The following is a 144,179-nucleotide window of genomic DNA, read 5'->3' as shown; positions in this document are numbered from 1 at the left end:
ATCAGTCCCTGTGTGTGCGTTAATACTACGATGGCGTTCCCAAAACAAAGTCTGATCAACTTGGTCTTTGTATGGGAATGTGTGGGTGAATTTAATCCTCATCATTCTGTGCCTATTGAAGTTAACAGAAATGGGATCCTGTTAGCTTCAGAATCAAGGAGTAGTATAGTCTAATGGAGAGGACAGTGGACTGGTAGTGATGAGATCTGCACTTCAATCGCAGCTGTCACTGGCCTTGGGCACGTCATTCTAGGGATTATTTGCAGAAATTCTATGGCCTGTATTAGACAGGAGGTCAGACGAGATGATCACAATGGTCCCTTCTGGCCTTGGAATCTATGAACCTCCCTGTGAAGTCTCCCTACACTTTGTCGGTCCTGTTTTGAAACATGCTGTGTTCTTCCTGCCTACCCCTTTCTTTCTTGCCTACTTAGCGTGTAAGCTCTTTGGGGCTAGGACTGTCTCTTAATACACGTACATACAGTGCCTAGTACAATGGTTCTGATCTCAGTGGGGATTTCTAGGTGCTTCCATAATATAAATAATAGCCACAAGTCTTGAAAAACAAATTTAGCTGTTGACTGATGAGGATAAAGGAACGCGAGTTGGAGGCATGTGACAGGTGCACCTACCCTGACCTGGCCCCACAAAGGTTAACCGTGCGTCATAGGCTGAGAAAACCATGCACCTTCACCTCTGCTGGGCAATACTCAGCCTGGAGGCAAGATATAAAAGAAGCAATCCAGCTCAGTCTGGGCAGGCTGCTGAAGCAGGAGGATGCAGACTGCAGGCTCTCTCCAGGTTGCTGCTACAGGCCCTGACTACAGAGCCATGGCACACAGAGCTCCAGATGGCCTGCAGGCTGCCTGACGAGCTCAGAGAAGAAACCATGCCGACAGGAGCTAGGCTACTTGAGGATCCCAGGGGAACCGTGGAGCATCACTGAGGGAGAAAGGGTAGGAAGTAGCCCAGGGGACTCAGACTTTTATCCAGTGAGTGAACCAGGGAACCAGTCAGCGTGTTTTGGGAGGATCCTCACTGACTCGGTGGTAGACACCCTTACCACTGCCAGAGTGCTGGGATGGGACTCAGAGGAGCAGGGAGGGCCCGAGTCCCCCTGCCCTGGGTACCACATACCCCTGAGTGGCACCCCACTTCCCCAATGGGCCCATAGGCCACACAATCCTACAGAGGGGTGCAACTTTTTTGACTCTGGCCATTAGGCCATACTACCACATTTTATAGTAAGGGTCATCAGCATAGGTCCTAACCGGCTGTGGTAAAGCCTCTTCCCTTTCTTTTCACCACACGTGACCCGACACTCCATGCTGGGATGTACTTACCTCATGACAGGGCAATATGAGAAATGACCAGAAAATACAATAGGGCAGATCCTCAACTTGTGTCAATTGTCATATTTGTATTGAAGTCAATGGAATTCTGTCAATTTACATCACCTGAGAACTTGGCCTGGTTACTGCTAGAAAACTCAACTTCCGTTTTAATTTTAAGTTGACTACGGAATCTGAGTTTATTCAGCATTTCATACCGAAAGTGATCATACAGAAGATTTTCAGTTAGTTTAGCTATCTTGATGGATTTCTTTCTTATAATCTCGTAGTCCTGAGTCTTTGGAAGTCCATATATTGGATCCATTTAACCAAATACTATGTTGTTCCCCAGCAAGCTTCTGAACCTGATCCTGATCTCACTTATGCCAGCATAAATGTGTGGCAACTTCACTAAAATCAAATGATGTCCACTAGTGTAAGCCTAGATCAGAATCAGGCCCTTTGTTTCCTTAGTTTGAATTCCGAGATCTTCATTTTCAAATCCATTTTGACGACAACTAAAAAGTCAGGGTACATTAATTACTGCCGGCTATGAAATCTTTTAAACCTTTTATAGGTAGCATGTAGCACATAGAGGTAGTGCTGTTATTTTCTCCACAATGACTCCTTTAGACCTCATTTACTCAATGTTCTCCTAGACTATGTACTGTATATTACATTTTCCTGCAGAGCATTGAGTTTTGTTAATGTAGTTGGATTTTTTAAAATAAACAGTGTTTGCCAATCATATTACTATGAGACTAAATTATAGATTTTTTTAAAGCCTGGACATTCTATTATGTATGATTTTCATAGATGCCAAGTGCCCAATTCTCTCACAATATGACCTTTATCCAGCACAGGATTTATGCGCGTGGGGTATTTTGCTGGTCTGAAACCTTGGCTATTAGACAGTGTAAGTCACTAGCATACAGGGAAATGTATACTATATAGCACCAGGTTGAGTCAATAGAAGACAGACATCTATGGAGACTGAAATATGAAAGTAAGTTGATGAAACTGAAATAACAGTCTTACTCTTTATCTAATTAACCTATAGAAAACCAGAGGGTAATGGGCTCCTGGAGTCTGGTTGTAATGGAGGTATCAAGCAGGCAGCCATATAGTCTCAAAGCAGATGAAACAGTAATGGAAAATTGCCTCAAGCATACCACTACTTATGCTCCCCAATGATCACATTTTAGAAATTGGAGCATTTGCTAAAACCACTGGCCTATAAATCAGCGCCTTCAACATCTAGCTTTTTATATTTGCAGTGTGACCAACTCATTATGCCCCATTGAAAGGGTAACTATGACAGGATAATGGATTCATTTGGCAGTGGCTATACACAGCTACAATGCTAATTCACTTGTATTTTTTTATATAGTTTCTACTTTGCTAGGAGACAGACATTAACAAATTACAGCACTGTCTTCACCTTCCAAGGGTGTGAAGTCCATTCTATACCAGGATTTGTATGAACAAAATGCAGAGAAATTGGCTGGCAAACAAACTGTCATTGCTTGCAAAGATAATACACAAAAATGTGACTCTCTTTATGTATGTTTTTATACTTTGCTTAGAGATAAACCCAAACCAAACCTCTGGATCAGAATAATCCAGAATGTATGTACAATTTCAATCTGGATCCAAATCCAGATTGGATCTTTGCAGCTGACCTATATACATAGACTTGGAAGGATTAGATTTTATCAATAAGCGTCAGCAAACATCAACTGCACCGTACCCACACAAACTGATGAAAAAACATATCCATTGATAATAACAGAAATTTGCAAATAGGCAAAGTAAGGAAAATATTGCTTAATAACTTATTACAGTTTGATTTAAGGCTATTTACTTTCTATTTTTTGACATAGGATGTTGACAATTTGTGTTTTAAGGGTTATAAAAATTTAACTTTTTGAATCACAGTATCTACTGTCATTAAATAACCACTGTCTGATCCCTCCATGATTTCCTACAACTGTGAATATTTAAATTGATAAAAATAAAAAAATACTTAAAACCCATAATTTCATGCAACTGTGAAAATTTAAACCAATCAAGAGCTAAAAAAAATGCTTAAAATAAACATTGATATTATCCATTGAGATAATAAAAAATGAATTCTGCAAAGCCTACATTTACAGTGCCTAGGAGATACAGACTCTCCTAGATTCATTAGAAACTGCAGATTGAGATTCTGCTGGTCTCATCACTCTGAGTCAAAGTGTACCTCTGAACCAAACATGCACACATTTGCTACTGATGTCAGTTTCTCTTTGGAGGGGTGAGTGAATTTCCTCTCTGACTGCACTGGAATTAGCAAACAGATGCTCCAGATTTATTTTTCCTAATGAGATCCTTATAACAGTATGAAATACAGCATCAACAAAATGTACAAATTCTACATGGGACATCTGTTGCCACCGAACCAGCATTATCAGGGAGTCTATTGTTTCAAGTGTTGCAACTCCTGAGCATTCAGTTGAAGGAAATAAAGAAAAAAAACCCCACCCTTTTTTAATATACTTAAATCTGTTGATTAAATCAGTGATTCAGGAAATCTTGTTCTACCTTCTGTTTGCTCTGAAGTGAAGGAGAGACAGTGGTTATAAGCAGACGTTCATCAGTTAAACAGATGCTCCTTGCATATAGGCATATTTTTGTTTAATGATAACCGCAGCATTGCAATTAGGCTCATCTCATCTGCTGTTAACTAAAAGTATAAACATGGGATTCATTTACTTCTTTTGTTGTAAAAATTAAAGATACTCGTATAATTAAAAAAGCCCACACAAAATTGGGCTAGTAATGATATTTTACTTATGCTAATCTGAGCAGAACTGCACTAGCAATAATGTTCTAATTGCCTAAATAACAGTATCTCCTAGTTGTCAAAATTATTTGCATTAACGGGTGCTGGAGACAATGCAATAAAGCTTCCATTCTAGCACATTGTGTACCCAGTTGTGATTAATGGTTTGATTAAACCTTGTATGTCTTCCTGTAATACGATTAAGAATAGGTTATTAGATAAAAGTCCAGAACAAAGACAAATGCACCTTTTTAGTGAAGCTCCAAGTCTCTATATGAATATTTGCTTAAAAGTAGGAAGCAGAAAAACTCCCTGGGTTAGATGCTCAGCTGCTGTAAATCAGCCTAGCTCTCTATATAGGCTAATTTACACTCTGGCCCTCATTTTTCATACTTTAACATTTGTGCCTTAGTTCTCTCCTCTCTCTCGGTATAAATAAGGAGGAATTCCATGCACATCAGGGAGTGGCACTCAGTGGTGGATATGCGAGGAGAATCAAGCTCTGTGTAAGCTCAAAAGCATGTCTCTTTCACTAACAGATGTTTGCCCAATAAAATGTATTACCTTACCCACTTTGTCTCTCCAGTATCCTGGGACCAGCAGGGCTACAACAACACTGAAATTTACAGTTGTGTCAAACTATGAATTCTTCTGAACATAGAATGTATCTTGCCTCACTGATAAAACCAGAATTCTACTACCTGCCCTTTAACTAAGTGGTGCCATTGTCACATTAAGTCACTGGCATGAGCCAATTATAAAATGACAAAGCAGTTGGTTGCATGGTACGAACAGTGATTTGGGAATATTTTGGTAAATGAATGTGGTAGGCTCACGCTGTGGTTGTTCAAGGGGGTTGTATTATTCTTTGAAGGCGATGAAGCCAGAATATTTTTAAGCCTTGTCTACACTAGGCATTTTGACCTCCGTGTTGGTGAATCCTTCTGGAAAGCAGGTTTATTTGATACGGTGGTAAAAACATTCCCAGACCCGGACGGTTGTCTGCACTAGGGCTACTACCAGTGCTAACAGTGGTTCAGCTGGTAGTAACAACGGGACTTTTAAAAAATTCCCTCATTAAAACCAGGCTAAAGAATCCTCACATCTTTGGCGCCTTCATTTACCCTTGCATCCATCAACTGCAACATCTTGTTGGGTCCAACTTGGTAGTGCATGCTATAGGCCATAGCCTGCGGAGGGGTCTTTTGCCTTGGAGGGTCCTACATGGCTGGGGTTTTAAAGGGTAAGGACTGGGACCTCGAAGTGCATCTTGGAATAATGCTGTGGAAGCCAATGGAGGGCACGGTGCACTGGTGCAAAGTGCTTTTGTCGGTCCTTCTTCCTCAAAATGTAGGCTGCTGACAGCTGAACTAGTCGTAGTTTCTCTGCTGCTGGCCCAGTCATCCCTAGGCTACAGTGTACTGCAGAAGCCTAACCTGGAGCGGCCACACGTGTAGGTCACTGGGGCCAAATTCTCATCGGACAGGAATGGGTGCAGCCTTTTGCTTGTGTGACATGGAAGAAAGCATGTCCCTCCCCTGGGGCGTCCCAGGAGCAAGTGCCGAGTTCCATAGGATCCCAGAATAAACCATTGTCTAAACTACTCAAGAGGGGATGATCTTGCTAGAGGTTGAGCTCAGTGTCACAACCAGCTTCAAGTGTTTCTCTCTCCCTACCAGCATTACCTTTGTCTTCCAAGGGCTCATCCTGAGCTGGGAGCAGTGATATTGACTTTTGCTGGGAGCAATTTAGCAAGGTGAAAGACTTGTATTAGATATTACTGGAGACCATTAGACACAGACAGGCGTATCCTAGAAGCATGCTGTGCATGACTGTACTGGACAGGAGATGTATTACTTTTGCCACATACTTTTTATTAAAGCAGTGATTAGTTTTGTGACAAACCTGTTGTAATGCTGGGCCAGGGAAGCTTGAACAATCAGCAGGCTGGGTGACCTTCAAGCAACCATTAAGCACATAAAAAAGGGTATTGCAATGGTAAACAGGGCCCTTCCTTGCAGATAGTTATCAAAGCCATGTAGGTCTTGAATCATTAACTTGTTTGCTTGTATTGTTAGAGAATGGAAGAGTAAGTGCTAAATGTGGCTATGTTTACCTGTGTTAGGTGAGAAAAGTTAAACATGAAGCAGTTATGTCAACCGAACCAAAGTCAGGCTAAGAGAAGCTGCTGGGAAAGTCTCTGAAAGTAGAATGAAGGGATATTTGTTTAAGTTACAGGGAGTGAGAAAAAAGGGGAGGCTTGCATTCCTGCATTTTTTTAACAGATGTTCTGGCTGGGAACAGTCCTTGAGATACAGAGGTGCTGTTTTCCACTCCCTGTTCTTGTGTTATGTCTGTTTTTAACTCCTCGTCTCCTGGTTGACACCCATATCGATAAAACAGTTAGTGAAGCATTGCTATTTGCTAAAAGTTACCTACAATAGGGGGTAGAAGTGCATGCATAATAGAGTAAGAGGATTTTAACTAATATAGGGGAGGGCTGGGGTGGGCTGCTTTATGAATAAAGCTGTGACGCGACGGAACTGTCTATAAAAACCTATGAGTTTTACTTAGAGGCTGCTGGTTCTCTTTGGAGACGGGCTGCTCTCTATTGTTGTGTGCACTCTTCAATAAAGAGCTTTGTGTTCGGACCTTGCTGGTGTTGCCTGTCTCTCTCCGGTTAGACAACGAACCGTGCCGTCTGGGGTTCGAGTCCTCGACACCTGCATCCTATTCGAAATCTAACTATGTGATCTAATTAGCTTGTAGATTTAATAATTTTATTAAGATGATGTTAAAATAAAAAGAAAACGGTATAGAGTTTAAGCATAGAAGTTTCTGGTTATCAGGGAATAAGGTATAGATTATCAAGGGGTGTGAAGTTCGGTTTACGATCAGGTGGCGTAAGGAATACATAATCTGCAATATCCCCGATTGGGGGTAAAAGGTTAACGGTCAAAGTACAGACATTGAGACATGGGGGTATGTTGTTCATATAATGGCTATGTTCAGATGTGGAGTATAATGAGTGGATACGATGATGAGGATGGATTTACCCTCATTTGGTGAGATGTAATGTTCAGTGAGTTTATGGTTCTAGTTCATATGGTCCAATGGGAAAAGTCTCTCGGTTCCTTTCCCATAGTTGATGCACGATGTTGTTCCGGCTCACACCTCCTGGTACTGTCAGTGACCGGTGATGTGTTCGATGTAGATGTCCCTGGACCATCGGATGGTGTCTGAGACCATGAGGCGCCGCACGAGCCTTGCATAGCGTCGACCGATCCCTCAGGTCCGCAGCACATGCTCGTTGCAGGGGTCCCAAGAGCCCAGGGCTATCAAAGCCATGTTATGTAGTCTAGAATCATTAACCTGTTTGCTTGTATTGTTAGAGAATGGAAGAGTGAGTGCTAAATGTGTCTATGTTTATCTGCATCCTATTAGAAATCTAACTATGTGATCTAATTAGCTTGTAGATGCTAAATCCTGCTCCTGTCTTATAATGTTTCGTTATTGTATTCTATTGACTGGGAGATCAAAAGGAGATATTGGCATTTAGATGGGGCTTGTCTCCTCCAAACTTGTAATTCCACATAGAAAACCACCGGAGAATTGTCTTTATAGTTTGATTGGCTATTTCTATAGGTATTGTCTGAGAAAGGACCCATTGAGAAGAGATCACAAACTGTGGGCTCACTTTCATCATAGCCTGGTGGTGGAGTTACTTGTCAGAGCCCAGCCTGCTTCAACTATAAAGTGATCCTTTTCATCTCAGGTCTGCTTAAATTTTAACTGGGAAGGTCTAAGTCAAGAAAACAACAAAGAGTCCGGTGGCACCTTAAAGACTAACAGATTTATTTGAGCATAAGCTTTCGTGGGTAAAAACCCCACTTCTTCAGATGCATGGAGTGAAAATTACAGATGCAGACATAATATACTGACACATGAAGAGAAGGGAGTTACCTCACAAATGGAGAACCAGTGCTGACAGGGCCAATTCCATCAGGGTGGATGTAGTCCACTCCTAGCAATAGATGAGGAGGTGTCAATTCCAGGAGAGGCAAAGCTGCTTCTGTAATGAGCCAGCCGCTCCCAGTCCCTATTCAAGCCCAAATTAATGGGCTTCTCAAATTCAAAAAAAAAAAAAAAAAAAAAAAGCCAGGGGTTCTCAAACGGGGGGTCAGGACCCCCCAGGGGGTCACGAGGTTATTACATGGAGGGGTCGCGAGCTGTCAGTCTCCATCCCAAACCCCACTTTGCCTCCAAAATTTATAAAGGTGTTAAATATATTTAAAAGTGTTTTTCATTTATGGGGGGGGGTTGCACTCAGAGGCTTCTTATGTGAAAGGGTTCAGAGTAACAGCCGTGTTAGTCTGTATTCGCAAAAAGAAAAGGAGTACTTGTGGCACCTTAGAGACTAACCAATTTATTTGAGCATAAGCTTTCGTGAGCTACAGCTCACTTCATCGGATGCATCCGATGAAGTGAGCTGTAGCTCACGAAAGCTTATGCTCAAATAAATTGGTTAGTCTCTAAGCTGCCACAAGTACTCCTTTTCTTTATGTGAAAGGGGTCACCAGTACAAAAGTTTGAGAACTAGTGGTCTAAGGCATAGGACTCAGGTCTCCAGGTTTATCCTGGAATTCTCATGGAAGATCTTGCACAGACTCTACACCTGGATGGCCAATTGGACATTAACCTTTTACATTGATTCCAGAAAGATTTTTACAAATTACCAGCCTAATCATCGCTGCTATGAAACTGACCTAAGGACTTTACCCATATTTGTACATAAATTAATCTTTTAACCTTGTGCAACTCTTTTCTTTCTCTTTCCATTTATTATTAAACCTCTAGTTTTTAGTTACCAAAAGGTTGGTATCTGTATGATTGCTGGGTAAACTCTGATACACATATTGACCTGGGGATAAATGTCCAGTCCTTTGGGATTGGTGAACCTCACATATGGTGAATCAGGTTTTCAGTAACCACTCACTATAATAGACGTGGCTGTCTAGATGGAAATCAAGGGCTGGAATGCTTAAAAGGGGCCGTGTTTGGCTTCTTGGTAACCTGTGTAGTATTACAGAAGCGGTTTTGTTACAGGCTTGGTGAATCTAATTACAGAATTAACCACCAGTTTTGGGGACTGGCTGCCCTATTCCATGCAGTCTGCCCTGAGCGTAGCATTCTCAGTGTGGCCCATCCAGGCACTCATGGTCACACCTGTATTCTTGTTTTTCCATTCCCTTTTCAGGAAGATACTTTAAAAAATGAGCCAGAGAAGGGCTATGAGAAGGGTATAAATGCAGCTGATCTAAACATTGCAAAAAGAGTCAGGAAACTATTTATTCCCCCAATATTCCGCATTGCTCAACTGACCAGGCTCATGAGGGTTGCTTGCCTTCCAGAGGCAAAATAAGAGAGCTCAATAGACCATTGCTCTGGTACGACTAATCCTATGTTCCTAAAAGACCACCAACTCCGTTCAGTTTACATGCTTCGCTGTTGCAGTCTACCACAGGCTCTCTACCTCTGGTGGGGTGCTGGTGCTAAGAGAAGATGGATAGTCTTGTGCTTATGGCCCTAGCCTGGGCCTTGGGAAATCTAGGACCAATCCCTGCCTCTGCCATAGACATCCTGGGTGACCTTGGGAAATCACCTAGGCTTTGATTCAGTAAAGCAATGAAGTCCATCCCTGTGCAATAAAGCACACCCTTAATTTTATGCACATGCTTAAGTTCCATTAAAGTCAATGAGATTTAAACACATGCTAAACTTGAAGCACGTGCTTAAGGGCTTTGGTGATGGCATGCTGAATCAGTGCCTAATCTCCCTGTGCCTCAGTTCCACATCTATACAGCAGTGATAATAATACTTTCTTTCCTCCCACCCTTTGTCTGTCTACTGTAAGCTCTGGGACTCTCCCTAACTATGTGCATGTACAGTGCCTAGCACAATGGGGGTCTCACACCTAATTGGCGCCTATAGGTCCAATTGAGATACAAATAACAAATACCTAATATTAACAGGGACGCATTGGTCCTAAAAGGCAGTGTTGGAGCGTGCATTTTGCCCCACGCAGCTGGTATGTTGCTTAACAGTAAAAGTATTAAACAGTAAATTGGAGTGTCCAGGCTGGGCTTTCCCCGCCCTGTTATTGTTGTGCAAGAACTCTTGTTAATATAGTTCAGTTGTTAGTTCAAACCTTTCAGATCCATAATGCTAATAAGAACAATATGCTCAATGTCTTTAATGATGGTTTTCATATTGTTACAGTAGAGTACACAACACTAATTGTATCCTGTATAGTAGCAAGCTAAGAAAGCAGACACTTTGTGTTGCTTTGTGAGAACTAGACATTGGAACAATCATTTGAAAGTCAATGTCTGAGAACCTTAAACACTGCATGCAATGGATGCAGAGGAGTGGGGAATGTTTCAGTACTTTTATTGAGTTAAATTACCCAACTGTTTTGTTTGTGAGTTTTCAAATGTACTAATTTAAAAACACTCTTAGCACACGTACAACATATTCAAACTGCATTCATTAAATAACAAGCATTCAAACTGAGTCAATGCCAATAGGAAGCTCAGGGACAAAAATCTTAGGAATACAGGAATTGTCATAGGGGCTCAGTCATAATTTCCAGTATCCTGTCTCTGCCCATGGCCAGGACCAGAGGCATCCAAGGAAGGAGGAGGGTAAAATAGAGATGCTATTTCAGTATACCACTATCACTCACTACTTTACACACAGGTAAGAAAGAACAGGGCCCCTCCCCTACTTTTCCCCTGTGCAATTAGTCACTATAAGTTATCGCATAGTGGGCACAGGCCTTACCCTTTCCCTTCATGCATTATAAAACACAGCCAACACAAGAAGAACTCAAAGAATAAAGGAAGTAGCAGAAATAGGAAGACAACTTTTGCTCTTTGAAAATCACTAAAAAGAAAACCAAGAATGACTGAAGACCATGGCACCATGGTTGAGAGTTTTCCATTTTATATGTGCAAGAAGACAGGGAAAAATTAAATCACGTCCACTTTTAGGAGACCTAGGAGAATATTCCTTGTTATTAGACTGATCTGCAAATCACAGGTTAAAGGTCCATCCACTTCTTCATGATGAAAAGACACCTTTGAGCAGCTCAGGATCCTAAGGGACCATCTCCTTCCCAGTCACTTTTCACCTTAGTCTTTGCCAGCTTTTGCCCTATTGACCCAAGGAGGTTTTTTAAAAATGTTTTCAAAAGTTCTGGAGCATTGACTCTCCAGTTAAATGTTTGGGTTTCCTTCTGTAAAGACTAACTAATGCATAAATACTTTGAAAAGTTAGGAAAACAAAATAAACCAATAACTTTTCTACAAACCTAGTCCATTTGCTGGGATGACCAAATAACTAGAGATGGGCTTGAAGTGCAAAGTTTGTGTCACGATTCAGAGTCAAACTTCCTCAAGTTTCAGGAGCATCTAGAACTATTCAGGGTTCTGGTTTTGTCCCATCACCATTACTTAACAAAGCAAAACATGGACTAATAAAGTGATAGCCAACTCTTTTGTGCAACTGTTCCAGCTCACTAAAGTAATACAACTGTAAGAGCCAGTTCATACTACAGTTCATGCTGCAGTTCATTCATTCATGTGCACGTTTAGTCACAATACAGTTTATTCTGCATCACTTTCCATTCTCAGCTTTGCACGAGGATAGCATTTGGAAGCTGAAATATGCATGGCAGCAGGACTAGCTGAAAAGGGAGCATGTAGTGAAAGTACTTTGGGGTCTCATTGTTAAGGTGAAGACATGGGGTTAAGTTTTCAAAAGTGACTCAGGATTTTAGGTGCCTTGCTTTTTAGATGCTCATTTTGGGACATACTAAGAGGCCTGATTTTCAGAGGGCAGATGACCATTACTTTGTGAAGATCAGGATCCTTTAAGGTGTCTCTGTCTGGGCATCCAAAAATGGAAACATCCAAAATCAAAAATCACTTTTGAAAGTTTAAAGTTTATATAGCTCTTAACAAAAGCTAGAAGTACCAGTTCCAATTGGGAACCACTAGACTAGATGATCTACTTCCAGCCCTGATAATTCTCTGATTCTATCATCCCTCTTATAAATTCAGATAATCCATCTACTGTTTTCTGTAAGCAGCTTTGTAATGAAACAAGTAAAAACGGAATAAATATTTCACATTTGAAGATTATCTGCTGTAATGTATAGCTTGATAGTACTGATATCTTATAAATACTCCTGAGCGGAGAGAACAAAGGGCTGATTAAATGTGTATGCCACATTCAGAATCCTTGTATAATTTACAATCAGCTGTATTAGTACTAATGTGATCTAAATGCTGACCTGACAGAAGTATCAATGTTATGCACCCTGTTTTCCATGCTATACTATCAAAGTAATAAACGGTTTCTCATTTGCAATATCAGATGTGAGTCACTAATCTAGAAAATTAGATTTCTGAAAGAACAGATTACATTTCCCCAATACCCAAAATCTAAGAGAATCACTCAGTTCCTTTTAACACACTTTCTCCGAGTAAGGGTAATGCAGGAGGAATCATTAGGATACAAAAAAACCCTGTTATTCATTCATTTATGCAAATAGGGTGCATAGGCTTAATTAAAACAGAACTAGAGAGAGTTGGGGGAAGCCCACACTTATTGCTCTTCTTATTAATTATTTATTATCGTAATTAAATATTTATTCTTCATTGTCATTTTAAAAACACTGTGTCTTGCAAAAGTTTAATTAAAGTTACAGTGGAATCAGATTATGGTGAGTGCATACATAGAAAAATTCCATTTATCAAACTCAAGTCCAAATGGTTTGAATTAGGGCTGTCAAGCAATTAAAAAAATTAATTGTGATTAATCGCTGTTAAACAATAATAGAATACTAATTATATAAATATTTTTGGATGTTTTCCACATTTTCAAGTATATTGATTTCAATTACAACACAGAATACAAAGTGTACAGTGCTCACTTTATAGTTATTTATTATAAATATTTGCACTGTAAAAATAAAAGAAATAGTATTTTTCAATTTACCTAATACAAGTACTGTAGTGCAATCTCTTTATCATGAAAGTTGAACTTACAAATGTAGAATTATGTACATAAAATAACTGCATTCAAAAATAAAACAATATAAAATTTTAGAGCCTACAAGTCCACTCAGTCCTACCTTTTGTTCAGGCAATTGTGCAGACAAACAAGTTTGTTTACATTTGCAGGAGATAATGCTGCCTGCTTCTTGTTTACAATGTCACCTGAAAGTGAGAACAGGCGTTCTCATGGCACTATTGTAGCCGGGGTTGCAAGATATTTACATGTCAGATGTGCTAAAGATTCATGTGTCCCTTCATGGTTCAACCACCATTCCAGAAGACATGTGTCCATGCTGACGACGGGTTCTGCTCACTAATGATCCAAAGCAGTGCGACTGAAACATGTTCATTTTCATCATCTGAGTCAGGTGTCACCAGCAGAAAGTTGATTTTCTTTTTTGGTGGTTCGGGTCCTGTAGTTTCTGCATTGGAGTGTTGCTCTTTTAAGACTTCTGAAAGCATGCTCCACATCCCATCCCAATCAAATTTTGGAAGGCAATTCAGATTCTTAAATCTTGAGTCAACTGCTGTAGCTATCTTTAGAAATCTCGCATTGGTACCTTCTTTGCATTTTGTCAAATGTGCAGTGAAAGTGTTCTTAAAACGACATGCTGGGTCATCATCCGAGACGGCTATCACATGAAATATATAGCAGAATGCGGGTAAAACACAGAGCAGGAGACATACAATTCTCCCCCAAGGAGTTCAGTCACAAATTTGATTGACGCATTATTTTTTAATGAGCATCACCAGCATGGAAGCATGTCCTCTGGAATGGTGACCAAAGCATGAAGGGGCATATAAATGTTTAGCATATCTGGCACGTAAATCATCACAACAACCACTACTGCCAAGCCTGGCCTCAGTTGGCTAAGGCATAGTGACTGAATTACCCTCTCAACCATACAGCTGGTCTCACTGGGACCGGCTGGAAGCACAGGAGCAGTGCAGTGTAGGGAAGTTCATATTGTTGTCAATCGTTCCCTTTGGTGTATCTGATCTGTCGCTAAACAGATGACTCCTGAGTCTTCTGTCTATTGCTTTACACAAGCAGGAAACACACTTAAAAAGTTAAAATTAATAAAGAGACCTAACCCTTCAGATATGGGTGCATACATGGCTCTTGTTAATTTCACTGGAGCGATAGGTAGAGCTAAGGGCAGTATTTAGCCACATGACATGTTGAAGTCTTTTTAAAGTGTAGCTTCATTTGGGATTGGCCCAGTAAAGAAGGAAAGCAGTCCATTGTCTTTCACAGGTTTGCCCAGTGAAGAGGACGTGCTCATGCTGATGATGGCAGTTTAGATGATGTTTCCAGATTAGCATTCAGCACAAAACAACCTGGAACTCTTCTTCAAGAGCTGCTCTTTGGCTAGTCAATACTTAACAACGAGTGTTATCAATACCAAATCCTTCTAGTGGCTCTCTGGCAGCCTAGCCTGATGTGATTCAGATTCATTAAGCTAAAAGCAAAAATATTTATTCAGGCCTTACACCGAAAAAGCTCCCATTGAAGAGTTCAGAAAGTGACCCATTTATCCATAACAAGGCTGGGTTGCAGGGGAAAGAATCTAAAAGCCATCTGCTCCTGAGGAGCTACCCTCCGGCCTGTGTGTGGTGGAACATTTGACTATCTTTGTAAAAGGTAAAAGAAGGCAGAGAAGAGGGGTTAGAATAGGACATCATTTTGATTGCAATGTTTACCAAAAAAAAGACCCCCAAATGAATGTAATTTCACTGCAGTTAACAGTAACTAGTGTAGCTCAACTGCCATAATTCCAGTCTGGCCCTGGAGATTAGAATCAGCATTTAAACTATTCCTTTCCCTTTGATTCAAAGAACAATCAGCCCATTGCATTTTTCATTTTTATGCCTGCTGTACCATGTCTCCCTAAAACTTTTCTAATTCAATATTAGAGAAATTAAATATGCTTGCAATTACAGTCCATTACTCATGCAAACCATTCACACCTGACTTAATGGTATTTCATTTGCCAAGTTCGTATTAATACATTAGCTTTGTTTTTCTGTTACTTAACTGCACAATTAGGTCAATCTGATGAATTTATCTGCAGATAGTGAGTGAAATTAACTTTTACATTTTCCTTATTATATAAATCCATAGCTTTCGACTCTTCTGTATTTTTAGAACACAATGTGTTACGCACATTGTATCTAGCTCTTTTTGTTTAAACTCTACAGTTTATTCTTTTGGCTCTTAGAAGCAAAATGTCCTGCTGCAGTTACAGACCTTCAAGAATGACTGGGATGGGTGTTATCTTTGGTGTGTAATTTGTTAATCACCGAGAACGTGCACTACATTGTACAATGCACCAAAGTAAAGACAGTCCCTACCATAAAGATCTAAAAGCTAGTCACATAGAAAATGAGATGTGCTAGGAAATCTAGAGTTGGGGAGAAATTACTGGGGAGTTTTTTTAATTATAAACTCACTATTGTCTTGCATAAGCTGTGAGTTTTTAAGGGTGACCTGAATGATGACACAGGGGTGGCTAAGTGCACTAGTACAGATGTAGCAGTGGGACTCAGATACCACGGTCTGAATATTTGATCATCTAGTCTGAGCTCCTGTACAGTGCAGGCCATAGAACTTCCCCAAAATAATTCCCAGAGTAGATCTTTTAGAAAACTATTCAATCTTGCTTTAAAAATGGTCAGTAATGGAGAATCCATCACAGCTCTTGGTAAATTGTTTCAGGGGTCAGGTACTCTCACTGTTAAGAATTTATGCCTCATTTCCAGTCTGAATTTGTCTAGCTGCAACTTCCAGCCTTTGGATGATGATATACATTTCTCTGCTAGCTTGAAAAGCTGATTATTAAATGTTTGTTCCCCATGTTGATACTTATAGACTATAATCAAATCACCCATTAACTGAAGCACCTAACTCAGCCTTGTGGAACACAGGCTGTTTCGGTGATTTTTTAGGCACTTTTTGCCGTGAAGCTCCAAGGTGAGCAAATCCACCAACAAGCATGCAACAATTAGCATATCATCATGAGAATGGGTTAAGTTTGTACCAGGCTTTAGTCTGGTTTCCAAAATTGATTCAGGCTCTGCCATTTTCTCTTCTTGTTATAATCTTTGTCACACAAGAATGAGCTGTGGAGACAGTTAATGCCTCCCCTTTAATCGCAAACTATATTACACTGACCTTTTCAGTGTTCTCTAATTGGATTCGCTGGAGATTCCCGTTCTTTTCTATTTGCTTATGAGGAAGAGGTGGAATGGACAGCCAATAAAATTAAAGAATGTGGGAAAAGGGCAGCACGGCTACTGTTATCAGACTACAGTGGGACCTAACAGGCATGTGCAGCACCTTTGTGATACAGATCGCATTGAGGCCAGGGGCATAAAGCTGTATGCATCAATGTTCAGGTTAATGACTGCTGAAAGAGGCTGCCATTTACCTCTTCTAGTGATTTTAGCTAAAATCTCTGCTTAGCGTTCTGTGCTTTAATCTTGCAACTTCTACTAAACTAATCACTAAACACGATGTTTATTGAGAATATGGGATAGTAATAATATACCAGAAGTTAAAGAATAGGTTACAACCCTGTTCCTCAATCATTTTCCCCATAAATTGTGTGTTTTCAAAGCAAGCCGGCCTATTTTTATCTTCAGTGATTTTTTTTTATCTTCAATGACAGCACAAAACCCTGATGCTTCATGCAGACTGATCATTTCAAGAGTAACTTGTTTTCTCTGTCACAATTATAATGTCTTAGAGTTAGTTATAGGTTGATATGCTGTCACTCTAGCAGCATATAATTTGATCTGATCATTTTGTTATTGGAAAATAATGATTGTCAAAGCCAAAGCATAAAAGGGTTGGTTTTGACAAATCTTCTGATTCGATTTTTTTTTTAAAAAAAAAACAACTTTGGAAATTGTCTTAAGTTCCATTTTGACATTACTGAAGCGAAACTTTTGGGGATTTTTATTCCAAATGTTTTTTTTTTATTTTGAAGTTTTCATTATTTTTTTCTTTAAAAGAAGACCAACATCAAAATGAAATGTTATAAAATTACCCATGATTACCAAGAGATGCACTGTCTGCCCATGAGCTGCAGGAGGCGCTGTGACTCAGACAGACGCCATCCCTGCCAAAGTTCTAAGATAAGAATGAGAAGTGCAGCACCTGCTAGGCCCTTTGGCGAAGGTGTTGTGTTGACTGTGCTCTGTAGCCTGCCATCTCTGCTGGACAATGTGAAGGAGGGGAGAAGACCAGACTGCTTGTCCTATATTGTGTTGCAGTTGGATGCGCACAAGGAGTGCCATTGCACCTACGGCCCTGCTTGGATGCACCAGTGAAAGAAAAGCACTTTGTATCCACTTCTGACACAGCTACACATGACCAGGCATAAACTTGCCTGTAGAATATTATTTAAGCTGAATCTCTCTGAGGAACAGAAGGGATTTCAATGGAAGTTCAAGCCAAATTATAATTATGGTTTGTAGGTTCTTGAATGGTGTAATTGCTCCAAGATTTATTAATAGGGTTGTCAACCCTCCAGGATTGTCCTGGAGTCTCCCAGAATTGAAGATCACTCTTTAATTAAAGATTATGTCATGTAATGAAACCTCCAGGAATACATCCAACCAAAACTGGCAACCCTATTTATTAATCACTTTGGAGCAATGCTGCCCATTACCTAGAATACCTTCATTTTGTGAGGGAGTGACTCTTCACTAAAGTTGGAGACATAAACTCAATCAGTGAATACAAACATTAACAAAATATACTGGACAAGTTGACATTCCTGAAAGTCAGGTTGGCTTTAATGAGGCCTTTGTCCTCTCAGAACTAACACTCACCTATTTCCCTAACCTCTGATTTGTTTTAAAGAGAGAAATTGCCTTGCTTTACAGTACTGACAACGTGAACTGACTGGGGTGAAGACCTGGATGAAGAAAGCTGCCAAACCCATCTGCTGTATAGTTCTATGTTGAAATTAAAAGACCCTCCCCCTCCCTGCAGGGCAGAAGCTCCTAGTCCCACCATCCCGCTGCCAGGTAGAAGCCCTGAGCTCCCCCCGACCCTCACCCAGTCTGGTAGATGGAGAATGGGGGAGCATGGGGGGCTCTGCAAACCTCATTTTAACCGTAAAAGAGCCGCATGCAGCTCACGAGCCACGGTTTGGCCATGCCTGGCCTAGACCAATGCCAGCATTGAAACTAACCTGTGTCACACACATCATGCATAGTCTTCCAAGAGTCATTACACCATGACACGCTTTGTTCAAATCTAATTCATAATAAAAGTTTTCACTTTAACATTCTTTTCTGCATAGCACAAGCAATACATTCATTCAGAGGTGTAGGATTCATACAAGGTTTATGCGGTTGGCAACATTCAGGGCACACCCAGCGTGTTGTGCTGGACTTGTGCACACACAGTTCCTTTCAAGGGCATCAACCTTGGAATCTCGCCAAGATGACATGAACCGTGGGAAGCCTCTCAGGACTGGGCTCAAGGCCCGAGAGCAAGGAATGCGGTAGATAGAAATTGGTAAATAAGAATGTTAAACAAAGCCATTGTATTCCTTTTATCTGTTGGAGAATGTAATGCGCGGGGGGAGAGAGAGAATAAAGGGGAAGGTGAAAAGTTGACAGGCAGAAGCCCGTTAGCAGAGACCAACCTGCTTGCTTGCTAAAAGCTGTGTTCTGTCTTGTCATTGAACCGCCACACAGAGGAATGCTCCCAAGACCTTAGTCACTGTGCAATCCGTATAGTTGCAGGTCTATTTTCATAATTATGACAAAGTGGGAATATTCTTAATGTTTTCTCTGCATACTGTGTGGGGGCCTCAGTTTCCCCTATGCATTTCTTAAGTATCTAGGTGGTGGGATAAGGGTGTGTGATAGTTGCAGAGCCCTAGAGGGCAGGGGTGATGCTGTCCGCACAGAGAATGGCTGACACCCTGTCTCCTGGCAACTGATGGCCTGGGCCCTTCCCCTGCAAGTTGCCAACTGAAGGTGTTGGAGAACAAAGAGATCAGGTGGCCTCCTTTCCCGGGAAAGAGACAAAGGTCAGAGGAGGGGCTGAAGGGAGTCTCAGTTTGGAGCTGACTGGGGAAATGGAGGGAGGCCCAGAACCAGGGTCTGGACGCCCTATCCCCCAAGATGGACCAGACTGAGGGATCCTGTTTTCTGTACCTACAAGCTCAGTTCTGGACTGTGTTCCTGTTGTCAGATAAACCTTCTGTTTTACTGGCTGGCTGAGAGTCACGGTGAATCACAGGAAGTGAGGGGTGCAGGGCCCTGACTCCCCCACACTCCGTGACAATAACACAAGCTAAAATTCAATACATACGCTCTTTCTCAGAGCTTTGGAAACTCTCATCATGCCATCGCTGACCCTAGGATAAACTCTTGCAGTGAAATCACTGCACATGATGTTGACTTTCAGAAGCTTAATGTGTAACAGCTGGCTCCCATAAGAAATGGCATGGGGCTTGATAAATGTTTGTGAAGTACCTGGAGTTCCTTAGAGAAAAGGTACATTGGCATAAAAAGGATTTATCATATAGTAAGCAGCATTGCAAACTCCTGTGATTTTGTCATGAGCCTTGCAGCGTCTGTTATTTCCCTTAAAGTCCCCATACCTGCAGTTCAATAAATACAAGTGAATCTCTGCTTTTTTTTAAACATAAGAGTCGGTTTCTAGCCCTTGAAATGGTGGAGAACAGCTTGAAAAGGTAACCTGGGGCACCTTACAGCCTCTAAAGCCAGTGGGCAAATAAAATTTGCCCCAAATTTACATGTAAAAAAAACCCCTTAGGATTTTAAATAAAATATAATGATTTCTGAGGCAGGGTTCATGCTTTTTAAATGCCTGGGATTAGCAATATAGATACCATACTCAGAAGCATAAAAACAAGGGAGGATGTTTGTGGTGGAAGCTGGATTCAGGGACTTACGAGTTCTGAGTTCAATGTCTATTTCTGCCACATGTTCCCTGTGTGGCCTGGGGCCAAGCATTTAATCTCTCTGTGCCTCAGTTTCCCAGCTGTAAAATGGGGATAATAATACATCCTTTCCCTATCTTTTGTCTGTTTGACTGTATGGTCTTTCAGAGCAGGGCCCATCTCTCTCTATGTTTATGGAGAGCATCACAGAGACACTTAAAGTAGCTGAGATAGTACGCAGCTACTGTGTGTTTAATGATGAGAAAATGGTTTCTTATGCCCATCCTCCCTTCTTATACCTATGCACATTCTGACCTTTCATGGGTGAGAGAGGGAGCTGAATTCAATGGAAGTAGGATTTGGGCCAATATAGGTGAAAGTCCAGGAGTCCCTTATCTGACTTCAGATAATGTTTCTTTTCTGCATCACTGACTGCACTGACTTATATTGAAACCACTCCCGCTAACATCAGAATTTATAATATCTCTCCTAAATTTGGGGCCCTGATCACTCTGACGATGTGCCTTTAAACACCCACCAGACCGTGCTGGTATGGAAAGAGAATAAACAAATGAAGACATTCCAGAGGGAGTGGGTGCGTGACTTTAGGCTCCACTTCCTGGATTAAAGAGGCAGTGGCATAACTACAACATTGTAAACAGTTGTACCAGGGCCCACAAGGTAATGGGTGCCCTACTAGGGTATGATTTTGATTTAGAACCCGGGAGCCTAGAGAGATGGGGGAGAATCAGTACAGCAGCCTGTATACCCACTGCATAGAGCTGTAACCAGATAGTATATATGGATTACCCCCAGTAGCTGGAACCCAGGCATTTGGCAACCAGGGTGCGGGGACTGTCTGTGCTGGTGCTGCTAGCCAGGAAAGCTGCTCTGTTCTAAACACACACCTGTATCTCATTCCTGCCACCACCAGCCCGGCAGAAGTTAAGCCATGCCAATCACCTAGAATACCCTCATTTTATGAAGGGCTGTAGGGGGGAGAGCAGGGATGGGGAAAGGGGGTTGGAGCAGAGCTTGGCGGGGTCGGAATCAGAGCTGGGCTGTGGCTTTGCTCAGAATTTCTGCAGTGCTGAGTATTGCAGCGGGGCTTGCAAGTGGCTCCTCGGAGGACAGCCTTACAGCCGTCTATTACAGTGTCTGCATGCACCAGGGGAACCTTCCCCAGGCCAGGTATGGGGCTTGTAGGGTGGGTAAAAAGAGTTGGAGCAGAAGCAAGGATCTCACTGTATACACTTTACATCCTTGTGGTGTCCGTTTGCTCCGTTTGTCTAAGTAACTTCAGGAAACTCCTGATACTCCTCATACAGGTTTTTTTAAAAGGGCAATACTTATTGTGGTATCACTGGTTAGATCCGGTCCCTATGACCCATGAGATATAATAAAACAGATGGAAATTAATTAAGAATAAACAATAACAGAGTTCAGGGTCATATTATGTTTTTGGAGCAATTGTGTATGGTTCTGTTAACTTTGTGCTTTTTTGTTTTGTTTATGCCTTTGTTTTTGAAACACTTTTTCATGGATGGGTAGAAGTGGCACCCAATGCAGTCAGTGAGGTGGGAAACAGACAATTCTTTCAAGTCAGATTAAGCGCTGAAGCTGTATATAAACCACCTGAAACCAGGAACTACCAGCAAGAAAAATTGCAAAGCCAGGCATAGGTTAGAGCTAAATCTCTGCAAGAAATCAAAACAAATGGTAATCTGCTCCCCCTCCCTAAAGGAGAACTGACCAAAAAGGCCATTACAAATCCGGGTATGTTTGTTAAGGGGAAATAAATCCATAATTACTAGGAGGAGCCAGGATACAGCAATTCTAAAGCCTGAGACCCTGTATTATTTTTTAACTTACAAAAGTCTGTGTGTTGGTTAAAAAAAAAACCCCAAAAAACAAAACAAAGCAAAACAAAAATAACGTCTGTGCGGCGAGAACAGTGATTCCTCTGTGAAAATCAGTTTGAAACATGCTTTGAGATGAAAGGTGCTGAGTGTAAGTCAGTTGCTCTCATTCTCCAAAGAGGGATCCACATTTTGCAAACTAAGGTCTGAGCTTGTTGACTGGAGAAGGCAGGTAAATCTCTGTATTCTAAAACTGTTGAATGAAGCTGGTTGGGAATTTTCTGACAAAACACTGTTGGAGAATGGCAGTTCGTTGAAAGGGAAACTGTGTGGGAGTCTGTTTCATCAAATCTCCCACTTTGAAAAAATGTTGGTGAAAACCAGAAAAGTTCTGATGCTACCGCAATGTCCCAGTTTGACATTTTCAAAATGAAATATTCAGGGTGAAATGATTTTTCATTTTGAACTGAATTTATACCAATAAAAAGGTTAAATTAAAAATAAGTCATAATTGAAACAAAACATTTTGATTGACCAGATCGATTTTTTCCCCAATTATCAGTTAGCAAAAATGTTTGCAATTTTGCCTTTTTTTTCCCAATTTAGGGAAAAAAATTGAAATCTCAAAAACTCACTGGATGGGAAAACTGTTTCCTGCCTGTGTTGTGTGTTTTGCACGATGGCCACAATTTTCATCTTTTACATCCAAGTTAGATACCTGTATCCATATTTAGGCACCTATGTATTTGTCTTGATGCTTTATCCAGCATGTTGGGGGTATGGAGGGTGCCAGTTAATCAAAAATTCTGGTTAACTAAGAGTTATATTTACCAATGGAATACCAATTTTCAAAGAATTAGAATACAATTAAATGAATAAAGTATAAAATAATATACAGGTATTCACCAACCCAGTAGTAGTAGTGGACTGCAGAGTGGTTGGTTTCTTGAAGCACTTGGGTGTATACAGGTAAAGTTTTCTAATCAGAAGGTTATCTTATGACACTACATATCACTATGGGCAGTGCATGGCGCACACCCAGATCACTAAAATACACTTAACACTAAAACTATACTGAACATAATTTCATCTTTGATGATTCAGATGGCACTTCAGGATCTTGCAGTGCCTCAGGATTATCATTATCTACATCAATTTTCACTGTAGATGTAGAAGGTGCAGGAGATTGGGCTGAATCTGTAATGACCCTATGACACCCTGGAAGCTGCTTTTTTGAATAAATCCCTGATATCAGCTTGCTGCCTTGTCTTCGGCCTCTTTTGCATAAAAGTAGAGTGCAGAATGTGCAATTGCATAACCTCCTGGGCCGTATACTAGTCCCGGTTACTAGACTGAAGATTTGTATTGGGAAATATCAGAAATGCTGGTTAATAGAGCTTTCTGGTTGACAAAGTGCCAGATAACACAGCTTTTACTGTACTTACATATAGTCCTTGTCACCATAGTATCTGCATGTCAAAAGGAGGACTGAGTGTTCACCATCTCTGAAAATCAGGTCACAGGTTAGGAAGTTATTGGTATTGCCATTCTGAGACTTTTGATGAAACGGAGAGTTATTTGTCTTTTTTCTTAAAGCCTCATATCCAGGAGCCAAGTGACTGAGAAAATCTCAGTTTTTATTTTAAAAAATAAGTTTCTAGTCTAGCTGATGGGGGGCGGGGGGCTTGAAAACATGAAGTGAGTGCACCCTAAAGTCTCAAAAGACAAAGAAAATGCAAAATGTATTATTTTTAAAGCCAATCTCATGATTTTTCAGTACTTGACTCAATTTTTGAAAACTCATGTTTGGCAGTACTGTTACTTATTTTTTCATATTTTTTCTCCAGTAATCATTGGGATGATTAAAACAGCACAGAGTTCCGATCCTGGAGTCATTCAGGAAACCAGCCCACCACCTTCATTTAGGGTTGCCAACTTTCTACTCGCACAAAACCAAACATCCTTGCCCCACCCCCTGCCCTGCCCTCCTCTGAGGCCCCGCCCCCACTCACTCCATCCCCCCTCCCTCTGTCGTTCATGCTCCCCACCCTCACTTACTTGCTCATTTTCACTGGGCTGGCCATTCTTGTGTGTATCCGACATGAAAGGCAGTATGCTGCTAATAATTAAACTCTCCAGTGGATAGCAGGTCCAGATATCTGAAGTTACATTTTACACTCCAGCAAGTATGTCTTTTCATGCATATTTTTACTCTGGTCTGGAAGTCAAGGCCTCATAGCTCTCAGGGCTATTACAAACTTGCAAAGTGCTTTCTGCATTGTGCTGCTAGCAAAGAGGTAAGTGGCTTAACAGCTGTCTGAAACCCATCCGGTGTTCTTTACTATATAGGGCCCAGGTCCAATGCAATCATGTCTAAAGTAAATTTTGTCACGGCAACAACTTCAGAATCATTGTCTGGTAATTTCAGCTTTCTGGCACACGTCTCTTCAAGTAACGAGTTGCCATCTGGTAGCTGTTGGAATCCAAAGGTTGAGGAGAGAAATAGTGAAGCAGAACTTTTAGACTATAGATTAAGAAGAGTCATGGTATTATCAGGTTCTGGCACATAGTGCATGTGCATGTTAAAAAACAAACAACAAATCATAGAATCAAAGAATATCAGGGTTGGAAGGGACCTCAGGAGGTCATCTAGTCCAACCCCCTGCTCAAAGCAGGACCAATCCCCAACTAAATCATCCCAGACAGGGCTTTGTCAAGTCTGACCTTAAAAACCTCTAAGGAAGGAGATTCCACCACCTCCCTAGGTAACCCATTCCAGTGCTTCACCACCCTCCTAATTTTTTAAAAAGTTTTAAAAACTTTTTAAAAAGTTTTCCCTAATATCCAAACTAAACCTCCCCCCCCCTGTAACTTGAGATCATTACTCCTTGTTCTGTCATCTGCTACCACTGAGAACAGTCTAGATCCATCCTCTTTGGAACCCCCTTTCAGGTAGTTGAAAGCAGCTATCAAATCCCCCTTCATTCTTCTCTTCCGCAGACTAAACAATCCCAGTTCCCTCAGCCTCTCCTTATAAGTCATGTGCTCCAGCTCCATAATCATTTTTGTTGCCCTCCACTGGACTCTTTCCAATTTTTCCACATCCTTTTTGTAGTGTGGGGCCCAAAACTGGACACAGTACTCCAGATGAGGCCTCACCAATGCCAAATAGAGGGGAATGATCACGTCCCTTGATCTGCTGGCAATGCTCCTACTTATACAGGCCAAAATGCTGTTAGCCTTCTTGGCAACAAGGGCACACTGTTGACTCATATCCAGCTTCTCATCCACTATAACCTCTAGGTTCTCTTCTGCAAAACTGCTGCATAGCCACTCGGTCCCTAGTCTGTAGCAGTGCATGGGATTCTTCCATCCTAAATGCAGGATTCTGCAATTGTCCTTGTTGAATCTCATCAGATTTCTTTTGGCCCAATCCTCTAATTTGTCTAGGTCCCTCTGAATCCTATCCCTATCCTCCAGCATATCTACCACTCCTCCCAGTTTAGTGTCATCTGCAAACTTACTGAGTGTGCAAATCATGCCATCCTCCAGATCATTAATGAAGTTATTGAACAAAACTGGCCCCAGAACTGACCCTTGGGGCACTCCGCTTTATACCGGCTCCCAACTAGACATGGGCCCATTGATCGCTACCCGTGGAGCCTGATGATCTAGCCAGCTTTCTAGCCACAATGCCTACAACCTGCTCAGAACCCAGCTGTATTATCCTATTATCCTTTTGTATTTGTTTTACTTGTAGAAAAGTAAAGAAATAGATGGAGCGGAAAGCATGGCACATTGATGGGATACTTCCAGGCACTTCAAGTTTAGTAGTTTCATTCTCAGTGGTAATTACTTTTATAGCTGCTGTGTATTTTCAAACTATTATATTTTCTGCCAAATGTTTGCAGGTTAGATACTTTGATAAGAACCACATAATAATGATACAAGTAAAAGCAGCTGAGCCTACAGATGGCAAGAGTAGACTGCATTATGAATTCAATTCAATGCATGTTTTAATGTAGGATTTGGTGCCTAGATTGGATAGTAAGTGGCTCATTATAAACACCATTGAAAAATTGGATGTTCACACTCCATGTGGTTTATATTTGCATATAAAGTTAAAACCAAGAATATTTTAAGTCTCATATTCCACATAAGGCAACCAATTCTACCCCATTCAACCTCAGTGAATCCACATTGAAGTAAATGGTGTTGTATGGGGAGGTGTTCATCAGAGTAACTCAGGGCTGAATTTAAGCCAGTATCTCAATCCCATGGCAAGACCTGCTTTCTTCTACCACTGAGTGTTTCAGCTGGATGTTAGAGATGCTCATCCTACACCAAGCCACAGACCTCCTTACAGTGTTTGCAAAGAAGGTTCCCTAAACTATCAAGCAAAATCATATTTAAGTCCATTCCACTTACCTTCTGTAGGTAAGTCAGAATAAGGCTTGCTTTGAATCCAAAGTTATTTTGAAACAGACTGAGATCAGAATTATTTTATTACATGATCAAAAAGAAAGAGACGGGATTTTGAAGATGAATAATCTTATTCAGATATACATTTTCCAGAACAGTAGGAGGTACACCAAAGAAAGCCTCAGAAAGTGAATAACTTTTGATAAAAAGAAATGGGGTTTTGTAATTAGAAAATTCCTCTTCCGAGGAGACTTAAAGAATGGTCCATTTGCTTCAAAACTATTTTTTTTAACTTCTTTGCTGAGGGTATGTTCTAGTTTGATGGTTCATAATATGAGCTAATATTCATGATTAGTTATTGTACTCTTGAGAACAAAATAATACCATTAAATTCCCTTCCCACAGATTTCTTTCTGACAGGGATGAACAGAGAACAAAAAGGAACCACTTGCTACAGAAATAGTAAATGATGACAACAGAGTTACAATACAGGCAATAATGGCACTGTGTGATGCACAGAATTATGCTGTGTGTCTCAGAACAATAGGTGCACTGAGGAAATATACCCTAATCACATGTAAATGTACGGTAGATTAGAGGGTCAGTCAAACCAACCTAGAACATTCTCAGTATTTGGAGTGCCAGGCAGACTAGGAGATGGACTGCATGGGCCAAGATCACCAAAAATGGTTGGCTAACCTTAACCTTCTAAGTCCATGTTTGGTCACTGATTTTCAAATGCGATGAGCACCCAACAACTCCCACCATCAACCTCACTAACTTTAGGCAGCACTTTGTGAACATCTAGGTCTCCCTTTAGAGTTCAGACAAGGTTATTGCAGAGATGTAGCAGTTGCCATCAATAATGCAAGCATTGTGAAAAATGTCAGTAAGTGTATCTGGTTAATGTTGACTTTCTAATGGCAGCCACTGTCCAGTGATAAACACTGCTATGCTATTTTGCAGTCACTAACAAAAGAACTCTAAAGAAGGGTAATTGTGGTGTTCCTGCATCTCATGGTCCAGGGTGCCCCTTTTGGCGCCCGCAGCTGGTTAGTCTCTCGGGCATCCTGGCTTGTGGCTGCGCAACTGAGCAAGCTGTAGCTTGGGTCTGAACAGGTAGAGAGTCAGTGACTCCGGCCTCCTGGCCTAATAGTTAGTGCTCATCAAGTCCTGAGTGCAGGACTGCGGTACAGGGACCCAAGCCCAACCTGCTTCACTGGTTCCCAGCTCAGGGCCCTAGAAATGATGGGTGATTCAGTCACAGGGTTGATGGGAGAACATGGGGTCACTGTCTTGCCTCCCAGCAATACAACAGGACCAATGTCCCTATCCTCAGGGCTACTTCCTACTGGCATCTGGTGGGGCTGATCTGTGGCTGCTGGGGCTTGGTTCCCGGTCTCTTTGTTGGGTGGCCCAATCTCCACTCCCTCGTTGGGTGTCTCAGTCTGTCGGGACAGTGGTTTGCCTTCTCTCCAAGCAGCTATGGAAGGTTGTCGCCTGCCACAGCCAGTCATAGGCTCCACTGGCAGTTTGGCTCCCTGGAAAGAACATCTGGCTCCTTCCCTTGTCTGGTTCCAACTGAACTTCTGGGCCCTGCTCTTATATTTTGCCCCGCCCCTGCACCTCCTGCAAGGGAGAAGGGGTAGAGCTAGCTGAGCCCAATAGGATGAGTTAACCCACTCCGCACCAGAATGGGGTCACTCTGCCTCACTACAGTATTACTCTGCTCAACTTTGCATTGCCATCAAAATAATGAATTACATTACTCCTGGAAGGATATTCCTAGGAATAACAGCAGGAACAATTTCACAGTGCCCTACTAACAGTCATTTAATCATGTAAAACTGATATGTAAAACTGCATGACACTGTACACGGCAGGAAATGGGCCTGGGAACCTGAATCAAATTATTAACACCCCATCCACAAGACAACTATCAGGCACTGAACTCTCTGGCCATATCCCATTTATTACTTAGGTTTTCCAAAGAAACTTGGTTTAGTTGTTTAAGCAGGGTACTGGGAATCAATTAAATTCCCAGCTCATCCACAGAATTGTTGTATAATTTTAGGAAAGTTGTTGATGGTTACTATTAATATAGTGCTTTGAGATGCTCAAATAGAAGATATTATTCTATATGTTTGTTAATTTTTTTGCTTCAGAAAGAGATACCAGCCCCTGGATGCAAAAGTAATTTTCTCTTGCTGCTAGTGCCCTGTCTGAAAAGCATGCAGAATATCTGAAAAATAAGGGTAGTATTACCATTATCTATATTACAGTAGCAGCAAAAAGACCTAATTGTGACTGAGGTCCCAAATGCACTGGACATGTGCATAGCAAAGACTCACTGCATCGCAGAAAACTTACAAGACAAAGGATGGAAGAAAGGAAGTATTATACCCATTGTACAGATGGGAAACTGACTGAGTGACTTACCCACTAAGAATTGAACATAGATCTCCTGAGTCCCAGTCCAATGACTTAGTTACAAGACCATGCTTTATTTTTCATAGTGCAGAGATGATTGAGATAAAACAAGAACACCAGAGTAGAAATGGTAGGAAATTTTTTAACTAGATTGGTTTTCAATCAGAAAATACACTGAAAAATACACTGAAATTGAATCTTTGTGAATTTCTGTCAGTTTCACCAAAATTTTGTTTAGGTGAAAAAAAGGGAAAACTTCTGACAGTGTGAAAACATCTCATTTTGATATTTTGGGAATTAAATATTTCAATTTTTTATTCTGTAATGACTGTTTAGAATAGAAAAGGAGTACTTGTGGCACCTTAGAGACTAACCAATTTATTTGAGCATAAGCTTTCGTGAGCTACAGCTCACTTCATCGGATGCATACTGTGGAAAGTACAGAAGACGTACTTCGAATAGAATATAACATTTTAAAGAGTCAAAATAAAAAGGAAACGCTTTGTTCAATCAAAAAAAAAATTCCCCCAGAATTTTCTTTTATGGAGGATTTCAAATTTTGGAGCTTTTTGTTCCAAATCAGAATGAAAACATATTTCAAAAGCTCAAAAGCCATCATGAAATGGAATTTTGATCCTCCACAGACCTCTATATCAGTGTCCTTTACCCAAAATTGGTACCAACACTTTTTTGTTGTTGTTCTAAATTGGTTAGCTTTTTGGGGGAATTGTCTAATTACTGAAAAATAAAGCAACTATACCGAAAATAGTAGTTCTGACTTGGTTAGAATCAAGGAAAAAAAAAGTGACACAGGAAAGAGCATCATGAGTTGTTTAGCTAGATTTTGAAGATTCCAAAAGTTCAGTTACTTGGCTAAGGCTCGGATGCACATTCCGATTTTTAGGTGCTTCTCCAAACGAAATCTTTTTGAAGATTACTCAACAGAAATGCAAATCTGAGTCCCAATCTGAGTCCCACTAGGATGTGGAGCGAAGCTTCCACAGACTTTTCCGGGATCTTGATCTGTCTGCTAGTTTGAAAGTGTCATGTGATATTACGGTTGCCTGTGGTCTTACCTACTCTTTGTGCTTTCCAACAGATGGAATGCCAAATGCACCACAAAAGTCTGCAAACAAAGTCTCTACATCACTCAGAAGAAAAAACATACGTAACTAAATCCCATACAAACCAAAGACAGATTTGATTTTTTTAGAACAAAGGACTAATATTGTTAACATTTGTTAGATGTGTTTGGAAGCTTTTTCATACCCCATGTGATGTAGGAAAGCCCAAAGGCAATTTCTGTTGCAGAATCTTGCTTTGAACCCAAACTCTGTCACGTACGGTAGGTCTTTGGCATCAATTTATTGTGTAAGAATTAATAGCTTTGCCAAGATTGCCTCGGGCGATAGGCTCCTATTACTGATGTGACTAAATTGAAGATAGGGAAAAATGTCATTAAAACTGTAGGCTTATTTGATTATAAACAAGGTAAAAACTAACTTTCTTATGACATTCAGTGGGTCTGAGACCATACTAGGGAATTCATATTAAATTGATGATAATGACTCAGGGGCTGGAAAGATTGAGTTATGAGGAAATATTAGAAGAATCAAAAATGTAGGGCCAAATATCTTCACTGAAGCCAATGGAGTTACTTCGGCGATGAATTTTGTTGATGAGTCACTATTGATTTTGAGATGTCTTACTGCTTCTTTACAAGAGGCAGTTCACCTTTTAAACAACAGTGAAAGGCTAGGATAATAATGGAGGATGGCCATATTTTATTAATTGTATTACTGTAATAAATTCCCCAGCTGAGATGGGGATACTGTGTTTCTACAGGCGTACTTGTGGCGTAAGTACTCCTGTTCTTTTTGAGGATACAGACTAACATGGCTGCTACTCTGAAACCTGTCGTCATGTTTCTACAGTGGCTAGTACAAAGGTAAGAGAGAATCCCTTCTCTTAAAATCTAAATAGACAAGACAAAGGATGGGGAAAAGGAAGCAGGTGTGGAACAGAGGCACAGAGGGATTGTGGGGCAGATCCTCATCTGATGTAAAATTGTCAGAGGCCCAGAGGCCTTTACTGTACTTTGTACTACCTTAGGGAATTACCCCAAGTCACACAGGATCTGTAGCAAAACCAGATACTGAACCTAAATTTCCTGAATCCCAGCTCAGGGTTTTACTCATGAGAAAACCTGTGCTCTAAAATTCACTAAAAGTTGAAGAGGGACTTTGAACTGAATGTTATTTGGGGTAACATGGAACTGTTTCTAACAGGAACATACTGTAGCTGGTGAAAGTATAAACCAATAGTTATCAGAAAGAGCTTCAGCAATAATGCACAATAATCCCTACTTGGTTTAAAAGAAAGACAAGCAAAGGGAGAAAAATCAGATTAGACATGAGAAACAAATTATCCTATCTGAACGATGACGGACATAACCATTCTGGTGATAAATATAATCAGACGGAATCTCATTTGGAACGGTAGCATAAACCCGCACTGTGAATTTCACAAGATAATTCTACTGATGAATAGATTCAGATATGCAGAAATCTATAGCAATTCTAGTTAATGATTGTACTGTACTTGATCTAGAAATTCAGACTAGAAGTTATAATTAGATGGCTTACATTCATTTTTTGTCTAACAGTAATGGTGGAATCAGCAGTTACCAGCTAACTATTGTCAAACGCTTGTTAATAAGTTTTAAGTTGGTTTTATCAGGATTCAGTGAGATTTATTATTTTCTTTTGCAAGCAAAATTGAAAAAAGTACTAAACTGATTTCAAGAAAAGACATGGCAATATATTATATAATGTGACAAATTCTTAGCTAAGGGCTAACTAAATCACTAGACTTTTTTAAAATAAATATATTTTATAATGATAGAGTAATGTTTAAAGAACAGTCCCGAACGTTGTGCCCCTAATCAATCCTAGGGAGAAAAGTGCAGCCATTATTAATTAGTTGTGACTGTAAATAATAGCATCATAACATTAGATTGCTAGTCATCTAACTACATGTAGAGCCCTGCAAATCTGTGGACAGCCGGGAACCATTTTTGCGGCTCATGGATCAAATGTGGATACAAATTTTGTATCCATGGAGGGCTATAGCTACATGTCTAAATGCTCCCATTTGTGTCTGAAGTTCTACTCACAATTGATTATGGGTGCAATATTAGAGGTCAAGCTGAAGCCCCTTTAACAATTTGTCCCCAAGCATATACATTTTAACATACAGATGTTTCATATAATTTTATTAATCAGTCTTGATATTGATAAAGGTTTAAGATACTATTTGTTATACACAGACAATGAGTGTATTATACACAGACAATTGGGGACAACACCCATACCTCAAGTTTCTTGGAACTCTTAACTCATCATACCCCAGGCTATTCCCCATCTTGCTGTTCATATCCTCTGAGGCCATTCGCCTTGCATCAATTACCTGACTGTGCTTCCTGGAAATGGGTATATCTTGGCTAACAGTCAACTTCATGGCATCTGAAGTGTCATTCTTTACTACTAAAAGGGTTTGCTCTCTCTGGGGAAGAAAAGATCATCATGACTTTTGTTCTCTCTTAGTGAGAAGCTGTTAATGTTTCCTTTCTTGTCAAAATTTTGCGTAGCTTTTAGTAAAGCTTCTTTTTAAGACAAAGCATATTTTATGTGTTGATCTGTTTTTCTCCAAGTCACAATGTGCAACACAAAAGTATCTGTCTGCCAAGTGCCACCCCAGATTTTCAATTCAGGAAATGCTACAGTACATATAAGTCTCCATCTTTCAGTCTTATTGGCGTTACAGTAGGTCGAAGGCCCCACTCTGCTAAGTTCTAAGTACCGCAAAGAAAAAAAGAATTCCTACCCTAAAAGCTTACAATGTAAGTAACTCTACTCTGCCCTCACTCCAGTTCTTTCAGGACTGTTTTGATTTCAACATGGGGCACTTCCAAAGCTTGTAGGATGACCGGCGTGTTTTGAAAATTATGTTTGGTGGACTCAACAATTTCACATTGCAACATGATGGTGTGTCCATGATTTCATCAAACTGTGTTACATGATGACATGATAGAGTAGTGATGTGATGAATACCTGTCACTACATGACAATGCAATAGGTTTGTCCTGCTCCAACAGCTGGAATGGCAATCCTAACTCCATTTCCCAATACAGAAAGTCTCTTGCTAAAGACAACAGCCTGTTACTTCTCCCAGTATCAATTAGTGATCTCTCTGCCAGGTCCTTTTCAAGACATCTGAGATATGAAAGCCACCAAACCAGCCATTATCATGGATTTTAAGCCTAGAAGGGATCACTATGATTATCTAGTTTGAGCTCCTGAATAAAACAAGGCCATAACTTCTAGCTGAGCTACAGCATTTATTATTATTATGTAGATACTATTATTAAGCTACTAAGTCTTGATTTAAAGACTTCAAGTGAGAAAAAAAATCCACTATATCCTTAGGTGAATTGTTCCAATGGCTACTTGCCCTAACTATTAAAATTGCACCTTATTGATACTCTGAGTTAGTTATCTGCAGATTCCAGTTATTGGACTTTGTTACACCTTTGCCTGCTATGTTAAAAGTCTTCTAGTATCAGAAGTCTTCTCCCAGTGCAGCTACTTAAAAACAGGGGTCAAGCCAAGCGTAGCCTTTTCTTGGATAAACTAAAAAGTTAGACTTTCTTGAGTCTCATTGTAAAGCATGTGGTTTGAGCGCTGGCCTGCTAAACCCAGGGTTGTAAGTTCAATCCTTGAGGGGGCCATTTGGGATCTGGGGCAAAAATTGGGGACTGGTCCTGCTTTGAGCAGGGGGTTGGACTAGATGACCTCCTGAGGTCCCTTCCAACCCTGGTATTCTATGATTCTATGATTTATGTTTTCCTGGCCTAGAATCATTGTAGGAGCCTTTTCCAACTTGTCAACATCCTTTTTAAAGCATGGGCACCAGAACAGGACACAGTATTCCAGTCATAGCCTCACTAACGTCATGTGCAGTTGAATAGAACCTCTTGACTTCAACTCGCTATCCCCCCTGCTTATACACTTCAGTAGTCTGCTCAGCTTCAGCGGACTGTTAAAACGATTCAAAAAAGGGGACTAGGAGTATGGATTAGAGATTACAGAACCTTAAGGAGAAACCATTCTGTGGAAGAGAGAAAACCTCTGCAAGTAAGGAGCAGCATAAGAGTAGTCAAATATGCAGTGGGGACCCAGTGCCCCCTGGTGGAATCAAAAGAGGAGGATGTGGCAGAGGAACATCCCATGTAAATAATTTGCACCCAGAGAGGATATAGATGGGGCCAAGGAAGCTGAAGAGAGTTTGATAGAGAGGACAGCTCTGGTGGAGCGTTACAGTAGAGTGATGGAGAGTAGAATACGGGTCCACGTATGAACAGATGCTCATGAATTTGAATTGTTTTTGCGAGTCCAAACAATAGCTTAAGAAGTTTGCAAAGGCTCAAGCATTCTGAAACACTAATGTAATTATTGCAGAGTTTATAAAGCAATAAGGAAGTGGCTGTTTTGGCTGCCAGCTGATGACAGAGGCCGGGGAAAAGCAGATAAAAATATTCTAGAGCCCAAATACCCATAATGAATAGTTCTGCTGACCAAAGTGATTGGCAGGAATTGCAGCTGGCAGCATTAAGAGGCAAAAGAGGGCAAGAGATAAGGATGCATGCACACTGCATGTGTAATTGAGCCTTTGGTAAAGCCTTCATAACTGGTGCCAAAAGGACACACTTGGAAGGGGTGTACTTGTCAGGGGTAGGGGATGCCCTTATCAAAGAGCCTCCAAGGACAAATTCATTCGTTATGAATTATTTGTTCAGCTTCAGCAAATGTATTCTCCCTACGGGACAAAGAATAATGATGGTGCATATTTTATGTCATTTTCTGAAATAACCCCTTTTTTGGGGTGAGACACCCCACCATTTATAAACAATCCACTGAAGGCGGACATTTACCAAGGGTAAATGTGTTAATCCTGGCACAGTGCTGAGTGCCCTTTAATTCCATGATTCGCCTTATGGCAATACCAAATGCCAGACAATTTAAAAAATGAAGTCTGATACTCCATCCTTCAGGTCAAGAGGAGCCATTTTGCTATCAGCCATGCCACAGGGGAGCCAGGAAAGAGTGAGACAGGCCAACGACAGCTGGTTCCAAGGAAATCATAGGCCATCCATCCATGTAAGATGAAGCCATGCTTTCAGCTCAGAGACAGTCCATAGGAAGCTGGAATAGACAAGACAGTACTGAGATGCTGAAATGAGCTAATGGCTACCAACAGGTGAATCTTAGATCCAAAAGACACTCACAAAACCTCGGTAAAGGCCAAGCACACTACTTCAGGATCAACAGAAGGAGCAATCAAGTCCTTTTGTGCAGTAAACATATCTAGGTTTCATCTACGCGGCACAGTAAGCCTGGGCCTGTGGGACCCACACCTGCAGAGTAGGTGTTTCCAAGCCTGCACTTGAGCAATCTACACTCCATTGTAAACCTGGGCCTCCCAACTGTGCTGAAGCATCCGTACTGTACTACGCAAACCCAAGTCAGAGCTTTTGCCTCTGGAGGTGTATCCCAGGGTTCCTAGTGCCCTTGTCAACTGTAGCCGCTCTAGGGCTTCGTTCGTAGTAGATTGTGGGAGAACCTGTCTGTCCACCCCACCTGATGGAACCCCAGGAGTGGTTTGAGACTGCCAATACTTCCAGCTAAGCCATTTTTAAATCCTAGCAACCAGAGTCACCAGTGTGGAGCCCAACTCAGTGAAAGAACCTCTCCAGCTCACGTTGTCAGTCCTATTTTGGGACTCAGGCAGAGTATTTGAGAAACACTAGCGGACATTTTGACAGTGGTATTTGACCTGCTGAAAGCACCTCTCAGAAGGGGGCACGGGCACATCCGGTGTGATCCCCCAATGCTGCTCATGCCTGTTGCCAGAGTCACACATTCCCCATACATAGACCGGCACTTCTGGAGAAAGGTCACAAGCAGACTGATGGGATCACATTGTCATACAGACCTGGTATGACCAGCAGTGGTTCCAGAACTTTTGCATGAAGAAGCAGATTTCCTGGAGAATTGTGATTAACCTGCTCTACCCTTCTGTTCCAGGACACACATGAAGGAGGCCATGCCAGTCCAGAAGCAGGTCACGATAGCCATCTGGTACTCAATCTGCTGATTGGTTTTATCGAGATTCTCTCCCATAACTCATCTCAAACTCTTTCTCCTTCCCCACAGACGGTGGGTCTGCTGCCCCAGGCTGCTGGTGCTGTGTATTTTCCCCAGCAGGGGTGGGAGGGCCTTGAAAGAAAAGTGAAAGAGCACATTATTGTCTGATCACAATAAAAAATATTACATTTTCTACTCAGGGGGGCCTGATTTACCTCAAGGTCAAAAGATTATATTTTTTAAACAATTAGCTTGATATTATTCTCACAAAAACACAGGCCACTGTGCATGTCCATTGGAACAACACTGAACGCCATCACACATCATGCTAAGATACACATACAAAAGTCAATTGAAATTATTTATAAATCCCCACCACTTTTCCCAGTGTCATAAGGGGTGTTGTCACTAGCTGTAGGATTATGAAACAAGGCAGGGCAATCTCTAGAAAACATTGAAATTCTGGAGGTCCCTGAGTGGAAGTGTAGCTTCTGTTTCAGACCATCATCCATGGAGACCAAGGAGATTTTTAGGCATCTGGTGACTGACCAGCACATCTCCAAATGGAGGGGCCTCGTGGGCTACAGAAGTGGCCCTAATAAGTATACCCTGCACTGGAACGTAAACCAACCCTCTGCAGTTCCTACTCCATGAGACGTTTGCGTTCATCACTAGCCAGCAATGGATGAAAATTCATGCTAAAACCAACGAGATGCTGATTTAGCATGGAGAAACAATGGAGCCTCTTCCCAAGAATCCTACATCCATGGACAGCTCTGACTGACTGCCAGCCATTGGGATGCCTAATACAGACAGGTGGCCGCTCTCTGCTGTAATTGGAACTCATTTCAGCCAGCTATGGAAGAAAATACACAGTCTGGTTTTGTTTGGACTCATTACAACTAGTCTTTTTTAGACAAGGTTTACTGGCAGACCATGGCAGTGTGGGTGTGGCAGATTGATAAGGTTCATAGATTCATTGATTCCAAGGCCAGAATGGTCCATTATAATCATCTAGTCTGACCTCCTGTGCAACACACATCAGAGAACAACCCCCAAATAATTCCTAGAGCAGACTTTTTGGAAAAACATCCAATCTCGACTTAAAAGCTATCAGTGATGGAGAATCCACCATGACCCTTGGTAAACTGTTCCAATCGTTAATTACTCTCACTGTAAGCTAATTACTCACAAGTGCACTGTTTTAGCAGGGATGGGTACGTGAGGCTCATAATTATAGTGCCCCAATCCATATGTCTAACAATCAGTGAGTAACAAGTACAAATTTAATCATCACTGTTTGTCTGACTTTCCCCTCCTCATTTCCTGGAATCCACAGTATCACGGGGAAAGGGGGCAAGGCTAAGGGAATGGTGTGGGTTCCACCCTGAGTGGAAACACAGTATAAACCCAGCTTGTATTAACAAGTGAATAGGGCCATAAGCCAGAAATGCCTCCCATCCATATATAACAACAAACATGGCAGCAGAAATTTACCAGCCTATGGCTCAGGGTGGCTCTTCCTTGTTCTGCCAGTTTTGCTGTGGGCTGCTTCCAAGGGCCATCCCCAAACAGTTCCTCTGTGGACCCAGGATGTGCTGCAGCTGTTCCAGAGGCATAGCCTCTTCCATGACCAGTCTCAGCACCAGGGTCACTTCTTGCCCTTCATCCGGTGGCTGGCTCGTCTCCTCCTTTGCTGTCTGTGACTTATAAGGGTCCCATCTCTGCTCAGCAGATTGCCATATATCGTTGTGGCCTCAGTGCTCACTACGGTTTCCAGCACCTAGCTGAATTCCTCACAAATAAGGCAGGAAGACAGGGAGTTCCCAGAGGTGCCGTTAGCATTCTTAATTTTGTGGTGGTCTGTTTTCAGCTGCTTACTTTGCTCTCTGCATTGTTCTTGTGCTGTCCAGCTAATCCCCAGTGCTGCCTGCAGTGCTGATATAGCTTTGTAGACATGATTTCTTGTGCTTTAGGTGAAGATAACTGTCTTACTTGCCTCACACCAGAGGTTAACCAGAAACTGGCTGTATTTCTCTGACCTGTCAGCAGCATGCTTGACACAGGACTTTTTGATTAATGCTAATCATAGCTCACACATATGAAAGTTAACTGTGTTTCTAACTGAGCAGTCCACATGGAAGTGAAGGGTTAAATGCTGAGCAGCTGTATTTGAACCAGGAGGTTATTTCCAGTTCCTGGGAATTGAGCGGGAAGCTTTGGGATGGAAGGGCTAGGAAACGCAGGCCCAGGGAACTGTTTGATCGTGTTGGCAGACTCTCCAACTTGAGTCTGATGACTCAAGACTGTGGACTTGAGCTGCATCCACACTGCAAAATGCCTGGGCTTGGAACTGCACCACATTGAGACATGGGCTTGTACCCTGGCCGAGTCCTGAGGGATTTGGGTCCAAGTCAGATTGATTTGTGTAGGAGATGCTTGGGCTTGTGTGTGTCACAGCCTGGATTCCTATGCAGAGTAGATATTTTCCTTGGGGCTGGAGGCCTACGACCCAAGACACTAGGTCTCATGGCAAGTCAGAGCTTAGCTGTATAGACTGGTAGCCAATAAAGTTACTGTAGTCCTAGGATGTAGCTGTAGTTCAAAGCACTATTGTCCCTTTAGTTTGGCAGTTAGTCAAACTTCAGGGCTTCGCAGGGTTTTTTCTAGTTGGATGACGCATTGGTGAGGTGAGTCGAGTCAGGTATAATCTTAGTGTAATCTTGTCTATTTACAAAAGTACACCAAGTTCCCCCGAACACAGTAGAAACAAACAATCCCCAAGCCTGCCACTCTAGTGAGCTCTGGGCCCAGGAAGCCCCCTCCTGCTTCCTCTCAGGGTAACACTGATAGCTCCTTTTCGCTTTCTCCTTCTCACACATACAGCCTGAAACCAATATCCTAGCCTCAAAGGTATCCAACTTGTAGGACTGACTCACATGTCAGAGAGTAGATTATCCTACTTCTGAAAATCCCAGAGTTCCAAGCTCTGATGAGCTCAATGATGTAATCCACCAGTGAGAGGGTTTTATGCATGAGGTTCATTTTTACTATATATGATCGTGAAGCACTTCTCAATTCTTCGTTGAACGCTGAGACGCATGGATTCTGGATGCTTGGAAAATGCCCTGTTTTACTAATCTCCGGCGTTTAAAAAAAAAAAAGGGTAGTAAAAGGTTTTCTGTGAATGTCAATGGCCTTTTGATATGCCTCAAGCATTTTTATTCAGGTTCTTAGGAGTTTTAAGTGTTCGAGTTTGAGCAAAGTACTGTGTGTCCGACAAGCTGAAAAAAACATAAAGGCAACAGCAAGATTTGTATAAGATAGATAGCTGTGATGGATAGTTTTTGTTAATACAAAAGCCCTTGTTAGTTCCCCACGTGTCTTGCCAAATGTCTTTGTTGATCAAACATTTTTTCCTGAAGCTACAGATGAAAGGTTTCCCACTGTTTCACATATCCTGCTTTTTACAATCCGCCCCATCAAAATGACACACAGACTAGTTCCCACAGCAGACAATTGAAGGCATGAAGTCAAAGACAAAGATGGTGTGGGAAGAGAGAGAAACCTAGTACCAGGTAGCAAGCTGCTCTTTCTCTCCAGGTCAAAAAGAGGACAGATCAGAAGACTCAGAAAAACAAGATCTGAACTATGAACCAGAATATTGTGTGCCGTGAATTCAATTTCATGGACATGGCCTGGAATATGAAATAGCAGACAGGCTGAGGAAATGTTTCCAAAGTTAGCATGGCACCCCACCTTTTAATTGTCCTGCCTGTAGAAATGGATGAAGAAATTGCTACCATAGCCTGTTATTAAGAAAATGGAACTGACCATGAACCTTGCTCAGCTGCTTGTGACAAAGAGGGGAATGTTGAATGTGACTTGTTCTCATTTGCATATGCCAAAAAAAGCAGACGACAGGAGGATGCAACCACAGGCAATTGTTCTCACGTTTGTTTCAATTATTTTAGGCTGAAATAGTTAAGAGTAGTGGCTCTCAAACTTTTACACACTGGGGCTCCTGGATTTTCCTTCCAATCTAGCCCAGTTCTAGGTGGGACCTCCACTCATATGGGAAGAACAAGTTTGTTGCGACCTCTCCCTGGAGGTTTGTCCATTACCCTTGCACTGAGAATCCATATAAGAGAATAGAGTGAGGTTTCACAACTCTACATTGAAGTTCTCATGCTGTACTGTGAATACATGAGCTCACTTCACAATTAGTCATTGTAGCAAGCAAAGTAGCAGAAAAAGAGAAGGGTTTGGAAGCTTTAAGAGTCAAGGCAAAGACTAGCATAGAGCTGGACTCTGCTGGGAATAGCAGGGTATTCACAAAAGGGATGGGGCAGGAAGTTACTGACCACACTCCAAGATGACAGCCTGCATGTTCTCTGGATGGCTCCTGTAGATTAGGGTCTTATTTCATAGATGCCATTAAATACTTATTTTCGTGATGGCTCTGACAATGTTTTTTTGTCTAATCACCCCCAACCCTGCGGACATTCAGATCCAGATTCAAACTCTGTAATTTGGCCACTTCCCCATTTATTTCATTTATATATGCCCTGGCCATTATACACTTCTAACAATTGCCAGATTCAATATCAACAACAATCGGAGGCACTAACAAAAATATCCCAGCGTTACCAGAAGCTGAGACTGGAATAAATGTCTGAGCAAACAGCTAAACCTTGCGCTGTAACCCAAAGGATTATAAACCCAATTTGATTCTGATAGGCCAGCAAGGGAAGCCAGTTCCAAGGTCAAGGAACCTGCATTAAAACCACCTTGCCAACAGCTTCGGAAACATTCAGTCTTACAGCTGATATCCTCTCTTGGGAGGGTACATGAGGAGGGTGGTTAGTCTTTACGATAGTGAGATCCAGACTGTCTGGAGCCTTATACATTAACACAAACATCCTGAATGGCATTCCAGTCTGTGCCAATGAGCCTCAGGCAGCAGGTGGAGCATAGGTGCAAGATGCTTAAAATGACTGGCACCAATAAGGCTACATTATATATTAGATGAAGCCATCTGGTGGTCTTCAAGCATTGCTCAGATTGGAAGGCATGGTAGTAAGCAACCTAGAGATGACAGAGATAAGGGAAATAGCCATAATCTGCTAGCCAATGACAACTGGAATAAGGATCTCTTGGTCATTGCTCCTTTCAATACTTCAGGAGCAGACAAAGGTCCAAATGAACCCCAGTGCAGTCTTCCACACATACACATTTTAAAGGAGGGGTAAAAGAACGGGACCATACAGAAACCCTGCAAAAAAGCCCAATGGGAAAACGAGCTATTTCTTAGTTATACTCTGTGAGATCTCAGGAGGAAAACAGAGACCATTAGAGCAACATCAGCCACTCTTCTAGTAGTCCACAGACAAGTCAGAAACACGCCATGATGAACAGTATTAGAGCCAGCTCTGAGATCTGATAGCCTCTCTACTGACAGCTGACCATTGTCCATTGCCAGAAGCAAGTCATCAACCACATACGCTAGTCTCCGCACCATATTTGCACTTTAATGCAAACTGACGCCCTCTGTTTGAAAGAGCAATAGACCTTTGAAAGGGCAAGAAGCTGGCAATACAACTTTAAAAAAATACTTGAGAGAGAGCACAGCAAACCTATTTGCTCTGCCCCTTGTCACTGTCTAAAGGCATCGGCAACATGGGATTAACCTGCTACAAGATGAAGGATTTCAGTGGAACCTTGTGAGAATTCTATTGAAGTGGGGTTTGTAGCAATATGCTTGATGAAAAATAATGCTTATGCTGTAGGATGCAAGGATCTAAAGGAAAGAAAGGTCAAATTCTGATCCACTGCTATGTGCAGTTCACACTGACTGACATGACATTTAAAAATTCCATCTTGCCAGATGCAGAAGGGAGGGGAGGGGAAAAGTGCCCCACATTTCACAGCAAAACACCACATGGGGAGTGTTGGATAGTCCCACTCCAAATTCCGACTTGAGTTCTATGCATACAGAGCTTGCCAGCTTCAGAAGAGAAAGCTACATGAAAGAGACAGCTCATACATCAAGACAGGCAGGATTGTGAGATGTTTTCAATACATTAAAGGGACTGAGCCAAAGCCTATTAAATCGGAAGACTTCCATTGAGTTCACTGGGTCTTCAATCAGGCCTGAATTCTCCATATACATTTCTTGTTTAAAAAAGACAGACAAATAGCAGCAGCAGCAACACATTATGATATTCAGAGATGGGCAACTGGCTCTTTTCCCTCATAACATCTGCTTGGACGAGAAACAGAATTAGGTCGGGCTGTGTTCATTACCCACAAATGGTCTAGCGAATATGCCCACAGGCAGGAATGGACCTGGAAACAGTGGATTTTAAGAACATAAGGATAAATATTCTCATATTAAAACAACAAAGAGTCCGGTGGCACCTTAAAGACTAACAGATTTATTTGAGCATAAGCTTTTGTGGGTAAAAACCCCACTTCTTCAGTTGCATCAAATAAATCTGTTAGTCTTTAAGGTGCCACCGGACTCCTTGTTGGTTTTGCGGGTACAGACTAACACGGCAACCCCCTGATACTAATGCATCCGATGAAGTGAGCTGTAGCTCACGAAAGCTTATGCTCAAATAAATTTGCTAGTCTCTAAGGTGCCACAAGTCCTCCTTTTCTTTTTGAGAATACAGACTAACACGGCTGCTACTCTGAAACCTATTCTCATACTGTATATTTTGAACTCAGAGGATCAGGTCCTCAGCTGGTGTAAATCAATATAGTTCTGCTGACACCAAGAGAGCTATGGCAATTTACATCAGCTGGGGATCTAACCCTGAATGATGAGAATTCACACCACCCATTTGAGGCCCAATCCTTCTCTGATTGATATCAAAGGTGAAATTCCTACTTAGAATCCCCTGAGTCTAAGAGTCCAGCTCAGAGCACAGAAACATGCTGGTACTTTTTGTAGCCATGTACACTTATATAGAGTGGCAAAGTCATATGCTGCTCACAGAAAATTCCCTAGCCGCTAAAGGCCAGATCCTCACATGGTGTAAAGTTGCATCAATTCACTGAAGTTAATGGAGTGGTGCGAAAAAAAACCAGCTGAGGCTCTGGCCTAATGTTCATTGTCAAAATTATTTGCTAAGAACTAGTAACACAGCTGAGGGGTGGGGAGGAGGGAGGCAGAGAGAAAGAGAGACAGACAGAGAGAATAGGGGACAAAGTGGGGGGGCGGTAAATGGAAAGGGGAATTCTTACTCCCTCTGTTTCCCCAGTATGGCTGCAAAAGGGCTGACCATGCTCTAGCTTAGTATGAGGCCAGAGCTGCACAGTTCAGATCCAAACTTTCCCCAAATTGATGGGGAATTAAAGACTTTTAGGTACAGCTCAGCCTATTAGAGAGGCAGGGGGGAGGCAGTCTTTGGATCCAAGGCTTTAGTTTGGGTGCCACCTCTAAACTGTCTTAAAAAAAAAAAAAAAACCAAAGACAAAAAATACCCTTTGTCCTTTTAGACCTGTGGATCTAGATGTTGGTAGTTATTACCAGTAGTAGCAGCAATGAATAGTTTAGGCATCCAGGGCAAGAACTTGGATCATTCTGCACCCAGCAACACTTGGAGTAGCTGGGGCTTTGCAAATGAGAATTCATGCCATCTTTATGCCCCTCCACACCTCCATTCTTGGGGTCACCAGATGCCAGGTCAATTCCAAGGCACAACTTAGAGAAGCCTTAAGGCTTCCATGACAGGGATGTTGCAGCTGCCTGAACACATCCCTTATGCTGGCAGCAAGGTGAGGGACTGGGTAGGAGCTGCTATGCCAGCGCTATGCCACTTGGGGATACAGAAGACTGGTGGCTTTTGCTTTCCAGTGGAGCTGAACCAGTGGTAATAACAGCTCACAGGATCAGCCCCATGATAAGTACAAATGTACGCTGATCTTCCATTGTTTACCATAAACACTTGTAATCCTATCTGCCATCATCCCTCTCTCAAAAGCACTTGTGTACAATATAGCTGAACAGGCTGAAAGGGTCTCTTATTCATTCTTTCTTCCAGCTGTGGCAGACTGTGCTCACGGAAGTGAAAAATAAATATGTTCAGTGCTTAACAGCAACAAGCAAAATAATGTATCATTTTTCTGAGCATGGTAACAATGCTCCCATTTCGTTGCTGTGGCAGGTATTCCAGCACTGTATTTATTATAGCAACCCCAGAAGACACTATTCCTGCCAATGAAAGTCAGTGTTGTGCTTGGAATAACAATTTCTTAATAATCTGAAGGCAAGTTAATAAACAGATGTTCACTTGTCTGAGAGCTAAATTCAAACTGCACAAGTAAAATGGAGCTAAAAAAAAGGGTTGGCTCATTCTAGAACTCCACCCACACATCAGTCTATTTGAGGACATCACACTCAGCCAATGAAACACAAGACAGAGGCATGACATCATCAGAAGTATTACATCAGAATATCACTAGTGAAGCTCTATGGCAGGGGCCTCAGTGTAGATTGTCCCGTGGTATTTTTTAACCACAATCCTACTCAGAGCAGATCTAGACAACACAGTGGTTAAAACACTGATGGCCAACACCAAATGTCTACACTAGCGATATTAGCTTAACTAGATTCACCAGTGGCAATGCCATGATGGGAAATACTAGTACAGTAAGACATAGATGTCTCCCATGTTATCAGCTGTGGCAAAATAAGACACCTAACAGAATCCAGGGCCCGGCAAGCAAGTGAAGAAAACAGTGACTATAACTCTATAGTTCTATCTTGCAGCCCTTACTCAAATGAATAAGACATGAAAATAGTTTCAGTGACTTTAACGGGACTAACTAGGTAAGTGTTGTGTGATCAGCACATAGGTCCTGAGCCAGCAAGGTGATCCACTGGAGGCAAAGTCTGTCACCCATACACAGAACATTGACTTCAATGGGGTTCTACACCACAGGAGGATTCAACTTGTGAAGATCCCATTACAGGATGAAGGTGTAGTCTGTTAATCACACAGGATCCTTCCACTCTGACTTGACCCTATGGCATAACATTTGTAGGTTAAATGGCTGAACCCTAATGTCATTGTAGTGCTTTTTCATTGCTTTTTTCTTCTTAATAGAAGGTGAAGGGTGATAACTTCTTCATTGCAAGGAAAGCCAAAGCAGACACATTATACAGCAGAACTGCACAGTCCGAGGCCTTGACTTTCTCCTTTGTTTCCAGACTTGGGCCTTGATCCTGCAGACACGTATCCACATGCTAAACTTTGCTCACAGGAGTAGTCCTCCTGAGGTCACTGGGAAAACGGATCTGCCTGAAGTTAAGAACTTGCATGACTGTTTGTTGGACAGGGACAGCGAGCCCTGACCCTGCAACAAGATCCATCCAGGCGGGCCCCTGTCTGTGCCTGCCTGGAGCTCCACAGAAGTCAATAGTGGAACTCACTGTAGGATCAAGACCTTAGGCTGGAAAGCATTGAGTTTAGCTTAATTCTAACTCTGACCACACTTACTGCTTTTTGGGGTCCTCTGATAATCCGGCAGACCTTTTGGCTCCCCATCTGTCTTTTCCAGTGTGCCTTCAGCTATGCAAGTACTTGACAAGTCTCCAGTTTTCCCTTTTCACCTTAACATTAAAACTGGAGTTGGTTGAAGAAGACAAAAAACCATCACCAGCAAAATTTTAGCTGAAAAATGTTTCTTCTTTTGTAATCAAAGATTTCCTACCAGCTAGACAGAGAGGGGCGTGGGGGGAGTGGCAGAATTACAAGAAAGTGGGTGTTTCAAATACTTTAAGCAACAGAACAATTATCTCACAAAATATTCCAACCAGCACTAATTAAAAGATGAATTTTAAACCAAGATGATGATATTATTTTGTATGTACCATCTAGTGACCCCAGACACAGAGTTGGAACCCATTGTGATCAGTGCTGTACAAATCCGGGTGGAAGAAAAAGACACTTCCTGCCCAGAGCAGTTTAAAATCAGAGGAGAGAACAGAACCACTCCTCCAACATGGAGCACCAAACCCTGATATTCAGGATCTCCTGCTCTGACTGAGTGAGCTGGGACACCTGTGATGCCAGCTATGACACCAGCTGGCAATTTGCAAAATTATCCCTACATCTTGATGAGTATTAGCCTGGGAAATGTATTATTATTTACTGGAATTGCAGGAGCACTCAAGGGATCCAACCAGGGATTAGGGTCCCATTGTGCTAGGTGTGCTAGAGAGAAAACAAAAAGATGGTCTTGGGCTAAACAGCTTCCAATCGAAATATCAGAGGAGGCAACAAGTGAATGAATACAGGCGTGCAAAGTAATAATATGGTGATTGCAATCAGCATGATAAGCAGTCTCAAATCTGAGTTTATAAGGAGAGTAGGACAGACTCTTGGTCAAAAGGCCATTCTGACTCTGAGGTAACGGGAGGCAAGGCAGAACTTCCTCGGGGTGAAGCCAGCAGGCTGGAGGCCCTGTTATAGTTCAGGGAAGGGGCAGGGGTGGAACTTTTCTGCACATGTCAACATGATTACAGCAGTGCTACTGGAGAGAAAACTACTGCAGCTGTGATGAAATCATTTGCACATTTCCAGTTCATCACCATAAAGTAGCTCTTCGGGGTTTGTGTAATTTGAAGCAGAAAAGGGAAGACCGGCATGAAAAAAACATCACAAAGGCGCCAACTTATCATATTAATGTCTGGAGATTGAGACATAGTTTAGCAAATGTTAATGTATCTTCCTGTAGCTCATCACCTCTTTCACTCACATTTTCATCTCACCTTTCAGCTGCTGACTTACCCGCATTTTAGCACAATGCAAATGAAAGTAGTGAAGTTCTGCATTCTTTACTGGAGCCAGAAACTCCCCCCTTCCCCCATATTTCACAATGCAAGCATTACAATGGATATTGGTGTCCAATTTCTTGCTTTCACAGATATTATTATTACTAAGTATTTGTATTTGTACCAAAAAAATATTAGAGACATCAGAGAGATCAGAATCCATTGTACCAAGCACTACACAGACACACATAAAGTGACTGTCTTTGTACTAAAGAGCTTACAGATCCAAACAAACAAAATATTGGAGGGAAAATGGAGGCACATGAACGTCCCCAAGGTCATCGGCAGAGCTGGGAACAGAATAGATTCCCAGTCCAGTGTATATCCAGACCACACTGCCTCACATGGGCACACAACTTTAGTACACAGATAGTAGACATGAAATAGTCAACATTTACCAGTGGTACCTAGGGCTGCTCAGATATGATAATAAAAGTATCAAGAGAGACGGAGAGTATTTCTCTATTCTGAATATTTCATGTACTCCAACAGGGTAACTTGGTAAGTGTTGGCTGCTTAGTGGAGACCAGTGTGTCTGGCCTTTGTACTGCCCCTATCACTGAATTCAAGAAGTTACAAATGGAAAAAACTTGGCACAACGGGGTCCTTAACCTGACTGGAGCCTCTGTGTACTATTGCAATAAAAATATCAAATAATGTTAGTGTGAAAATCTGATCCAATATTAATAATATTAGTTAGGTCTTTCAGTCTATCTCCCTGCCACACCAGGATTTTCCCCTACTTTGTATACTCCAGCGGTTGTCTAGTTCAGTTTGAACTCTGAAAGCCATTGACTGATTTACCAAGGGTTTCTTGGCACATCTATACCTCCTCTTGCTTCCCTCTCTCTGCTCTAATGTAACAGGACTTCACAGCTTTTTAAACAGTTTTTGAAGGTGATTTTAGGGGTTTCTTTAGAAGACACTGACTTGCACGTCTGTGGTTCAGCTACGAACCCCAGCTTTCTGTGGCCTATGATTTATTATGACACCTCCAAGAAACTCTACAAAATCTTTCTCCCAGTGGCTGCTACTTTCCTCAATGCTCTACCCCCTCTGTCCGTAACTCCACATTCCTTTTTCTTTGGCAAAGTAGTAGTGGCAGCGGCATGAAGAAGGATGTAGATACCTATGAATGTGCCTGGGGTCAAGGGTATATATACTGAAACACATCTGAAAATTACCATGGAACATATGACGCAAATGGAAATTCTCTTCTAATAAAGGCAGAGCAGAAATGAACTCACTACTTTGGGGATACAGCAGATGGTCTCTGAATCTGGGGTGGGTGCGTGGGTCATGTGTTGGACGGGGTTCTCTTATTCAGGGTTCACTGGACATTTCTTCTGAGAATGTATGATCCTATTGAGATCATGGCTGTTATGAATCCATAAGGGCCCAGCAGATGGGTTCTTGATTGAATTTCCTGGCTGCTGTCTGATTTCTTGGTTGGATGAAGATTAAGGTTTGTGGGTTTGGGTTTTTTTAAGACAATAGAAAATCTGATGACTAAACTGGAGCAAATCCTGCCTGGTCTCTTCCACCCTCTGCAAACTGAGTTATAATCACTTATACACAGAACCGACTCTCTGCTAATGGTCTGAGTGGGATAGAAACCTGATGCGATTCACATTAGCTTGATCCAGCAAAGGTTTGCTGTTTGTCTTTGTTTTTAATCAAGTGAGGAGAGTGCAGTTGGTTGGGATGGCTTAGCAGCACCTGTGAGTTTAATCTGAGTGTGGAGATGTTTACTCTTATAGGATTGAGATACAGTCATACAGACGGAGTGCAAAGTGGTGTGGGATACTTCTTATATGTTGTGATTTTCTATGGGGCATGTAGGAAGCAGTCACTGAGCTCCTTGTGCTTTTGTGTCAACACTAGGTGGTGAAGAAAGCTCCTAGTGCCTGCCCTTACATTTGTGCAAAAGCCAGGTACAATCTGTCCCTGTATTAGCCTCCAAACAGGAAGTTGTTGGAGCCTCAATTTAGAACTAACTGGAACTCCACCACATGTTTTGCCTGGCCTCAGAGTAAGATAGGGCAAGAAGTGAACTCACTCCCAGCTAACTTAATATGGCTATTTTACAGTTTAACTATTCATTAACTGAATATTTATTGAATATTCAGTGCTAGAGATCAAATAGCTTGTTTCCCTGGAACCACAAGTGTGAATTCTGGTAAGGCCAGTTCAGCCCTTCATTTTTCTAAAGGGAGGAACACTGAGTTCCATGCAGTTTGCAACAAACCCACCATCACATGCTGCTCACTGTGGACACTCAGAACTGTCCAGTTGCAGGAGGGGTAGAAGCCATGTGTCTACCCCATGAGAATAAAATCATCAATAACTTTTAACCCACATCCTACTTTTCAGGCCCACTGACACAAAGCTAAGCAGTACTGATTCCATCCAATGGGAGGCAGTGGTGCACGCGCGCGCACACACACACACACACACACACACACACACACAGAGGCCTGATCATTTCAAGTATATGACAGGATAATCTGTTGGTTGTTTATTTATCATGTATTGTGCCTGCCAACAACCTCTATCCAAATATGTAAAAATTCAGAGTGAAAAACAAAACAGCGAAAAGGCTTTTGAAACCCTTAAGCAGAAATCCCCCTCAGGGCCAGGTGCAACACAGCAGGCTCTCCTCATCTGGCACCTGCTGCCGACAGCTGCTCTAGTCTTTGACTGGGAGTCTGCCTCTTCTCGTGACTCAGCTCTCTGGCCATCTCACATTTAGTCCCAGCCCTTCCAGGGTAACAGACAGTCCCACAAACAATGGTGCAATGTCCTTAGATCACATCTCCAGCCCCCAACTCTCAAGGTTTCACATAGGGTGACCAGATAGAGAGCGATAGCAGGGAATGGGGGGGTAACAGGCATCTATATAAGACAAATCCCTGAATATCAGAACTGTCCCTATAAGATCAGGATATCTGGCCACCCTGCTTTCACACCACTTTCCTTGGTGGGCAACAGGGCAACCCCAGCCCTCCCTCTCATCAGGGTCCCAGTCCAGGGATCCTGAAGAAAGCAGCCAAGGTCTATCTACTCAAACCCCTTGCTTCCACCTGGAACATTTCCTACCTTGGCCTGTTTCTCAGCTTTTCCCACAGCCCCTTCCTGGGTTTAGTCCTCCACGGACTCTTCCCCTCCTCCCAGGCTCTGACAAGTTGTTTCCTGCTCTCCTTCAGAGCTCTACCTCCCTGGTCTCTCTCTCTCTAGAGGCCCAGCTCCTACCAAGCCACTGACACTTTGAGTTTCTTCCCTACAGTCCCTTCTCCTTCTCTGTATCCTCAATTCCAGTCTATCCCAAACGCCATCTGCCAATGGATTGGCCCGCTCTCAGACCCACTTCCCAAGTCTCCTCTATTCTTGATGCCCTCAGGGCTGGTCCTAGATTATCAATTTCCTTCAAAACTCCTCCCACCAACTGAGCTCTCTCAGCCTTTTGTGCAAACCTTCTCACTCTCTCAGCTGGGTCCAGTTTTTACTTAAGGCCACCTGATTCCCAGCCAGTTCGGAACAGCTGTGAGCGCAGCTGGTCATCACAAGCAAGGCTGAGCTTGATTTCCCTTTAAGAGTCAGTCAGCCTGTGACACCCACCTATCACCTACCACATAAGAATATTCCATAAGAAACCTCTCCAGCTGGAAACCAAATGTATTCCAATGCCCACTCAAAACTAAATCCCATCAAACCCTTTTCACAGGAAAATAAGGCCCCTTGCAGCATCCCTCAACATCAGCCACCAAATCCAAGCCCATTGACATTGCAGGTCTTTCAGCGGGAACTTTAGAAAACCCTAGGCCCTATCTACTCTGGCTGGACATTAAAGATGCCACTGCACCTTGTGTGAGTCCGAGTCTGCACTGCTTCCCTATCCAGAATGGTATTTCCCCCCTGCGCACTGTAATTCAGCATTATGCTCTTTGATTGCCTACCTCCATCTACTCTACCCCTTCTCAGTGTTTGCATTTCACTGGTGGTTGAAGGGATCTCTATTACACACAGTTTTTGGAGTGCTTTGGGATAAAAGATGTTATATAAAGTGAGTTATTACTGGAGCTGGTTGAAAAAAATATTCAACAAAACTGTTTTTCTGTCAAAAAATGTTGTTTCACTGAAACAGAAATGTTTCATGGAAATGTAGTTCAGAAGGTTTTTCAGGTCTGGGATGCGGTGGGGGAAGAAAAGACAGAGAAATAAAGACATACACAAGCCTCGTGGTTAGGACACTCATGTGGGATATGGGAGACCAAGGTTCAAGTCCCTGCTCTCCCTAATTTGGAGCATGGACTTTGTGGTGTTTTGAGGATTGTGCTGGAAATGCAGCAAACTATCTCTTTGAGAGTATGTGGGGGAAGGGAGCGGTTCCTGGTCCTGTTGACAGGTAACAGGCCTCTGTAGGAAAATGTGATCCAGATCAGTCTGAAAGAACCAGTCTAGAATAAGGTGGGGTGAGTTGTGCCTCTCTGACTTAGGGAGCAGCCTGCTTGCTCTCTGTTTTTGATTATTGTGTGTTATTGTTCAGGATTTAAAAATAAAAGTAGTGCTACAGTGCAACCTTCCAGTGAGAGTATTTATGTTTTTATCTAACTTCTCTGTATGTATGCAAGGAACATAACGAACTTGAACCTGAGTCTCTTGCCGCTCTAACCTTGAGGCTGCTGGCTATTGTGGGGTCTCTCTCTCTCTTTTTCTCTGTTGTGGTTTATTGTGAAAAAAATTGGCAGGTCTCAATTTTGTTCCATGTTCAAATGAAAACAAATTCCAAAATGTTGAAAATTTTCTGGCAATGGGGCTGCTGTTTTGCATCCAGCCTTAATTATTGCTATTTGATTGGTCTGAGCTATAAGGAGGAACTTTGGGTTTCTTCTTTAAAAAAAAATCATAAGAAAAGCCAGCCAGAAGAGTTATGTTAACAGCTTGCTAATGAGCTGAGAAGTTCTTAAAGAATCCCATTACATGGAAAAAGGGACTCAGAAAACAGCACCTACTTATCAGGAGGAAGAAATAAAAAGAAAACCCTACTCCTGTTTGACTGTGGTAACACTGCATCATCTGGCTACGCAGACAAGTCTTTAAATCTAGCTTTTAAAAATATATATCTATTGAATTTGTTTCTCCAAAGGAAGAAAAATTCTTGCAGAGTCAAAATTCATTGCAAATGATAGGCTTCTAAACCCGTCCAATAAATGCCACACAATAAACCAGACAGTTGCTAGACGAGATACCTAATAATTTCTTACATTTTCATCGTATTTACCAAGAACAATATGATGACATCCAGCAGCCTTACTGAAAAATCTATTCGGTAATTACCAGACCAGCTCTTCACATGTATTGCACTTAGATAGCAGTCTCTCAGGCTTCGTTCTCCTTTGTTTTCCTTCTCCCCTGTCACCCTTCAGCTTAACAGTTACTTCTTATTTTATTTGGGAATTTCAGTGACTGGTGGAATAAACTCCTCAAATAGCCACACTTTGAGAATGCTGATCCCAAACCAAAAGAGAATGGAACAGAAGGACCCTGGGATCAACAGGAGCTAGAGGCAGGGACAGATTAAGTGGAAACAGGACTGGCATGGACAAAAATAAGTGGAATCCCAAAGCTGGTTGGGGCTTTCATGTATGTGAGGCCCCTTCAGAGCATGTTCAAATCCTCTTGGAATCATTGAGTTCAGACTGGTTGATGCATTCGGGTCTTCTTTAATCTTCCACTGGTAGCAACCCCCCAAAGTAGCCTGGAAAGGTTTTCTACTAGTCATCAAGGGAAATAACAACAACTGACTGAGAAGAAGACCAATCTGTAAACTGATTTCCGGCAGTTTTAAAAAGCAGACACTTTTGTTGCTTCATGTGACTCTTACTTTAGAATGTGTTCAGCACCCAAATATCTTACTGGAATGGGGAAAGAAAAATGTACTTGAGTAACCCCCTGAATTATGATAAACTGCTGCTAATCAGCGGCATAGTGATGCAAACAAGTGCCCCCTTTTTCTTTAACAGCCAGAGCCAAATTTTGCCAAAGAAGTAAAATGTTGAAATACGTGTGCAGACACCAGAGCAACTGCACACCTAATATGTGTGCACCATCAGTGAGACGACAGAATCCAGTGGCAACTTTTAACATGCAACCTTTGTTTCATCTGCAACTGGTTTGGAAATCTGGCCCTTTGGATGAGGATATTCCTAATGCAATGGGCATTCACATGGGAAAGCATTTCTATTCACAGCCCATCAGGATGCTTCTCTTCAGACTGCACTGGGGTCCGAATGCACATTTACAGAAAATACTTGTCAGGGGAATAGCAGTAGGTTTTTGCTTCTTAAAAATGTATGTTAAGGGCAAAATAATACTTTAAGGCTTGAATGGTCAAAGTTGAAACACCCAAATCCCATTTGAAAATCTAAGCCTACATAGTTTTCCTTGCATTTGGGATAAAGTAACATCAGTGCCACATGAAATCTTATACTCCAAAGTTGCTCTGAATATTAGTCAGACACGCTACAAAAAAAGAAAAACTTTTCAATTGCTATTTTGTAACAGATTCAAAGTACTTAACTGGATTGTCTGCCACAAAATTTGCAACAAGGGCACCACTTAATGCATCCATCTGGTGGCTCCTGGGATCTCTCTCACCACAGAGGTCAGAAAGAAGGTGCTTTAGAGATGGAAAAGTGATCACTTATGCAGCCTTGTGGCCTTGTTGCAGCGTATGACATTGCCAAGTGGGAGCGTTGGGATATTTTAATATTCCAAGCACTTGGACCGGTGTTGGATGCTTAAGGTGACAATGAAAAACATTAAGCAGCAACAGGACACACAGTGCCAGATGAACTGAATGTACTTCCTCCATAATAAATTCCACTTGATACCTTACAACTTGCCACTAAACAGTAAACCATTATTAAATGAACTCATAAAGGGTTACTGTCGAGATACTCATTATGCAATACACTTCTCATCAATCTCTATATTCACAAACCATTCACTGTTTAAAAACCACATCACAAAACAAATGCTGGCTGGCGTTGTCACCGAAGAGGAACAGCCCCCTATTCCCAGAGAATTAAATCCTCAGGCATTCAATCCCCCCTGCGTAATAAACACACAAGCCTTGCAACATTCCCTAGAGATCAACAGTTCTGTTGGATTGAGTTGAGCGAAAGTAAGTAGCAGTGTTGAGGGTCCTCCTCCTCTGTAGAAGCAGAGTCCACCCACTAGACACATTTAGCTCTAGCAGCAAAGTTGATCTTACTTTCAGTGAACCATGGGATGTTTGTTGGGTGAGGAGGATGAATCACAGAATCATAGAATATCAGGGTTGGAAGGGACCTCAGGAGGTCATCTAGTCCAATCCCCTGCTCAAAGCAGGACCAATCCCCAACTAAATCATCCCAGCCAGGACTTTGTCAAGTCTGACCTTAAAAATATCTAAGGAAGGAGATTCTACACCTGCCTAGGTAACGCATTCCAGTGTTTCACCACCCTCCTAGTGAAAAAGTTTTTCCTAATATCCAACCTAAACCTCCCCCACTGCAACTTGAGACCATTACTCCTTGTTCTGTGATCAGCTACCACTGAGAACAGTCTAGATCCATCCTCTTTGGAACCCCCTTTCAGGTAGTTGAAAGCAGCTATCAAATCCCCCTTCATTCTTCTCTTCCGCAGACTAAACAATCCCAGTTCCCTCAGCCTCTCCTCATAAGTCATGTGTTCCAGTCCCCTAATCATTTTTGTTGCCCTTCGCTCTCTCCAATTTTTCCACATCCTTCTTGTAGTGTGGGGCCCAAAACTGGACACAGTACTCCAGATGAGGCCTCACCAATGTTGAATAGAGGGGAATGATCGCGTCCCTCGATCTGCTGGCTATGCCCCTACTTATACATCCCAAAATGCCATTGGCCTTCTTGGCAACAAGGGCACACTGTTGACTCATATCCAGCTTCTCATCCACTGTCACCCCTAGGTCCTTTTCTGCAGAACTGCTGCCGAGGCATTCGGTCCCTAGTCTGTAGCGGTGCATGGGGTTCTTCCGTCCTAAGTGCAGGACTCTGCATTTTTCCTTGTTGAACCTCATCAGATTTCTTTTGGCCCAATCCTCTAATTTGTCTAGGTCCCTCTGTATCCTATCCCTACCCTCCACCGTATCTACCTCTCCTCCCAGTTTAGTGTCATCTGCAAACTTGCTGAGGGTGCAATCCACACCATCCTCCAGATCATTTGTGAAGATATTGAACAAAACTGGCCCCAGGACCACCCTTGGGGCACTCCACTTGATACCGGCTGCCAACTAGACATGGAGCCATTGATCACTACCCGTTGAGCCCGACAATCTAGCCAACTTTCTATCCACCTTATAGTCCATTCATCCAGCCCATACTTCTTTAACTTGCTGGCAAGAATACTGTGGGAGACGGTGTCAAAAGCTTTGCTAAAGTCAAGGAACAACACGTCCACCGCTTTCCCCTCATCCACAGAGCCAGTTATCTCGTCATAGAAGGCAATTAGATTAGTCAGGCATGACTTGCCCTTGGTGAATCCATGCTGACTGTTCCTGATCACTTTCCTCTCCTCTAAGTGCTTCAGAATTGATTCCTTGAGGACCTGCTCCATGATTTTCCCAGGGACTGAGGTAAGGCTGACTGGCCTGTAGTTCCCAGGTGCAAAGAAGAAGCACCAATGGCCCCCCCCACCCTATCTTTCGACTACTGCAGCTCCAGAGCACCACTCTTCCCATATTCTAGCACTTGAAAGATTTTTTAAACTCTCACAATCTTGAACAGTAATATGCACTCAAGACCATTGATATGTGCCTTTCGCTTCTGCCAAGTTGTTTTAGGCGGGAATCGCTGTATATTTGGTTCAGAGTACATTGTTGTGTCTCTCAAAAACATATTATACAGGGGAAAATAAAACAAAGCCCATTTCCACTGATTTTTGGAGGGGAAAAAGTGTTTTTTTTATCAAATTCACTTCAACGGTGTTTGACCCTTTCCTGCTTCTTTTCTGAAATGTTGCAGCAAATTTGTTTCCCAGCAGGAATGCTTCTCCAAAAAGCAAATATGGTACTGAATTTCAAACTGCAGTTGCAAGTATCCGCCCTTACATCCATCTATTCAGAGACCAGAAACATACTATGTGCAAAAAAGGGACATAGGACTGAAATAGATCAGACCAGTGTCCATTTAGTCCAGTATCCCATCTCTGATGGTGGCTGGTACCTGATACTTCAGAAGAAAATTGTTGACAACTGTGGACAAATCCACATTTCATTAAGGGAGATGGAATCTTTCAGGGAGCTGGGCCCATGAGAGAATGGAAGAGCGAACTCCCACTCTCATAAGGCAATGTGCTGATAGGAAAATGCAGGTTCGTATTTTCTCAAAATGATTTGAAACTAAATGTTTTGGGTCATTTCAACAAAGTGAAATATTCTGATTCTGGTCAAACTGACCCAAACCAAAATATTTCATTTTGAATTTCCTGATGGAAAAAAATCAAATTTTCTGTGGGAAAACCTGATGCAGGTGCAAGTTTTCCAAGTCTTTTTTCAGCAAATAAAAATTAACAGCAGAGACCGAAGCAGAATTTTCTATTTTTACTGTTCTTTTCTTTCCCCTTTTGAGTGTGTTTATCTGGTTTTGCCTTGTAGAAAACAGGATCAGATTTTAATAACAACAGCAACAATGACAGCTCCAACCCATCTCTGCTAACATCTTCTATTTTTCCCAAAAAGGACAATTATTACCATCTTTAATACCATCTAAAAAACTGTCAGACAAGGGGGGGGGGGTTTCCTTCCAAAAACAGTCTCCATCTAAAAGAAAGGGACCAAGGGCTGTTGTTAAAATAAAGGCTTTGCTTAATATTTTACATTTTAAGTGCCTAAAGTGTTTTTCATTCTTTTTCTGTATCTTTAATAACATGTTAAAATGATTTTTAATAGTGTTTGCTATGGTATAAAGCAGGGTGAGGTCTCTGTATACTGAACCCGAACGTTGTTTAACACAGTTTTAGGGTCATGTTAACACCTTTGACTCTGTGGGCCCTTTTATTCCATCTAAATTAATACAGCACTACTCACAATACAATGCTCACGTACAATCACCCTACAGACTTTTAGCCAGAGGAAATTCTTTCACCAGTAATGTTGACTGAATGAGAAAGTAATGATTTGTTTGTGAAAAATTTGTGAAGAAAAAAAGAAAGGCAAAATGCACTGAATTATAAATAATTTGTTATGAATCATTTACCCATCTCTACTCTCTAACGCCATCTCCTATTTGGGATGAATAAAGGTCTTTATTGCCCTCACTAACCTGTCTGTTCTAAATGAATATGAACCTCTACAATCATGAGCCATTATGACTGTTGGATAAGGGATTTTACACTGAGATTACACTGATAGTATCACATTATCTCCTAATGGCAATGCTGCTATTGCATGTCTCCAGTGGCTGATTCACTCACATATGCTCACACAGGTAGCTCTTGAAGAAGCTGTCATGACCTGGTCTGAAAGCCACAAACAAGATGCTGCTAAGCAAATTCTAAGATCAAGGACAAAAGCAGATAGGGGAAAATAAAATACATGTATAAAAATACTGTGGTTGAAAAAGACCCAGAGTGCCAGGATATAAAGGGAGAGGAAAATGGATATAAATATAACCAGCCAGTTCAGGGACATTATAATTAAGCACAAGAAGAAAGCAGCAAAGAATGCTGGGAAGGTCTTAGAGAGAGAGAGAGACCCAAGAGGCTTTCAGCTTTACATTTTCAAATGTAAACTACATTTTATTATAAAATTGATGGGATAGGTTTAAAATCCAGACATGATGGCCAGATGTAAATGCTATATGCTCTAGGAATTATTTTGGGGAAGTTCTATGGCATATGTGTACAGGTCTTGGCCTTTGAACCTATAAATCTGTGAAATCAATGGGCTCACATCAGAGTAGTGCAATGGAGACTCATATAACTACATTTTAAAAATCTTTTAGTGGATGGCTGCACAACAACCGCTCGCAGCTGTGAATGATTTAGGATGTCATCTGCAAACACATGGAAACATATTTCTTATTTCAGCTCAATCACTTGTATTTTCCCCCCTTTCTCTTTATATCCCGGCAAGAGGAAATAATACAAGCTGTCATCCCAAATGACTCCTCCGAATCATCTCAAATGACTTGAGTAACATGTTAGCTCAAAGATGTTTTTTAAAAAGTTATCATCTCTCTTCCCATCACACATGCTAGAAGAAGTAACGGGGAAGCATGAGGATGGGAATGTGTTTAAAGGCCACACATTCTAAATAGTTAAATTATTTAATGAACATTTTGTTATGGGTAGTGGGAAAACTTTAGGGAACCATAATGAATTAAACAGCCTCAGTATGTCTGATGGAACTGTAATAGGTCCTGCAAGAGAAGATGGTGGTAACGCAGCCTGCTCTAGCTAAAGGGTGAGTTGTCCCTAATGGAGCTGCGAGGGCTGTATCAGCACACCTCTGGATGGGGGAATCACTGGCAGTCAGGACTGACCCTGGGATCACCAGATTTTAATTGGATGAACCTCCGCTGGAAGAAAGGGGAAGTTGATAGTAACGAATATAAAACAAGCTTCAGAGAGGTAGCCGTGTTAGTCTGCATCTGTAAAAGCGGCAAAGAGTCCTGTGGCACCTTATAGACTAACAGACATATTGGAGCATGAGCTTTTGTGGGTGAATACCCACTCCATGCATCCAACGAAGTGGGTATTCACCCACGAAAGCTCATGCTCCAATATGTCTGTTAGTCTATAAGGTGCCACAGGACTCTTTGCTGAATATAAAACAGAAGCTCAGAATTGTAGAAAATTGATAAGGGAAGCAAGGGGACACAAGGAGAAGTCTATGGGCCAGCAGAGATACGGACAATAAGATGGAGTTTTTTAAGTATGTTAGAAACAAAAAGAATCCTAACAATGGTATCCATTACTAGACAGAAATAGCAGAATAATCAATAATAATGCAGAAGTGTTCAATAAATATTTCTATTTTGGATTCGGGGTGGGTGATAAAACTTTTTCCATTCCACTACTATCTCAGGAGGATGCCAAACAGCAGCTACTAAAGACAGACATTTTAAAATCATCCAGTCTGGATAACCTGCATTCAAGATTTTTAACACAGCTGGTTGAGGAGCTCACTGAACCATTAATGTTGATTTTCAATAAGTCTTAGAGCACCAAGGAAGTTCCAGAAGACTGTAAGAAAGCTAATGTTGTGCTAATATTTTTAAAAACATAAACAGGATGACCCAGGTAATTATAGGCCTGTCAGTCTGATATTGATCCTGGGCGAGATAATACAGCAGCTGATATGGGACTTAATTAAAGAATTAAAGGAGGATAATATAATTAATGCCAATCTACATGGGCTTATGGAAAATAACTTGATATCTTTTTGTGGTGAGATTACAAGTTTTGTTGATAAAGATAATGTTGATGTAATGTACTTAAACATCTATAAAACTTTGTACTGCATGAAATTTTAATTTAAAAACTAGAAAGATATAAAATGAATATGACGCACATTACATGGATTAAAAGCTGGCTAACTCATATTCTCAAAATATAATTGTAAATAGCGAATCAACATTGAATGGGTGTGTTTCTAGTGGGGATTGGTTCTTGGCCTTTGGCCTTAAGCTATTTATCATTTTTGTTAGTGACCTGAAAGAAAACATAAAATCATCACTCATAAAATTTGCAGATGACACAAAAACTGGGGAAGCTGTAAATAATGAAGAGGACACGTCACTGATACAGAGCTGTCATAAATATAAAGGGAAGGGTAAACCCCTTTAAAATCCCTCCTGGCCAGAGGAAATCTCCTCTCACCTGTAAAGGGTTAAGAAGCTAAAGGTAACCTCGCTGGCACCTGACCAAAATGACCAATGAGGAGACAAGATACTTTCAAAAGCTGGGAGGAGGGAGAGAAACAAGGGGTTTGTGTGTCTGTCTACATTTTGTCTTTGCCGGGGATAGACCAGGAATGGAGCCTTAGAACTTTTAGTAAGTAATCTAGCTAGGTATGTGTTAGATTATGATTTCTTTAAATGGCTGAGAAAAGAATTGTGCTGAATAGAATAACTATTTCTGTCTGTGTATCTTTTTTGTAACTTAAGGTTTTTGCCTAGAGGGGTTCTCTATGTTTTGAATCTAATTACCCTGTAAGGTATTTACCATCCTGATTTTACAGGGGGGATTTCTTATTTCTAATTACTTCTATTTTTATTAAAAGTCTTCTTGTAAGAAAACTGAATGCTTTTTCATTGTTCTCAGATCCAGGGGTTTGGGTCTGTGGTCACCTATGCAAATTGGTGAGGTTTTTTATCCAACATTTCCCAGGAAAGGGAGGGTGCAAGTGTTGGGAGGATTGTTCATTGTTCTTAAGATCCAAGGGTCTGGGTCTGTAGTCACCTAGGCAAATTGGTGAGGCTTTTTACCAAACCTTGCCCAGGAAGTAGGGTGCAAGGTTTTTGGGAAGTATTTTGGGGGGAAAGACGTGTCCAAACAGCTCTTCCCCAGTAACCACTATTTGTTTGGTGGTGGTAGCGGCCAATCCAAGGACAAAAGGGTGGAATATTTTGTACCTTGGGGAAGTTTTGACCTAAGCTGGTAAAGATAAGCTTAGGAGGTTTTTCATGCAGGTCCCCACATCTGTACCCTAGAGTTCAGAGTGGGGGAGGAACCTTGACAAGAGCGATCTGGTTCATTTGGTAAACTGGGTGCAAGTAAACAATATGCAATTTATTATGGCTAAATGCAAACGTATACATCTAGGAACAAAGAATGTGGGCCATATTTACAAGATGGGGGACTCCGTCTTGGGAAGCAGTGACTCTGAAAAAGATTTTGGGGTTATGGTGGATAATCAGCTGCATATGAGCTCCCAATGCGACACTGTGGCCAAAAGAGTTAATGCAATTCTTGGACACATAACAGAGGAATCCTGAGTAAGAGTACTGAGGTTATTTTATCTCTGTATTTGGCACTGGTGTCACTGCTGCTGGGATATTGTGCCCAGTTCTGGTGCCCACAATTCAAGAACGCTGATAATTTGGAGATGGTTCAGAGTGTAATTAACCAATGGAACAACTTACCAAGGGTTGTGGTGTTTTCTCCATCACTGACAATTTTTAAATGAAGATTGGATGTTTTTCTAAAAGATCTGCTCTAGGAATTCTTTTGGGGAAGTTCTCTGACCTGTGTTATACAGGAGGTCAGACTAGATCACAGTGGTCCCTTCTGGCCTTGGGAGCTATGAATTCCCCTCTCCCATTGCCATCAGCCTTCCTTTCGTGTCACAATATATGATGGGATTCATGAAGGGACTTAGGCATTGTAATACCGAGTGCCACAGCACCTACAAAAATCACAGGAACAACACTGCGATCCACAAAGCTGAGTTAGATGCCGAGGCACCCTATACAATGAATGGGGAGAAGTAGACGCCTATGAATTCAACCTAGCACTCCAGGTAGGGACCACCTAAGCTATCCAAGAGGAGGTGCTGACAACAGGGGTGTTTGCTAAGCCTCACCGCTAACTCAGTGATAGTCTAAATCCAGGCTGCAAGGAGGCGCCTATGTCTGCTTAGCAATCCACAAATGGGAACCTGCTGTCTGGAGTCATGTGGCTAAGCTGCTTTTGAGGGAATGAGTTGCTCCACACACAGAACTGCTGGAGGAGGCATCCACCTTCTAACTTGTAGCCCACTGGTTACAGCACTCCCCTGGGATATGGGAGACCAAGCTTCAATTCCCCCCTCTCTGCCAGAGGGGGAGGAAGGATTTGAACAGGGGTCTCCCAACTCTCACAAGTGTGCTCGATCCACTGAGCTCTAGGATATTCTGCTGGGGATTCCCTCAGTCTCTCCTATGGAAGCTGTTGCACACTTGTTCCCATTCTCTCTCTGTGGCCCAATTACTCATTGAACTGAAACTGGGTGTCCCATCTCCCAAAAGAAGGCTGTCACCACTGGGCTAAATGTTAGAAGGTGGGCTCCTCCTCCTGGATTTTGAATGGGACCTGATGTAGTAGGTGGCCTCTGAGCACACCTACCAGATCAGGCCCAACTTAGGTGGACAAACATCTGTCTTTCCCTAGTTTGTGAATTGTTCAGGCTTAGGCAGGGGATAAATATCTGGACACTTAGAGAGATGCAGCAGTGCACATGCCCAGAGGCAGGAACATGGGCCACTGGGGAACTTTTACTTGGAAAAACTTAGGCACCTACAGGGTTCAGCAGGAGTTTTGTGGATTGTGGTGGAGCCCAAACTGGGAGTTAAATTCTGGGGGTTAGGTCCTTTGAGGATCTTACCCATAGTGCCTTAGCAGTGATGATCTCTGCATACTGAGTGAGCACCTCCGAGAAATGGGGCAAAGCTAAGGACACGTCGTCGCCTCTACGATTTTGACAGAATGGCTGCGGTCTTTGTTCCAGCTCAGATACCTCCTCTCGTTCTCCAGTCTCATTAACATGCACAAAGCTTCAGGAGCACAGCTCCGTCTTCGAAAAAATTCACCTCTCTTCCTAGACTGTACCGCAGCATGCATTGAATCCCAGCACAGCACAATTAGAATGGGAGTTAAAAAGAAATATCTGGCCAGAACTGTCAAACCGGAGTGTCTAGCATTAGGGCTCCTAAATCCATAATTAGGCACCTGAATAGGAACAGCTGGAATTTCAGAATTGCTAATGGCCTACAAATCACACTGAAGTCAGTGGGAGATGGGGGTGGGGAGTGGTCTTCACAGTGACATATTTTGGTGTTTAAATTTTGATTTAGAAGCCTACACTTAGTCAATTGGTTTGGGCTACTAATGAATGGAAGAGCTTAGTAGCACTCAGAAAAAGATTAGAAATGTATAAGACTATTGAGAACATCCATGGCTACACAAGAAGAGGATAAATATGATTTTAAAAGCAGGGATATAAACGTTCATGCTTCAGGGCACACGCCAACCTCTAAGTGAGAGGTATAGAAAAAAATCCCTTAAAAATGGGCTTACATTGATTCAATAATAACAGCGACATTGATTTCATTTAAGTTTTGAAAAACTACTTATTTCCAGATCATATACTTCAGTGTCATTTTATTATACTTTTATCCCCATTATACTGATGTGGGACAGCAGCACTAGAATACTAAGCACGGGTCTCATAAAGGTATTTGGGCACCAACTCCCATTCAAATCAATGGGAATTAGATGCCTAAATACCTTGGTGAATACCACCCTAAGTTACTTACCCGAAGTCACACAGGAAGTCTTTGGGCAAACAGGGAGCCAAACCTCAGTTTGTATTTTCATTTATATTACAGTGCCCCTAGAGGCTTCAACTGACATCGGGGTTCCGTTGCACGAGGCATTGTATGAACACACTGTCACTGCTCCAAAGACCTTACGATTTACAGATGAGAGACAAAGGGTGGGAAAGGAAACAGAAGTGCCGTGAGGTGAAGGCCTAGATCCTCAGAGGCATTTAGGTGCCTAACTCCTATTGAAATCAATGGGAATTAGGTAAATTGAGTTGAAGTAACTTATTCAAGGTCACACAGCAGAGATAGGCACAGAACTCTCACCTCCTAAATCCCCATCCAGTGTCTTAATCACACGACTACCCTTCTTCTCAAACTCACTTAAAACTTTGAAAGACTAGCTGGGGAAGATGTTTTGCAGCATTCACCCAGCTCTGTTTACCACAACAGACACTTCACTTCCCAGATCAAAATGGTCACCGCAGGTTGCATATATTAAAAATCAGACTTCTCATACGGAATGCAACATGTGATGAAAATTCAAAATGAAGGACACAAAAAATATTTGTGCAGGAAAGTAATAATGCTGTGAGAATGATTCCTTTAGTGTAAATAACTATATTACCTCAGTTATGAGTTTCTATTTCTTGTATAAGTCATTTTTAACAATAAAAGTCAGGGGGCCAAACTAGTGGGGGACAGAGATAACTTTTGGACTGAAATGAGTGACATATCTTGACATGAGGGACAGTTGGCAGGTATATTGTAAACTCTTTCATTGGCTTTATCTTGTGGGACATTGTTTTCCAGTAGAATAGTTCAGAATAAATCAGCAGACAAATTTGCTATAGTAAATAAAATAAAAGTTGAGACTTTTCACTAATCAATTTTAACTATGATGGAAGGAACTAAATATATTTGTGAACCATTAAAATGTTATAAGGTTGAATCCTGATAAGGAGATTTGGAATTATTATTCTGTGTTGCTGGCTAAAAGATTTTTTTTTGCCCTTTGGCTACTAATGAATGGAAGAGCTTAGTAGCATTCAGAAAAAGATTACACATTTATAAGGCTAATGAGAATATCCATGGTTACATATGAGAGGATAAATATGATTTAAAAAAAAGTGATATAAATCTTCATGCTCCAGGACACAAGAAAACCTCTAACTGAGAAGGTTAGGGGGAAAAAAAGTATTTATGGGTAAGTTATTCCATAAAGACGTGAGATGAAATCCTGGCCTATTAAACACAACAGGAGTTTTCCCATTGTCTCCACTGGGGCCAGGATCCTATCTCTGATCTTGACCATTTGTGCAACTTCCAGTGGCTTCAACAGAAGCAGAATTTGGCTTAATTACCCGCCATAGAGTTTCTTATTCCTTCCTCTGAAGCATCTAAAAGTGGCCAATGTCAAAAATAAGCTACAGGACTAGACAGACCTTTCTTCTGGTCTGAAATGGCAATTCCTATGTTTCTTTCATTATGTTCATATTCAGCAACTGAAATTTGATGTGGCCTACTGGGAGTAATTGACGAGGCTGATGCAGTTTGTCTTGTTCATGCAACTATTAAAATTCTTGGAATAAAAGGTAAGCACAAGACAACCGGTTCTGTATCACCCAAATAACTGAATCATTCTATTTCTTGATACTGTATCAGCAATAGGTAGTTCTTGATTTATTAATAGAGAAGTTCAAATGGGCTTTAGCACTGGATTCACACAGCTGCTGTTCGTTGGTTTGCCTTGGGATTTCTTCACATTATCATCATAGCATCATTCTTGAATATCCCCAGTTATGTACCTACTGCATGTTGCTTGACATTTACCATTACAGTTGATTGACACATTGAAAATACCAGCCATCTGCCATGCTGTTCCCCAAGGACTAGATGAGTGCTACAGCTTGCTGTCACCACCTGTACTTTCTTTCAATGTTCTTCCTTCTCTGCCTCACATAGACACATCTCCTTGTCATTTCCTCCCTGATGTTCAGTAACGCATCTGTCTCCAGCTACCTGAGGCAATCAGGGCTCAAACAGGGCTCCAAGCACGGATCACTTTCATACAAGTCTCTTCCCCTGTTGAGCAGGGAAGACCCACCCACATGGTTGGCTGTCATAACTCAGATACCAATGCTGAACTTTGCTTGCTTCACTCAGCACCTTTCTCATCCATTGGAAATATAGCCTCTCTAGTAATACATGGAATTCCTGCTATTCGCTGCTTTCACTCATTCCCAATAGGAATCGGGATTACACTGTTTATGCCTCCGAGCATAGGTCAGATTCTCAGCTTTCACTAAGCAGGATAGAAAGCTGGCAGCTCAGCTCCAGAAGATAGGACTGACGGGGAGTCAATGCTTTCCAGATTCTCTGGTAGAAATACAGAGCACATCAGCTTAGCCACTCCATTGCCTTGATACTTGGTGTATAGAGTATAGAGTATTCTCCATGATGTTTGCTATGGTATTTAAGCAGCATAGAATCTGAAAAAAGAACAGGAGTACTTGTGGCACCTTAGATACTAACACATTTATTTGAGCATAAGCTTTCATGGGCTACAGCCCACTTCATCAGATGCATAGAATGGAACATATAGTAAGAAGATATTTATACATACAGAGAACATGAAAAGGTGGAAGTACCCATACCGACTGTAAGTGATGCATTTAATTAAAGCTCTTTCCTTCTCCTCCCTGTGTGTCGAAATCCTCAGCTCTTTCTATATGGAGAGAGAGAAGGGGAAACAAATCCACCTGACAGATGAGCCTTTTATGTGCTGCTAGAATTCTGACAAGAAACATTATGTAAAAAATCTTGTTCGGGGTCTGTACTAAACTGATAAAAGACAGGAAATTCAGAGTTCAAGGTGATGTAATAATAATACCGTGCGTTTCTGCCATGCAGTCCCTGAATAGATGGAAGGAGGCAGGGAGATCCTGGAAGTCGGGAGTCAGGAGTGTTATCTGTGAGTGTCGTTTGTATGACCTTGAATAAGTCATTGAGGGTGTGATTCTCAAAAGACCCTAACGGACTCAGGTGCTCATTCCCACTGACTTAAATCCCCATGTTTAATGTGTGTGCCCTCAGTTTGCCCTTCTGTGCAATGGGGTTGCTAATATAACCTTTGTAAAGCACTTTGGCATCTATGAATGGAAAGAGGGGTTAAGTATTATTGTTCTTCTACTCAGGGATCTCAACGCACAATCATTAATGAATTAAGCCTCACAACATGCTACAATACGTAACTGTGTATTAGGCAAGTATTACTATCTTCATTTCATACATGGGGAAACTGAGGCACACGGTTGTTAAAGTCACTATCATTGGTTGTCGTGGTTTTTGGGTGCCCAACTAGGTCTTCTGATTCCTCAAAGGAATTCATGTGGCCAACCCTTGCACATATGCAAAGTCCTGCTGACATCTGTTGTTGCCAAATTCCATATACATGGAATTTAAAGAAAATAAGAAAAACTGGTGCAAATACCTCTGACAGAAACAATAGCTCCCATTTGCTTGAAAACACTTTGTATTGTCAGGCCTTTATTATATCCTTTGGCATCCTCGGTGATATTAATCCTGTCCAGCTCTTAAGGCTATAAAAATAGATTAATAGATTCAAAGGCCAGAAGGGACCATTGTGATCATTTAGTCTGACCTCCTGTATAACACAGGCCATAGAACTTTCCCCAAAATAATCTGAAGACCAGATCTTTTAGAAACACATCATATCTTGATATAAAAATGGACAGTGATGGAGAATCCACCATGACCCTTGGTAATAAAAATGTACACCTTATTCCCAGTTTGAATTTGTCTAGCTTCAACTTCCAGCCATTGAATCTTGTTATACCTCTCTCTGCTAGATTGAAGAACAAATATTTAGTAATGGGTTCCCCATATACATGTTGATAGCCGGTAATCAAGCCACCCCTTAACCTTCTCTTTGTTAAATTAAATAGATTGAGGTGTTTGAGTCTATTACTATAAGGCATGTTTTCTAATCCTTTAATCATTCCAATGGCTCTTCTGTAAACCCTCTCCAATTTATCCACATCCTTCTAATAGCACTTGGCATAGTTATTAGAGATGGGATTGAAACAAAAAGTCCAATATACGCACCCCCAAACAATGGAAAATTTCAGATCCAGACTCCCCGTTTGTGACTATCACCTCATTTAGCTAAAGACCGAACCAAAACAGTTGGTGAAAATACTCCTGAATTTTGAAAGAGTTCAGATCAGGATCCAAACTTCATGCTTCACGCTCATCTTATGTCATAAATATAAAGGGAAGGATAAACACCTTTAAAATCCCTCCTGGCCAGAGGAAAAACCCTTTCACCTGTAAAGGGTTAAGAAGCTTGGATAACCTCACTGGCACCTGACCAAAATGACCAATGAGGAGACAAGATACTTTCAAAAGCTGGGGGGAGGGAGAAACAAAGCCTCTCTCTCTCTGTCTGTGTGATGCTTTTGCCGGGGACAGAACAGGAATGGAGTCTTAGAACTTAGTAAGTAATCTAGCTAGATATGCATTAGATTCTGTTTGTTTAAATGGCTGAGAAAATAAGCTGTGCTGAATGGAATGGATATTCCTGTTTTTGTGTCTTTTTTGTAACTTAGAGAATCCCCCTAGGCAAAACCTTATGTTTTGAATCTAATTACCCTGTAAGGTATTTACCATCCTGATTTTACAGAGGTGATTCTTTTTACTTTTTCTTCAATTAAAATTCTTCTTTTAAGAACCTGATTGCTTTTTCATTGTTCTTAAGATCCAAGGGTTTGGGTCTGTGGTCACCTATGCAAATTGGTGAGGATTTTTATCAAACCTTCCCCAGGAAAGGGGGTGTAAGATTTGGGAGGATTTTTGGGGGGGAAAGACGTTTCCAAACGGACTCTTTCCTAATAAAATAATACCGGTTAGACGTTTGGTGGTGGCAGCGAAAGTCCAAGGCCAAAAGGTAAAATAGTTTGTACCTTGGGGAATTTTTAACCTAAGCTGGTAAAAGTAAGCTTATGAGGTTTTCATGCAGGTCTCCACATCTGTACCCTAGAGTTCAGAGTGGGGAAGGAACCTTGACATCTTATTATTAATTAATTGAGGTACACAACTATGTTACAGCTTTTTTGAAGTTATTCTTTGTTCCCTTAAAGCAACAGGTTACAAAGAAAGATAGGGTAACATTACTTCTAAACAACAGAATCCCATAATTAGAGTTGATCGGAAAAAAAAGGGAAATTTACTTCCTGAAGAAAATGCCAATATTTTCACATTTGTTTCTGTTCAAAATCAGGATGAAAAGCCAAAATGCTAATACTTTTCCTGGAACAGAAAGCTCTAAAAGTATGAGTTCAGATATGCCAACCTAGAGAATTCATCCAAAATTTCTCTTTTCCCATGGAAAATTTCTAATACATTTATAAAATGGACTATGATTCCATAAATGATGAAAATCTCCTTTTCCTCCCATCCCCATGGGCGCCTCTCTCTCAGGTGAAGACAGGATCTCATCTTTACTTTGGAATTTAATGACCATTTTTCCCTTAAGAGGAGAGAAACGGAGCTGGAATACCAGGGTTTTTTTTCAGGTCTTGACTCAAATGCATTAACCTAATGGCTTATACTCTGCTTAGAATATATTTGATAGATAGATAGATAGATTTGGATCAGTGAGCGCATAAAAATAATGTAGTTACCAGGAATTATACTAACATATACAGAGGTACATGGGGGATGTTGCCAGGTTACATGAATCCAGAAACAGTCTGTTGCAAACAAAAGATATACATCGAATGACTGTTACAGTGACAAGGTGGGTGGGGTAGTGTCTTTTATTGGACCAACTTCTGTTGGTGAAACGGACAGGCTTTCAAGCTACACAGAGCACGTCTTGAACTTCCTCTTGGGACCAATATGGCTACAACAACAGGGCAACTACTACAGTGACAGGGAACCTTGTAGGTAATCCTAACCAGGGATTGACAGGAACCAGGATACATTAATTTATTATGTATATATGAAAGCCAAGTGAAATATACAAGCCATTAGGCTAACGCATTTCAGTCAAGACCTGGAAAACCCCTGCTGTTCCAGTTGCGGTTTTCTCCTCTTGAGGACAAACTGTCGTTGCATAATCACAATCGATGCCCTCAATGAGTACCAATAGAAGTGGAGAGAGTGCCCAATCCTCTACTCCATTTTGGAACCTATTGAAGAGATTTCCTAGGATAATTCATTCAGATTTTGTTGAATGAGAACATTCACCATGAGATCCTAAATATACCTGTCTTAGTGCAGAGTGCACAGCAATGAAACTTAATAGGGAAGGTATTAAGTATAATGTATATTCTAGCAATGCTTATAAAGAGCCCTTCTCTGACAGTCAGCTAGGCCCTGATCCAGCAAAGGACATTCTTAACTTTAAGCACATGAGAAATCCCACTGATTTCAATGGGACTTGAAACATGGCTCAATAACTGGTTAAAAGACAGGAAACAAAAGATAGGAATAAATGGTCAGTTTTCACAATGGAGAGGAAAATAGCAGGGTCCCTCAAGGATCTGTGCTGGGACCAGTGCTGTTCAATATATTCAAAAAATGATCCGGAAAAGAGGGTGAACAGTGAGGTGAAAAAATTTGCAGACGACACAAAATTACTCAAGTTAGTTAAGTCCAGAGCTGACTGTGAAGAATTACAAAGGGATTTCACAAAACTGGGTAACTGGGCAAGAAAACGACAGATGAAATTCAGTGTTGATGAGTGAAAAGTAATGCAGAATAGAAAAAATAATCCCAACTACACGCACAACATTGTGGGCTCTAAATTGACTGCTACCACTCAAAAAAGAGATATTGGAGTCATCATGGATAGTTCTCTGAAAACATCCACTCAGTGTAGCACAGCAGTCAAAGAAGCTAACAGAATGTTAGGAAACATTAGGAAAGGGACAGATAATAAAACAAAAATATCATAATGCCACTGTATAAATCCATTGTACACCCACACCTTGAATTCTGCATGCAGTTCTGGCCACTCTACAGGCTCATAAAAAGATATATTTGAGTTGGAAAAGGTACTGAGAAGGGCAACAAAAAATGATCTCTTCCTTTGAGGAGAGATTAAAAAAAGAGAGACTGTTTATCTTAGAAAACAGATGACTAAGGGGGGATATGATAGAGGTCTATACAATCATGAATGGTGTGGAGAAAGTAAATAAGGAAGTGTTATTTATCCCTTCACATAACATAAGAATCAGGGCTCACCCAAGGAAATTAACAGGCAGCAGCTTTAAAACAAACAAAGGCAGTACTTCTTCACACAATACACGGTCAACCTGCGGAACTCCTTGCCATGGGATGTTGTGACAGCCAAAAGCATAACTGGGTTCAAAGAAGAATTAGGTAAGTTCATGGCGGATAGGTCCACCAAAGGCTATTAGCCAAGATGGTCAGGAACTCAACCTCATGCTTTGGCTGCTCCAGCTGCCAGAAGCTGGGACTGGATGACAGGGGATGGATAACTCCACAATTGCCCTGGGACTATTAATTTTAGCATGTGCTTATGTGCTTTGCTGGACTCAAGCCTTTTCCTCTAACTTGAGATTTCTGCCACCCTTATTCTGATTTTTTTTTAATACTGACGGTATGATATTAAATGAGGATATTTATTAGAATGTATATCATGTCCAAATGCAGCTTTGCAGTTGCTTACAAATCTAGCAGGAGCCATCTCTGACCTTTTACTAATTATTTTATCTTGCCATTGAATTTCAAGGAATAAGAAGGATGTCTTTAAAAAAATACCTCCTGGATGTTTAAGGAATGGCAAATGCCACGAGGTCATCCATTTAGTAGGATGGCATCAGCATACCTTTCCAAGAGCAAAAACTCAGCCCTCCATTCAGCACCCCCAGTCAGAGGCCAGATGTGCATATCTTGCAATGACTGTGAATAATTTTAAAATAAAAAAACATAAGCGATAGTGATAGAAACTTTGACTGAGATTTAAGGCCTTTGTTCAGGAGAGTTCTTGCTTAAATGCCATGAAATCTCATTGACTTCAAAGCAGTCTCACTGTATGTAAGTCAGGCTAGAACTTTAAGGAGCATAATTGCTGGAAAACTTAATTGCTCATCTAGTCTGGTATCCTGCCTCTGACAATGGCCTCTCTCCTTTGACCCCCCTCTATATACAAATGCTTGATCATGCAAAACTATACCTGACCTCAGAGGTAGCTTCCAGAACATAAGTATCCTCTTTAGAGTATAACACGGATGGCCTCCCCAACCCAATCTTAATTCAAAGATAATAATAATATTATAATCATGGCTCTGATCCTCAGCTGGTGGGTATTGGTAGCCTTCCCTGGATTTCAACAGAATGACACTAATGTACACTAGTTGGGGATCTGGCCCAATATTTGAAATTTGTGATTTTAAAATTCCTTTACAGACATTACCTATTTAGCATTAATTTTTTGTACACAATAGCACCTCGGAGCTCTAGCCATGGACCCAGACCCCATTGTGCTAGGCACTGTATAAACACAGAACAAACAGATGGTCCCTAGCCCAAAGAGCTTAATCACAACACGCCACTGAAATAATGAAGCATTATGGGGAAACCGAAGCACAGCAGTTAAATGACCAAAGCAAAGAAGAGCTCTGTGTGGCTTGAAAGTTTGTCTCCCTCTCCAACAAAAGTTGGTCCAGCAAAAAATATTACTTCACCCACCTTGTCTCTCGAATGTCCTGGGACTGACACAGCTACAACTACACTGCACACAACGCTGAAAGGGGTTAGTCACAGAGTGGGATTCAAACCAACCTCATCTCTTCATGTTGATTTGTCTTTTCCCGAACGGTTGTCGATCTTGGCCTATTGATTCATTTGGTACAGAGAAAGAATTTCTCAGTGAAGAGTCATTGTTTCCCCCAAGAACATTCACGGAAAAAGACAAAAGGCCTGATTTTCCTCTCCTACCAGTTTTGATTTTTCAACTGAACCACTTCTGATTTACCCCATTCTGACTGAGAGGAGAAGCAGGACCAAAGTCTGTATTTCACTATGAAAGTAAAAAGCTGTTAGGAGCAATACTTTTACCTCTCTGATTAGAACTGATCAGAAAATTGTACTGAAAATGACATTTTAGCTCACGAAAGCTTATGCTCAAATAAATTTGTTAGTCTCTAAGGTGCCACAAGTCCTCCTTTTCTTTTTGTGGATGCAGACTAACACGGCTGCTACTCTGAAGAGTGACTTCAGTTGCTCGTGCTTTTGCGTTGGCTGAGTTTGTTAAACTTGCAAATGCAATACAGAGATAGAGCTATGGTGCTCAGTTTCAGCACTAAGAAGTTTCTCAGAAGCCCAGAACCTTGCTGCAGTTTGCATGTAATTGTGTTAAAGTCGCAACTATGATCACGGCTTGCATCTATATTTTCATAATTGAGGTCCTGATTCAAAGTCCACTGAAGTCACAGGCATCTTTCCCTTGTCTTCATTAGGCAATGGATCAAGCTCCTGGTGAACAGAAATTGCTTGTTGGTTGAGTTCGTCAATAGTAAAAGTCTGCAATGGCTCAGCTGTGCATTGAGAGGGAGATAGCAGCCAGGGGCCATATGATAGGAATCTGAAGACATCGCTGACAGAGCATATTCAGTAATATGTGCACAGTGTAGACAACCATAGTTTGACTTAGATTAACGATTAGGAGGAAATGAACAAATAAGGGGAAAGTATTTTGCAAGAAAACACTATGGCTAAGATTTGCAAAGCTGCCTAATGGACATGAATGCCCAGTTTCCACTAAAATTAATCCCCCAGGCAGCTTTGAAAATCTCAGCCAAAGGGTCTGATCCAAAGTATGTTGAAGTCAATGGAAAGACTCCCATTGACTTCAGTGGGCATGGGATCAGGCCATAAATGAGAAAATACAGTTTTGTTTTGTCTCAGGCTCTGTGTATTTGGACTTCACTTTTGTTCAACAGTAATAAATGACTGAAATTTGAGAAGCTAAAGGAAAGGACTCTCAGATCTTTGTAGCTGTACTGATTATTACTGAATTTCTCTGGAATTACACCTGAAGTTCCAAAGGGAATTATGTACATAGAACCTTAATTGAATTATTGATTGTTTTAATTGGATTTGTCTTGATGTCTTGAACTGATTGAGCTATTCCAGGGGATTCTATAGACAAAACAGTAAGTCATTCAGTTACATTGTTCTAGGAATGAGAGCAAAGAACTTAGAATAGAGAACTAAAATTCAGAACTCCATGGATCTATTTATTGGTTTGTCACCAACTTGCTGCATAACAATGGATGATTCACTTAGGGCACCCAGGTTTTGTACCACTTTAAATATATCAGTTTAAGAATGCAAGTAAATAGATGCAGCTTCCTACGTGGACACAGGTATACTGGTATAATGGTCCTTATATCAGTAGGGTTTGTTTCTGGTTTCTAAATAGATAATAGTTACAACTGTACAAGAACTGGGTGTAGGGTAGCCCTTAAATCAGAGGTTCTCAACCTCCAGCCCACTCAGCTGTGTGCTAAAGGCTGGCCTGAGAGCCTGGGGTCCGCCAGGTTCCCAGCTGCCCAGCGCAGAGGGATCCGTGCTGCCCCACTACCCGGTGCAGAGAAGTCTGGCCAGGCTGCCCCACCACCTAGGGCTGCTGGCCCACTCTGCATGGTGAGTCTGGGGTCGGGGCTGCCGGCAGGCCCCACAGAGTCGGATGGGGTCCAGGGCAGCCACCTGGCTCTGCAAGCTCTGCGTCCAGGGCAGCTGCCCAGCCCCACGAGCTCTAGGGTCTGGGGCAGCTGGCTGGCCCTGTATGGTGGGGGTCGGTGCAGCCTCCTGGCACCATAGAGTCCGGGGCAGCTGGCCCACGCCGTGAGCTCCAGGATCCGGTTCTGGGGCAGCCGGCTGGCCCCACGAGCTCCAGGGTCTGGGTCAGGGGCAGCCAGCTGGCCCCGCTAGCTCCAGAGTCCAGATCAGGGGCAGTTGCCTGGCCCCACGAGCTCCGGGGTCTGGGTCAGAGGCAGACAGCCTACCCCTCATGGCGTGGGTCGGGGCAGCCGGCCGGCCTGCACGGTGAGGTCCAGGGTCTCTTGCAGCCGCCCGTCCCTGCAGGGTCCAGGGTAGCCACACGGCAGGGGTCTGGAGCAGCCGGCCAGCCCCACGGGGTCCGAGGCAGGCAGCTGGCCGCCCCGCGCTGAGAGGAGTATTGGGGTCGGGGCTGCCGCTCCCACCCGGCCCCTGCGGCCCAGGTAACACGATATGTAATCAGTTGAGAACTTTACCGCCTTAAACTGTGCTTTGTTTTCCCAGTTTATCAAATGGGGATAATAATGAGTTAGGTTTAATTCACTCTTTTTAACATGCTTAACAGTTCCCAAGCAAGGACAACAAACAGCCAACCAACAATTTTAGCACTGCAAGAAATGAATGCTAAGTGGTAAATCTGTCCTTTCATGTTCTAAACATGCAACCAAAGAGAATTCTCCTTCTCAGCTTGATTACAGAGCACTTGACTGTCTTCATGTCTAGGCTAGAAAGCAAATTATTAATTAATGAGATGCTCGTAGGCATTGTCATTGGAGACAAACATGTGGCTCAAACAGGCAGTTTTCTGGAGATATGCAAAGAAAGCTGAGAACCGAAAACAATAAAGCTTTCACTCCAGAATTGCTTTTGCCACCAAGTCATGGTGAATTAGTCAACTCACTCACCTGATCCAATTAGCTCCTGACATTACACAGGCTGGAAATTCTCCTCTTGACCCACTGGTATTTACTTAGCTAAGGAGCTAATTATGGGTAGAATCACTGCAGGTAGCACTTTGTGGGAAAGCCAACCGTTTTAAACATTTTAATGAGCATATCTGTGGCATCTGTGGCATGCATCAGACTGTAATTCTTATGGACACTTTTTGGGCCAGATTTCCAGCAGCAGAAATGAGCTGGAATCTGGGCAAATGACAATTCTGCTGGTTTGGAGGAGGTCTCAGCTTATGTAAAGTAAGGTAGCTGGATCTTGAGTCAACATCCCCACTTCGCCCCGGCACAGGGGACATGTCATTGAATGGGGAATGGAGAGATGCTGGAAGAGGAGCAGTGTGGGACTCTTTTCTGCCTATTCAGAACTGGCATATGGTCCCATAGGGACCATTCATTGTTACACAAGTTATAAAACTATGCCTTTTCACTCACACTGAGTTAACATAGACTCCAAATCAGGGAGCAGTAAGTGGCTCCCTAAGGGCCCTTCCATTTTCCTATGTCCAGCAGATCTTGGATGCAGAAAGAATCTGCCCCTTTATATACAATTAAAGCAGGTCGGAAAACTTGAAAAGAACAATTTTCTGTCAGAGAATGCAGTTCCATCCACATCGACACACTTTGTGGAAGCATGTTGGTTTCACCAAATCTTTGGAGATTTTGGTGAAACAGAGTTTTGATTGATCTAAAATTGATTTGGAGGGAAGGGATTTTCCTTCCTGGAGAATTTCAAAGTTTTGGGGCTTTGTTTCGATTTGGAATGAAGCCAGATTTCAAAATCTTGACATCATTTAGAGAGATATAAGTTCCATCCTCCACAAAGCCCTATACAAAATTACTTTCATTTATAAGGGGTAGCCACAGGATTGCCTGTTTGAACCACGATGACAAGACCAAGGAGTGATCATGCGAGTGATGGTTTGAAAGATCAGAGACCAAGATGAACTCGAATTATTTCCCAATACCTATTTCCACCACAGCCCCACCCCCTCCGCAAGTCACATCTGGGCTCCTACTGTCCTCCTCCTATCCATCCCAAATGCAGCATTGTTTCCTACAGCTTTGACCATCTCTCTGTGTTTTTGAACTTCTGCACTGGACTTCCTCTCTCTCCACCCCACTTCCTCTTTCTCCCACATAAAGAAGCAAATCATTTACCCCGCCTGCCAGCCTGAGTATCCAAGTCAGCTGCTACGCAGATGCACAAAGGGACTCCTTCCTTAAAGTCTGTGCAGGGGCTGAGAAGCAGCAGTGTGGAGACTATTGCTGCCCAATGGGTAGAGAACCCTTCGTGTGGGCATTAATGCATCACCCCGGCAAAGAGAGTGTGGAGGATCAGCAGATCCACATAGCAACAGATCTTCTGAGAGTATCCCACAGATCCATCCTTTTCCTGGGCCAGTGATTCCTCACCTTCTCTCTGTGTACCCCCTCACCTCTACCTCCACCCCCCTCATGTCATAGCAAAGCCCTTACCATTACTTTTTTCCCCAAGAAACTTCTAAAACTCCACCTTCTCTCTCCACATGTAAGAAGCCAAGCCACTCGGTGTCTGTTCACAATCAAGTTGCTAGCTAGACATCTAAGTCACATTATTTACACCCACAAATAATTGCAGAGGCAAAACTGCACCTGCAATTATTTCCACACACAAAATTGCAGGGGCAAAACCTGGAGGCTTGATTAACATCAGGCTGACATTCAGGCCTTAGAAATGGAAAAGGTCTATTAGATGACCTGGTCCATTCCCCTTCCATCCCTTGGCTGGGATGATTTAGTTGGGGATTGGTCCTGCTTCGAGCAGGGGGTTGGACTAGATGACCTTCTGGGGTCCCTTCCAACCCTGATATTCTATGATTCTATGATTCTATGATTCAGTGCAGGGTTGTTTCCTTCCAATTCATCATCCAAAGGGGCTTCCACTATACTTTTCAGTTGTATGTGTAGGAAGGGAAACTATATTCTGGGAAGTACCATATGGAGCAGCAGTCACTCAGTGAAGAAATATATTTGTTCACTTTTAAGAAGCTCCATGAGAAATGCAACAAAGGCTTTCCACCAAAGAAAAACATGACAGACAAACTAAGCCTCTCTCCTTTGCACTGAGTGGCAAGTTCAAAATGAGTCTTCTGCTCTTTTAGGGTATGTTTCCACTGCAGTTAAAAACCAGCAGCTGGCCCATGCCAGCTGACTTGAGCTGCGGGGCTGTCGCATTGCAGTGTAGATTTCCAGACTCCAATACAGCCTGAGCTCTCGAACCCTCCCACCTCGCAGGGTCCTGGACTCCAGTCCAAGCCAGAATGCCTACACCTCAATGAAACAGGCCCGCAACCCGACTCAGCTGGAGCAGGCACTGCAGTGTAGACAAACCCTTAGTGCTTCACTGAAGGATTATTCTTAATCTTTCTAATTAGCCCACTTCTGCTATGGTCCCTCGGGGCATCTGCTTGTTCCACACGTATGTGGAAGCTCGATATTTCCAGAAACCTCCCTCCCAACCTGTCTGAGAGTCCCACTCTGCTGGCTCCGATCAGGAGTGTCTCCTTGGGATCCAGACATGCTGAAGTGCCTGATTTGTGCACCACAGAGACACTGGGCCAAGCAAATCCCTGGTGTCACTGGAGATCCAGACAGATTGAATTTGGCCCATTTTTTGGCGCATGTAACCCATCTCTAACTGTAACGGGCTGATGTATTTGCTATGCTGTACAGAGCCCCGAGGGCCTTGCTGGGGTTGTACTATCAACATAAAAGTATGATTTTTATTCTGAGTCAGTAGAGTTCTTGAGGCTCTCTTACAGAAGGGAGCATACCAAGCACAAAGAAATGTGGACACTAGGCAGGAACAAATTATTGGACTGCCTGTCACCAAGGAGGTCTGACCTTTCCCTCCTAGCCCCTCCAGAGCTCTCCTACCACACTGGAGGCAGAAATGTGAGGAGCATTACTTAAAACCAGGACAACTGCAGCTGCATCAATTCTAATTTTTTCTTCTGTGAGCCTGGGTCAGGAGAATAAAATAGAGAAGCAGGCTCAGGATATGAACACATATTTTTAATACACAAGACAAGTATGTTTGCCAGTGTTTCCACCTCTGCTTCCTTTCCTTTGCTGACCTGAGAAAATCAGTCCCATTTCAGAATAGAAGCAGGCCATGCAGATCATTTACATTTAAAAAAATGGCAGAAGGCAGAGTGTAAATTGAGGCCAGAGGAAGGGCAGGGTACCCAGATGTTAATAAGGTGATTGATGCTATAGAAAAGCTTGAATAGATCAACCAGACAAAGAATCGCCTTGCACACTTTTAACTCATTTGCTGTCTGCTATCATTTTGATACGACTGATTTCCAGTTTCAGAGGGCCAGATTTTTAAAAGTATTTAGGCGCCTAAATACCTTTAAAAAATCTGGCCATTACTCCCCTCCCACTGACCATCTGTATAGTGGGGGGTAAACAATCTAACCAGTTTTAAGCTAGAGAGTGATGCATTTGAAATCAGGATCACATGATGTGGTTGCCTGTGACAACAGGAGACGGGACTCAATGAGGAGTTCCTTTCCAGGAGTTCCAGGAGTTCCTTTCCAGTCCTATCTTCTTCTGTGTTTCTTCCCCAGTTGTGGGCCAGGCACATGGACAACTGAAGCTCTACAGGCTCTTTCTCAAATTTTTGCTGAAACCAATATTTACTAAAGAAGGTTTGACTGCTCAAATGTAGCTCTGGCATAAACAAAGTACAACTCCCATTGGTTTTAGTGTGTTAATGAATTCATTAATATTTATCCTTTCTTGTCTGTTATTTTGTCATAGAGTGGAAGAATGGCCTTGTGTTGGTCTGAGATCTGCATTCAAGTCCTACCTGTGCCACTAACCTCCTGTGAGAGCTGGTGCTGGTCACTTAACCTTCCTGGGCCTCCTTTTTTTCCACTATAAAATGGAGATAATAAAACTTGCATGGCATTCATAGAATCATAGAAGATTAGGGTTGGAAGAGACCTCAGGAGGTCATCTAGTCCAACCCCCTGCTCAAAGCAGAACCAACACTAACTAAATCAACACAGCCGGGGCTTTGTCAAACCGGGCCTTAAAAACCTCTAAGGATGGAGATTCCATCATAGAATCATAGAATATCAGGGTTGGAAGGGACCTCAGGAGGTCATCTAGTCCAACCCCCTGCTCAAAGCAGGACCAATTCCCAATTAAATCATCCCAGCCAGGGCTTTGTCAAGTCTGACCTTAAAAACTTCTAAGGAAAGAGATTCTACCACCTGCCTAGGTAACGCATTCCAGTGTTTCACCACCCTCCTAGTGAAAAAGTTTTTCCTAATATCCAACCTAAATCTCCCCCACTGCAACTTGAGACCATTACTCCTTGTCCTGTCATCTTCTACCACTGAGAATAGTCTAGAACCATCCTCTTTGGAACCACCTGTCAGGTAGTTGAAAGCAGCTATTCAATCCCCCCTCATTCTTCTCTTCTGCAGACTAAACAATCCCAGTTCCCTCAGCCTCTCCTCATAAGTCATGTGTTCCAGTCCCCTAATCATTTTTGTTGCCCTTCGCTCTCTCCAATTTTTCCACATCCTTCTTGTAGTGTGGGGCCCAAAACTGGACACAGTACTCCAGATGAGGCCTCACCAATGTTGAATAGAGGGGAATGATCGCGTCCCTCGATCTGCTGGCTATGCCCCTACTTATACATCCCAAAATGCCATTGGCCTTCTTGGCAACAAGGGCACACTGTTGACTCATATCCAGCTTCTCGTCCACTGTCACCCCTAGGTCCTTTTCCGCAGAACTGCTGCCTAGCCATTCGGTCCCTAGTCTGTAGCGGTGCATTGGATTCTTCCGTCCTAAGTGCAGGACTCTGCACTTATCCTTGTTGAACCTCATCAGATTTCTTTTGGCCCAATCCTCCAATTTGTCTAGGTCCCTCTGTATCCTATCCCTACCTGCCACTGTATCTACCAGTATCTATCCTCCTAGTTTAGTATCATCCGCAAATTTGCTGAGAGTGCAATCCACACCATCCTCCAGATCATTTATGAAGATATTGAACAAAACCTCCCTAGGTAACGCATTCCAGTGCTTCACCACCCTCCTAGAGAAATAATTTGTCCTAATATCTAACCTAGACCTCCCCCACTGCAACTTGAGACCATTACTGCTCGTTCTGTCATCTGCTACCACTGAGAACAGTCTAGCTCCATCCTCTTTGGAACCCCCCTTCAAGTAGTTGAAGGCTGCTGTCAAATCCCCCCCTCGCTCTTCTCTTCTGCAGACTAAATAATCCCAGTTCCCTCAGCCTCTCCTCATAAATCATGTGCCCAGCCCCCTGATCATTTTTGTTGCCCTCTGCCGAACTATCTCCAATTTGTCCACATCCTTTCTGTAGTAAGGGGAAGGGACACCCAAAACTGGATGCAGTACTCCAGATGTGGCCTCACCAGTGCTGAATAGAGGGGAATAATCAGTTCCCTCGATCTGCTGGCAATGCTCCTACTAATGCAGCCCAATATGCTGTTAGACCTTCTTGGCAACAAGGGCACACTGTTCACTCATATCCAGCTTCTCATCCGCTGTAATCCCCAGGTCCTTATCTGCAGAACTGCCGCTTAGCCAGTTGGTCCTCAGCCTGTAGCAGTGCATGGGATTCTTCCATCCTAACTGCAGGACTCTGCACTTGTCCTTGTTGAACCTCATCAGATTTCTTTTGGCCCAAGACTCCAATTTATCTAGGTCACTCTGGACCCTATCCCTACCCTCCAACGTATCTACCTCTCCCCCCAGCTTAGTGTCATCCGCGAACTTGCTGAGGGTGCAATCCATCCCATCATCCAGATCATTAATGAAGATGTTGACAAAACCGGCCGCAGGCCAGACCCCGAGGCACTCCGCTTGATGCCAGCTGCCAACTAAACATCGAGCATCAATCACTAGCCGTTGAGCCCAATGATCTAGCCAGCTTTCTATCCACCTTATAGTCCATCCATCCAATCCATACTTCTTTAACTTGCTGACAAGAATACTGTGGGAGACCGTATCAAAAGCTTTGCTGAAGTCAAGGTATATCACGTCCACCGATTTCCCCATGTGTTGAGACAGTTGGGCTCTACGGCAATGAGTACCATATAAAACCCTAACAATAAGACTTCTTCACCAGTACAAACCAGCTTTCATTTACTTTTGTGGGCAAGCTGTCAGAGCTGACAGAGCCCTGCCCAGCCCTGAAGATTAGGTTACAGGCATATTGACCATAGTGGACTTTGTACTTATTTTCCTTCAGTAATTGTCTTTATTGCATCCTTGATTACCATTGTGCCCAACAGCATCATGTAATAATGAAAGTATTAACGACTTGGTGGGAGGTATGAGAGAACAAGTTCAGGCGAGGGGGATGAAATGATAACCTGTGCTGGGCTAATACTGAAATGATACACAAAGCTGGAGCGTAATAGACCCAGCTAAGGCTGTAAATTGAGGTACTGAAAACAAGTCCAGTCCTGTAGCTCTATTTCCAAGTCAAATTCGCTCAGATTTTCATTCCTCTGCAACAAGTTGTGCTCACACAATAAACCTGCACCAACGTTTGCAGGGGTCTACTTATGCACACACCAATTTCTACCTTTTAAATAGGGTAACGTCTGCACCCATACATGATTTAGTGTAAGCCAGGCCTGCATGGTGTGGCGCTCTGTCCCCCTCTAGTGGCACCTAGACCACCTAGAGATTGATGAGTCTGCTGCAGCCTCGGCTAAGAGCCTTGTGACTTTTAGCTCATGTAGTAGAAGCTCCTACACTAAGCTTCAGAGGTCCCAGTTGACATTCATTGTAACATTAGCATTTTCAGCAGGTGTTTGCACCTGAAAATTGCAGGAGCACCAGTATATTTGTGTGTGTACACACAGATTTTGTGCACAGATAAAAACGTACCACATAATCTACCAGAAACAAGAAATCTATATAGCTACTCACCAAAAAAAAAAAAAAAGCTTATTATGGCCCTGATTCAGCACATGCTAAACTGCTTTGCTGTATAGGGATAAGGTTACTGCCTCATCCTTCAGTATGTGCTTAAAGACCACCAATAGATGTGGCAGTATTAACATGGATGCTTGACCTCCCCTGCCATGGTGAAGCATCAGGCAGATTAGTCACTATTGTCTCTGTGCTGTCTCTCCGGATCTGAAGCCTCAAAGAGGGTTCTAAGGTAGTGATGAAACCTGTGCTGACACCACTTTCTCAATAACCTTTCCCAGAAGCAGGGGGTCGTAACTGGCAAGATCTTTGCAGAGAGACATTAACAAACTCTACCAGCAGTTGACACCAAAACTCGTTTCACCGAGCATTAGGAACATGGGTACCGTTTCCACATGGTGAAGTTGTGTTCTCTGTAATGCTGCCTGAAGCTGCACTGACCCATACTCAAGCAAGGGGGCAGTTCCTTTTCTGCCCTGCAACATTGGTCCAAATGTGATTAGTCTTTTCTGCAATGTGCGATGAGACCACCTGACAGCAGGTGGCGTTATAGTCTGAAATCCGGAGGCGGCACTGCCAGTTAATTAGATAGATCGCTGTCCTGAACAGTTCCTCTGGCCAGGACTTGAGAGAAGTAATAGCAGAGCAAGAGAATAACCTCAGCCTTCTTTGTTGCAGTATGAACTCCATATGCCACTATTGACTGGATTCAGAACCATTCTTTCTCCATCAACGCTCAGTCTTCTACTCCCCCATTTCACCAGTCTTAGATCATCCCTTAACAGAGGGCACTGGTAAGGGTCCCGATTTAAAGGTGAGTGACTGAGAAGGAAAAGTAATAAATAAAAGCAATGAATTTCCTCCAAGACACTAGTGCAAAATAGCCAGTGGTCTGGCTGCTGCGACATCCTTGAGAGACAGAAAAACTGCTCCAGTTGTGGAGGAGGAAGGAAGCCACCTCTGGAAAATATTTTGTTTGCAAGAAAATGTATGGAGCTGGATGGAACTGTAATGACAGGTGCCCTCATTAACTCACGCTGAATGAGAATGAGTGCAAAGGACTGTGGCCAGCTCTCCAAGGCCCAGTATCTTTTCTGATTTTGAGATCATGGCAAAATAACCAGATGCAAAGCTCAGCATCAAGTTTGACAACAGCTGTTACGGCAGTTTAAACATATCAGGGAGTGGGGGGTTCTTATTTCATCCAAACTGAGGCACCTATCTCTGAAAAAGAGCAGGCTGCACAGTCTCCATGATTACAGACACTCCCAAAATAAGCTAATTTTTAGATTTCATTTTGAAAGCATCCTTATATCAGCGCCCTGCTTTTAAAATGGCAGCTTCTTTACTGGAGATGTCCTGAGAGATGTCCGCACATGTTTGGGTCATCAGAAGGCTTGTTTTGAACTCACCCCTACTTTTCAAGGAAAAACCATCATGAGCCGGGTGAGGCCTTGGAGTTTCCACTAAAGTTGAAAGGGTGCCAGCTATTCTTTTCTGCTGAGCCATATCTAGGTAGTTCCTCTTTATTTTACCCTTCCTTTCTTCTGCCTCATGCTACCTGCAGTGCCTCTGACAGTAACTCCTTACATTTGAAATTCCAATTGGCAGTTTCAGAATCCTGCCCAGAAGATGTATCAGAGACTTGTTAGTCTTTCTGTCCTAGTGGTATCCATGTATTTCATTAGCCTTTATCCCAGGCCTATTCTTGACTAACCCTGGTATTAATATTAAAGGCTATACATGCAAAGGATGCAGCTGAGCACACCGCAAGGTGAAATTGCACACTTAAATATTACCACGAGTGCAATATAAACAGCTAACAATATTGGTAGTGAGGGACTGTGTGTACGCAGGGAGTACTTCTCATTGTCTGGTGCCCAGCCCACTGGACTATGCTGCACCTCAGCTTCATCTCAACCAAACTCAGGAAGTGCTGGAACTTGGCCCAAATTTTCAAAAGTGACTGATCGTTCTGGGTGCCTCAGTTTTGGGGTGCCCATCTTGCAAAGGGCCTTATTTCCAGCGAGCAGGTTCAGAGTACTTTCTGAAATTGTTGTTTTTCCCTCCTTAAACCATCTTTCCAGCTTAATTCCCCAGTCAGAGAAGTCTGAACAAGCATTCAAAAGTTTATCTGAACTCAGAATCAGCACTTTAAAGTTGGGTTGCAGCCGAAACACTCACATTTCTGAGGTTCACTTGTACTAACTAGATAAAATACACCTGGCATTGCCTGTTAGTGAGGGCCAGAACTGCAGATCACTCTGATCTCTCACTGCAGCAATACTCAACCCCTAAAAGCATGTTTTCAATGGATTTATCATATGCTGTAGCTTATAATGAGATATACCTGTTGTGAGGGTTGAATGAGCAGAGCTTTTAGCAAACATGATTCAAGAGTCTAGTTCTGGGCTGAGGGGAAATTGAAATGGCCTTGTTAAAATAAATACTATAGTAAGAAAAATTGGATGGAAGCAAAAACAAGTCAGTGACCCAGAGGGGCCTATTTCAGAAATTACAGTGAGTGCAGAAGTCAGTAATAACAACAGAGTCTACATGATTGGGGGGGACTTACTCCTGTCACTGACTGTTTTCTCTAATTATGTTTTCCTTTCATGTACAGTATTTTACTGCCTTAGCTATTGTATCGGCAGTTGCTAACATTGCTGATAAAGACTGGTGAGCAGAACTCCCAGAATTGTCTATGGTTCAGACTTCTCCTTAATGCAATGTATTTAGCAGAGACATGCAAAATTATTATTATTACTGATTACATTATTTACTGAGTAACAGAGAGGGCACTTGGGGATGAATAAAGTGGACTCATGGTCCCTGTCTTAAAAAGCTTGCTAGCTGGCTGTGGTTAGAATGAGAACCAACTGGAAGTTTTTGCTGGGGTCGCAGGGGGAGAATCACAAACTACTCTTTTTCTGACTGGACAATGTCTATAAATTCCCCAAAGTCAGAAGGTTTGTTTTGAAAAGTATAATCAGTGACAGGAAAAACTCCCTCCAATCATAATATCTGTGACATGGGGGAGGATGCCTCTCTCTTTCTGAGCTCCGGCCAACAGCACAATTACAATGGCCAAATTACTTCAAAGGAAACTCTACCTACTATTTTGCCAGACTGAGCAGACAGAGGGGAGTACCAGAAAGCCTGTTCTTGTGGGATTCCAAGCCCAGTGTTGAGGAGCTGAGGACACTTTGGATAAGATTTAGAAAAGCACATGAATTTTGTACAGTGCAGCTGAACCAACTCATTACAAACAAGTGCAGTGAAGGCTGTATCTCTTTTCTCTGATCATATAAATCAGAGATCAGAAAAAGCCTATTAGATCATCCAGTGCATCTCCTTGCAAAATCAGGATTTTAAAAGGATGCTCTCCCCTACTGTGGTACCATACCCAGTTTCCATGGAATCTGACCATCTTCTGTGTTTCCCAGGATAGGTTAAAACCACCAAGCTTTTGGTTAACAGTTGAACACTTGTTTCTTTTACCCTCTCATGGAGGTCTCCTGGTGGGTAGAATCTAGCAGAGCACAGTGTACATCCACTCACTCTGGATTATGGGCTCAGCACGCACCCATTGCCGCACTCTGCTGCCAGCACAATACCCTTTATTGTGTATCTGAGAGTAAATCTGCTCACTACTAGTATATCATTCAATTACTTGACTGTATGGTCAGATTTTCTGATTGATAACAATCCTGCACTCACAAGAACATTAACTTGGAATTTCTTTTCCAACTCCAGGTTTTGTGATTTTTTTTTCAGACTAAGAAAAGCAAGCTTTTGTGGATAGTTGAAAAGAGTAAGTTCAAGCTGCCTGAAATATTTATCTTCAGGCAGAGCATATTTGTATGGCATTGTTTTCCTTGTCAGGTCCACAACAGCTGTGGGACTTATTAAACCAGTTTCATGTTGAATATTCAACAGATGACTGGCTAATCATCTGGAAGGCCTCTTAGGAGAGAAAATGTGTTTTAAGAAGCAAGTGCTTGTTTATTGTCTACATAAACATAGGCGCCAACTCCATGGGTGCTCCAGGGCTGGAGCACTCACAGAAAAAAATTAGTGGGTGCTTACCACCCATCGGCAGCCAGTTCCCCCTTCCCCTTCCAGCGCCTCCCGCCTGCCATGGATCAGCTGCAGGAGGTGCTGGGAGTAGGGGGTGGAGCAGGGACAGAACGTTCACAGAAGAAGGGTGCAACTAGGCGGGAAGAGGCGGGGCGGGGGCAGGAGGAGGTGGGGTCTTGGGGAAAAGGTGAAAGCGAGGGCAGGGCTTGGGGCTGAGTGGGGGTTGAGCATCCCTAGGGAAAGGTGGAAATCAGTGCCTGTGTACATGAAATATTTAGTTTATGGCAAGCAGTGGTGTCAATCTACCTCACACTAGCCTCCTGTGCACTGTGTATCCATGGGGATGCTGCTGACACGCACACTGCTGACACGCACTAACAGTCTGTTAGTGCACTTTGATGTACCCCCGTTTCAAAGCGGGGTAGAGCAAAGTGCACTAGGGAACTTTTAAGATGTGGTAGCAGAATTCATAGTTCATGCATGACACACAAGTATGGGGTAGATTTTCACCCCAGCTTGCTGCAGATTAAATGTTTCTGTAGACAAGCCCTTCATGTATATGAAAAAGGGGCAGTTTCCTCTGATTTAAAATGGAGGTTCTCAATTTTAAAATGGAGGTTCTCAGCTGGAACGAACAGCCTGGCTACCTCTGGATAAAGCTGATAACAAGGAACGGAGCCAGCACCATGTGCCATGATGACAGACCATGGAACAACAGATCATGAACCACAATTCCACCACGCTCCACAAACCACAGTTTGGGGAACCACTGATCTGACATGTTGGAAAATGTCTGCAAGTTAAGAACACAAGACTTTCCAAATGGTAACAAAGCTCCATCTAGCCTGGTGTAACAGTGCACAGGTGTCAGGCCACACACTCATCTCAGTGTACCTGTTCCTGTTCCAAGGCTGGGTCATCAAAGGAGTTGCTGTCCCAAGTGGTGGGAATGATGGTGGGGGGGGGGAGGTCAAGTGACAGGACCAGAAGAGAGTCAGCATGGCATATCAGATTGGGTCAGGGACTCCAGAGAGATCAGGCTGGAGATGTTTCTCCATAGTTCCCAAACAGAGGGCATAGGGAAAGAATTTGAGGGGAGCAGGAGCCTGCTGCAGGAAAAGCTTTAGCCGAGAGCCCTGCAGAGAGCAGGGCTCCAGAAGGGCAGAAGCCTACACTGTAAAGGCCATATTGGAAAGTTGGCAAAGTCCAGGTAAAGGACAGAGGATTATTGGGGAGGGCTATAAGTATGGTGAAGCCCTGATAAAGAAGATTGAGCTCTGGGAAGGGCTGGAAGGAACTGGTGAGCCTGGAGGAGGCTGGGAGCATCTGGCTTTCAGTTAAGCTGTTATTGTATGTTAACAAATCAGGCCCCAGGAGGGGAGTATAAGTCAAAAGCACCAGTTGCAATGGTTGGTTTGACTGGTGAAGGAGGTGAAGTAGGCCTGAGTAGCATGAGTGAAACCTCATTTCTTGGGAGACAGGATTAGGGAGGTAAATGGATCAACAGCCTGGAAACAGAATGCCTGTACTAGCTAAAATAAGGGGGGAACACCCAAGGAACCATTGACAAAGGACAAGATAATAATGGATAAGATAAATCTGAAATGTCAGATGAGATAAAGAGTACGCCGTACATGGACAGCTTGTGCTGTACAGGGATTGGTTGTTCCTACAAAGTAACCACGCCAATTCCAAAACGTCTGATGCAACAAGCAGCACATGCAACCTAATGTGAAAATGTAGATAAAGAAAGAGATTTTCTAGGTAACTTTGGATGTGGGTTACACCTATACCCGCCCCCTATACTTGAGTCGGACCAACTCAGCTTAGCTTTGCTGTATGCCAAATAAAGGAACCTGAGTGACAAGACTGGAGTTGAACTGAGTTCTTGGGGAGCCAAGTAGAAGAGGCCATGGGGAAACCCCCAACAGGAGGCATGTGGATGGATCTGATGCTACATCAGGTAAGCCCCTGCCCCCACTCGGTATCTTGTCTGTAGCAGTGGTGATGGGATGAGCCTGTCCCAACAATGTGAGCAAGGACTAGCCTGGGATAGAGCAATTATGTTTATTCACAAATCCAGAACTAAATAACAGTGGATCTTTTCTGAGGACGGTGGAGGGCCTATTCTGCTTCTCTGGACGTAGAGCAGGGCTACAGACTAGGACAAATGACCTGGGCAAACTAAGACCCAGCTCAAAAAGGCCAGAATTATTATGCTGTCTTCAAACAGGCCTTCAGCTCTTTCCCTGTCCTCCACCTCTAAATATTCCCCTCACCCTCTTCAAGGCATAGAGGTGAGGCAAGAAGTCTTTCTAATCAAGTCTTTCTGCTTTCCCCTTGGAAGTGTTTCTCACGACACTGGGAATCCATGGAATACAAAAGATTCCTCTCCCTCTCTGCCAAGTTAGCAGTTCTCTGGGGGAAAAGGCCGATTTTGCACACACTGGTGTTTGAGAGGTGTGTCACGATCATCCACAATGGCATGGGTCTCAGTGGGAAGACCACAGTGACATCTACATTAGGCCAGCTGCCTCTGGGAGTGGAGGGATTCTCTAGCTTCCCTTATCCTGAAAACGTCCTATCAATGGGTGAGTACAGCTAAGTGTCCCTGTTTCACCTTGAAGAACCTTTTGCTGAAAGGAAAACAAGAAGGGGGGTAGAAGGGATTATTTTAGGATTGGGCTCACAGGGAGAGCAGTTGCTTTAGAGTTTGGTAAAAGTTTGGCTAAGCATCCAAATATTCAAATGCTTAGACCAAACCTATGCAACTTGGAGTTTCAGTTGTCACTAGCTAGAATTCTTTCCAAAATGAGCAGTGAAACTTGCTAGCTGCCTCTTGTAGATGGCCCCTGAAAGTGAGGCTGATTAGACCCAGCAGCGTTTTCCATTCACAACCACTTTAAATGAATGGAGAAGATTGGACAGGTTTTCTACAACTGATAGAAAAGCACGACAAATACAACAGGTGCCAGCCAAATTGTCCTCCATGAATAACAACTGTGGTTTAAATATGGAAGCAGAAAAAAAAAATTACAGTGAAAACCAAAGTTGATGTATTTTTCTCTTCCAGGAAAAGTAATGATCACCACGTTTCTTACTGCAGTTTGTTAATAATAAATCCGGTCCATTTTGCAGCAGAATTAATGAGCCTACCTACAGCATACAGAAGATTATTCTCACTACAAATTGCAATAGTTAATCCAGAAGCCTCACTAAAGACACACATCAGGCATAGTACAGCTACACAGAACATCATTATTTTAATTCTTGTTTGGGAGAGAGGGCAAATGGGCTGATTAGGACACTCTTCACCAAGTTTTAAAGTCCTTAGCAGTATTTTGGGTTGCAAATAGTGATATGAGAATATAGACCCTGAAGTTTAAATTCTTATACAAACATCTCTGATCCCTTACAGATACTGAACTGGGTTGGAAATCTCACAGAAAAGGATGTCCCAAAAGAATTCCATTATTCCATAATTCCAGTGGAGCTCAGGCTTTGGTGTCAGCCCTGGGCAGCAGGACTGAAGCCCGTGGACTTCGGCTTTGGCCCCCTGCCCAGGGTGGTGGGACTCAGGCATCAGCTTTGGTCCCCCCACCCGGGGCAGCAGGGCTTGGGTAAGCTCATGCTTTGGACCCCTTCCTGGGGTCATGTAGTAATCTTTGTTGTCAGAAGGGGATCGCTGTGCAATGAAGTTTGAGAACCTCGGCATTAGAGCATCTGGACAGGCCAGAAAGAGGAAGGATGATCTTGTGCTTAAGGGTATGTCTATACTGCATAAACCCCACAAAACCAGCAGCAGCAAGACTAAGAGCCCTGGTCAACTGACTTTGTCTCGTACTACAGGGCTAAAAATAGCCACGTAGACATTTACACTCTGGCTGGAGCCTTGGCTCTGATCCTCAGTGAGCGAGGAGAGTCTCAGAGCCCAGGCTCCAGCCTGAGTGGAAACATCTACACTGCTATTGTTAGCCCTGTAGTGAGAGCCTGGGTCAGTTATCCTAGTCTTGGACTCGCTGCCATAAGGGGAGGGTTTGCAATGTAGACATACCCTAAAACACCAGATTTGGTCTGGGGGCAATTCTGAGCTCTGCCACAGACCTCCTTGGGGTGACCTTGGGCAAATCACTTAATCTTTCTGTGCCTTAGTTCCCCATATTAAAGATGGGGATAATAATATTTGTTTCCCCTCTTCCCCCTTTGCTCCTCTTGCTGTTTAGACTGCAAGCTAGTCAGGACAAGGACTCTCTTTCTATATGTTTGTATAGCACTTAGCACAACAAGGCCCCAAATTTGTCTGAGGGCTCTAGGCATTACCACAATATTAATAAACAACAACCCTAGAAAAACCCCAGAGACTATTCTGTCTCAGGAGTTGGGCAGTCCCCAGATGATGTAGAGCTGGCTTCTATCCAGACACTCCTTTGCAGACCCCAGCATAGGGACACACTGAGGGTGTCAAAGGGGCATGACTGCAGCATGCCAGCTATTCTTAGCTCCTGTTACTGGCATCGAGGGTCATAGCCAACTCTTCATAATTTTCAGATGTGTTAGATCAGCTGTCTGTCCTTGCTGCCAACACTTGTGTTTACACTCGTGAAACTTTTATGAGTTTTGCGTTGAATCCAGTAATACATTTTAATAATTTTTCTTTTCTAGACAGGAGCCTTGAAATGCCTAGTCCAACAATTTTTAATTCAGTGTAAACTCTCTCTTGATACACTTATGATCTTAATACCATTGATCACAACACATTTATGATCTCAATACCATTGAGGGGGTCAATTAGAATAAATTGCTGGAGAATGCTCAGAATGCTTAATCTTTTAAGTACCACACATTTTATATTAATCACTTATGTTTTACTAAAATGGGGTGAAGTGAAGCCCATACTGAAGTACATTTGGAAACAAAATGCCTTCCTATTTTGATGCATTTCTGAGAAAGAAACAAGGCCTAAAACTATTTAATCCTCAGAGAGAAAACCCACAAAAAACAGCAAAAAAACCCCACACCCCACTGTCTCCCCTCCAAAACAAACAAACGAACAAACCACCCCACACCCTCCCGTAAGTTAGTTCTTTAGGTCCAGTTGGCATGGAGTCTTTCCTGATTCTGCTTCCATACTTCTCAAATCCGGAACATAAAGGTTTCATGTTGGATTTTGTCAGTATTCTAAACTAGCACTGACGAACTTGCCTGTAGGCTCCAGTTAATATGGAATCCTCATTCACTTGGTTCCATAAAACTGAACTGTACAGAATACTGGAAAACAGATTGCTCAGAATGATTTTACATTGGCAGGAAAATTAGATTAGGTGGCCTAACAAGTGTATGGTCATCCAGGGACAGGGATATTGGGAAAAACAATTCCGGTATTTTAAAGAACTCACTAAAAAACAGTGTTGCTGTAAAATGTGTCATATACGAAGCACTCAATGATGCTGTACAAAAGTGCTACTGGGACTTATTTGGGATGATCTACATAATTCACTCTTGCCGTCACCTCTCATGACTAATGCAGCCATCTTGAACTCATGATGATAAAACTGCTATACCACAGCATCATAGTCTCTCTCTATAAAAACCACAGGGACCTTAATTATTCAACTTCAGACAATCTGTACAGTTAGGATCAGTTACTCCCACGGATGAGCAGTTACTCACCCAAGTAATCTAAATGAAACCAAACAGACTATTCATGGGAGTAATTGCTCACCAATTAGAATAAGGCATTTCCAACCTGGATTATATTCATTTGTTAGTTTCCAACTATTATTTTGAATGTAGCACTTGATATATACTAGTATGTTTTATATAAGTCTGGCTATCTTTTATTTTAGAGTTTGTGACTTCTTGGGTAACAAATTACATTTAGTAAAGATTTTATATAGAAGGTCGTCTGTCAAGAGCTTTTTAAATTGCTCATCTAATCATCTAATTAGTTATAAAATGGTACCAGGGTGGGAAGAGGAGGAGGGAACGTGTATAAGTCATGAGGAAAATTTTTACAGTAATCACAATTTTGAAAACATTAACTGCTAAGATAATTACTGCCCTTACATCAAATACACTGAAGCACTGTACAACCTTTATAATAACTGGAACAAGCCTTCTGGAAAACAGCATAAAAATCCAACCCTCCATGTCTCTGAATAAATAATATTGCAATGTGTTTATCATTACCACAAAAAAACCTGCAAAATTTAGTGTAGCAATTGAAAATGCCTGTATGGTTACACAGTATGGTTAGAAAAGCAATTTTCAGGCTAGCAGGCCACAAATGGTAAACAAATTCCCCAAAGGTATTTCAAACAGAAATTGCACAAAATGAGTGATATTTATTCATGGCCACAACAGGTTCAGAAAATAATTAATTTCAAAAGTTTTTTTTTCCACCCACCAAGAACATTTGATTTCTAAATAAATGATCAATAGCAGTCTCTAGCCAAACTGAAGTGCTTGTACAACTTCAGACAGGTAATTACTTACGGCGATTGTATGTGGAACAGATGCATCAAGGGACACTGTAACTTCAATCTCTCTCTCTCTAGATATATTTTTGCTATTAGAGCATTTCTACCCTTTTGGTTGTAAAAGAGATCAGGATTAAAGAGCTGCAGATACAATATACGTAAAATCTATAGACCCAATACATGTTTTGGACATCATGGTTTTCAAACCTTTACGGCAAAGGATGGAGGAGAAGGCTTACAAAGTAAAGGTACAGTTTTGGTGGGGGTTAGAATAATATTAGGGAATGATTAGCACAAATAGAAGTTAAGTCGCAGCATCTCCTGTCACTGAAAGGGAAAGAGACGAGCATGAGATGAAGATATGCTGATGCTCGGAACCTGCACAAGATTATTCAGCTCCCAGTAGAAACTGTAGGCAGAATTGTAGCTTCATGGAGAGCAGTAACCTACCAGCCCTAGAAAAGCCATACTCTTCTCCTCTGACTCCCCTGTCATTTCTTTCCTCTTCTTTTCTTTTTCTTAGTCTTCTTTTTTTTACCATCCCCATCCTCCAAATCTCTTCACTGGCTCCTTGTTTTTTGCTGCATGAAGTTTAAACATCACATTGGCACTTTCAGTGCACAGTCTATCTATCCTGATTCCGTACCTCTGAGCCCTTGTTTTCACCGCCTCATACCTTATATTCTGCTCAGTCTTCTCAACTTTAGTCTCCTTTCTGGACTTATGTGATGCATAAATCTTGATGCTGGTCCTCAGCACAGGAGTGAATTTCACCCATATTGCACAAAGCTTTGACTTCCACCTTCAAATCTCTCCTAGAAACCCAACTGGTCCAGCTCACCGTCCATCACTGAGCTATATTCCAGTGCTAGCTACTTCTCATTTGCCCTATTTTATTTTTGTAGGGCCCAGTTGTGCTGCTCTTAGGTTAAATAGTACAAAGTCTCATTGACTTAAATGGGACCACTTATGCAGTACAGGTTTTCCTACTACGAGTAAAGGGACCACAACTAGGGCCAGAGAGCTACTGAGCCTCACACACACGGTTAACATTTTTTTACTGTTTGATAGCTCCCCTACTGTGATTTTGTCATCATTTCCTGTTTGTCTTCTTCATATTCCAGGGCACAAAGGGCAGGCAGACACCCAACTTCTACTGACTAGGAACTCTGATTGACTTTCAGTGGAACTTATATGCCTAAATCCCTTAGGCCCTATTGGAAATCACTAGAGCCCCTAGGATCAATGATGAATAATCCTTCTCAAAACAAAAGCACAAAAAGACCCAAAGAGCAAAAGCTGCAGGCAGGTGGAATAATGACAGCTAACTGCTCAGTGCTGTAGTTCTGTGCATGGCTAGCTGATGGCTTTGAAACCGCAAGTAAAGGGAAGCACATAGTTGCAGTGCCCCAGGAACAGGCCAGAAGCTCGACTATGACCCTGGTTTCCCTCTTGTTCCAGGGAAAAGTGATCCGCACCAGACCTACATCTAGCACTGGTTATTTCACCTGTCCCACCAGTTCTACTGCACTAGCCGAGACACCAGGCGTTGATCTTTGCTGCAGTGACAGCTCGAGTTATCTACACTCTAGTTACCCCTCTTGAGTTTGCTGAGCTCGACTGAGAGTGGCTACAGTACCAAATACCGTTCACGCTGCTCTGTCCACACTGGTGCTGCATTCACTCCTGTGTGGTACTGAGACATGGGTACATCCCATGGTTCGTAGCACTGTAATAAGCTGATCTGCTCCAGTGAATTGAGGGAGAACATGTCTGTCCTTTCTGGGCACCCGGAGGGACTTGCTGGAAGGCCCCGGAGGACTTGCAGCACTCCAGTGGTGCCAGTCAGCATCCATACTACAGAGAAGTCATGTTAGCAACTGCGAAATTGGGCGTTCTTCAATTTTATCTTATATCCCCTCTCAGGACAGCCAACATGAGATAATAGTATGCCCACTCTCAATCCAAGGCTCTCTGTGTAGGTGGGACTCGAGTTATAACTCAGGTGAATTTTGCAATGAAGACAAATCCTAGGAGATTGAGTTATGGCTCTGTCCCCTCCCTGTCCCCTTCCACCTATGCAGGAGCTAGAGTTGTGGCAGTCATGGGATAAAAGGAAAAGTCCTCTTATGCATCAGTAGCCAATTAAAAGACAGGGAACAAAGGGTAGGAATAAATGGTCAGTTTTCACAATGGAGAGAGATAAATAGTGGGACCTGTGCTGCTAAACATATTCATATCTGGAAAAAGGGGTGAACACTGAGGTGGCAAAAATTGCAGACAAGACAAAATTGCTCAAGCTAGTTAAGTCCAAAGCAGACCGCGAAGAGTTACAAAGGGATCTCACAAAACTAGGAGACTGGGCAACGAAATGGCAAATGAAATTTAATGTTGATAAATGCAAAGTAATGCACATTGGAAAACATCATCCCAATTATACCTACAAAATGATGGGATCTAAATTAGCTGATATCACTCAAGAAAGAGATCTTGGGGTCACTGTGGATAGTTCTCTAAAAACATCCACTCCATGTGCAGCAACAGTCAAAAAAGCGAACAGAATGTTAGGAACTATTAGGAAAGGGATAGATAATAAGACAGACAATATCATATTGCCTCTATATAAATCCATGGTACGCCCACACCCTGAATACTGTGTGCAGTTCTGGGTGCCCCATCTCAAAAATGATATATTAGAATTGGAAAAGGTTCAGAAAAGGGCAACAAAAATGATTAAGGGTCTGGAACAGCTTCCATATGAGGAGAGATTAAAAAGACTGGGACTTTTCAACTTGGAAAAGAGATGACTAAAGGAGATATGACAGAGTGCTATAAAATCATGAATAGTGTGGAGAAAGTGAAAGTGTTATTTACCCCCTCACATAACACAAAAGCCAGAGGACACCCAATGAAATTAACAGGTAGCGGGTTTAAAACAAACAAAAGCAAGTACCACTTCACACAATGCCCAGTCAACCTGTGGAACTTGTTGTCAGGGGATGTTGTGAAGGCCAAAACTATACAGGGTTCAAAAAAATATTAGATAAGTTCCTGGATAATAGGTCCACCGCTAGTTATTAGCTAAAATGGTCAGGAATGCAACCCCATGCTTTGGGTGTCCCTAGCTCAGACTGCCAGAAGCTGGGAGTGGATGACAAGGGATAGATCACTGGATGATGGCCTGTTCTGTTCATTCTCCCTGAAGCACCTAGCATTGGCCACTGCCGGAAGACAGGATACTGGCCTAGATGGATCATTGGTGTGACCCTATATGGCCATTCTTACATTGTTACATGAAGACTGCATTTCTTCTCGTACTCTTACCTGAGTTATAAGTAATGAGTTCAGAGAAGCAAGGATGCGCCTTTTGCCCTCATACTCCTTTGCATGGGCATGCAGCAAGGGTCATAATTTGACCCTATGCAAAATTTGTCCAATTCCAAACATAAGTGTCTTTGGATCCCAACAATGCAGACCAATACTGAGTGTTGTTAAGGTATATCCAGCCCAGTAGTGCAGGTTGAAATTTTTCCATTCATACTTTTTCTGACGGAATATGGGGGTTTCAACTAAATTAAACATTTTTGCTAAAAATGTCCCCAAACATTCAATTTTTCATCAGAAAACTGAAAACAAAACTGTTCTGCTGAAAACCTAAATGTTTTCTCTTTTTTGATTGCCAAGGGGTTGGGGATTGGAGGAGTTGTATTATTTTTGACAAAAGTAAAAAGTTTCCCAAAATTTTTTGATGAGGTTTTTTTTTTTTCATTTTTCTCTAAATTTTAAGTAGAAAAACAATTCACAAAACAAGTCATTTTCTGGCCAGCTTTAATTTCCAGAGCTAGGGTTTCAAATGTGACATCAGATTTCATGTTTTTGCTTCCAAATCTAATTTTAGCAGCAACAAAATGTCACAGAATCAGGTTTCTTTTCCCAATTAAAAATAAAAAATCCACTGTCCTGAATAATTATTGCTAAAAGTTAATAAAGAATTTAATTTGGGACACGTAGAAAATATGCAGATTGTAAAAAGGTCCAAGCTGGCTTTTGACTCTTGAAACTTTCATTCTTCTTTCTGTAGCTAAAAATCACATACTCCTGACAAATAATTCTTCACTGAGTGAACTCAGGTATGCACCACTCCTGGGGGAATGGTACTAAAAGAGGGTACGTTTTAATGAATTGGATAGATTCAGTGTCTCTAGTGTTTTTCTGGAGCTCATGATGATCCCAGGTGATGAGTCAAAATTTGCATTTAAACAGAGGCTGAATTCTGTATTGAAAAGACATCATGCTCAAAAGCTCATAAGTAGGGTTTTTCTATTATTTAGTCTGATTGAAATTTATAACAGCTTTTACATGTTCTCAAGGGATGGGGCATGTTGTTGTTAATTGACCTAAACTGATAGCTGTATTTTTGCACTCCATGTGCTAAAAACTAGCCCTGATACTTGCAGTCTGTGGGCTGTTCCTGGACCCTGTTCCAGCCTCGCTTATACGGCCAATTGGGGACATGCCAAGGATGTGGTTATTGGCGTAGGGGCTGCTATGCTCTGACAATTTTCTTGTAGGAGTGTTTCAGCCAGGTGAAAGTTAGAGCAACCTAGAGACTGCTCTAAGTTGTGCTAGGGGTGGAAGTGGGCTGTGGCCAGCCCCAGGATAAGGGGGATAAGTAGAGCTTGGCCTGACTGACAGATTTGCTGTGTGCATGCATGTCTGTCTGTCCACTGGATAAACCCTGAAGGACTCCCTCAGTTTTTACTCTGGCAAAATTTCCCATTAAATTAATGGTAATTTTTTTTATTTCTGAGTTACATTTATGTATGAGACAAGGAAGGATTTCAGGACACAGTGCAGTATTTTAATGTCATCTCCCAAACTATATCCCTCAGCTGCATTCTCCAGCTCAGTCACAATGAAAGTATTGATTTTACTTACCCTACAAAGTACTTCAGAGAACCTTCCTCTTAAAAAGCAGTGAAAATTCCCAAAGTCAGGTTCTTAATTGAATTGCTCTTCCATCTTTTAGATTAAAAGGGTTCTGACTCATTGTGTACATTACCCATAGTGTTTGGGTGTTTTTTGAAAGCATAGTGGAGTTAACCCTTATGTCTTGGTGAAATTCCATCTGTGGTAATTATTGATTACCTAACATTACTTCTGCAGTTTCAGGTGAATACTATATTCTTCCATTTGTGTCCTAAGCTGTGCACTGTTAGGCCATTATCTTGCAACCGGTCCACAATTATAGACCCTTCTGTCTATGCAGAATACCATTGACTTAAAGTGTCATTTGTTTAATGCAATGACTTACTATTTCTTGTATGTTTGAGAAAGGAGGGCATTGGGAACTTCTGATGTGCTGTCCATTAAGGAAAAGCTTTCTTTGAGTAAGAAGCTGTAAAAGGGGATCTCCTATAAACTAAGATATTTTTGCTAAGAAACAAGCAAAATTCCCTTCTCACTTCCTTCTGAGATGGTCTTCCTCTACCATTTCCAGAAGAATGAGAGGTTGAAGGCTGCTGAAAGAACACTGGCCAGTTTCAACAACTTAAATTGTTGTGCAGTACTGTGTTTTGTTAAACAGCTGCTGTGTTCCACCCCAGAAGTGGTAGGGAAGTGCTTATTGTGTTTCTAGGCCAAAATTTTGAATAGTAGGTACCTAAATCCATATGAAGGCACCAAACTAAGGCCCCAGGTCAGATACTTAATCATGTGCCTAACTTAAAGCATATGTGCTTATTACTCATATGCTTAGAGTTAGGCATGTGCCTACGTACCTTGCTGAACTGGGGTCCAAAAGCAGCCTCTTTGGAAAGGAATTTGTACCCACAGCTCCAAATGAAGTCAATGGAAATTGCACATATTCAGCGCCTATGAAAACCAGGTGCCATTTATTTAGGTACCTGTGTAATTAGGTATCAGGGCCAGGTTGTGGGCAGCCACACCTAGTGATCAGAGCCAGCGTTCACAGTCAGGAGTCAGCTGGCTCAGGATACTGGGAGGTCAGAAGCAGGAAGCAAACTGGAGATCAGAACCACAAGTCAGAGGCCTGGAGCCAACCTAGACCAGGGTGACAGGAAGTCAAGTCGAGGAGCAGGAGGCACAAGGTACGCAGTCCAGAATGAGGTGGATCCCAGTTGTTCAGACAGCTTCCTGTTCCTGATTTAAGTAAGGCCAGTGGGACAATCAGTGCTCTGGGACTCTGCCAGTGAGACATCTGGGGCAGAGCCTCAAACTGGGGCTGGGCTTCATGGGTCAGCAGTTGTCAGCAAGCTGCAAAGTGGTCAGTTGAAGTGTGGCTGCTCCTGTAAACCCAGGTTTGAAGGCCATGACATTTTAGGTGCCTAATGGCCATAGCTTTGAAAGTGATTTGCCATCCTGTGTGATGAAAGGCACTAGTTTTAAAATGTAAAATACAACCAGTGAACAGGTTCTTTTGATTAAACTTATCTCCCAGCAGTGGTAGACTTTTTAAGCTCTCTTTCCCACTGCTGAAGTCAATGGGCATTCGAGCTGATTAAAGAATGACTAAAGACGTCAGTATCGGAAGCAAGAAGGAGGAAGTTCTCTCAGAGGCATGGCACTGAGTAGTTAAGAAGTCTAGCAGAGGTGCACACCCTCTGGACATGTTCTAACAGAGCCCATCATTCAACAGTAAAGGAGACAGGCTGCCTCCTCAAAGAAGACTCCAGAATACATCAGTTTGTGCTGCTTTCTTATCAGAAATTATGGAAAAACATGGACGATGATGGAAACAATAATGGTATATAAGGATGAAGGTAAGCGATGGCAGGGACCATTGGAAATCTTAAAAGTTTAAGGCCACTTCTAGGTATTTTTAAGCTGCTAGAAAACAGAACCGTACACTAGAAACACTCTGAGGAGGCAAGGAGGGCATTTTCATGTGTGCTAACATATTGTATTCATTACCGATTTACCAGGCTGATATGATCAAAACTAATAAGGCTTTGATTAATAGCTGACAGAGTTATTAAGAACAGCAGGTTTCCCTCATGTGAGTTACACTGTCAAGCTAATGAATGAAACCCAAGACTCTTTGGGGGTAATTAGAAGTACATGCCAGCTATCACAAAATCTTCTAGAGACTTATTCCTGTACTAATGAGACTGGAGAGGAATGTTTTCAAAGAGAGACATGCATTGACCAATAAACAGGACATGTCCCAATGGAACCATAAGGGCTCTTAAAACCTCATGTCAATTCCAGGGACCAATGTGTGGGCCTCAGCACTATTATACTGTAATTGTTATGTCTATTAGACTATTAGAGGTCTAATTGTAGGTCTATTAATGGTGATGGCCTCCTTTATTTTCCTTATCTTCCAAAGTCGTATGAATTGACTGACATGTTTCTTTATGTGGCGGCATAACCATATCCACCTCATATTGCCATGGTAACCACTTGTATTTTACAGCTGACTAGAGAATGAAAAGCGTGTATTAGAACTTATGCAAGATGCTAACAAAGGAAAACTGGAATGATTGGCTCATGCAGTCCAGGTCACAAGGTTTACACTAATGAGGCCACTTTGTCAAGGTAGCCATCCCTAATCAATTAGGGAAGTGAGATGGATTGAAAGAAGTATTACACCACTGGCTGAAATACACATCTACAATGTCTGATTGTATGCATAGGTTGCACCTCCCATGCCATCCATTCCAGTCACTGTTTTAGATAACATTTACTTTCCCAAAAATATTTTTTACAGAAGGAAAAGAGATGATGTAGTGGTATGGCTCTCCTCTATGCTTGCAGATGTCCTGAGTTCAAATCCTGGTGGTACCATGTGTGGAGGATTGGAAAATTATGGCACTTTTTATTTTAACAATGTGATGCTCTTGTGGAAAAGGCTAATGTCATCCTGGGGTGCACCAACAGGAGTGTGATGTGTAAGACATGAGAGGTAATTGTCCCGCTCTACTCGGCCCTGGCGAGGCCTGAGCTGGAGTTCTGTGTCCAGTTTTGGGCACCACCCTTTAAGAGAGATGTGGACAAACTGAAGAGAGTCCAGAGGGGAGCAACCAAAATAAAAGGCTAAGAAAACCTGACAAAAGGTTAAAAAAAAATGGGCATGCTGAGTCTTGAGAAAAGACGACTGAGAGGGGGACCTGAGAAGAGTCTTCAAATAGTTAGAAGGATGGTGAGCAATTGTTCTGTGTGTCCACAGAAGGAAGAACAAGAAATACTGGGCTTAATCTGCAGCAGTGGAGATTGAGGTTAGCTATTAGGGAAAACTTTGTAACTCTAAGGGTAGTGAAGCTCTGGAATAGGCTTCCAAAGGAGGTTGTGGAATCTCGAGCACTGGGGGGTTTTAAGAACAGATTGGACGAACACCTGATGGTCTGGGTTTACTCGGCCCTGTCCCAGCACAGAGGGCTGGACTTGGTGACCTCTCAAGGTCCCTTCCACTCCTACAGTTCTGTGAGTCTATAAAATAAGTGTGATCATCTCTAGGACCGGGACTAAAATTTCCCAGGCTATTCAGTGTAAACATGAGGACATGGCCCTAGCAAGATCTCAATACTGAATTTGTTTTTTTTCCTGAAAACCTTCATTCGACATTTAAAAGCTAATTAATTACACAGTAGTTTACATCTAAATGCATTTCCTATCAAGAAGTTATTGAGTATAGACAGATACCTACAGGTTTTATTATGATGATGATGATGATTATTTCAAAGCTTCTCTGGCAACTAGCAGAATATAAAGTCTAAGTCAATTAATGAGCATAATATTAAATAACTGATGATGGAAATAACTCATTTTTTTAATTTGCAAAAAACAGTTCACTTCCTCCAACATTGCTTTTTGAATTAGACGATGTTTCGGTGCCAAATCCATTCAGGTTGCAAAGTCAAATGAACTGAGGAAATGTTGTAATTATGTTTTGCTGATTACTTTAGCATTTATCTCCAGTCTAATCATTAGCCAAGGCAGAATCAGTGGGAATCATACATGCATACATCCAAATGTCTTTTTTTTTTTTTTTTGAAGGTCCCAGAGCACTCATGCACCAGCAGCTTTTGTATTAGGGCCTATCTGATCAGAGCATGCTGCATAGAAGAATGTCATTTCCATACAGGACCAAAAGAAGAAATATTATATCATTCAAGGATCTATTTTCTTCATCCTCCCTGTAACAGGGGGCCTCACCCTAGGGGCGGCAGAGCTTGGGCGCTAAACCAGCCCTGATTACAAGATGAGCCATACCTAGGTTGAAGCAGGTGATCGCAGGATAAAAAAAAAAGAAAGCAAGAAGGTGTAGTGAAGAGGAGATGTCTAGGAGACTGCAGCTTGGTCTGTAAATGCAGTGGGAAGTAAGAAGGTTCCTGCAGGGCCTTGAGTGAGCAGGGGAGAAGCTGAAAAAGCAGGAGCGAGTGGGAGAAAGCTCTCCAGGCAGATAGAGCCCTAACGAAGCAATGAAAAACCTGTAAAAGCCAACTTGGATGGAGGCTGTGAGAGTTTGTTTGTGTTATTTGGGATAATCTGGAGACAGACACTGAACTGCTCGGAGCCCAGTATGCACCAGAAGTCTCAATAAATCGGCCCCCAAGAGGGCATTGGTTTGAACTACCTTTGAAATCAGTGAGTTCCTAAAAGGGCCCTAAACAAGTGGGGAAACAGTAGGGCAGTACAGAGGCACCCTGGCCATTGTGGGGGGGAAGGGATGTTGATAGCCCATATCACACTCCCTCAACTCTGCTGCACCTGAACAAATACAGCTCTTGCTAGCAGGCAGATTCTGAAGAGCCCACTCTGTGCTGGGAAGCTTGGTTCCAATGAGGCTTTCAGCATGGAGCAATGGCTCCCAAGATGGACACGTGACTTCAGACCCAAGGGCTGCCCATCCAATGCCTTTTGAACCAAATGGCTCTTGCTTTCCATGCACTTCCCTCATTGCTCTGTAGCTACTGAAATTAAATTGAGTTAATTTATACCCACCATTCAGCTGCCCTTTTTAAGCACTGGGCTGACTGTGGTTAGGTGGGACCATTCTTTAGATTATTCAAAGTTCTCTGTGAAAGCCAATTCTACTGTAAGGAATAGAGGAATGTATGGTCCTTGCCTGGAATAGCTTAAAATAAAGTAACAGGCAAGTGAAAGGTGAGGGGAAAGGATACAAAATAAAGGGGGATGGGGCAAGAAGGCCTTGATTTACCTAACGCTTGACCGTAGCTGATACTGGCTGCTTTGAAAAGTAGACCCAAGGATTTGGGTACTTCCCTAGAAACTACCTGCCTCAAGCACAAAGGACAAAATTCTGAAGTCAATAGTCAATGGGGCCAAGATTTAACCGAGTGCCTCAAAGATCTCCTGCTGGTATGGTTCAACCCTTCACCGCCCCCACCAGCTATGGTTTAACATGCATAATAGACAGCCAGAGACATTCATGAGAGGAAAAAACCCTCCAAAATCCTTCCAGCAAAATAGAAATGTTTCTTTCTTTGTTTCTCATCAATGAATAGCTTCACTGTAGGTGAAAGAGGAAATTGTGTTTCCATGCAGGGGTCAACATCAGCAAATGTCTGTGTGTTTGTTTATTGCCCCCCAGACTTGGCAATTAACATATAGCAGCTGTTGTTTAATTTCAGAAGGATGCGAGAGCTGTTATTTTTCTTTCAGTGAGCACATTCCCAAACCTGTGGTGGACAAGATACAGCCAACATTGCAGCCCACATCAGGGACTGCTGGGTTCCTATTTTCCTCTTGTTGTTTAGCTGTTCCACGTATTCTCAGGTAATAAGCAGACTGCCTGGTAGCCTGTGAAATATCCTAGGCAACAAGGCAGGAGGGCCCTGTAGGGCTCTCTCACTGTAAAGAATTACCTCTTACATGACAATTTGCCTGCATTTCAAATGATTAGCTATTGTGGGGCATATCTCACTCCTGCAACTAGTTTTTTTTTCGGTGTGTACTGTGCATAGACGAGCATAGACGAGCACTACATTTACTTAGGATAAATGCCCCAAGTTTTTTAGAGAGGCAAAGTGGTTGTGTGGTTAAGGCACTAAACTGGGATTTAGAAGCTCTAGGTTTGATTCCTAGCTATTCCACAGACTTCCTGTGTGACTGGGCTAGTCACTTTAAATACTTTTCTTCAACCCTTTGCTTGTCTGTTTTGCATATTTAGATTGTAAACTGTTTGCAGAGAGGTTCCTCTCTTGTACTGAGTATATATACAGTGCCTAGCATGATGGGGCCGCGCTCTCAGGTCTTAAAATTAGGCATTTCCATAATATAAGTAATTAGCGATTTCTGAAGTTCATAGAATTCAGGGTTTAGGTTTTAATGCACATAAGGACTGAAGAGTTTGGATACCCATCCAGATGTCACCTGAACTACCCAACGTGATTGGTCAACAGAGCTAGGTTGGAAGGCTTGGGAGACTAAGCTTTCTTTTGAAGTTTCTAGTACTTCTTGCTTCTGACGCTGCTGAAATAGCAGGAAGACACCTCTTCACGTGGCCTCTGGAGGGGGGGGGTGCACTTCTAATCCTTGTTGTAAGGGCAGCAGGAGGCAACACTGTACTTTCTCAAATCCTCCAATGATGGCGTTATAGGATCAGGACCTTGCTCTTATGTCTCTGCAAAAATATGGTACCTCCAAGCAGTGCAGATCCACCGCCCCACCCCATCACCTCATGCAAGCATCATGGAGGTGTTTGAATTCAAGGCTGAGACAGAGGAAAGAGTGCTATCAATGAACACACCACCCCCTTACTTGTAGCAGCTGGTTTTTCCACAATGCTCAGCGGAGATTGCATCTGAAATCTCGTTCACGCACTTGGCAGCAATGTTTTTATTAAATTTGGGAACCTTTCACTGGACATTTAAAAAAATAGCCTCAGGTTTTTGGAGGAAAAATGTTCAATTGCTTTAATATGTTCTACAAAAGGGGGTTATTTAAAGCCGAATATGCCATGCCTGTGAAAAGAACTGAGGTGCTCATGAGATATCTAGATCATCACTAAGTTAATGAAATTCACTTTTTTGCTCATGCAAAATACAAAAAGATATAAATGATTCTCCCATCAAACTAGCTATTCTGCAGTCTTTGATTAAAATAGGGACACTAATGTAAACTTTATTGCAGTATGGAACTCACAGTATATATGGCCTTAGTAGTTTTTCCTGTGGAAAGCTACTTCACTATATTAAGTGATTCCAATTTTGATGTTACAAAATCCTTAACAATAAATGTATTGTCATTAAGGCAATAAATATTGCATTCCATTGCACTGCAGTAAGTTTGATAACCTCACAGCAAAAACAAATATAATAACCTTGATGCAAAATGGCAGCCACTTAGGTGGAAATATGCCATGAGCTAAAGAATTATTGTTAATTTACATTATGGTAGTACCTAGGAAATGACCTATTTATAAATTGTATTATTAAATCCATCCGCCCTGAAACAAATATTCTGCAACTGGTTAGTTTCTTGCAATTCTTGCAGAATCATTCATTTTGAGGAACACCTTTAAGTCATCACTTCTGTTTCCTGTGGTTTCTGGGGGGCTACAGAAAAAGCTACCAGTTGCCAGAGCCAAAGTAAGGTGCTGCACTCAGCTTGGTGGCATTTCTCTGTCCATCTGGTTATCTGAACGTGACATTAACTTTTAAACCCCACATCCAATCAATACCAAAACGTCAGGGCATGTTCTCGGCTTTCATAGGGAGAGCCCTATTGATTTGGGTGAAAAGCCATTGGCACTTAAAAATGTGCTCCTTGTTCTCTCTCTGGAGAGCTGCATAACACCCAGCCAGCAGTGGGGAGAGGAAAGAAAAGTGAAAGTGGTTTTATGCCTTCCTCTCTCTTAGCATGCTGTGTCCTCAAAGCCTACTCCATGGTAAGAGCTGGGGGGAGGGGGTGAAAGAGAGAGAGCGTGAGCATGTATACCAGCCATCCACCTGTTCCTTCCAGTCGGTGGGTGGGAAGGGAGAAGAAGAAGAGGCCGCACACAGAGCCCCTGGCATGGGGGGGAGGAGGAGTTTAGGAGGGCATTAGAGTCCATGGCCAGGGGGGAATGGGATAGGGGGAAATGGAGGCACACCCATCAGCTTTAATTTGGTCTGGGGTTGGTGGCAGCCATTAACAGGTTCCAGCATAAACACCACAAGCTTCATTCTTTCCATGGTGTTTTTCTGTCAAGACATTTTTTCACCTTGCCATCCCAACCAGTCTTGCTCTGGTCCATATCTCCTTGCTCCTGACAGATTTCTTTTCAGTCAGCCGAGAGGGGCCATTTTCAATGGCGCCAATTGTTTCGGCAAAGCCTGTTGGCTGGGACAGACTTCACCGGGGAATTCATCGCTGTCCCGTCTCTCCTAGACTTCCCTTCCATAGCTACATTCTCTGTTGCCTGGGGCAGACAAGCCAAGAGTCCCCAAGCACCTTCCCAAAGGGTTCTTAAGCCTAGAAAACCATTTGCACTGAACGCTGCATAACACACAGCACTCTACCTACGTGAGTGACGGGCCATGCCACCCATTAGCGTTAAAACTTGCAGATGGCCACTTTAGTAGCCATCAGAGCAAAGATTAAGGGCCTGATCCAACTCTCATTGACATCAATGGGAGTCTTTCTACTGATATGACTGGAAGCTGGATTGGGCCCTAAATGCTCACCGTGGACTAAATAGATCTAGATTTGCCGCTGCATTTGGATTCTTTTGACTCCACCCTGGGCTGTTGCACCTCAGGCAGCCATGGAAAGAGGACCGCTCCCATAGCTGCCCTGTTGGCAGCAGCTTTGTAGGGAAGGCACACAATCAACACAACCTCCAGTCATCCTAAGCACCCTCCTTCCCTGGCCAGCACTATTCGCTCTGGGTCTGCACTGGGCTGCTGTGAGATGGCCCAAGGAGGGAAAGCTGACGTTTCTTGTGCCACTGCAATAACGGGTCTTTCCTTCCCCAGGAGCCTAGTGCTAAAGTCTGCACTGTCTTCTGACAGCACCGAACCTGAACCTCGAGTGAATCAGGCCAGGAGTTTATCTGTAGAATCTGTCATGATTGGCTTAAAACAACAGCATGGGTCAACAAAAGGTAGCTATACAATTAAAAGGGAGGAGCATTTGTGTCAGTCCATTTCTACTGCAAAAGACAGCTTTAAAATCTGTCCCAGTGCACTTTGAGACTAAGGCCTTGCTTATAGCTCAGCAGATTCTCTTTTGTTCAAACTTTGGAGGTGTAACGTAGAGCTTCTAGGACTACAGGGCAGGTAGAGTGATGAGCTATGCATAATGCAAGCAGGAACTGTGCAAGCTTCCCTAATTCACTTTATTAACACACTTGAGTCTTCTCTTCCAATCCTATACCACTCTCATGACAGGGAAAATCCATTACAGTATTAAAGAAAAGTCAAATTTAACATGCAGCTTGAAGTCAAACACCTATCCCGCACATGGCAAAAATTGCTTCTTCTACTGAAAGCTCTTTGTGCACAAAGAATGAGAGAGGGACAATGGGATTGCAGTGGGGTAGCTGAAAAAAGTGGCCATTGCATTTGCAAATCTGAGAGTGGGTGTTTGAGGTTTGCAGCCTGAATAATGTCAGAAATCCAACGAGATGACAGCTTTTTGGCAGCACTGCAATATTAGCTGTCTAGCACAAACACAACCGCCGCAGTTCTGGTGTCATGGTCAAACAGTGCTAATTCATCTCACAGACCAAACAAACAACAAAGCAAAACAAAAGCAGAAGGTTCAAACAATATAAATTCTTCAGCATTTCAGACACAACCTCCTACAAAAAAACTCAAACATATTGTTGCAGTCAACTTCTGAACTTCCCAATTCAGTGTTGCCATTCTGGCAAACTGTAGCAGGAGAATCACCATATTTGATGTTTCCCTGAAAACCCCAGCTTTATATGAGGGCAATTATGTGAGAATCTCAACTTTCTTTTAACACAGAATAAGTTTCTAGCCTTTATGGTTGCAGACAAAGACTTCAAAACATGACCTGAGTGCACCCTAAAGGTGATTTTTCTGGGGGAGTGGGGAAGAGGATTTGGGGACATTTAGTGTTGTCAGTATTACTGACTGTGCAGGAGTATGGAATGATTTGGGGAAAATAGACACGCTTCCCCAGGAAATTAGGGGTATATCTACACTGCAGCTGCAGCTGCTCCATTGTAGCGCTATAATGTAGCCATTTACTACAGCGATGGAAGAGGTTTTTCCATTGTCAAAGTAAATCCACCTTGCCAAGAGGTGGTAGCTAGGTCAATGGAAGAATTATTCCAGCAACCTAATGGTGTCTTCACCAGGGCTTAAGTCGGCTTAATTGCATCACTCAGAGCATGACATTTTTTGCAGCCCTGAGTGATGTAGTTAAGCCAACCTAATTTTGTATCGTAGACCAACCATAGATGTGGACTCAAACTCTTCTAGCCTCTGCAGATATTCTTACCCAGCTTCAAACTTACTCGACCAATCCTGCAGCATTGCCAAGATTGCATTCACTTTTTATGTAACACCAGTTGTTATGAAACAACTTAGGAATTTACATGACACAGCAAGGCTTGGTCATGTTTTAAGGAAGTTAGAAAGATTTCCTGTCAGCACAATGCTTTACGGACCATATAAAATCAGTCGCTTAGTTTGTTTAATGAAGAAGTAAGAATATCAAAAACTGGAGAGAAACAGCTTATGAGAAAAGTGTATGAAGAAGTAATCAGATCAAACAGCAGTTGGTGACTATGCATGTTTATATATATTTTCATTGAGAGGCCAGATGTTTCCAGACAGGAGTAAGTCTGAATTTTCAAGGTCTGTTGAAACGCATGTACATTTGGGATATATCTCAGTTAGTAGGAAAAAACAGAATCCTTACTAATGCCCCTTAAAACAAAATATATCCCCAAATATATGCTAGTAACTAGGTAACCCATTCATCCATTCTGTTTGGTTAGTAGGTTCAAGTACCTGAAGAAGACACCTGAAGCTCTATTCCAAGGGTTGCACCAAGATTTGTCTCCTCATTATTTAGAGCTACTTTCCTCAGGAGGTGGTATGTTTGGTGATTAAGACAGGGGGTCAGGATTCTAGATTTCTGTCCTGGCTGGGGTTGGTCAAAAATTTTCCATCAAAACTGTATTTTTTTCCCAGTGGAAAACAGGATTTTTGATTAAACAAAATTTTGTGAGAAGTCTCTGCTTACCATAGAAAATTTCATTTGTTGTAGAAATACCGTGGCTGAAACCCAAAATATTTCAGCCTAAATTAAGTTGTGATTCCTCATGGGAGTTGTAGTTTGCTTCTCATGTCCCATTTTCCTCTATGAACAGAGATCCCCAATTGGACTACATCTCCCACAATTCACCATCGTCAGCGAGTCCACAATGCTCAGCTTCCCCTAGCCTAGAGGAGAGACCAAGATACATTACAGGAGATGATGTTGAGCTGGGGATCTCAGGCTGCAGTAGAGATGAGGACCAAACTAACCCCCATAAGGCTCAACAACTCATTTTCAGCCTAAATATTTCAATGTTTGAGTTTTTGGCTAAATAAATAAATAAAAAAAGTTTTCCATGGAAAATGTCAATGAAAAACCGTTTTGGTTTCCTTAATCAATAAAACATTTTCAGAGCTGCTCTAATCCTGGTTGTGACCCCAGTTTGCTGTGTGACCATTATCCGCTTGCGTGCGTGGCTGTGAAGCCACCATTAACCCTTCCAGGCTCTGGAAAGATACAGTTTACAATAGGCCAAAAACGAGTACAGTTGAAGTTAATGAGATCTGCTCTGTCCAACGTCTCTGAGAATACGGCCATTTTTATTAGACATCTGAATCCATAATTAGGAACCTAACTTTGAAAACATGTTGGCCATAATATATATACACAGGATCTACAGATGCTGTTTTGATGTACACCATAGATCTATTCCTGATCTTTTTGAAGTTAATGAATTTTGCCATTGAAATCAACAACTTCAAGTTTAGGTATAGTTATATTTTCATAACAGCTGATCCAAAGATTTTAAATCACAACAGTTTTCTGTTGGAAAATGCCATTCCAAAGAAACCAACATTTTTCACCAATTCGTATAAATTTTGATGAAGTTTGCCATTGATTGAAATAAAATGTCGAAATGGAAAAATTGTTTTGGAAAATTTCACTTTGGAAAACATTCAGCATTTCAATATGTTTGTGTTAGCCTAGAGTCATTTTTTCAAGGAAATGACTACTCCTCTAACGAGTACATTTAATTTATTTATTTTTTTTGTTCAAACAGTTTCACTATAATATAAGCAAGAAGACAGTTTGATCTAAAAATAAGATGTTGCAATCCATACTAAGTACCAGCAGCCCATTATTGTATATTTTAATTTTTTTAAATCAAATTGCATATTCTAATTACATCATGATATGATGTCATATGAATTAACAGGACATGTACTATAATGCTGACAAGTTATAAAACAAGGAAAAATTAAATTGAAATAATATAGGTTTCGTAATGCTTCACAAGATTGGGTGAGCATTATTATCCCCATGTTGCAGATGGTGTGAGTGAAGAACAGAGGGGTTAAGTGACTTGCCCAAGTTCACATGGTACATTTTCAGCATAGTCAGGCATAGAACCAAAATCTCCTAATGCTCAAGCCAGATTCTTAGTTCACTAGACCACAGCTGCCACCTCAGACTAGAAATAAAACACCGATTTTTAACAGTGATGGTAATTAACCACTGGTAACTGCTGCAATTGTTGTCGTAGATTTTCCATCACTGGGATTTTTTAAATCTAGATTGGGATTTTTTTACCTAAAGGATGCTGCAGTTCAAACAGGAATTACTTCAGGGAAGTTTTATAGCTTGTCTTATGCAAATGGTCAGACTGGATGGTTCTATGAATCTTCCAACAAACTTTCAGCAAAACCTTTTCAATGGCTTGCTAAAATTTCAGTGAGACATTTTGCTTGAGAGAGTTTCTTCCGTCTGATGTTTTAGACACCCTTTGACTTTGGAGGTGTGGTGGGCAGAAAATCATGTCACACTGCAAAAGCTGAAGAAGATCTCCCTTAGAGCAAATACATCTCAATTTTCTCAGTCCTACTGATTGCCTTGTTACTGTCCACCAGTACAAAGCACTTTTCACTGACACTTATCTTGCTCTGTCAGGATGGAGAAGATTATTTTGTAAGTAGTGAAAAGTCTGAGTGAAATTGCTTCTTTTTCCCCCCCCCATCAGACAGTATCTTTCTGTCACTGGTTAAGCTATTTTCCATTTTCGCTGCCTCTGTAATAGGGAATCCTTTCTACCCTTTATGAAGAATATTCATCATTTCCTATATAACCTTTCAGTCATTTCTCTCTGTCTCTGTTACTAACAAGGTTCCCTCCAAACCATTTATCATGGGATGTATGAAACTTTCCTAAAGCTCTCTCTTGTCCAGAGCTATATCATTTAACTTTACAGGATGAAACAAAAGACACTAAAGACTGGGCCTCCTGAAATGCTTTTCCCCAATTCTAAGCGTTGGCCTTTTGACTGAGGCGCATTACCCATGAAGCATTTCATGGTATCAGAGCTATTTGCTTATCTATAGAGTTAAAGGAACCCATTTTTCTCCCAGGGGGCACTTTTTCAAGAGCTTTCCAGTTCAGACATTTCTTCTGTAACAGTAACTAGTTTTAAGTGCACACTCTCTCCCTTTCCCTCCTACCCCTTACCCTCCCTCACTATAAAGAAAGTCTTTAATTTCTGACCCAAATGTATCCCTACTCTTGTACTCTTGTACTAAGCTCTCTGGAGTGGGGGACTGTCTTTTTGTTATATGTCTGTACACTGTCTAGTACAGTCTGATATTCAGAGTAGGGGTTGGGATTTAGGGCTGCTTTCTTCCATTCTCATCTGGCACTCACCTGTTGGTGCTGGTCCAGCATAGGTTCACAAGGGGAAGGGGCTGGCATTCTTGTGTAGGGGTCAACAATAGTGTAACTGTATAAAGAAGACCTTGATCCTAATAGTGCTAGTGCCATTCTAACAAAGCAATTTTGTTTGTGGACACTCTAAAATCAATTTAAAACTGCCTTACATAGGTTTAGCTCATACTTGTAACTAACAGGTACAAGCTAAACAATTATAAACTAGTTTCATACCAATATAACTTTGTCCATACAGGGTGCATATCACTTCAAGAAAGCAGTTTTTAAACCAATTTAAGTTAAACTTCTATGTGTAGATAAACCCTCCCTGTTACCTTATGCTCCTGACTCTCTATGTTGCATCCACCTGTCGTCTCTTGTCTTACACAGAGTTTGTAAGCTCTCTGGAGTGGGGGACTGTCTTTTTGTTATATGTCTGTACACTGTCTAGCACAACGAGGCCCTGAGCTGTAGCATTTAGCCACAATTTGCTAGCTATCCTCAAGATGTGATGCACATTTCCCAGAGTGTAAAACATGTGACGGCAACCCTTCTAGCATCACTTGGAAAGGTGCCATTACATTCAAGAGGAAAGCAAACCTGAGGAGTGCCAGCATATCTACATCGCCATCTGCTTCCGTTTGATGCCACAGGAATATAAGTAGTAATATTTTAAAGATATCTAGCACCACCTTAGACATCACCTCTGAATTTAGCTCTATATGTAGATCCATATAGCCATGAAAGTAATAGCATTTTAAAGTTAATACAGTACACGCAGCCTTGATTTTGTTTCTCCAGTTACTTTCATTTTCCAAGCCTCATAAACTTAGGGCAGGGGTGACCAACCTGAGGTTCTGGAGCCACATGCGGCTCTTCAGAAGTTAATATGCGGCTCCTTGTCTAAGCACCGACTCCAGGGCTGGAGCTACAGGCGCCGACTTTCCAATGTACCGGGGGGTGCTCACTGCTCAATCCCTGGCTCTGCCACTCCACCCCTTCGTGCCCCCTCCCCTGAGCCTGCCATGCCCTCGCTCCTCCCCGCCCCCCACTCCCCGAGCCTCCTGCACACCACAAAACAACTGATTGGCAGGTGTGGGGAGAAAGGGGAAGGCGCTGATCGGCAGGGCTGCCGGTGGGCGGGAGGCGCTGGGAGCAGGGGGCAGGGGGAGCTGATGGGGGGCTGCTGACATATTACTGTGGCTCTTTGGCAATGTACATTGGTAAATTCTGGCTCCTTCTCAGGCTCAGATTGGCCACCCCTTACTTAGGGGATTAAAGGCTTTTTCCCACTTATAGGTGGGGTTTTCCTCAAGCACATCCCTCTTTCACAGGCTATTGTTTTTACTTCCCAATGGACTGATCAAAGTAATCAAAGAATTTGGCATACTCCTTTCTCCCCAAATTCTCTTTCATACATCAGTGAAAGCCCACACATCTTATATTCATTCATCAAGAGAACTGCCTGGCCTTCCTTTCTTAGTTCCTCACAGATACTACGCAGCATGCAATTCTATTAACACCCTTTTTCACATGAGAAAAAATAACATCCTTTCAGCTTTTTACAGATCTTCAGACAGAAATGCTGCCTCTAACAGAGCCTTCTCCATATTTGAAACTAGAGCAGAAGACATCTCATCCTAGCTAATTTGCTTTTCCTATTCCTCTCCCTCCATCATTTGCAGACTGGATTTCTTTCAGTAATTCAAAAAATGCTTCTTGGAAGCCCGTTTCAGTTCTGAAATTCCTTTAGTCAGCCTAGGAAGCAACCATATGGGCAGCTGCAAGCAACCACACAACTACTGATGAAGAGAAAGCCCAGAATTACCAAAATAAAAGCATGGAGGGAGAGAAGTTGCTTGTTGCTAGCCACGTCTAAGAAATTTATATGGTCTCCATCACCATATTTTGTGACCACTACACAATCTTTATCCTCATAACATCTCTGTGAGGTAGGGAAAGTGCTAGTATCCTAATTTTACAGATGGGGAACTAAGGTATGGAGAGACTAAGTGACTGGCCCAAGGTTGCATAGGAAAATCCTGTGGGAGGACAGGGAATTGAACATAGGTCTCCCAAGCCCTAGAATAGTACTTACACCACGGACCCATCCTTTCTCTCCAAGGAGCTACTTTTTAAAAGCAGTAAGAAGTATCTGTTCTTTGTTAAATTATAAAAACATGCATGGGCAAAAAGAAAGAGAAAGGGGAGATTTAAAGAGTAATTGTGAAAGAAACCAAAGAAAGTAAACAGACACTTGTTAAAACAACCTTCCAGAACTTTAATGCTGATGTTTAGTTGTTGTTTTTTTAATTCAGCTGCTGCTTTGGATCTTGTATAAGTGTTTTCTTGGGGGTATTTGTGGTTCTGGTGAATGGTAATGAGATACAACCACTAGGTCATTGGTTTTAATCTAGCTCAGAGTAGTGGGCTCAGTCCTGTTCCTAGTGGAAAGATATCTACATCATTGCGCCCTTGGGTATCCTAACAAGAGAGTATAAGGAGTGAATGAGACAGAACCATCCTGTAATCCCTAGTGGTGCATCCATTCAGGGCAGTCTCAAATGCGGGGTTTGTGGCACAGATGCTGTTCATTGCTGCTGTCCCAGTTCGGTAGATAAGTAGCCAAATGCCTTTTGTCCTCACTAATTTCATTTTAAAAGTGTTCTCCCTGGCTAAATCCATAGGAGCTTCTAATTACACCAACCACGGAAATTAACTCATGAAATAAAGAGGACAGAAAAGAGGCGTGGAAGCATGGCTGACCAGAGCTGACAGTTGTCTAGAAGAAATATAAGGCTCCATTGACGTAAGTGGGAGCAGAAACAGGGTCATTCTTGGTAAAGAGCTTTAGGATCCTCCGAGATGAAAGGCACTATACCAAGTACAAGTGTAATGCATGATAGTATTTTTTTTAATTGAAGCAGACACTGAAAGGCTAGTTTTCAACTTAGGAGTTGAGAAACAATCTGACAAAAAAATTGAAAAATGTGGCTTAGGGTTAGAAGTGGAAAGTTGTTCTGTATATGCAGGACTCACTATTTTTCAGACACAACAAATACTTGAGGATACCATTTTAAGACTAAATGAGTCAGCACACAACACTGAATTCTGGGCCTCTGTTCTGGTGCCCATCATGGAGCAACTGAGGAGTTTCCCTGACCTAGGCCAGTCCTTGAGTGGTGCAAAGCTTTCATGTTAACCACCTCTACCCCTTCAAGCAAGGGAATGCCAGCGACAGAGTAGAGCACACACACTATTCCACCAAATCCTTGGCTGATTCAGTGGCTAGTTGCAGTGAGTGTGTAACTTAGGGCAGCCCTAAGACTGTTCCAGTTTACACTGGCCTGGGTTTAAGGGAGCAAAAAGGATGTAAACTCAGCTGAGGACTGTGTCCAATGATGGATTCTAATGGCATTCCCATTTGAATGGGTAGATGCTGTGAAACATAAGATGGAATCATCCTTCAATAGAAGGAATCATCTCAGTAGTTTGAACGAAGATTGTTAAGAAAACAGCAGTTTTATAACTACAGATTCAGGAACAGACTGCAGCTGCTCTTTATGTAGGTGAATGAGAAGGAGAAAACACTCCCCTTGCACATCCAGTGCAGGAGGAAGCCAGAATCCTAGAGTTTCTGCTACTGGAGTATATACGTGCGGGGAAATCAAACTGCTTAGAGATGCTGCCAAACTTCACCCCCCAAAAGGCATGTTGCTCTTCAGGACCAAGGCTATGGCTCCACCCTCCTCTCACACCGGCTGGCCATTTGTGTGCCAAAAGTCAAAGGGCGCCTCTATGCCTTCTCTACTAAGTCTGAAGGCATTCTGCCTTCAGCTGACCTCCACAGAGACCTGGGTGCAGTATCTGTCTTGTACCACTTCTAAGAAATTGGAACCTCCAGGCCCCAGACCAGCACTGACCCCCACACCTCCTGTCATATTTCCCCAGTAGCTTAAGGACACTGTCCACAAAGCTCCACCCTTGTGAGTATCCTGGTTTAGAGTTTAATCTTTCAGGAATATGCGATAGTTGCAATAAGCAATGAAGTAAGCACAGACTTTGCAGAAGGATGTCTAAATCAAATATGTTTTACTTATAGACAAACTATAAGAGACTGATAGATCCATACAAAAACAGTAAACAATTGTATGCAAAAAACCTGACTCAGTTTCCCAACCACTCTCAAGCGTTCTTTGGGATTTGGTCAGTGTCTTTTCAGTGTCACAAGCATGACACTTCTCTCCTGCTTCCTTTCTCCGGCCTAGTGTTGCCTTCTTGTTCTTATTGGTGAGCCCGCTAATAAGAGTGGACCTTGTCCTTTTAGAACTTCCAGTCCCATCTGTCATGTGAGCTACCTGGGCAGCTGCAAAGCCTCCCATTAGGTAATCAAGGTCCCCTGTCAGGTGATCTGTTGCTTGGTTACTTCCCACCTGGAGTCCAGACTGGAAGAACTATTTTCTTGCAGCTTTGGCCACGTTCTTTCACATAACCAATTTATTGCCAGGGCAAAGTCATTCTGTAGTAATGGCCCTTCATTGCTCAGCATTGTTTACCCTGTGTTGACACCCCTGGGAATTTCAGTCCAACGGGAAGATAAAAATACAACAAGGAAGACACAGGACAATGTTACAACCAAATGGATGCTCACAAAACAAAATGGAGTTTGATATGAACACATACAGATATACACTAAATCATCATGCCCCCATTTTACAGATAAGACAGAGAGAGATCAAGTGACTTGCCTGATATCACTCAGGATATCTGTGGCAGAGGCAGGAATTGAACCTAGTTCACCTAAATCTCTATTTAGGGCCTTAACCACAAGATCATCATCGTATAAAGGTTAATACACATTTGCAGGTCTTTTCCTTCTGACCTTTTTTTTTTGCCCCGTTTGTATTTCATCATCATCGTGGCAACTTCCTTAATAATAAAGTCAAACTAACTATATTAATATAGCCATGGGAGAACAGACAAACCTGGAACTGAAGTGAAGTCTTTTGAGTTTGTTCTGAGCTGACTCATGGAATGCTTTGCAGCCTGCAGAATGTTACCTGAAACAAGGAATACAGTCTGCTAGCTCTTTTTAATTGCCAGTGAACAAAAGAGAAGACAAACACTTAGAGAAACAAATGATATAAGCAATAAGGGCTAGGGGGAAATGATTTGGGAAAGGGCAGCCATTCTTTCTCGTCACAGATGATCAGAGTTGAGTAGGTAGAACCCCCCAGGCCTTGTCTGTCAGAGTTCAGAGAGATGTTCCTTTGAAGAAAGTTTAAACTTGCACAGCATGACAATAATAATCAGTCAACAGACAGTGCCTATTGCACTTTATCAAATCAGAGTGTACTAATGGGTCTGCACGGAGGCTTTCAAAAAAAAAAAAACCCCAGCATTAAGATCAATAGCACAGAAAAGTGTTAATGATAGCCCTTAAAACTACTTGTTACATACTTAGTCATTTCCTGCAAACACAAGCTGGAACAATGATCTGTTTTTAAAAAGTCATTTAAAATGCAGGGAAATATAAAAAATGTTAAGTGCCTGAGGATTTTTAATGGAATATTTCTGCAGCTGGGTCATCAGAGATGTGTACATGGGGGTATTAGTGAACTAGGAAATGGAGGCCAGACTGTAAGGTTCTCTGGTTTTTGTCATGCATCTCTTTGCTAGGGTCATAAGTCCCAGCAGAAACTGGCTTTGAGATGATGATCTATTCACCTGCTCCATATTAAGTGGAAGGACAAGATCGGAAATGAGGATATTCATGGCTGAAATCAACAAGTGCCTCCATCAGCACAGGTTCGGTTTCCGTGGCTTTCTTGCTATTGTAACTCCCCTTTCCTCCCTGGGTTACTCCTGAGCAGGCAACACTCACCTGTGTGCCTGGGCACCTGATGTTGTTGACATTAAAGGAGATCCTGAGTATCCCAGTGGTGATGTTGGATAGGTGGGAATCCTCTATTCACCCTCTGCTGCAATCCCTTTACTTCTAAAGGAATTTAAAATGGGCAGTGCCTCCATCTGGCTGGCCCCTGTACATACTCAGTGGTGTGCCTTGGGAACCTCCAGGAATAAACCTATTCTAATAATAAATAATATAATCTGTGGCATGGCGTAACTCAAAAACACCAATTATAAATAACATACATCCCATATACTTAAATTAGCGTTAGTACACCCTTACTTAACAACTTAAAGAAACAGGATATTAAATGTCACTCCTAATTTTAATCCACAGAGGGCAATTGAATGAAATCAATTAACAAATACAATATACAGTAATAAATTAAACGTATCAAACTGGCATTTACACTGCCACCGCTTACCCCACCCCGGAGTGTACACGCCTCTGGATTTCAGAGTCCTGGACGCTTGCTTGCGTGGACGCGCCGGAAGACCTGCGGCTGGAGACAGCACTCGGTTGGTTCTGTGTATCAGTCCGGCTGAGGCAGCAAGCTGCACAACCCCTCTGATGATTGGAGCTGGCCCCACCAGAAGTCAGCAGCTCTGGGTCCTTGTTCGGTGGGAAGATCACTCTGCCTCTCCTCAGACTCAGTTTCTCTGCTGTGCCCTTTCCCTTGCAAGCAGTTTCCCACACCAGGGTGGGGGTTACTCACAGTCCTTCACCGCAGGCCCACCTCGGTCAGCTCTAGGCACAGCAACAGTCTCCACCCTGGCTCCAGTGAAGCCACCAACAGCCTCTGGGGCTCCCTGCTCGATCAAAGCCCCAGCCCGCGCTCAGCAGGTGCTTCTGGCTTCCTAGCAGCAGCACCTGGTAGGGACAGAGCTTCACACCAGCAATCTCACTCCTTGTCCCAAAAATGGAGGCCACTGCCTGCCCTCTCCCTGCACTGCCTGGAAGAGAAAGTATCTGACTCTTTCTCCGAGGCATCATGGGAGTTGTAGTCTCTAAGGCTAAATTGCAGCACACGGGATCTTCCCAACTGGAACACTCCCAATAAAGTTCAGAGGCCCCTCTAGTGAAGGGTGCCTACACTACAGAAACATTATAAGGATGGAGGACAGACTAATTACAGAGCCTGTTTACCAAGGAGTGGCACTAGCTGGCTCGCAATCAAGTGGTCGCCGAAAGCTTCAGTGGTGTGATAAGAGCACCAAATGGAATATCCGGCCAGTCCACCTGAAGGTTCTAGCTAGAGATCCATCCAGGTAGTGCGCAATCTGCAAGAAGACTATATCCCTTTGGGATTTGCCAGGTGGATGATGATCTGCAAAGCTGAATCTTCAGTCAGATCTTCCATTTGGGGGCATAAAAGTGGGTACTGACTGAGGCCCGTGAACCAGGCAGACTACAACATAAGTTGGGACATTTCTGTGGCTGTGCATGTGGTTAAGACCAGGCTGCTAACACAGACATCTTTCCTTAGCTGCTAATAGAGATCAAATGAGTAAACCCTGCGAGAGCCCTGTGAAGTCATACATATTATACATATACATACAAGTTATACATATTTCAGAGATGTATAAGCTAAGGCCTGAGGAAGTCAGACCCACATTTTCAAAACTGATTTCCAGTTTTGAGTGCCTCAGTTTATGGATGTGCAACTTTAAACTTCTAAGTTCTTTACCTGAGCTCACAAAGCATGTCCAGTAGAAGAGCCAGGAATAGAATCCAGGAATTCTGACAGCCTATATCTTACCCTATTTACTAGGCTACACCCTCTGGTTAAAAAACTGGAAGTACCAAGATGTTTGCCAATCAGTATTCCCATGAATCATCTTGCATTTATGCCACTTTCCTCCTCCTTTCATCTGTTTTGTCTTTTTAAGACTGTAAGCAATTCACAGCAGGGATAATGTCTCCCATGTGTCGGTATAGCATCCAGCGCATTATTTTGCATATTGCAGTAGCACACACAAATAACAGCCAGAGTCAGATTTGGGGTGAGATGAGGGAAGGATAAAAAAATAGGACATAAAAATGAGTGATGGGAACCAAAAGGTATGGATAGGAGTCTGAAGTTTACAGAGCTCCAGCCAAGAATGCAGCACTTTCCTACCATTTTGAGTGTTTTAACCTTTTACCATGGTTGTAATAAATGCCTCCTTTTTAAACATTCATTACATAATCTATGTTTGCCCATCTTGAAATATTTTATTCAAACTCTTGCGAGCAAAGACAAGTTGTACTGAAGATGACTAAGTTGGCAATGAAGCAGCAGTGGCAGTTCTCACCCATTCATTCCCAGCATATTGGAAATTTAACAGGAACATAATGTATCTCCCAGTCATTCTTTCTTATGCTGTTGTATTACAACCTCAGCAAATTTATTCCATGTAGTAATAATTGCCACAATCACCTTGTTCAATAAAAGCATTCATAAGGATTTCTTTTCAGAATGAACATAAGAATCCCTGAATCCTGTATTATGACCAATGCACAGAATAAAAATTCTCAGAGATTAAATGCAAACTACTGTGAGTCATTTGACAAAGGCAATGGAATGTATTTGCTTAAGCAGAACTCTCTGGTTTATGGCAGGTATCATTCCAATTAAGCACCTGTCTGATTATGGGAGAAAGTTCTTTTTCTATCCTAAGAGGATATAAGGGGAGTAGTGGGGGCAAAAAACCTAACTGGCTTCAAGACTGAGTTTGATAAGTTTATGCAGGGTAGCTACGATGAGTCTGCCTACAATGGCAGGTAGCCAATCTGCGACTGCTAGCGGCAAATGTCTCCAACAGGTGGAGACGGGACACTAGATGGGGAGGGCTCTGAGTTACTACAGAGAATTCTTTTCCGGGTGTCTGGCTGGTGGGTCTTGCCTGCATGCTCAGGAGTCTAACTGATCACCATATTTGGGGTCAAGAAGGAATTTCCCCTCAGGCCAGATTGGAAGAGATCCTGGGAGTTTTTCGTGGTCCTCTGCAGCCTGGGGCACAGGTCACTTGCAGGATTAAACTAGTGAAATGGTGGATTCTCTGTAACTTGAAGTCTTTAAACGACGATTTGAGGACTTCAGTAACTCAGACAGAGATTAGGGTCTATTACAGGAGTGGGTGGGTGAGTTTCTGTGGCCTGCGATGTGCAAGAGGTCAGACTGCTGACCTGGCCATTAAAAGTCTGATCGGCGGTGCAGCGGGGCTAAGGCAGGCTCCCTGCCTGCCCGGGCTCTGTGTGGCTCCCGGAAGCAGCCGGCGTGTCCCTGCAGCTCCTAGGCACAGGGGCGGCCAAGGAGGCTTTCCGCTCCGACCCCACCCAAGCTGCCGCTGCGGAGGCAGAGCCTGACAGGGAGGGCAGTGCACATGGAGACCCCTGGCCGCCCCTAGGGGCCACAGGGACATGCTGGCTGCTTCTAGGAGCTGCCTGAAGTAAGCACTGCCCAGAGCCCGCACCCCGAACCCTCTCGCACACCCCAACATCCTGCCCCAGCCCAGAGCCTCCTCCCACATTCTGAACCCTTTGGCCCCAGCCCGGAGCCCCCTCTTGCACCTCAAACCCCTCATCCCCAGCCCCACCCCAGAGCCCGCACCCCCAGCCAGAGCCCTCACCTCCTCCCGCACTCCAACCCCCTGCCCCAGCCCGGTGAAAATGAGCAAGAGAGCGAGGGTGGGGGAGAGCGAGCAACAGAAGGAAGGGGGATGGAGAGAGTGGGGGAGGGGCCTCGGAGAAAGGCTTGGGCAGGGGTGCGGCCCTGGGGGAGGGACGGGACAAGGTTGTTTGGTTTTCTACAGTCAGAAAGCTGGCAACCCTAGTTCAGAGTAAGATTATGTTATGCCTACAAAACATACTTAAGCAACAAAATGGTGCTCTGTGATTTACACTGCTTACAGTCAGGGGAGTATGAAATGAAACAATGTTGCCAAGAGCTAGATTCCGCAACCATCGCATTGAAGGGTTCCATTGAAATCAGTGACTAACCTAAGCCATTTCTTCCTATACGCATTGCTTTGCGAATCTAGTAGGATCACTTCAGCCTCCTAAAGGGGGAGTGTGATTCGGTTGCCTTCCAAGTTGGGACCTAAGCATCTGAGGATTTTGGCCTTTTCATCCTCACACACACTACTGGTCATATTGTAAATGTGACACATACTTTGATGATCCCATAGATTCCAATAAGACTACTTTAGGGAGTAGCTGCTAACCAACATGAGCTACAGGTTCACAATACAGCCGTATGTCACTTTAATACTGAATGTCAGGACTTCAACCCCAATCAACAGCTTTAGTTTTATATTTGTTCTGTAAAAGAAATGGGCCTTCCTTTCATATATACTTTGAGGAGAATTTCCTTCCCCCGGCTTGTGAAATATGGGAGCACTGAGGCAATGGTCAAGTACAGAACCACAAGCTAAGTCTCTAGGGCTTCAAGACTAATATAATTGGTTATCAAGCAAGAAATGCCTGAGTCAAGGTTTTAGACTGAGATTTGTGGCTGACTTGTGATACTTGGGGTGAAATCCTGGCCTCACAGAAGTCAGAAGTCACCCTTCTTAAAGCCCCAACCCTTAGAAGCATAGGCTTAGGTGGGATTCCTCAACTTTCATTAGTATCCCCACCGCTCCCACAAAAAAAAAAGCTTGAAAACCCATGGCCTGAGTGCACCCTAACAGCTCAAACAGAGAAGTCAAATATAAAGTACACAATTTTAAAAAAACTTCATGATTTTTTAGCACTTGACTCCTGATTTTTAAACACCCAGGCTTGGCAAGACTGTTTCTACTACTCCAGTTCCTTATCTACACAGCTCTATTAGAGATCAAAACCAGACAACACTGAACTTTAAAGGTGGATTTCAGCCTGATCCTTAAATGTAAACCAAAGAGGAAGATTTTTTGAAGCTTAAATATAAGCTTGTCCTTATCTCCCCTCCTCCCACCATACTCAGTTGTCTCCCTTAGGTATTTACATACCCCTCACTACCATAGTATCTGAGCATGTCACACTTCTTAATGCATCTTCACTGGACCATCTTTCTTCTAGAATTATTTACCCCAGTTTCCTCAAGCTGCCCTGCTTTATAATCTCTAGAAGGAATTACCTGCTGATCTCGGCTGGCCCACCTATCCTTCCCTGGCAATTTCTGCACTGAAGTTGAGTGGTCTTTCCTCTGCTCAGGGAGAGCATGTGTGAATCCTCTCCTTCCCAGCCAGACACTGTTATTTACAGTTGTTTTAAGGGTTCTGCTTATACCATTCCACACAAAAGTGAGTGGCTTAAAAAAGTAACTGGTTTCAGAAAACTACACCCAGGCAGCAGACTGTTCTCTCTCCAGCCTACTCCTTTGCACCCCCATTTTACTGGTACACTTACAGAAAAGCCACTTTAGGAAATGAGGACAGAGGTACATGGCATTTTTTTCTGCTTCCTGCAAAGCTTCTATCGCTATTATGGTGTAATTTCTTTGTCTGGATTATGTCATCTAGTTTTTGGTGTCTCCAGTCTCTTTTTCTCTCTCTTTACTTATGGAAGTTATAGTTCCTTCCCCTGCTTCACATTTTCATCCATTCACTCTTTCCTAGTTTCTCTCTCTCTTTCTCCTCCTCTGTCCCTATGGCTAGAAAACACTTTCCCTCACTAACTTCACAGCCATCTACTCCCTGCATTCACTCACCCAGCTCCTCCAGTCTCAGCTACCTCTTTGTCTCATCACAGTCCATAGTTGTTGGTCAGTTGGAAACAGTGATAATTTCCCCCTTTGGGATGATTTTTTTAATCCTGGCTTCCCTTTGCACCTGCATACAATTGTGGGTGAAACTATTTGCAGATGGAAGTGAGGGCCTGGCAAACATCTATCTCTGTCAGTTAGAATCAAGATTTTTATACCACTCATCACCGTGGTATCAGAGGCCCCTGCAAACTTAACTATTAAACATCTAACTACTTGACAACATCTACGGTTCATTACTTTGATGGCTATATGACCTCATTTGTACCCATACATCACTGTGCTTCCTAAACTACACTCACAATTATTTGTGGGCATGGCAAATAACGAAGAGGACAGGTTATTGATACAAAGTAATCTGGGTTGTTTTGTAACCTGAGTGCAAACAATATTTGTTTTAATACAGCCAAATGCAAATATATGCATCTAGGAACAAAGAATGCTGGCCATACTTACTGGACGGAGGACTCTATTCTGGGAAGCAGTGACGCTGGAAAAGACTTGGGGGATCATGTTGAATAATCATCAGGAAGTTTAGACTTGAAATTAGACAAAGGTTTCTAACCATCAGAAGAGTGAAGTTCTGGAACAGCCTTCCGAGGGAAGCAGTGGGAGCAAAAGACCAATCTGGCTTCAAGATTAAACTTGATAAGTTTATGGAGGAGATGGTATGATGAGAGAACATGGTTTTGGCAATTAATTGATCTTTAACTATTCATGGTAAATAGGCCCAATGGCCTGTGATGGAATGTTAGATGGGATGGGATCTGAGTTACTACGAGAATTCTTTCCTGGGTATTTGGCTGGTGAATCTTGCCCACATGCTCAGGGTTCAGCTGATTGCCATATTTGGGGTCGGGAAGGATTTTTCCTTCAGGGCAGATTGCAAGAGGCCCTGGGGGTTTTTCGCCTTCCTCTGCTGCATGGGGCATGGGTCGCTTGGTGGAGGATTCTCTGCACCTTGAAGTCTTTAAAGCATGATTTGAGGACTTCAATAGCTCAGACATAGGTGAGAGGTTTATTGCAGGAGTGGGTGGGTGAGATTCGGTGGCCTGCATCGTGCAGGAGGTCAGACTAGATGATCATAATGGTCCCTTCTGACCTTAATATCTATGAATCTATGAATCTACGCTGTGGCCAAAAGGGCTAATGAGAACCTTTATTAACAGGGAATCTTGCATAGGAGTAGGGAGGTCATTCTACCTCTGTATTTGGCACTGGTTGACCTCGACTAAAATACTGTGTCCAGTTCTGGTGTCCAAACTTTAAGAAGGATATTAATAAATCAGAGAGGTTCAGAGAAGAGCCACAACAGTGGTTAAAGGATTGGAAAACATGCCTCATAGTGAGACTCCAGGATCTCAATCTGCTTAGTTTAACCAAAGAAGGTTAAAGGATGACTTGATCACAGGTTATAAGTACCTACATGGGTAGCAAAACTTTGATAATGAACTCTTCAGTCTAGCAGACAAAGGTGCAACAAGATCCAATGGCTGGAATTTCAGGCTAAACACACTGAGACCAGAAATAAGGCACAAATTTGCAACAGTGAGGGTTATTAACTTCTAGAACAACTTATCAAGGGATGTGGTTGATTCTCCATCACTGGTTAATTTTTAAATCAAGATTGGATATTTTTTCTAAAAGGTCTGTTCTAAGAATTATTTTGGAGGAAATTCTATGGTCTGTATTATATAGGAGGTCAGATTAGATCACAGTGGTACCTTCTGCCCTTATAATCTGTGAGTGACTAAAAGAGGGGCTGAGTAAAGTGCCCTTTAAAATCAAACCCTTTATATCTCCTCTTAAAAGCAGTAGCTTCAATTTGATTTACAATTGTCAATCTCCCCATAAGAGACTTAGAGCCTCACATGAAGGATGTTATCTAAAGGTCAGCTGCACAGATTTGCTTTGCAATTGAGCTACCTCCTGTACAGAATTCAACACTAAATCTTGCATTGAATTTCTAGATTTATATTAATCCCATAAAGAGTTTTCTAAAATGTAAAACTAATTTAGAAACCTAATTTACAGGAAGTGTATGTAAAGGGCTGACTGGTGAATAATGATAATAAAAATTTACCCTAAGTAGTACAGTAAGTTGCATATATAAACAACCATGATGATACTAAAACTTTCCCCAGAGATAATTGCACAGTTTGTTCTCAAATTTATTAATGTATGGCTATTTTTGCTACTATTTATGAAACATACAATGCACCAGAATTAAGACTGTCAGATCCGAGAGCTTAATGCATTATTATACATTATTTTACTATTTATGTTTGCATTTGGGTTTTAGTGAAAGCATGAAGATTTAGAGGTTGGATTTTATACTCATAGTGCCCAATCCAGACTGATGTTAATGGTAACATTTATGTTTATTTGAATGGGTATAAAATCTGTCTCATAACATGTTTATGCCATAATGATTTTTTGATCCTCTCTGCATTGATTCTCCCCGGTACACTGCTTCACTATCACACAGGAGGTACAGACTAGTGAAATAACCCTAGCTCTGCATGCCCCCCTCGCAGAATAGGGCAGAAAATGGTTTACCTGTCCCTTGAATATTTTCAAGATTTTGAATTTTTTTCCCTGTCTTAAATTGGGATGAAAAGTCCAAATCTCAACCATTTTTGTGAACCAAAAACATGAACAAAAATTGCTCTGGGCCAAAGTGTTTCATTTCAAAAGTTTCAAAATGTTTCATTTCAATTTTGACCTCCCTTTAACCTCTCCAAAGTCCAATTAGATTAAATTCCCAATTTGAAAAGATTTTTTTTATTTTGTTTTGTTTTGATAACTGGAAATTTTGTTTTGAAAGTGTCAAAATAAAATATTTTGACAATTTCAAATGTGTTTCAACATTTCTTCAAGTCAGGAGATCTGTTGAAACAGATCCTGATTCATAAACCTTTTTGATTTTGACTAATCACATGTTTTTGATGACTAAATGTTTTGTCAAACAATTCCCGACTGGTTTTACTCTGCCAGCATAAGAGTTCTGGGCCAGATCCTCAATATACCTTTGAGTACCTGGGCCCCTGTGCTTCCCCACCCCCTTCCCAGATCACAGAACGGGGGCATATTAGAGGTAGGGGATTTTTAAGGGAAAGAAAAGCCATGACTGGCTTTACACCAGGCAAATATTCCTCTGCAAAGTAGATTTAAGTCTCCTTTGCTCTATTCAAGTCATGTAAATGGGATTTAACAGTAAGGCAGATTGAGCCATATATTTGTAAAACTCATACATATACAATTACTATATATAGCAATTTTTATTAATACCAAAGCCTCAGAGAGAAACTTTATCACCCTTTCCATACAGCAGAGAAAGCTGCAACTCCCACTGTACTCACAACTCATACGTATAAGTATTTAGCCAAAGGGGGGAACATCCAACCCTTACCAGAGAGTTTAAAGTCCACATTAATTACAGAGAGTTTTGAGAGGAATCTAACTGACAGAGCAAACAAATATTACAAGCATCTCCATCCAAGTGTCCTAGATCTCAGCCAGATAGGTACCACTCTGAAGCTGGAAACAATACTAAATATACATGGCCCATACACTGGGCTTGTGAGGGATCCTCAGAAGTTCTTGAACTAGAGGATTTCTCCCCCAGATGGACCCAGACTTTTTAGGAACCCTATACACCACTTCAGCCCTTTCACCTGATGCAAAGGGGTCAGAGCAGGGCTGAGACTCTGATCCTAGGAATATGAAGAAACAGGGACAAAGTAGAAAACCAATTGGCATTGTTAGTTAAGATAGTATCCACAATCATTCCCAAATTCATCCCCGGTATAACTCCATTGGCTTCAGTGAAGTTATATCAGGAGTGATTTTTCCCCATAATACCTACCTCATTCTTTACTGAAATCATAAGACTACTCCTAAGTAAATGACTTTGGTGTCATGGAATTCCCAGAACAGCTGAGAAATAGTATGGGTGGTGGGGGGATTGTGTATATTTATGTACAACAAACTCTGGGCCTGATTCACTACTCTTATACCCATTAACATTGACATAACTCCCTCCTATATCTTTTGATTTTTCTGGAGATTCAAGAAACAAAATGGATTTTGGGGGTACCTGACAGTGGCAGGCCTAGGTAGTTTTCTCAATCTCTCTGGAAGCCTGCGGTTGTGATATTAAATTAATGAAATGTAAAAGATTTAAGATGGAAAATTTAGGGGTACAACTGGAGGGGGGGGGGGAAATCACATTTGAAGTAACTTGGAGCTAGTGACTCTAAACCCCCTTTATCATTCAGGTAGATGTGCAAAAGTTAAGGTTGCCCATTGATAGCTCAGGCCATTCCAGAATGTCAAGTTCAGAAAAACTCAAATTGTGAAAATCAGAAAATACAGAGTTAAGATATATGCCTGTGCAACCTTAACTCTGCCCCGCTGGGGCTGCCAATATCCGCTGGGAACTATTTGCATGCACTCCGGCTGCATTCACTGTGGTAGGTGTAGCTGTGGTGACTGGTTGGGGAATAAATTGGAGCAGATCGCAAGACCTGTAGTTGAGATCTGAGGAGATCTGGAGGGCTGTGGCCCTGCATGTGTGAGCCCCTCTCTCTGACCCCTCTGTGTGGGTGATCAAAGGAAAGAGGTGCATGCCTACCTTGGAAGGCCAAGTATTCCTTATTTCAGAACTGCATTGTCTGGGATATGTCAGCAACAAGGCACAGGAATCTTTTTGCTATGGGGATTGTCAGGAGCTAGGTGGGAGATGCATGTGGTGTGTGAATTTAATGAATGAAAGGACTGCATTGATGGTATCGTATGCATGAAAGGGTTGAAGGAGTTGTAAAATTTAGTAGATATAGTGTTCTCTCTGTGGAGCTGGTTAAGTATATAAGCATAGGGAACTTCTGTTTAGTATAGGGCAAAGACTGAGTGTGAGTGTGTATTATGGGCTTATTGATGCATTGTTCAAGGAAGGTGGAGTTAAGGTTGTGTGGATGTTTACTATAACTCTATAATTCCTGTTTTTCACAAGTTTCAGTTTTCCTGAACTCAGTGTTCTAGAAGGGCATGAACTATTGCCAGACAACTTTAATTCTGGGTTAATGGAGTTTTTGCCATTTAATTGCCAACCTTTTTAAGTGGAAAGATAAATGTTGTTGGTAGGAGTATGTGGTCATTTAGGCCATTGTAATTATCATGTACTTGTGCAGTTTAGATGCTCCTGTGGACAGGTAATGATCATATCTAGTTCTTACATAATGCTTTTCATCAGTAGATCTCAAGGAGAGAAACAGAGTTATTCCCCCATAGAGCTGGGGAAACTGAGGCACAGAGAGGTGATGTAATATTTCCAAAGTCACACAGCAGGCCAGGGGCAGAGCTAGGAATGTAGCCTAGGTTTTCTGAGTTTTAGTACATTGTTCTCTCCCATAGGCCATACCATTGCTATGAGATTCCTAAGTGCCCCTTTGTTGTAGTGGAATGGGGATACTAGTCACGTTTTGAAATGTTTGGAGTTTGTAGTTGTTAACAGAAATCGCACATATGGGCTATGTGTCCCAAGAACCTGACTTTTTTTATTACGTGGTGGTTACAGTAACTTTAAGCATGTGAGAGAAGACTGGTGTCTCTCTCTCCTCTCCCCCTTCCCCATTATTCCCTGGAACATATAGCTTCCCACCACCACCACTATTTCCATCTCACCTTCCCCTTCCCCGCCCCCTCCTCCTACCGTCCCATTAAGCCATTAACATTTTAGAAGCTAGGTGTGCACAAAAAGCATTGGTAGAATCTATGAACCTTAAGAAAAGCTGGGGGTTGGGGGGTTCTTCAGGAGGCTGTATCTCAGGAACCTTGTAATCAAGTGACCTAAAATTTGGCTCATTAACCCTACCTTCTGCCCCCCAATGGCACAGCAGATTTCAAGACAATCTAGGTACACAAGTGGATTTGGAAACACGTAATAAAATTGTCCTTTCAAACAGAAAAGTCTTCTCAACGTTAACTGTAGCAAAGTTGGCACTCCACTGTAGTTTTTATTAAATTAATTATTAGCGACTCATAGACTTTAAGGACAGAAGGGATGATCATTTAGTCTGACCTCCTGCACATCGTAGGACACAGAACCTCACCCACCTCACATAATAGACAACCTCTGGCTGAGTTGCTGAAGGCCTCAAATTACAGAGAAGCCACCATTTAGCCTAATTCAAACCAGCAAATGTCTTCCTCAATGTGCGGCATGGGAAGGCAAAGCAACTGCTTTACTAGGGCACAGCTACTCTAGAGAGTTTACAGCAGCATAGGTGCACCCATGCAGCTGCACCACTATAAACTCTCTAATGTAGTCGGTCTAAGTTGACAAGAGAGAGCTCTCCTGTCAGCTTAATTATTCCAGCCCCTGTGAATGGCAGAAGCTATGTCAGCTGCAGTATATACTTTATACACCAGTGCTTATATTGGTGTAATTTATGTCACTCAGGGGGGTGCTTTATTCAGACCCCTGAGACTATGTCTACACTGCACTTTTGTTGGTAGGGGTGTGAAAAAATACCCCTCTGACCGACAAAATTTTACTGACTAAAAGTGCCAGTGTGGACTGCACTTTGTCGGTGGGAGATGCTCTCCCGCCAACAAAGCTACTTCCCCCTGTTGGGATGGTTTTATTTTGTTAAAATAATGCTCTCCTGCCAACAAAGAACAGTTACACTGCATACCTTAGAGTGGCACTGCTGTTGCAGCACAGCTGTGCCGCTGTAAGGTGCACAGTGTAGGTATAGCCTGAGTGACATAAATTATACCGACATAAGAGGTAGTGTAGACATAGCCTTATCCCCAGTGCAAAATAACCCTGAAAGCAGAGGAGGCTCTGAGAGGCTCTCAATAGGATGGTCTCAGCTGCATGAGAATACCCCATGGAGATGAACACAATTTAACACAATAGCTCAGAGATGTATGAATTAATCCCCTCATGTCAGAGGGTGTTTCCATTCCCCTTCCCCAGTGCTGGAGAGCCTGTGATATGCATCAAGCATGCCCTTTTCTTAACTCCTTATCCCAATATCAGTGTGTTCTTGGAGCGTATTCCCAGTATGCGTGGCCTCAGCTTCCAACCTAGAGGGGCAGGTCTTCCCCAGATGCTGGCAGGGATAGGGGCCTGATGCCCCCCAGATCCCAGCTCACATGAGGGAGGTAAGAAGAGGAGTTCAGATACCCCAGAAGGGCAAGACCCTCCCCTGGAAACTGACTCACCTGGGCCAGTGTCAGAGCCCTGTAAATGAGTAGGGGTCCCCATATCCTGGCTTACAAGAGGGGAGGCAGTGAAGGGGAGGTCAGTCCCCCATAAATGGAGAGTGCCTCCGATCCCCAGCACACATACAAAAGTAAGGAGAGGGGCTCAGCCCCACTCCACACACACACACACACACACACACACACACACACCCTGGCACAAACATGGGAGGGGAGAATGTGGAGCTACTCTCTTCCCCCCCCCGTCTGCCTGCCATACACTTCCACATCCCCAGTGTCCTACCCCTCCACACCCCTGCACCTGAAACCCCAAACCCCTCTCCCCTCCCTACTACCTCTCCCCATTTTTCCTCTGTCCTCTTGCTGCAGCTCCAAACCCCCTCTCATCACTGTCGTAGCACCCTTCTGAGTCCCGCCCAATTTAGGATCTCACTTATTTTAGGGTCCTCTGCAACAGAAGCATATTTCTTCTCATACTGCCTTTCAAGAGGGCTTTGGGCTGAACTCTTGCATTGAAGTTGCACATGTAAAGTTACACGTGTTTATATCTTCGAAAAAATTTGAGGCCTTTTGTTATCAGTTTGGCCCTTGTGAGAAGAGAATAATCATGATGACTTTCAGCTGCATGGTTATTGGTACAATTATTCAACATGTCTACATTCTAAAATAGATACCAATGTACCATTGTAATATTGCCAATCTGATGCATTCAAAAATAAGGAGTCTTCCTTCTCCCCCTGAAAAAAATCTATTTTTCACATTGGGGTTTTTTTTATTTGGTTTTATCTGGTTTTCAAAACTTTGGCGTGCACTGGCTTCAAGTTTGCAAGTTTTTCTCCTCAACCATGAGGACTAGAAACTTGCTTTTTTAATACATGAAAATAGAGATTCTCACACCATCTCTTCATTCCAGCAGGTGGGATTTTAAGAGAAAAAAATGTCAAGCATCATCAGATTTGCAATAATCATAAGTTGGCAACACTGTCAAAATCAATTGTTTAAATAGCAAACTTCCTTATGTGTTACTAATAAAACTGGTTATTAAAAACCTAATTGACTTTGCATGTTTGTTGTTTTCATTTTCAATGAAGTTTAGACAATGAAAATAGATTGTTCAGTTCCATGTTTTTGTGTAGTTAGTTTCACCTTCCAGACCCCTTTCACTAGCAGAATGCTGAAGTGCTTGTTAGAAACACTAAGGGGAGAAATTTAAATCCACAAGCTAATAGCTTATGTAAGGGGACTGTTGCCCCCTTACTAACATTCAGTGGGGGTGTTTTAGTTGCTAGCTCCCAGTAGTAAAAGCAGAGAGGGTCGATGGGGAATCAGGACCCTAAGACTGCCAGTCCCTCGGAGCAATGGGGAGAGGCCAATGCTCCAGGTCACCCTGAATGACAGGGCAGGCGGGCTAATCAGGGACTCAGGAAGCCAGTGAGGTCCTGTCCTCTGTGTGAGCTGGAATTGCCTGGGTCAGACAGAGTGTGGCCAACCTAAGGAGAAAGCAGGGGCCCAAGCTGAGCTGGGGAGCAGAGCTGTGCCAGATCCAGAGGAACCAGAAAAGCAGCCCAGAGAGAGCAGCCCCTGTCCTGGGGGCAGAGCTGCAGCCCCAAAGCCAGAGGCACAGCCCAGAGAGAGCAGACTTGCCCTGGGAGCAGAGCTGCAGCAACCAGAGCCAGACGGGCCATAAAAGCAGCCCACGAAGCAGGACAGTGCTGGGAGCAGAGTCACAGAAGCAGCCTGCAGAGCAGACTTGTCCTTTGAGGAGAGCTGCAGCAACCAGAGCCAGAGGGGCCAGAGAAGCAGCCCAGGGAGCTGGAGGCAGAGCAGCAGCCGTGCTAAGGCAGAGTGGTGGAGCTGGGGCTGGAGCAGTCTGGAACCGGGTGTCGTGAGCAGCTGGGGAGAGCGAGGGGGGACCCTGGGCTGCGGGTCCAGCACAGGGAGATGCCTAAGTCAGGAGGCTCTGCAGGCCAGACTCGGAGGTGGATATCTAACCCTATCAGGGCGGAGGCAACGCTGGGAAGAAGGGCCCTGCCACCTAGAGCCTGAGAGCGTGTAGCCACCACCACAGCAAGTGTCCAACCCACAGCATCCCTACAGCACAGCCAGGGCCTGAGAAGAAGGCCTGGGACTTACAAGGAACAGACTGTGAACTGCCCTGACATTCCAGAGACACTGTTTGTGATGTTCCCTGCCACAGAGCAGGGTGATGTGTTTCCTTTAACCTTTCCCATTTTTCCTTATTCTTTTTAAAATTAATTGTTGATTAAATAACTTGCATTTGCTTCAAATTGTATGTAATGATCAGTGGGTCAGAGAAGTGCCCAGTGCAGAGAGAGTACCCCAGAGTGGGGACACCCTAGCCCCTGTCCTAGGTAACCACAGCAGGGTTGGGGGTCAAGCCCCCCCAGGAATCCTGGGCCCAACCTTATTGGGGTTACGAGGACTCTGCCAGACAGGAGAGTGGAAGGGGAGTCCTCAAGGGCAGGGAGGCCACTGGGTAAAGGAAGTGGGAGCAAGGACTCAGATCCTTTCGGTGAAGGCCCACTTCACCGCGGTAGCGCAGAAGCCAGGAAAGTTCCCCACAATAGTGGGACTATTCCCCCCACTTACATGATTTATAAAGATGTCACTGAAAGTGTTTCTATGAATAAGTCCAACAGACTTAAATGGAAATAAAACCAATAGTTCCACAGAAATAAAAAAGAGTCCTGCAGAAATTATTCTAAATCCCTTCAGAATTTGCGCAGAGAATAATCTCCTTTCCAAAGAGTTTTTGAGCCATCTGGTAGAATCTGAGAAATAATTATATCCTTGCTATAGAAGCACACAGGTCGGTTTTTAAATTTCATCTATTAGTATCCTTCTCTATCATATTCTGTGGGGCAGCCGGTGTAATTGCCATAGCTCCAATGACTTCTATATGAGTTTTCCAAAAGGATAGTAGGCCTTTTAAAAAAAGTTATTCCTTCTCTGAGGGTTGAGAAAGAGTTACTGCATCTGCCATTTCTTTACAACCCGTGCCCTAAAGATATCAAAAACCTTGCCAATTGTCTCTCTTGCACTCATTAAATGAAAACTGAAGACTTGCTTTTTTTTTTATTGCTTCCAGTTGTTAACTTGAAATTGCACTTGAATATAGTGTTATTGAGCGCTTGTACATCTTTTCTGAAGAGCCTTGAGATGTTTTGGCATGATTAGATGCAATACAAGTTCCACTTGTCTTTCCCTACTGCGTTATGGTACTTAAGATCATACTGTCATCTAATCAATACAATAACAATTGAGCTCTGTTTTCTGGAGTGTGTTTATAAATCGGTACCCCAAAATATCACACAGAATTAACTCAGACACTCCAGCATGTAGTATGCAATACCATATCATAATATATGTAATACAAAGATACTCCATAGTGAACCAGTTAAAGCATTCAGCCATGATGCTATTATGAGGAATTACGAGGCCTGGGCAAAGAAGACAAGATGTGTTTTTTAAGATCCAATTTGAAAAGAGATGGAAAGTCAACGATGTGAAGACAGAGAAAGACACAGAAAAGCTGAAATATTGCTAACTTGATTCTGAGTTTAAATTTCACTCTGAACATAATGGCTATTGAATGCTTTTCTTTCACTTGGATGGTGCTCACAGCTACATTAAGTCAAAAGAACAAACGATCTGGTACTGTGCACATCTGAAACATTGGCTGCACAGTAAACTTGCTCTCACTAGTAAAACACTTAAAGTGAAGTTTGGACTCTGAGCACTGACTCTATACATATGACATCCTGGGGTTATATAACCAGGGCCCTCTGCCACACACAGCCCTATGAATCCTGGGACTCCATGTGAAACAATTTCTCCCTGGGATGCTTCTCCCATGGTGAAGCTATCTGCTACCCCCTGGATGTCCTGGTGCCATAATCCAGCCCAGTGACTCTCTGGCTCACCCCCAGGGACTTTAGGTTGAGAACTGCTGCACTAACAAATCGGTGCCAATTTTGAGTGGGATTTTCAAAAGCTCCTAAGGAAAGGTAAGCACACCAAACCCATTAGCTTTCAGTGGGACTGGAGCTCCTAGGGTCTATTTTTCAAAAGCACCTAAGTGACTTAGGAGCCTAAATCTTATTGATTTCCACTGGGACTTGGACACTTTTGAAAAATACCCCTAATTCCTTTAGGTATTTTTTTAAAATCCCACCCTAATCAACATTGTCTTTGGGTTAGTGACCTGGTGAGGGTTTTGTTTCATTCGATACAAGCAGTTTGCCAAACTACTTTGAAGTGCTCTTGGTTTTTTTCAGGTTTTTGAGGCCCTAGTTTAGCCTCCCCTGAAATCTTTGTTGTTTATAAAGCAAGGGAATTTCTACAGAAACAACATTCAAATGCTGCCCCCTCCCCCACCAGCTTCCTGATAAAGTTCTGGGGTCTAGTGACTTGGCAGGGGTATCATTGCTGCCTGAAGAGATCAATAACAGGAGACCACACAGATTTATCGCGACCATCACTGCAATAAGGTCATGCACAGCCAAGACGGAAGCTGGCTGCCTCTCAATATCTGGCAGTTCCTGGAGTGGAAAATCCATAACTAAAACCAGTAAAAAACTGCAAGTGTTACTGTGTGGGGAACCAAAGAAAGGGCTGCCTGTGTGTTCTTATAGAGTGAGAAGAGCTTAGAGAAGACTACATAGGGAGCATTTTAAAAACAATCTGCAGAAAAGTGAACAGGGAATTGCTTCTCCCCAAGACCTTCCCTCCAATTTGCTAAGGGAGGAGGCCAGGATTCTGAAAGAGCCTGATTACACCCCTCAGTCAGGGCATGGAGCCTGATTTACACCTGTGCTAAGTGGGACTAACCCTGACAGCCCCAATATTCAGCTCTACTTCTTAGGTGATGCAGCCCTGGAATAAGGACAAAGGTGGTTTTATGCTACTTGCGCACCTCCAAAATTCACTTGAGGTTTGTAAAACCCGCAGTGTAAACTAGATTAGTCCCAGGAGCTGCTGGGCTAAAGTTGTCCTCAAAGGACCATCCGCTAGCCCAAATAATCAGACCACAGAGCACTCTAGTCATTCCCCAGCCTGCTCAGCATGCCCTTAAACTGCTGCTCAGGCCCTATGCTGGCTGGGGAACCCCTCACTGCTGCGGGAGCATCTGGCTACTTTCAGCTCCCTTATGTCATGGAAGAGGCTTACAGAGGCTGGAACAAAGCCAAAAATCTGCCATTCTGAGGGCTTGTCGTCACTTAAAATGCTGCAGCCGCTATGGCACTTCAGTGAAGACACTATGTCATGCTTCTTCTCTACAACATAGTCATACATGACCTTCTCTTTGTATATCTTATAAACATCAGATAAAGAGCTGAAAATGATCATCCTTCACCTAGTCTCACGTGACAATTGCTACTGAAACAGATGAGCTGAAGAAAAACAACATTGAGAAAAAGATCAATATTAATGACCTACTACAATACTAAAATATTCCAGCTTCTATCACAGCACATGGAGTGAGACAAATTAACAAAGAATTAGCTTCCATGTCCGTACCCACAGTATTGCTCATCAGCGTATAATATATATTAGGGCTGTCAAGCGATTAAAAAAAATTAATCGTGATTAATTGCACTGTTAAACAATAATAGAATACCATTTATTTAGATATTTTTGGATGTTTTCTACATTTTCAAATATACTGATTTCAATTACAACACAGAATACAAAGTGTACAATGCTCACTTTATTTTTGATTATAAATATGTGCATTGTAAAAATAAAAGAAACAGTATTTTTCAATTCACTTAATACAAGTACTGTAGTGCAATCTCTTTATCATGAAAGTTGAACTTGCAAATGTAGAATTATGTACAAAAAATAACTGCATTCTAAATAAAACAATATAAAACTCTAGAGCCTACAAGTCCACTCACTACTACTTCTTGTTCAGCCAATTGCTCAGACAGACAAGTTTGTTTACATTTTCAGAAGCTAATGCTGACTGTTTTTTGTTTACAATGTCACCTGAAAGTGGGAACAGAAGTTCGCATGGCACTGTTGTAGCCGGTGCTACAAGATATTTACGTGCCAGATGCACTAAAGATCCATATGTCCCTTCATATTTCAACCACCATTCCAGGGGACATACTGATGATGGGTTCTGCTCGATAGCAATCCAAAGCAGTGCAGACTGACACACGTTCATTTTCTTTATCTGAGTCAAATGCCACTCCGTGTTGGAGTGTTGCTCTTTTAAGACTTCTGAAAGCATGCTCCACACCTCGTCCCTCTGAGATTTTGGAAGGCACTTTAGATTCTTAAACCTTGGGTCGAGTGCTGTAGCTATCTTTAGAAATCTCACATTGGTATCTTCTTTGCCTTTTGTCAAATCTGCAGTGACAGTGTTCGTAAATCAAACAACATGTGCTGGGTCATCATCCGAGACTGCTATAACATGAAATATATGGCAGAATGCCAGTAAAACAGAGCCGGGGACATACAGTTCTCCCCAAGGAGTTCAGACACAAATTTAATTAATGCATTTTTTTTTTTACGAGCGTCCTCAGCATGGAAACATTTTCCTCTGGAATGGTGGCAGAACCATGAAGGGGCATGTGAATGTTTACCACATCTGACACATAAATACCTTGCAATGCCGGCAAGTGTCATGTGAATGCCTGTTCTCACTTTCACGTGACATTGTAAATAAGAAGCGGGCAACATTATCTCCCATAAATCTAAACAAACTTATTTCTCTTAGTGATTGGCTGAACAAGAAGTAGGACTGAGTGGACTTGTAGGCTCTAAAGTTTTACATTGTTTGTTTTTTGAGTGCAGTTATGTAACAAAAAAAATCTACATTTGTAAGTTACACTTTCACAATAAACAGATTGCACTACAGTACATATATGAGATGAACTGAAAAATATTATTTCTTTTGTTTATCATTTTAAGAGTGCAAATATTTGTAATAAAAATAATATAAAATGAGCAGTGTACGCTTTGTAGTCTGTGTTGTAATTGAAAACAATATAATTGAAAATGTAGAAAAACATCCAAAAATATTTAACAAATTTCAGTTGGTATTCTATTGTTTAACAACGCAATTAAAACTGCAATTAATCACAATTAATTTTTATCACTTTTTTTTTTAGTGAATTGCATAAGTTTACTGCAATTAATCAACAGCCCTAGTAATCAATAAACTTGTTTACTATTTGTCTTTACCAGTGAGTTTGCCTGAAGTGCTTGGTAAATCTGCTCAGGTTTACAATGGCTGTTGTATATCCACTTTCCACTGATGAAGTGATGAACCAATTAATAAACTTGCATTGCTCAAGAAAGGGTCTCGAACAGTGCCAGATGGTATATTCCTGAGGTACAAGGCTGGGAGCTGGGGGGATTTGGCTGGTGCCATTCTCGGTGTGATTCATGAGTGGCTCTGGGAGCATTCATGCAATCTAGCTGGGCGTGGGGCTCCACATGTGGTTGTGCTGAGTGATAACAGCTCCTGGAGGGGTTTGCTGCTTGTCACTAGCAAAGCATTGTGAAAGACAGCCCAGGCTGGAGAGTTAAGGGGGCACAGTGGTCCCACAGTGCCAGGTTGCACCCTGGGAATCCTGTCACAACTAACCTCCGGCATATGCGGTCCATTCTCTCTCTAATTTTCTCCGCAAGATGTGATGCAAGAAAATGAATCCTGCATTGATGGGAACACAAAGAGAATAACAAAAATAGGCATGGAATCCTCCAGTGCCTTCAGTAATGACTTGTCCAGTCCTTCTGCTTACTAACGAGGCCTTTAAAATAGACCTTGGCCTGTTGAGAGAAATTTGGGGCCCCACCCTGTCCCAGTTCACCCCAGTCACAGACATTTTGGGAGCGGTTCCTGAGTTCAAGACCCGAATACAATTGCCCCCTCTCTCATTAGCCCGGAATGAACCCTTGATATACAGTTAACTTGTCAAGTTTTCCACCAAGAAGAGTGAAAGGATAGTGCCATTGAGGTAAATGGAAAGACTCTCATGGACTTCAGTGGTCTTTGGCTCAGGCCCCAGGGATGTGTGAATCTCTCTCAGCTCTGAGGTTTAGCCATCAAGGGCACATAAAAACACTGGGATGGCAGAACAGTTACACTGGGATTTGTTGCTGCCACGAATGCAACCAGGTGCTTGTTAGAGTAGGAGACCAGGGAACTTAGTACTTGACCTGTTACTGCTGCTTTCTTAGTTAGTGATGAAAACTCCCTTGAGAGCATGTTTTACAGATGCTGATTCCTAAGTTTTAGTGATGCTGACTCAATTTAAATAGACTACCTGCTAAAAGTATCACTTGTCAGATAATAAAAGACTTTGGGGGTTAATATCACCTACAAAATGTTTCATAGGCAATTACTGGGCCATGCTATACCATCCCTGAGAAGGATATCATTTGTGATTTCTTGTTCACATGTAAATCTACTCACAGCTGCTGGACATAACCTCAATCAAACAGAGGTTTTGATATGTCCTTGCACTGATTACCCAGCTGGCTTTGAAAGTCAATTCCACTTTTAATTTTTTTTTGTTTTTGGTGTGTTGGGTGGGGAGGGGGAATATTAAGCCCTGGGTAGTTTAAACACATCACACACACACTACTGTAGTGGTATTTAATTAAGTAACAGGGCAGATACAGAGAGGTTAGTGGTTCTATTATTGTATTAGAAGATAAGAAGGTTTAGGAGCATGAAGTTAAAGCTGAGTCATTTTTCATAGCTTTAGGAAAGAACTGATTGGTTAGGGATGGATGTACCTACTGCCATTATTTGTATTACAGCAGCATCTACAGACCCCAACCGAGATAAGTCATAGAGTTTAAGATCAGAAGGGACCACCAGTTCATTCAGTCTGACCTCCTGTATATCACAGGCCACCAACACACTAAACCCAATACCCAAAATCAGACCAAAGTATTACAAGCCCACAGAAATCTAAACTATTACATGCCACAAGGAGAGAACAGGAGGGACCAACGTGCACCAGTGCCCCTGCAGTGTCAGAGAAATAATGGCATGAGATATACTCATTGTGCTAGGCCCTGACCAAACACAAGAGACAGACCCTGCACCAAGGAGCCTACAACCTAAATAACAGACAGATGCTGGGAGAGAGAAGTACTCTTATCCCAGTACACAGATGGGAAACCCAGGCACGGATAGATTAAGTCAATTGGAACTGGGTGCCTAACTGTCTTAGGCCCCTTTGAAATACCATCATGGCTTGCCAAAGATGAGGTCTGGGACTGGAGATCTCAGCCTTTTGGCTTAAGCTTCCCCTGCATGAAGCATCAAGCAGATCTGAGATAAAAAGGATCAGGGACCCCAGAGATTCTTATACAGTTCCAGATCTTCCCTGACAGCTCGGAGTATTGTATTTGGAGTGATTGGATGACATGTTTTCAAACATATTTCAGCTGACAGACTTGAAGTCATTTGCACTTTGGAATTCAACTATTTGCTCAGTGTGATTGGTCGCCTAAGTCACAAGGTATTGTTTTTGTGGTCTGCTTGGATGACTCCCAAACCCACAAAGAACTAACATGAGATGACACACAACACAGAGTCATAGAAATGTAGGGTTGGAAGGAAACTTGAGAGGTCATCCAGTCCAGCTGCCTGTGCTAAGGTGGGACCAAGTTGTCTAAACCATCCCTGACAGGTGTTAGTCTAACCTGTTCTTAAAAACCTGCATGTTGGACTTTCCACAGCTTCCATAGGAAGCCTATTCCAGAGCTTCACTATCCTTATAATGAGAATTTTTCCTAATATTGAACCTAAATCTCCCTTGCTGCACAGTAAACCCATTACTTTTTGTCCTACCATTACTGGGCCTGAAGAACAATTGGTCCCTGTCCTCTTTATAGCAGCCCTTAGCATATTTGAAAACTGTTTTGGGGTCTTCCCCCCCAGTCTTCTTTTCTAAAGACTAAATGTGACCTGATTTATTTTAACCTTTCCTCATAGGCTAGGTTTTCTAAACCTTTTATCATTTTGTTCCTGTCCTCTGGATGGTCTCCAATTTGTCCACATCTTTCTTAAAATGTTACACCAAGAACTGGACACAGTAGTCCAGTTGAGGCCTCACCAGAACCAAGAAGACCAGGAAAATTACCTCCTGTGTCTTACATATAACACTTCTGTTAATACATACCCCAGAATATTAGCCTTTGTCACAGCTGCTTCATATTGTTAACTCATAGTCAATTTGTGATCCACTATAACCCCCAGATCCTTTTCAGCAGTACGACCCCCTCACCAGTTACCACTCATTTTGTGCATTTGATTTTTTCTTCCTTTGCACTTGTCTTTATTGAATTTCATCTTGTTGAATTCAGACCAATTTTCAATTTGTCAAGGTCATTTTGAATTCTAATCCTGTTCCCCTAAGGGCTAGCAACCCCACCCTGTGTGGTGTCATTCACAAATTCTATAAGCATACTCTCCATTACTTTATCTGAGTCATTAATGAAAATATTGACCCAGGACAGACCCCTGCAGAGCTAGATATATTGCATTCAGTTTGACAGCAAACCATGGATGACTATTCTATGGTCTTTCAACCAGTTTAGCAATGACGTTAATGTAATTTAATCTAGACCACATTTCCCTAGTTTGCTTATGAGAATGTCATGTGGGACTGTGCCAAAAAAAATCTTACTAAAAATCAAGATATATCATGTCTACTGCTTCTCCACTAAGCCAGTACCCAGGTCAAAGAAGGAAATTAGTTTGGTTTGGCATGATTTGTTCATGAGAAATCCATGTTGGCTGTCACTTACAACGTTATCCTCTAGGTGCTTACAAACTGGTTGCTTAATAATTTGTTCCAGTATCTTTCCACAGCCTAACTTGGATATGACTAGCGTATAATTCTCTGGGTCCTCTTTGTTCCCCTTTTTAAAGGCAGGTGTTTTGTTTAACCATCTCTAGTCCTCTGGGTCCTCAGCCATTCTCCATGAGTTTGCAAAGATAACTGTTAACTGTTCTGAGCTAGTTCCTTAAGTACCATAGCTTGAAGTTCACCATGCCCTGCTGACATGAATACATCTAATTTATCTAAATATTCTTTAACCCGTTCTTTCCCTGTTTTGGCTTGCGTTCCTTACCCCTTGTTAGTATTAATTGCGTGGAGTATCTGATCACCATTAACCTCTTGAGTTAAGACTGAAAAAAAAGCTACTAAACATCTCAGCCTTCTTGATGTCAACTATTATTAGCTCTCCTTCCCCACTAAGCAGAGGATTTATACTTTCCTTCATCTTTCTCTTGCTCCTAATATATTTATAGAACCTGTTCTTGTTGCCTTTTATGCCTCATGTTAGGTGTAACTCATTTTGTGCCTCAGCCTTTCTGACTTTGTCCCTACATGTTTGCTCTATTCTTTTGTATTCATCCTTAGTAATTTGTCCATGTTTTCACTTTTTGTGAACATCTGCCAGGATTAATTTTTTCAAAGGAGTCAAATAAATTTTCCTATCAATTAACCCAATTGTTTATAGCAAAACCCCATTGCAAAATCACCCCTTGTAATTAACTGGAAATCCTCATCACAGGATGAAGATTTGCCATTGTCAGGAAGAAAGTTTATCTGTGGCCTGGCCTATGTTATGCAGGAGATCAGACTAGATGATCATAACGGTCCCTTCCTGACTTAAAATGCATGAACCTTTTTGTATTTTTGACAAAAATCACCTTTCAGGTTTGTGGGAAACAAAACAACAAGAATGACAAGATCTCATCCTTTTCACCTTTTGGAAAACAAAGGAAAATATTTTGTTGTTGCCAGGTATGCTAGTGTTGTGAATCTTTTGCATATGTTAACATATAGGCCTGAAGCTCTAAGTTATGGTAAAGAATTGTTAATCAAGACTCCCTTGAAACTTTGAAAGTTAGGCTAATAAATATAATAAGCAAAGTAAAATCTGCTTGCTAACATTTTTATGAAGTGAAAAAATATATGTAAAGGTCATGACCTATTTTCGCAGACTTGGTTTTCAGCAGGTTAAACATAAATGCTTGTAATCAGCTCTAACTCTACTTTAATAACTTGAATAAGATTGTAATCAAAACCACAAGAAAGGAGTGTGGCGAGTTGGACCCCCCCTTCTGGGGTGCCACCTGATGTACTGGGGTCTGTTCCACCAGCCTGGGCTCCCTTACCCTGTCCTGCTGTACAAACACACACACAGGTAGGAACACAACCAGTTCTAGAATCATACAGAGTCTGCAATCAGCTCTGTGTGGGAAGACTCAGCTCAGGAAATTGCCCAGCACTCAGGTGCACACACCCTCTGGAGTGTAAACCCAAAATTATATTGTCTTGCACTGTATAGAGATCTATACAGCATAAGCTCATGAAATTTGCCCCCTCTCTCAATGTGGAGGAAGATATGCACAGCTCCCTCCCATTATGAATTGCACAAACTGGGTTTTAGAATAAACAAAAAATAAGTTTATTAACTAAAAAAGGTAGGTTTGAAGTGATTATAAGGAATAGCAAACAGACCAAAACAGATCACCTAGCAAATAAAACCAAACACGCAAAATAAGCTTATTACATTCAAGAAATTGGCTACAAATAGTAATTTCTCACCCTAAATGACAGGTTTCAGAGTAACAGCCGTGTTAGTCTGTATTCGTAAAAAGAAAAAAGAAAAGGAGTACTTGTGGCACCTTAGAGACTAACCAGTTTATTTGAGCATGAGCTTTCGTGAGCTACAGCTCACTTCATCGGATGCATAGCACCGATGAAGTGAGCTGTAGCTCACGAAAGCTCATGCTCAAATAAACTGGTTAGTCTCTAAGGTGCCACAAGTACTCCTTTTCTTTTTTCTTTTCACCCTAAATGTTGTTTTATGCAGGTTGCAGAGTTTCTTGAAGGTAAACTGCACTGCTTGCAGCTTAAATCTCCAGGTATACCCTTCACAGGTTGACCTTTCTCACCTGGGCTCAGGCCCGGCCCTGCCCACCCCCCAGCTAAATTCCTTTGTTTCTTCAGGTGTTTTCAGCAGTCTTCCTTCTTGGGTGGGAAGGCAGTGGAGAAGAGCCAAGATTAACTCACTCCCCAGCCTTAAATAGGATTTGCATATGGCGGGAGTCCTTTTCTCCCCCCAGTTTGACCCTCACCCCTTCTTAATGGAAAAACACTAGAAGCCCAAAATGATGTCCAGTACCAGGTGACATGATCACCTGATCCGGCAGTGTTAAAGCAGCATCCCAGGAAACTTCTCAGGCAGGAGGGAAATTAGCATTTTCAAAGTCCTATTGTCCTTTCTAATGGCCCATCCAGGCTGTTTGCATACTGTCTGGTGGGCATTCCCCCGGTGAAAACACAGTTGTAATTATTACATAGTCAATATTTCTAACTTCAGATACAGAAAAGATACATGCATACACACTGGATAATCACATTCAGTAAATCATAACCTTTCCAATGATACCTCACATGACCCATCTTGCATAAAACAGGTTTCAGAGTAGCAGCCGTGTTAGTCTGTATTCGCAAAAAGAAAAGGAGTACTAGTGGCACCTTAGAGACTAACCAATTTATTTGAGCATAAGCTTTCGTGAGCTACAGCTCACTTCAAACATATCTTAGTTATGCCATATTCATATCACAACAATATTTCTATGAAAAATATGGGGCGTAATGTCACAAGGAGTAAGTCTCACAAAAGCATAAAACTCGAAAAGGGAAAATAAGTAATTAAGAAGTTTTGTCATCTCTATTGGCCAAAAGCGTTGTGCCCTTTTGTATGCTGGAAATCTGG

At 42.3% G+C, this 144,179-nt stretch overlaps 1 long non-coding RNA gene across 1 annotated transcript; it reads right to left on the bottom strand.

The window, feature by feature from the left end:
- Positions 1 to 36,155: 36,155 nt before the first annotated feature.
- On the bottom strand, positions 36,156 to 117,946 carry LOC141991730 (uncharacterized). Its single transcript, XR_012640443.1, has 3 exons — positions 117,849 to 117,946; positions 116,499 to 116,573; positions 36,156 to 36,257 (listed from the first exon to the last, which is right to left on the bottom strand). It is a non-coding gene; the product is annotated as an uncharacterized LOC141991730 (long non-coding RNA).
- Positions 117,947 to 144,179: the final 26,233 nt, after the last annotated feature.

Source organism: Natator depressus, chromosome 7 (genome assembly GCF_965152275.1).
Source record: "Natator depressus isolate rNatDep1 chromosome 7, rNatDep2.hap1, whole genome shotgun sequence".
In the NCBI taxonomy this organism is placed as follows: domain Eukaryota; kingdom Metazoa; phylum Chordata; order Testudines; family Cheloniidae; genus Natator; species Natator depressus.
This window is presented reverse-complemented; position numbering and strand designations above follow the sequence as displayed.